The sequence below is a fragment of the Lissotriton helveticus genome, chromosome 7 (genome assembly GCF_964261635.1).
Source record: "Lissotriton helveticus chromosome 7, aLisHel1.1, whole genome shotgun sequence".
NCBI classification, from domain to species: Eukaryota; Metazoa; Chordata; class Amphibia; order Caudata; family Salamandridae; genus Lissotriton; species Lissotriton helveticus.
Window position 1 is genome coordinate 1,112,440,857 of NC_136068.1, and position 144,179 is coordinate 1,112,585,035.

Here is a 144,179-nt window from a genome sequence, read left to right on the forward strand (position 1 = left end):
TGATTGGTTGACCGGAGAAAGACCGCGCTGTGATAGGCCAAGCTAGCAAAGCCGCGACAGGATTGGTGGATTGTCATCAGGAAGTAAACAGAGTAGCGAGGCTGAATTTTGTGCGCATAATTATGAAGTGTTTTAAATGGTTAAAAGCGCTGTTTAAGAAAGAGAGGCGAGGATCGTATGAAGGGGAAGAAGCCCCGCCGGAGGGTACGCCAGCTCGTTATATGGCAGTAAATGTTGGGTTGCATACGATCCTTTGGATATCAGAGTGGAGTAAGATTACTGAAGGAAACGAGGAACTGACGTTCCCGAAGTACGGGACGTTCAGATTAGAGGTGTTACATCGATTGAAATCAATCATGACCTCAAAGAGACCCTTGCCTAGACCAACCCAGTTTGAAGCCCTTGAAGCATGGCTTAGGGCAGCGCATGAAAGGAATATGAACAGACGACAAGAAAGGGTGAAACGCTCGGTAAGGGCAGTACAGGATGCCAGGTGGGATGCGGATGCTAAAAGATGGAGAGTGCATAATTTGGAAATAAATAAACTGTACCCAGTGTTAGAGGCGCAAGTAAATAAAAGCCCCCTAGAAGAAGATGATGAGAGCGAAACAGAGGACAGCCTGATAAACAGATTACTGACAGACAGGCCACCCCCGTATAATAGAGCAGGGGGAGAGGTCGAGAATACCGAAGGAGAAAAGGGGGGCAATGCAGGAGAGCATAGACCGCTTCCCAGTTCAGAGTGGGATCCTGAGCCAAAGAAAGAGTTGCTCCAGCCTAGTCAGGTGCAACAGGTAGTCGGTAGGTTTGTGGTACAAAGAGCGCCGGAAACGGAAAGCGCCACATCCTACCCATTACCAGATGCACTACAGGTACCTGTTACCATAGGTCCTATAATATCGATATATGACCAGGAGAGAGCAAAAGGGGAAGAACGGAAACGGAAAGACAGAGAAAGAGCAGAGCAGGCAAGGAGGAACGATACCACTAATTCCCCAAGTCAGATGCCGATACCCAGAGAGTGGAGCACCCCGATGCACACAGCAGGGGACCCAGGAGGAGATCCTGGGGGCCCTAGATGGCCAATGGATCTGAGGGGATCTGGACGAAAATCCTTTCAAGAGCTAAATGAGTACATGAAGCAGTGGGATGAGGCAGTGAAGGCTCAAAAGTGCATCAATGCTGCAGAAGCAGAAAGGGAAAGTCAGGACAGCAGAGCACGAACTCACTGCGGGGCTGGGGAGAGTAGCCCGGAGTGGGACTGTAGAGGGAGTAGGGGAGTCACCCATTGGGCCCGGAATGGAGGTAGAACAGACCTGGAAAACGGGGGCCCCGGGAGTGGAGGGGTGGCGTGCCCAATACTCAGTGAAGGGGAGAGGAGAGCGCAAGAGTACAGGAACAGCTTTAAGTGTCCACACTGTGTGCCTGCCACCAGAGAACAGAATGGGAGTTGTGAGAGGTCGCACCATAGTCCCTGTGATGACAGAAATGAGCGCAGCCCAGGGAATATGGGGAACCAGGAAGGATCGTATCGGATACTGAGCGATACGAGGCAAAGGGAGTGTAGCGACCAGAGGGAAAATAACAGAGAGATGTGCGGTGAGAGGAGAGAAGAAGATGAGAGTGGGCAGAGAGAGAGTAGGGATAACAGGCCCGTGTTCCATCACCTTCCAAGATCGGATGGCCGAGCATGGGACCTGGAGAGATGGGAGCAAGGGAGGCCACCCATTAATTCTCCTGAGCCCAAACGCAGAGCTCGAAGTTGGGATGGTAGGGAGACCAGTGAGCCCCCTTCAAAAGACATATTGCGAGCTGAAATAAAAGCCAAGAGACTTGATGTCTCCAGCTTAAGGTCAGATCTGGATGACATGGTAGATGGTACCCTGCCTTTAGAAAGAATGGAAATGTATGAACAGGATGAAATACTGTATATGGCAAAGGACATCACACGAAAGGCGAGAGCAGTCCATGAGAAGTTAGTCGAACTAGCAGGCAAATATATGGTGGACTTGTCAAGAACCAAAGCATTACAGGGTAACCACAGGCTACATTACTCAGATCGGGACCTAGATGAGAGGAGAACGATTGGGCTGAAAACACACATAAGGGAGCTGATTACTGGAATAAGGACATGGAGGGCACTAGATAAATGGGAAGAGAGGTGGTCCAAGAAAGGGACCGGCAGAAGAAGCATGATTGGTATAACACCAGGACAGCAGGGAATAGAAGCTTACCCTTTGCGTGAAGTTGCCAATGGGAGCTATGTACATGTCCCTTGGAGTAGGGGAGATTTAGCTGCTTTTACCACATCTTTCCCCAAGTTACGAGAGAGCCCCGTGGAGTGGTACAAGCAAGTCGAGAGGTTTGTAAAGATCTCAAAAGTCCTATGGATAGATCTGAACACGCTGTTTGACATTGTAGTACCAGGAGATCTGTGGACAGCATGCAAGGTTAGCGCTGAGTGGCCCACAACGGAGCCAGAGAGAGATGCTAGGACTAATGGGCCGTCCGAGATCGTGATGGCAAAATTCGAGAGAGTGATGACTTGGCTGAAAGAAAAAGTGCCAATGCAAGACATAGATTGGGTCAGAATAGACAGAACGAGACAGGAACCCAAAGAGACAGTTCACGAATATTACGAGAGATTGCTGAAAGCGTTTAAACAGTATAGCGGCTTGGATGTAATGGATCCAAAGGATATAGGGCAATTTGTGTCCAAGTTCGTCCTGGGACTGAGACCGGATATTAGTTTAATGATTCAGCAACACTCGATTTGTTGGCAAAGTAAACCCCTAGATGAAATACTGAGATATGCCAGGTACTGCTGTGATGAGGTAGACTCCAAGGCTAAGAAACTAAAAGAGAAGCTGATGGTGGTACAATTGCAGACAGCAGGGAAGGGGGGACCGCAACAACAGCAGCAAGGGACAGGTACAGGAGGTAAGAAGCAGTACAGTCAGAACAAGGGTAATGAGGAGAGTACTACCTTTAGACCCAGAGTAGACATAGCTACCTTGAAGAAAACGACTAGGTGCCACCAGTGCAACGAGTTGGGGCATTGGAAACGCGAGTGCCCTTACAATGTAGAGATCGGAGAGCAAGAGATAGAGGAGGAAGAGGTCCAGAGCGCACCTATGAGAGGGGCGACGCCATACCAAGGAAAGGTGCTCAAAGGGGGGGGGGCTCCTCCCCGAGCCCAGTTCCCGCAACCTCCTCGAGTAGGGAGTATGGGTAAGACCTATAGACAAATGCCCCTGTTTATGGAAGGGGAAGAATGCTATTATGTGGACCCATTAACCGGACAGAGAGTGGAAAGAGAAGACTGCACCCTTGGGGCAGCCTTAGAGGTAGATCAGAGGGGACCCTATGTGGAAGCAGAAGTAGCAGGGTGCCCTACGACATTTCTGGTGGACACAGGAGCCACTAGATCCACGATCAGATCAGCTGCAGTTCCAGACCTGCCCATGTCTGGAGAGACCATACAGGTGGTAGGGGTCGCAAACAGGAGAATAACCAGCCAATTGACAGAACCGGTACAGGTGAAAATAGGGAAGTACAGCGATGAGCACCAATTTGTGGTTTGCGATTCAAGCCCTGTGTGTCTGCTAGGAAGAGACCTGTTGTGCAAATTGAATTGTACTATATATTGTACACCCCAGGGAGTGGAGGTATTGACTAATGATGATGATGCAGATTTCAAAGTTGCAAACTCAAGAATATGTGTGGAGCTGTACCCTACTTTGACAGTAGACGAGCTTCCCTGGGATTTGAGAGAGACAGTGGCATCAGAGGTATGGGATTTCACTGGGGAAGAGATTGGATTGGTCAAAGGGGTGGACCCAGTGAAAATTGTAGTGAAACCGCATGCTGAGTTCCCAAGAACACCCCAGTATAAATTGACTCCAGAAACGATTGCAGGCATAAAACCCGTGATCGAGTCCATGATTAAACAGGGAATACTGAAAGAAATCGTGGGTAGTCCATGTAACTCCCCGATTATGGGTCTGCAGAAACCAAATGGGAAATTTCGGATAGTGCAGGACCTTCGAAAGATTAATAACATAGTCGTTTCATGTTGTCCAGTGGTACCGAATCCATCAGTGATACTGTTTCAGATTCCATTCCAAGCTGAGTGGTTCACTGTGATAGATCTTTGTCAGGCTTTCTTTTCGATCCCTTTGGACGAAGATAGCCATTTTCTTTTCGCATTTAAGCTGGAAAATCGCGTCCTAACATGGTGTCGTATCCCTCAGGGGTATACAGAGAGTCCATCGATCTTTAACCAGCTTCTGAAGAAAAATCTTGAAAGTCTAGTGCTGCCCCAGAAGTCAGTTCTGGTCCAGTACATAGACGACCTCCTTGTGGCGTCAGACACAGAAGAAGCTTGCAGGGAAGACTCCATTGCTTTGTTAAATCACCTAGCTGCCAATGGGCATAAGGTATCCCCGGGAAAATTGCAGTACTGCCTGACAGAAGTGCAGTACTTGGGACACAGAATTGAGAAAGGCAAACGGAAAGTGTCACCAGATAGGATAGAGGCGATCATGAAAATGAATGCGCCTCAGACCCAGAGAGAGGTCAGGATGTTCCTAGGGATGGTGGGCTATTGCCGACAGTGGATCGTGAACTTTTCACTGAAAGCAAAACCTTTGCAAAAACTGACGCACAAGGAGGTGAGTGATCCGGTACCATGGGACAAAGACTGTTTGATGGCATTCTTACAGCTGAGAGAGGACCTGTGTCGTGCTCCGGCATTGGGAATGCCTGATTACAATAAACAATTCTTTCTTTACTGTTGTGAGAGAGAAGGTTGTGCGTTGTCTGTGTTGGTCCAAATCCATGGGAATGCCCGTAGACCAGTTGCTTATTTCTCAGCTACTTTAGACCCAGTAGCCGCAGCGTTGCCCGGATGTCTCAAATCCGTTGCTGCAACGGGTGTCAGCATTGAGAGATGTGAAAATATCGTCATGGGGCACCCGTTAGAGGTGTGCGTGCCACATTCTGTTGAACTGTTGATGACCAGGACCAAAACACAGCATCTGACCAATAGCAGGCTCACGCGCTATGAGCAAGTTATTCTTGCTGCAGAGAACGTGACCCTCAAGAGATGCTCTGTTTTGAACCCTGCTACCTTAATGCCACTTCCAAATGATATTGATGATGATGATGAATATACAGACCATGACTGTCTCGATGTGACTGAACTATGCACCAAACCCAGACCCGACATCGTAGATGAGCCACTGACCGACCCAGACGAAGTTTTCTTTGTCGATGGCTCATGTGTAAGAGACGAAGTTGGGCAGTTGAGAGCAGCTTATGCTGTTTGTACAATCGAAGGAGTTGTGGAAGCAGGGTGCCTGGAAGGAGTAAACTCCGCTCAGGTAGCCGAGATTATTGCCCTAACACGTGCTTGCTTAGCAGGCAATCAAATTCGAGTCACCATCTACACCGACAGCCAATACGGGTTTGGGGTAGTTCATGATTACGGGCAGTTATGGTCTCAAAGAGGGTTCATGACTTCTTCAGGCTCTCCCATTCGCAATGGAGAGTTTGTGCGCTTGTTGTTAGAAGCATTGCAATGTCCAGCAAGTATCGCAGTTGTAAAGTGCATCGCACATACCAAAAATGAGGACTTTGTTTCGAAAGGCAATAGATATGCTGATGAAGTTGCGCGGTATTGCGCAGAACAAGGTTACTCTTTCACAGAGGTGGATGTGGGTGGAATAAATGTAAGAACTGAATTAGCCATGATACTGGAAACTGTTGATACTTGGGATGAATTGTCAACCATGCAAGAAAATGCTCCTGATTCAGAAAAGGAAACATGGGTAAAGGCAGGATGTGTAATGGGTGAGACTCATTTTTGGGTCTCAGCAGACGGCAGAGCAGTGTTGCCCAATGAGATGGTGAGTCCAATGGCTAGACTCATACATGGTCCCGTACACTTAGGGAGAGATGCTATGCTGAGAGTGTTTAGACAGACTTGGTACAATCCTAAGTTTAGAATAGCAGCAGAAGCAGTGTGCCAGCGTTGTGTGACCTGCCAGCAGCTGAATGTAGGGAAAAGAACACCAGTTGCACTAAGTCACATAGGAAGGTCTGGAGGTCCATTCAACAGAATGCAGATAGATTTCATTGAAATGCCAAGATGCAACCGCCTCCGCTATGTCCTGGTGGTTGTTTGTGTGTTCTCCAGATGGGTTGAGGCATACCCTACACGTAGGTGCGACACCCTCACAGTGGCTAAGTTACTGCTTAGAGAACTTATCCCTCGTTTCGGGGTGCCGGCCTTTTTGGAATCAGATAGGGGAACACATTTTAACAGCGAGCTTGTGAAGATGATTTGTGTTGCACTAAATATAGACCAAAAGCTCCATTGCAGTTACCGGCCAGAAGCCTCAGGAATTGTGGAACAAATTAATGGCACGATCAAGTCCAGAATAGCGAAAGTTTGCTCCTCAACGACCCTGAGTTGGCCTGATGCCCTGCCATTGGTACTCATGAGCCTTCGTAGTACCCCAGACAGAAGAACAGGGTTGTCACCACATGAGGTGTTAATGGGGAGAGCAATGAGACTGCCATCTATTCCAGCTACTGCACTGTTAAATATCACAGATGATATGATCCTGGACTATTGTAAGGGGCTGTCTGACGCCATGCGTTCTGTGTCCCTTCAGGTGCAGGCTGCAGAGGTTCCAGCGTGCCAGGGCCCTTGCCATGACCTGTATCCTGGGGACTGGGTCCTGGTGAAGAAACATGTGAGAAGAAGCTGCTTGGATATTCGTTGGCGTGGGCCCTACCAGGTCATCCTGATCACAAGTACAGCTGTAAAGGTGGGAGGCCTGCCCAACTGGATACACGCGTCGCATACGAAAAGGGTTCCAGCACCTCTGGAAACAGCTCCTCTCTCGGATGGACGTCCAGCTGAGGACCAAGAAGCCATAGAGGGGGCTAGCCAAGCTGTAGAGGTGCCAGTGGAAGCAGGGAACGAGTCTGACCAAGCTGAGGACGGTCAGTACAACAGCGAAACAGAAGACGCTACAGAAGGAGAAGACAGCTGGGAGTACGAGTCTGACCCTGACAGGTCTGAAAGAGAGCGAGAACAGACCAGAAGGAGAAGGAGTAGAAGGGCACGTGGAGAAGCAAATTGGCCGCAAAGAAGAAGTTCTAGCCTGAGGTCAACTCCAGAAGCAACCCTTCCTCCGATATCAGAAGACTCAGACCCAGAAGAAGGTGCTCAGGGCGCTGAAGCACCAGACCGAAGAAGGTCAAGAAGAGTGCGTGTGCCTAACAGAAGATACTCCACACCTGAGTGGACATATCTGGCGACAAATGTCTGTGAAACCGGAGACAGGGAGGATCCGAGCGGTGGTGGTGTCCAGTTCTGAGCCCATTATCACCGTGGAAATACAACTGTTGGTACCCGGTGTCGAACAAGAAGGGTCACTAACATTCGTGCTCCCCAGACCTCCCCGCCTCAGCAAGTTAAAACACATGTTTCTTACAGAATTGAAATTCCCCGACTTTGGTACCACGATAACAGCACATGAAGAGCATACTCTTCGCATGGAAATATTGAACTATGCTATTGAAGCTGCAACCACAAATCTAATAGTCGATTGTTAAAGGACTTTGTAAATAAAGCAAGCAGAAGAAAAGAAGATTACCTAGCGCCCAGGAAGCAGAGAATTTTAGGGAACCCCTTGAGTGGATGGAGAAGGGCTAGGGTTGTCTTTTTGAACTGTGAAAGGACTTTTTGCGAAAAAGGCTGTCAGCCTCCAGCTGTGTGGATTCTAAAGACAAAGAAGGATTGAAAGAGACTGTAAAGGAACGAGAGGAAAAGAATTTTTTTTGCAAAGAGAAAGGGAAAAGCTAGATTGTCTGACGAAATGGAGGCCGGCACCCCGAACCGCAGAGCTAAATGTATAATAGGTACACTAATAGTAGGAGTGATAATATTAATAGCTTTAGTGGTAACAATTTCTTATGTAAAGGGACATGAGGAAGAGGTAAAGGTAACTGATGCGAATTCTGTAGTAACACTTACACCCACTGTTGCAGGTGAGAAAAGGGAAAACACTCAAGAGAAAGCGTTATTGGCTGCAGAAGCCCGCAGGTTACATGTAGACGAGTCCCAAGGAGACTTTAGGTCAAATGCTTATGCTAAACTTTTGTATGAATACGTGGATGCCATGGAGGTTAAGGATTGCTACGTCTGCATGCAGTTGCCTGCGTCTGTAGATGAAGGAATTCGATATCATCACCTCCCTCTGACATATGGCATTACATGTAGCTTATTGCTTAGTATATTTTATGAGAGAGATAGTTTTGAATACTATTTCTCCAATTATGATTCTGTGTTGCCAGAAGTCCCGAATTATAAGCAGATGAATAAATGGGATTACTGGAAGAGTGAAGACAGATTGGCCAAGTTCTTCATTCCTTGGATTACCTTAGATACTTCACATGCCCGTAGAAATAATCTGACATGCAAGGTGTCAGAAGTCGAGAAAAAGTTCATAGGGCAGGTGGATGATCGTTACAGGAGACAAAAGATTTTGAAAAAATCAGGACAAGGGAAATTAGATTGGACCGAGGAAGAGAAGTCACACAAGAGAAAGGGTAGTAGTGGTCCAATAGCTTTAGATAAAGCGCAGAAAGGAAAGTTATGTCTTCACCGAGCCAAAACGTATTATGAAAATGTATACGTGGGTGAAGTTGACTGTGAACATGCTTTTAATTTAGAGTACTACACTAAGGATTTCCTGAAGGGAATGCAAGTGATTCCAAATGTGTATTTTGTATGTGGAAGAAATGCTTACGTGAGACTACCTGACAACTGGTATGGATCATGTTACTTGGCAATTGTCTTCCCCAAAATATATCATGCACAAGACTTATTGATCATTGAGGGCCAGACATCATCGAGGGGAAGGAGAGATTTGGGCGATGCAGAAATGGTTGGAGATGTCTTTGGAGCTATGTTCCCTCTTTTGGGAATAATCCTTAATGATGTTAAAATTAGACGACTGGCAACAGTTGTCGACAGGTTGTCTGCCAGCACTGCTCAGTCCTTAATGCTGGTAGAAGGAGAGATGCAATCGATAAGGGCTATGGTTCTTCAAAATCGGCTTGCATTAGATGTCTTATTAGCAAAAGAGGGCGGAGTCTGTAAGGCTTTGAAGGTTCAGGAATGTTGCACTTACATTCCAGACCTTTCAAAACCCCTTGAGAAAGTTATTAAGAACATAACTAATATACACAAAGAGATCGAAGACTTGAGTAGAGAAAATGTCTGGGAAAAGGTGGGCCACGGAATGAGTACAGTTGGAGGGTGGTTTTCCACCTTAGGCAAAAGCTTTATTTGGTATATCCTAAAGCCTATCATCATAATATTGATCTGTGGGATAATATTGTGGGGATTGGTGAGGGTATTCAAATGGTACAGAGCAAGAAGGTCAGAAAGGGCCCAAAGAGAACAGTTGCAGAGATTGGCTGCCATACAAGATAATCAGTACAGGAGCCTGAGAGCTCTGGAAGCGCAGAGAATGCCAGCAATAACTGCAGTTTAAATGTTAGTGATGACCCCGAGAGGTCATCAAAGGGGGGAACTGAGAGAGCGCAAACTGATATAAATATATGAGTACATCACACTTACCTATAGAGAGCATAATTCATGAAGAGAAATGCCATGAGTGCTAATAGTATCTGAAATTATATTATAAATGTATAGCTAATATAGAGATTTAAGTAGAAGTGGAATTAATACAGAAATGTGTGACATTATATGTTTTTATTAGACGTGATTATTTTGAATCTATGTCGTGTAGCTGTTAAACATATAAGATGGTCTGTGGTAAAACGCAGAACGTGGTAGGTCTCAGGGCCAGAGCTGGAGCTAAAAGGGAAGGTGTTTCTTTTCACGACACAGATTGTTTAACGTTTTTGGTCATTGCATTAATGGGCCATGATTTAGAGTAATGTTTTCTAAATAATAGAATAAGAGTTTTAACATGCTTTAATTAAATGAAGAAATTGAATGCTATAATCATAATGTGAAATATTGTAGGCCTGAAATGTTTTAGCATTGATTTACACGTACATGTCTGGGCTGAGAAATGTTGCAAGCCTTTTTAGAAGTCTATGAGAGTTGGGTTCTTGGCGGCAGATATCTGTCTGCAACAGGAAAGGGGGGATCCAATTATAAGTGAATGAATAGAGGCCTGTTCAGTAGACGGCCCAGACATGGAGGAGGGTTCTGGAATGTTTAAGGGGTATCAGCGGGCCGGAGAAGAGACTGAGAAGCAAGGTCAATTCTAACGTCTGAGGCCCAATACAAAGCATCATGGAAAAAGCCTGAAGTTGCACCACGTGAGAGGCGTTTCGCAAGGGGCGTCTCAAATGTTGTTGACTGTTTTGTATTAGGGACAGCACCCCTGGGTGGAGTTAGAGCAGAGACCTGAGGACCCTTTAGAGAGCGGATGGGTAGGCAGTGAGGGGTCATGACTGGAGAACTTTAGGTTTTCACCAAGAGACTTAGAGTGGGTGACTTCCCTTGGGGGTCATTCATTGCTGACACCTTTGTTAGGTTGGGATTTGGTTAAGTAGGGATACCATCTAGAACAGGGTAGGGACGCCTAACCTGTGTTTGTTTTCCTCCAACCTAAATGAAGGAGAGATATGCGTCTATGCTGATAGCTTTGCTATTTTTAGAACTTGTGTTAGTGATTTCTGTTGCTCGTCTGAGGGCTTTTCGAGAGCACATGTATGTAATTGGACCTGTGTATCTCGTGAATCTCATTCTGAGATGCTTGTATTTGCAGCTCATTATATCTTTACAATAAACTTTTGAAACCTAGAAGTTGTCCGTGATCTTTGAGAGTAGAGTCCTTTCTTGGGTGAACTAATTTGCAGATAGGTGTACTGTTTCCTTCCAAGACAGGCAATAAAGGTTCAGTCGACCAGAACGAGGTTTGGATCAATAGAGATAAGGTATCGATCAAAATCTCGCCCGTTCAGATCCTAAATCTAGTTCCAGGGTTCTAGGTGCACTGGCAGGATACAGTATACAAGTCAACATCTTGAGCAGATGCTTTCTGTCATCCCCCATCCCATACCACAGTTTCTAGGCCTGTCTGCAAAGTGCATCTTCCTACTCCTGGCACTTGGTAAATTGGCCCATGATCATTATTTCTCACAGTGGCAGTGAGTAGTGGTGATGCAGAAGAACGTGGTTGGGTCACTGAAGGTAATATTTATTTATTTAGTTGCCTTTTCGTTTAGTGCACAAGCAAACTGAATCCCCTCAGGCACTCTCAATTTTGTTGTCAGTAGTAGAAAACGAGTGACATGGAGCTACACTAATTAATCCAGTTTGAACTATTTTGTCACTAAGGGAAGTCATGATTAGAACCTTGCTTGATGCGTATCCTTTTAAGAAAGCCATCACCTCACTGTCTTGAAATGCAGTATGATTGTCAAATCCATGACACTCTGAATTGGAATTTACTCCACATTTTCTGCCAGAAGATCTTAAGTCACTTAATTTCTGACCCCATTTTAAATTTGACCCTGGGGAATTTTCAATGAATAAATATTTTTTTATGTAAATGCATTTATTGGCATATATAAACATAAGCAATGGTCACAGTAGAACATTTTAGGGCGTTTCCAATCTCTACACAAAAACTCTGTCCAACTAAATGAAGGAAAAGTAATTCTAGGCAAACATACCTCAGGAAGCTGGATACCATAAACTTCCCTTTGGCTCATTCAAACCTGTTTTAGTGAAGAGGAGGGCAGAAAGATAAGAAATAGAAAATCATAACTAAACAGTGGTAGGTACTCTCTCTCATCCCTCTAAGAAGTGCCCCCTGACCTTTTGACTAGTCCAAGTAGCTCCCCAAACCTACGGCGTATCCAGGATATGGAAGCAGCCTCAATGTACCTGGGTAGGGACCATAACCTTCAGCTGTAGTGAGCTACATAAAGTCACCCAGACCCCCTACAAATACCCTTGCAGACTCACCCTGTCAACAGATAAATCTCTTTTCCCCATACGCAATCCTTAGGTGTACAGTGAAGCTGTAAACCCTCCTGACACCATATCTCACACAGCCTCTAGTAGGGCCCTCTTACTGGTGAGAATAGTCGGATGCGAGATCTTGAGAGATAAGCAAAATGCTTTTCCTTCAGCAGAACTGTTTTCTTTAGGACTGCCTTGCACAATATTGTATCTTTCAAAATCATTAGATTCTACTGATACTAACACAGTACCTCCTCTAGCTTTCTCAGATTTTCTTGGTTTGGGTAAATGTTTATTAGTCTTCTGGATCACTCAATTCAATTCAATTCAATTCAATTAATTTATATAGCGCGCTACATACCCAGAGGGTCTCAAGGCGCTTGGAGAGGGTGGGGAATTACTTGTCGAATATCCAGGTTTTAAGTTGCTTTCTGAATGCTAGGTGGTTCTGAGTGAGACGAAGGTGAGTGGGAAGTGAGTTCCAACTTTTGGCTGCCAGGTAAGAGAAGGATCTTCCACCCATGGTGGTTTTGTTGATGCGAGGTACAGCAGCGAGGGCTTGGTGGGAGGAGCGTAGTTGGCGGGAGGGGGTGTAGAAGGAAAGTCGTGTGTTGAGGCATTCGGGTCCAAGTTCGTAAAGTGCTTTGTGTGCGTGGGTTAGGAGGCGGAATGTTATCCTCTTATTGACGGGGAGCCAGTGGAGGTTTTTCAGGTGACCAGAAATGTGGTCTTTACGCGGGATGTCTAGTATGAGTCTGGCTGATGCGTTCTGGTCTGGATGCGTTGGAGTTTTTTCTGAAGTTTAGCGGTGGTACCGGCGTATAGGGTGTTTCCGTAGTCCAGTCGGCTTGTAACCAGTGCGTGGGTGACCGCTTTTCTAGTTTCGGTGGGGATCCAGCGAAATGTTTTTTTGAGCATGCGAAGGATGTTGAAGCAAGATGATGAAACGGCGTTGACCTGTCTGGTCATCGAGAGTGAGGAGTCCAGAATGACGCCCAGGTTCCGTGCATGGTTTGTCGGGATGGGGGCTTTTCCAAGGGACTCTGGCCACCACGAGTCGTCCCAGGCGGAGGGAGAGGTACCTAGGATGAGGACTTCAGACGGCTGTGCATCATCCACTCGGCTACTTTTTTCATTCCTTTATGTAAGTTAGTTTTGGCGGTGTTGGGGTCTTTGATGAGTGAGAGGATCAGTTGAGTGTCATCAGCGTAGGAGATGATGTTGAGGTTGTGTTGGCGTGCGATGGCCGCGAGGGGGCTCATGTATACGTTGAAGAGGGTGGGGCTGAGTGAAGATCCTTGTGGCACGCCGCAGATGACTTCAGCGGCCTCTGACTTGAATGGTGGGTGGCGGACTCTCTGGGTTCTTCCGGCAAGGAACGAGGTGATCCATTCCAGTGCATTTCCTTGGATTCCGATGTTACTGAGGCGTTGTAACAGGGTGCTATGACAGACTGTGTCGAAGGCTGCAGAGAGGTCGAGGAGGATGAGGGCGACTGTGTCTCCATTGTCCAGTAGAGTTCGAATGTCGTCTGTTGCTGCGATGAGTGCGGTCTCAGTGCTGTGTTTGGCTCGGAAGCCAGATTGTGAGGGGTCGAGGGATTTGTTGGTTTCGAGTAAGGCGGCGAGCTGGTTGTTGACAGCTTTCTCGATGACTTTGGCTGGGAATGTGAGGAGCGAGATGGGGCGGTAGTTTTTGAGTTCGGTGGGGTCAGCTGTGGGTTTTTTCAGAAGGGCGCTGAGTTCGGCGTGTTTCCAGCTTTCCGGGAAGGTGGCGGAGTTGAGGGAGCAGTTGATGACATCTCGGAGGTGGGGTGCGATGATGGAGTCAGCTTTGTTGAAGATGTGGTGAGGGCATGGGTCTGTGGGGGATCCTGAGTGGATGGAGTTCATCAGGCGGATTGTGTCCTCAGTGGAGATTGTGTTCCAGTCATTGAGGATGTTCGGGGGGGTGACGGTTCGGCAGAGGGTTGGGTGGGTTGGTCTCCGGGTTGGTTGTCAAAGCTGTTGTGGATGTCTGCGATTTTGTCGTGGAAGAACAAAGCTAGGGAGTCGCAAAGGGCTTGAGAGGGAGTGATGTCGTTGGAGTTGGCAGTGGGGTTGGTAAACTCTTGACGATGTTGAATAATTCCTTGCTGTTGTGGGCGTTGTTGTCAAGTCGGTCTTTGAAAGCTGCTTTCTTGGCGGACCGGATCAGTTGGTGGTGAGTGCGGATGGCGTTTTTGAAGGCGTCCCTGGTGTTGGTGTTTGGGTCTTTTTTCCATGCCTTCTCAAGGGAGCGACAGAGTTTCTTGGATTTCTTGAGATCATCGTTGAACCAGGGGGTGTTTTTGCTGCCAAGTTTGATTTGACGTTTTTTCAAGGGTGCTAGGCTGTCGGTGCTGTTGGTTAGCCATTGAGTGAAGTTAATGGCTGCTTGGTTGGGGTTCGAAGAGTGGGCAGGGGGTTTTTGAAGTAGCGATGAGGAGATCTCGTCGATGGTGATTTTGTTCCAGTTTCTTCGTAGAGTAGGTTGAGGGTGGTTGTGGGTTGTGGTCTTTTTGAAGATGAAGTGAACGCAGCTGTGGTCCGTCCAATGGAGAGCTGTGGTGTGACTGAAGGAGATGTGTTTGCTGGAGGTGAAGATTGGGTCGAGTGTGTGACCTGCGTAGTGATTAGGGGTGTTAACAAGTTGTTTGAGTCCGAGGTTGGCGAGATTGTCCAGCAGGGTGGTGGTGTTGCTGTCGTTGCTTTTTTCCTGTTGAAAATTGAGGTCTCCCAATAGAATGTATTCCTCGGAGGGGAGGGCGTGTGGGGTGATAAAGTCAGTGATGTCTTCACTGAATTGAGCACGGGGTCCTGGTGGTCTTTAGAGGAGGGTGCCTCTGAGTGTGGTCTTGGGGTCGGTGTGGATCTGGAAGTGGAGGTGTTCGGCGCTAGCGAGGTTGACGTCTGAATTGGTTGAGATGCGGATGGAATTCTTATGGACGATAGCGATGCCTCCTCCTGTTTGCTTGGTGCGGTCTTTTCGGATGATCTTGTAGCCTTCCGGTATGGCAATGGTGATGTCTGGGGCTGAGGAGGCGTTCATCCATGTTTCTGTTAGGAAGGCGACGTCCGGAGAGATGGTGTCTAGTAGATTCCAAAGGTCGATAGCGTGTCTGTGGACCGAGCGGGTGTTGAGCAGGATGCATTTAAGGTGGTTGGTGTCAGGTCTTCGTTTGGTGTTAGTGGATGAGGAGTTGGTCTTGGTGCTGTTATACTTGCAGGAGTTGCATGTGAAGGGTCCATGGGTGTGTCCAGGGGCGGCTTGAGCGCAGTTGGGGAGTCGGCCTGGGTTGAGGGCTATGAGGGTGGAGGCAGCGTATGTAATGCGGGTGGGGTGGGTGGTACGGGGGCCAGGGGGTCTGGCGCTGGGCGCGGTCCAGGCGCGGACGGGCGTAGACGGGCTTACCTTTGGCGCACCTTTGGCGCAACTGGGGCACGACCGCTGCGCGTGGACGCTGCGCGCAACAGCCACTGTCATATGCGGATGGGGGGGGGAGGGGCGAGGGAGGGTCAGCTTGGAGGCGGGAGCGGGGCGGAGTTCCGGTCGGTGAGCCACAACAACAACAGGGAAATGGCCGCGAGCCAAAAGCGCTACAGTATTGAGGCACCAACAGCGCTAAACGCGAATCAATGTCAGAGGCAGCAATCAATATAAGGCAGCACTCAATAGTCACAGGCAGCGCAGCTAAATGCTAATACCAGGTAAAGCGTACTATAGCAATGAGGCGCTGTGATTTGAATCGTTCTACAAATTAGTAACCTGGCAGACTATCAGGCTAGCGCTACTTTCTACTTGCGGTATAGGCAGTCAGGTTAGCGTGTGGGAGCGAGGAGATGTCGCACAGCGGTCCAGATGGCAGGCAGAGCGGGGAGCAGCTTCAGGAGCGACCGCTTCTGTTAGGCACAGGACGGTCACAGCGCTACAGCGGGGGGAGCGGCTTCTAACTGTGATAGTGGGAGGGAGGGTCAGCTGGGAGGCGGGAGCGGGGCGGAGTTCCGGTGGGTGAGCCACAACAACAACAGGGAAATGGCCGCGAGCCAAAAGCGCTACAGTATTGAGGCACCAACAGCGCTAAACGCGAATCAATGTCAGAGGCAGCAATCAATATAAGGCAGCACTCAATAGTCACAGGCAGCGCAGCTAAATGCCAATACCAGGTAAAGCGTACTATAGCAATGAGGCGCTATGATTTGAATCGTTCTACAAATTAGTAACCTGGCAGACTATCAGGCTAGCGCTACTTTCTACTTGCGGTATAGGCAGTCAGGTTAGCGTGTGGGAGCGAGGAGATGTCGCACAGCGGTCCAGATGGCAGGCAGAGCGGGGAGCAGCTTCAGGAGCGACCGCTTCTGTTAGGCACAGGACGGTCACCCACGAATCTCAGTAGGTGATAGGTTTATCACATTTAGTATCATCTGCATTTCTCCAGGGAGGGCTTTTGCCACAATCACAGGAAGGATTATTAGCACTCTCAAAGGATGTCCATCAGAACCTCCACCTTCTCCACTCTTACGAAGACTTCTCACAGTTCTGTCTCAGCCTATTGCATTTCCAATGTGCTCAATCTTCATTCCATCTTCTTTAAATGCTGTTCCACAGATAGCATTCTTCCAGTCAGCCTTCCATTGTCTCCCCAATGCCCCTCACAATGGAGTTATTCAATCCAGTTTCATCTCGCAGCTCAGAGTTCAAGGCTTTGATTAACTTAGGGAAGGCACATCCACTGGTCGTCATTTCACAGTATTCCTGGGGATCCACAGAGTTTTACACCCTTGTTTAGCCTATGGTGTAAATAAGTCCCCATTTCCCTCTTTCTCTGCAGTCAGAGCGTAGTGAGGTAACAAGAAAGAGGATGACCCAACTACCAAATTGCAGGCCTCCCTCTGCAAGATGACCTTTGCCCTTGTTCACTCTACACAGGTAGGTGGCAGAGTCAAAGACAGAAATATCTGATTGATGGTGTGGGTAGCCATAGCCCCAGAGAGCGTGGAGACAAGTCCGCAACACTCAGGGAGACTGTGCCACCCCTCAATTCTGTTTCGCTCAGCACACACATGTGGAGTGCCTCAGGGCTAGGCTGCTGTCTCGTTTAACCCATGACCTTCACTTTCCCCGCAGCATTCTCCTGCTGAGACTGATCTCAATACTCCCCCCCTCATCTTTTATTATGGTGTCAGCTCACATGCAGTGGCACATCTGCCTCTGACTCAGCTTGCTCTGATGCACAGGTCACTCTGACAAGAGGAAAGGAAAGATGGACACAATGGAAGAAACTACCAAAGGATCGCCAAATAGCATCCCCAACGGAGCTGCAGCTAATGTCAAAAAACACATGACCTCCACAGCAGTCACCAGCTTTTCTAAGGACACACACCACCAGAAAACTGGTAACCAGTCTGGACGGAGTACCAAAAGGTGGTGATCATTCTGGTCACCAAACAGCCGGTCCGACCTCCACTGTTGCTTGATTTTGTTTATGGGTAATCTTTCGGCGATGCACAATAGTAGCAGTCATTATTATTTCTGTATCATTCTAATGTCTGGACATTATTCTCTACCCAGAATATGTGGTGTAGTAATGGTTATACGTTGCACTGGTGGTTCAATCGGCTAATGTATCCACTCTAAGAATCTGTGTTTGCCCTCTCTTGTGACCGGTTAAAATGCTGGTGCAGCCACTCATCCTTACATCCTTCAGAGTTTAATAAAATGAGTACCACTGAGTTAAGTAAGAATAAAGAGGTGTGGAGCAGTAGCCAGGGCTGCTGACTTCGGAGCACAGGGTTCACAGTTCGATCCCTGGCTCTGGCGGCAGCTCAGCTCAGTACCTTGTGCCTCTGGGCAATAGCTCACTTAATTTCCACGACGCCCCCCTGCACCCTGGACCCATAAGGGTGAGTCGTTTGCAGTTTACAAATACAGATTTATATTTACATATATCAGTTATAGCTGAGTAGCTCACAGTGATGCACTCGCAGTGATCTTGCATTTGACAAATATGAGTACTATGCCTACGGTATCACAGGACAGATAAAGTCGCAGAAGTGTTGAAAGACAAGTTTCCTCCACAAACAGCAGTTCGAGCTTTTATGCTATGATCCTGAACTCAGGCGGAACAAACACATCAAAGAGCAACCACACAGAAACATTGTTGCTATGAAGGTACTCAGGGCACTGGGAGGCACCACAGTACTGAAGTCACTATTACTGAGTCACACAGCTCTAAACTGACTGCTGACAGGAGGCACCACTATCCCTGAAAACTCAGAGAGCAACATTAACTCTGAGCTGGTGTATGGCAGGATGCAAGGTGACAATCTAAGGACTTATGCCCTTTCCATTTAGGTTGGACAAATTTCAGACACTGTGCTATGTGAAAACACTTGTAGTCCATTTGAAAGATCCACCATCCTGGGACAACTGGAAAAAATAAATTACAAATGAATATTAATTGCACGGATTGTGAATCCTCATTATTAGGGGAGAAAGGCCTGACAGGAGAAGGGTAAGGAAAGGATGCAATGGAGGATGAAGGCAGTTTTTAATGAGATAAAAATATTGAGGGGTAAGGTGGAGGAGTTTGATGGGTGGCAGTTAAAACAATGATGTAGAAAAAAAAGTTGTGTGCAGTACTTAATTTGATTTAATTAAGCAATCCAAAAAAATGCAGGTGCCTAAAGATTTTAGCAGCTCTTCTCATCAGCACTGACAAACGTCAGTGTTGATGAATACCAGTGCTGCTTGGTCTTGATGCAATCTCATGTCTCTTTCTTTCACCATCCTGCATTTCCTGTGTTTTTATCTCACTCTTGCAGCATCTTTTTCATCCCTGCTTTTGCACAATGTCACTATTTTCCCATCCTTCTCTTTCTCCTTCTTTCTTCCCTTTCTGCCTTTCTGTCTCTTGATCTGTTTTAAAGTCTGATTGTGAAAAAAGTCCCATTTTCTATGAATGGGTGCTGATGTCCACTACACTGATTTCGGGGCGGGTTATGACCCAAATGAGAATAATGCGATGGGAGTTGCTAAGAAAGATGTAGATGGAGAATAAAGTAATAGGTGGTGTAGGATATGGGGCAGTGCAGAAAATAGTGAGTGGTGTAGTACAAGGGGACAAGGGAGAGTATGGCTGGAGTGGGGAAGAAGGAAAATGGAAAGATGAAGGGATCAGAGAATAATGGATCTCTCTAAATGAACCGGTTGTGCACAGAACACCACAGGGAAGATGAGAGACTGGAATGGAGGCTGAGAGAGAGAGAGAGACAGAAAGACAGAGAGAAACAGAGAGAGACAGAGACAGAAAGAGACTGTAAGGGCAAGTGAGAGAAACCTAAAACTGAATTAAACTAAACAACTGAGATTGTCGATGCATATGGGCTTTGATTGCTGAATGTGGCTGTCATGAAAGGCTACGTTTCTTATTTATATGGCTATGTGACCTTAAGGTGACCTCAAAACACTGAGAAAAGGGATAAGATTCAGGAGAAACAGAATAGAGGGACCAAGAGACAGAAAAGAAGAAACACTAGAGTGAATGAGAAAGGTGCCTTGCTGATGGAGTGGTCTTCACCAAGCTAGAACAAAAAGCGCTTCGTGAGTAGCTAGCCATAGGAGTCTGGCGATCAAACAGATGGACGGAAAAAGAGCAATAATAAGGAGTAGGAGAGTGGAGGAAGAACAGGAAATGGAAAGTAGTAGATGAGTGGGATGACAATGTGATCAGGAAATAACAGAGATTCTAAAATTGGAGCTCGGTTCAAGAATGATTAGGAAAGGCAGAAAGATCCACTGAGAGCCATGAAACGGTCCACCTGCTTCATTATGTCAACCGCAAGATCTCTCATGATTCTCCCTGTGATATACACTGTTCTGTGTGTCCTCAGCTGAAGATGGCTAGGTCGACAGGGAGGGAACGAGTGATAGGGAGCTGGGCTGCTGGATACACAGAGGCCATCAGGACTGGAAATGTTGCCTCTTTAATTATGTTCAAGAGGGCTACTGGGCAAAAGTAAGGTGAGCAAAAGGACAATGTTTCAAACAGAAAAGACTAAGGGGCTGATTTAGACCTCAGAGGATGGTCTTTACTGCATCAGGGCAATCGAGTAAAATACTCTGTTGCCCCAAAAGAGTACCTACCCTCTGAAACTAGAGATGTCTTTGGGCCAGTGAACATCTGCTACATTTGTAGCTCCTGTCAACATATTAAAAGTTTGATGGACAGCGCCATCAACATGATGTTACAGACAAACCTTTAACCTGTTTTTCTATTATCAAAAAACAAATCCCAAAGCAGGATTTTGTTTTTGAAAAAACCAACAAATAATTATGACCCTCGCACCATGGATGTTGTGTTTGTAATATGGGGTCATTTTTGCATTTTTCACTACCCCTAACCGCTAGGTTTTATCTTGCAGTGATGAACAGTGAACACTGGGCAATTAACCACCAACTTTAAATCGGGAGGGCAGTCAAATGGCCAAATCTCCAATAGCCCTGACTTCACTGGGCCGTCAGAGGTGTATGTCAGCGACGAAGATAGAGTAGTCTCATTCATTGAGGTAAGCAAAACTTTGGACTGTGTAACCATTAAAATGAAGTAACTTTTTTTACTAACCTCTAAATTAGAGCCTAGATGTCTAGGTGCAGATGTTTACTGTCTTGAAGTACTTTCTCCCTGCCTAGATAAACCATTCCTCTACCTCTGAAAATCATATGTTATTACGATTGGTGGACCTATTCCAATGCCCACTTCCATGAATATCACAGCATTGTAAACCCTTGTATTTCTGAAACTCTCTTTTTCTCACACAGATTTATTATTGTTGTTCCAAAACCCTTTCAATTATTTTTTCTTAATAAGCCCTCTCAGTTGTCTTAGAAGCTATTTTTATGTTTTTGCCATTTGTTCCTGCTAGAAATTTGTTACACCATTACTGAGCATTTACATAAGAAGTCTAATTTCATGATTCTACCACCCAGTACAACAATCAAACTAAAATACCCCTACTGTGCTATCAGTAAAAAGATCTATAAATTTGGCAAATACCAGCTCAGTCATTCTTCATGCACTACTGGCAGATATTTTCACAAATTGTGTTGTATTCTGTTGCTATGTTCATGGGTATGTTGCAAGTTTAGGTATCTGGTCTTTACCATGGCATCACCAGGGATACTCACACTGTGCGCCATTTGGATGGTGGGTTGATGGAGATGGGGACTGCCCGACATAGGGGTCTATTAGGATGGCGGGCGGATTGCCACCGCCCTACCGGCGGTGGCGATCTGCCCGCCAAAACACCCCACCAGACGGCCTTTTACCCCCCACCACATTCGCATGGCAGGGGGTACGGCGGCGGACGGAAAGACCGTCCGGTGCTTTTCCACCGGTAGGCAATCCCCCCGATTGCCTACCGGGCAGAAAAGGCCCATAATATGGTGGCGCAGGCACCACCATCCATATTATGATGTGGCATTTTCAATGCTTTTCCATGGTGGAGACTCTGCCATGAAAAGGCATGCAGAGTTTTCTTTTGGGGCCCATTGCGGGCCCCCAGGGGTTAGGGGGTTGGGGGGCTGCACTTGGGGGGTACCTATGGTACCCCCCAACATCGACATGCACAAGGTGGCAGGCACCACGCGGTGCCTGTTACGTTGTGCATGCCAATGCACAATATGCATATATTACATTGTGGCGGGGCTGCTTATAGCACAGCCCGCCAAAATATAATATATGGGGGATGCCACCGCTACCGTGGAGGTGGCATCCTAATTGGCAGTGCAGGACCGTCGCACCACTGGCAGCCGGTCCCAGAACCACTAGGGTGGCTTGCGGACTGGAGTCTGTCCGCCATCCTAATAGATCCCATAGTGTCAGGGGTCCCACAGGCCAAATTACAATGCTACCGCCACAGTGATGGTCGCATTGTACAGGTTTTCCATTGCCGCGGGTGCTACTGGCCGATGCACCCGCCGCAATGGAAAAAAGGGATGTGTAACACATCCCTGTACTACATGACAGGCACCATGCGGTGCCCCCACACCCAAAGAAAGGGGCCAGGGGTGAAGGCGGCCTGCTACAGGCCCCCAGTGTCCCTACCCATCATGGAAAGGCTGGTGGGGAGGCACTATCCTATTCCCTACGATGCTGCCTGGTAGGCACCACCACCATTATAGGGATTGGGAGGCCCTCCACAGCTCTGGCGGGCTCAAGAAGCCCTTTGAATACATGGCGGTCAGGCTTTCCTCCCGCCTTCGCACCACCCGCCATCAAGATCTGGCAGACGGAAAAGCTGCTTAGGATGGCGGGGAGGCCACCACCAACAGTAGTAATCTGTTTTGGTGCTTTATGTTGTTGTACAACCAACTTTGTGGCAAATGTGGATTGCATCTGAGGCATATCAATTCCAAGAATATCTGATGGGAGCTAGATTTCTGTACTGCTATGTATGAAGAAGGAGTGCAGATTCAATAACCTATATGTTGCAGAGCTAGACATGAGACGTCCTGCTCCTGACAACAAGAGAGTCTTCTTATGTACTAAAATCCTATCCTACAAATATAATGCTATTAAACACAGTACGAACAGAACATTAACTAGGTTCACGTACAAAATATCCAAACCCTAACTATAGTGGTAAAAATATTGTACCAGAAATATACAACATAATTTTTTTTTTCTACAACTATAACGTAAATTACAAAAATGTTACTATTCCCAATCCAGCCAGTGCAACACTAGAGGAAGCATCAGACTCAGGAGAGTTAAATTTACTATTCCCACTCCAGTTGGTGCAACAGCAGGGAAAGTGTTGGACTCAGGAGGGGTAAAATTTTCTATTCCCAGTCCAGTCGGTGCAACAGTAGAGAAAGCGTTGGACTCAGGAGTGGTAAAATGTAATTCCTACTCCAGTCTGTTCAACAGTAGGGAAAGCGTTAGACTCAAGAGGGGTACAGTTTACTATTCCTGCTCCAGTCAGTGCAACAGTAGAGAAAGTTTGATTAATTGCATACAATTATAAGACTATTAACCTAAAATTATATATATATATATGTAAAAAGCAATTGAAATAATTAGAAATCTTTCAAATAATTAGTACAATTAAAAATGTTATTTAATAATGGTTTGATAACATTTTCAAACTACAGGCCCACATACCTAGCAATGCACATTTAACATGTATCTACATTTAAAAATGTAAAATAATTTCCCAATTTACATAATTAATTAACAATTAAGAAAAAATAAATAATTTATAATTGATCAATCATTATTTATTAACCTCTCCCATACCCCCCACAAATCCCAACAACCTGCACCTAAAATGTAAATTAAACAATTATAATAATTAGACCATTTACACAACTAATTAACAATGAATTAATTAATAATGTATTAATAATGAATCCATTATTCTTTCATTACCTTCCTGCCCTGTACCCATACAAACCCAATAACCTGCACCTAAAATATTACTTAAAGAATTTACATTCTTAATAATCAAATAAATAATTAACATTAATTAAAAAAATTATAAATGAATTATTCCTAATTGACTTCCCACCCTGTACCCCTACAAACCTCACAACAAACTTCGACACTATAAATGACTATTTTACAATAATATTAAAAATATAAATAACTCACAATTACAAACAATTTTTTTGTTGTTTTTTTTTATTATTTTATTGCGGGTTGATCAGGTTACAAGCATATTTGAAAAATTAAAACAACATAGAAGGAAGAGAAAAAAGGAAGACAGTAGAAAATACTTCATATATACAACATAAAATACACAAATAAAGAATACAAAAACATGATATAAGAGAAAAGAATTATACACTAAATTAAATAACAATCTTTGTCTCATGAAGCTGATAGACTAGACTGCTGGCCCAGTTTCCCCCTCCATCCATCGCTCTACCGGTTCCCAGATTTTAGTTCCCATCGCCCTTCTTTTGCGACCTTTAGTTCTATATATAGCTCATTCCACAATATATCTTGCCAACAAACGCCCTCTCCAAGAAGAGAAGGAGGGTGGGTCTGGGCTAATCCAATCTTGAGTCACACATGAGCGGAAAATCCCAACCGATATGAATAGTAACTTTTTGTGATCGTCTATCATAGGTGCAGAGGATATTCCTATCAGAACAAGCTCTGAGGTGAGTATTACAGGAGTTCCAAGTATCAAGGAATTTTTTTTTTGAATTTCTGATAGAATTCTACTTAAATGTGGACATGAAAAGAACATATGTACACTATCCGTTGCATGGAGCCCGCATCTATTACAAACAGAGCCAGCTGAAGCGCCCCATTTTGAAATTTTTGCGGGCGTATAATAGAGATCATATAGCACCATATAATGTTGGGTTCTACTCCTTCCTGAGAGCAGGATAGAATTAGCCAAATGAATAGATTCCTCCATCTTAATTGAATTCGATTCCAATTTCTCAGCCCAGAGATTTTGTCTAAAGAGTAGATCATCAGAATGTTGAAACAACAGGTGATTATAAAAATAGCCAATTTTCCGTCTTTGATACATAGAGTCAATCAAGGGAATCAAGGGCTTCTACTCCAATGTTCAAAATCATAGCCACCACAAAGTTTAGGTCCAGTCGCCCCTGACACATAACAAATCATTCTAATGAGATAAACAACTTAGAAATAAACATTTTACATCAATTAAAAATAAAATAAAATATCACTTTTTTTTTAAAAATCAGCTTAGTTGCTGAAATTGATGATATCAAAATAAACCACGAAAAATACATCCACAAAAATAGATAAAACAAATCACTAGAAAATTGCAAAAATTCTAAGCATAAAAATAATATACACTGGGAAAAATTATAGTCATGAGAAACCATCCATCCAAAACAAAGTATAAAAACTGCTCAAGGAAAACTGAAAAATAAAGGAAATTAAAAATAACAATGGATACCATATAACCAATCTTATTCCCTTTATAATAATAAAAAAGCATCCAAAACTGGGGAATGTCCTTGAATCTGACACAAAAAACTGTAAAAATACACAAATAACCTTTTAACATAACAAGTAAGATACCATTAATTGTAAAATAACATACATATAATACACTTTAAGAAAACATGAAATTTGACCATATATATTGTGTGAAGGCCCACTGCAGTACATGACCAAAACTATAAACTACATTCTAATGCTTGACCAATAAACCACAATAATACACTAAGCTATAATAATTATATGAATTCTAAACACATCCCCCCCAACTACAAATCACCAACAAAATAACTCAAAATGACTCTTACCTGATCTGTAGAGGAGCAACAGGTAGAACAAGAACAAACATCTCCTAGGTATCAATTCAGTATCTAGGTAATATATCAATCATGTGATATCTATGTCAACATTGTCCCAACGCAAAGATTATTCAGAAAACATTTTCATATTTATTCATTGCATGTCCACATAATTCATAACACAAGAAACCATCATTATAATATACAGTACATTAAATTATATACAAAATTATTTACTTATTTATCTTGTTCTAGTGTCTTCCCCAGCCTCCCTCTCCTGGCAGTCTATATATACAGGGACCCTCTTCTTTTTTTTGGAGGATCAACAGATAACCTAAACCCCATGGAAGCTTGAGCAACCTAAAATGAGGTTAAGAGACTAAAATATCAAGGTGGTGGTAATAATAATGGCCAGGAAATGAACAAAAAGAAAATGATACCTATCTTTAGAAAACAATGGAAAATAAATAATACACTTTATTCATTTTCTGTCTTATAAAAAATATAAAATTGTGAAAAATTTACAAAATGTAATAATGAAAATATATTAAAATGTACTTATTATTATATGTATTTATTCACAATAGTTAGTGGTATATAAAAATATAACATGTTTGTAAAAATGTTATAAAAATGTTTTTGTGAAAAATAAATCTTTCTTAATACAAAAAGTATTATAAAACAAGTGTCATAGGAATTCTACAATATGTAAAAGTGTATAACATATTTGTAAAATATCTTGTTTATAAAGTAAAAATATGAACATGTAACAAAAATCACAAAAAAAATGTTTGTAACAATAATGCTCTGATTACAAAATCGGCTAGTCAGACTGCAGACCGCTATCGCGTCAGTCAGGAGACCGCTTGACAAGTAGTCAGCAGTCTGACCACCCAATTATGATAGGACCGCCATGCTGGTGGTTGGAAAGTGCTCTTTAGCACTGCAGCTAGTGTTGCAGCCCAGGATAAGGGATGCAGCACAAGCCACAGTGTTTAAGAGTACTTTGTGCATATCCATGCACCATGTGCCATGCACCATGTGGTGCAAAGCACACGGTGCATGAATGTGTTCGGGAGCACTACATGTACCACAGGGCCACTTTATAGTGGAGAATTTGAGATATCATCAGTGATGTCACTGACCATGTCATGAATGATGTAATATGTGACGTCGTCAGCAGTGCATTGGGGGGTGTGAGTTATAGTTAGCTGAACTAACTATAACAGCCAATTTTTACTGGTTATGTACAAGTGAAATGTCCAACTAACTATAATGTCCCTGAAACCTGTGTTTTTTTGTCAGTGAATTTCTAAGGTTTTTGTGATTGGCATGACCTCCCCTGAATGGACCTAGTACAGGGCAGGGGGATTAAAAATACCTCTAAGAGGTGCAGAAGGAGGCAAGAGAAGTACAGAAAGAAGCAACAGAGGTGTCGAAAGAGGCAAGAGAGGTACAGAAAAAAGCATGTGAAGTACAGAAAGAGGCAAGTAAGGTACATAAAGAGACAACAGGGGTGCAGAAGGAAGCAAGGCAGGTGCAGAAAGAAGCATGGAAAGTGCAGAATGAAGCAACAGGGGTGCAAAAAGAGGCAAGAGAAGTACAGAAAGAAGCAACAGATGTGCAAAAAGAGTCAATAGAACTGCAGAAAAAGGCAAGAAAAATGCAGAAAGAGGCAAAAGAGGTACATAAAGGGATACCAGGGGTGCAGAAAGAAGCAAGACAGGCGCAGAAAGAAGCATGGAAAGTTTACAATGAAGCAACAGGGGTGCAGAAAGAGGCAAGAGAAGTGTAGAAAGGAGCAAGTGAGATGCAGAAAGAGCCATCAAAGGTGCAAAAAGAGGCAAAAGAGGTGCAGAAACAGGCAAGAGAAGTGGAGAAAGAGGCAAGAGAATTGCTGAAAGAAGCAACATAGGTGTAGAAAGAAGCAAGAAAAGTGCAGAAAGAGGCAAGTGAGATGCAAAAACAGACAGAGGCAGAAAGAGGGAAGACGAGTGTAGAAAGAGACAACAGGGGCGGAGAAAGAAGCAAATGAGGTGCAGGAAGAGGCAACAGACATGCAGAAAGAGGGAAGAGAGGTGCATAAAAGTGCAGAAAGAGGCAAAAGAGGTACATAAAGATACAACAAGGGAGCCGGGAGCCGAAAGAAGCAAGACAGGTGCAGATAAAAGCTTGGAAAGTGCAGAATGAAGCAACAGGGTGCAGACAGAGGCAAGAGAAGTCTAGAAAGGAGCAAGTGAGATGTAGAAAGAGCCAACGGAGGTGCAAAAAGAGGCAAGAGAGGTGCAGAAAGAGGCAAGAAAAGTGCAGAAAGAGGCAAAAGAGGTATATAAAGAGACAACTGTAGTGCAGAAAGAAGCAAGACAGGTGCAGAAAGAAGCAAGAAAGGTGCAGAAGGAAGCATGGAAAGTGCAAAATGAAGCAAGAGGGGTGAAAATAGAGGTGTAGAAAGAAGCAAGAAAAGTGCAGAAAGAGGCCAGTGAGAATCAAAAACAAGCAGGAAATGTACAGAAGAGGGAAGATGAGTGCAAAAAGAGAAAACAGAGGTGCAGAAAGAGGGAACAGAGGTGCAGAAAGAGGGAACAGAGGTGCAGAAAAAGGCAAGAAAAGTGCAGAAAGAGGTACATAAAGAGACAATAGGGTTGCAGAAAGAAGCAAGAGAAGTGTTGAAATAGGCAAGTGAGATGCAGAAATACCCAATGGAGGTGCAAAAAGAGGCAAGAGAGGTGCAGAAATAGGCATGAGAAGTGCACAAAGAGGCAAGGAAATTGCTGAAAGAAGCAACAGAGGTATAGAAAGAAGCAAGAAAAGTGCAGAAAGAAGCAAGTGAGATGCAAAAACAGGCAGGGAAGGTACAGAAAGAGGGAAGACAAGTTCATTAAGAGATAACAGAGGTGCAGAAAGAAGCCAATGAGGTACAGAAAGAGGCAACAGATGTGCAGAAAGAGGGAAGAGAGTTGCAGAAAGTACAAAAGATTTGCAGAATGAGGTCAAGAGAAGTGCAGAAAAAGAAAGAAACGTGCAGGAAGAAGCAGCAGAATTGCAGATGAGGCAAGAGCGGTGCAGAGAGAAGCAAGAGTGGCTTGCACACCATTAGTACCAATTTAACACCCACATTTAGCAATAAGTAACAGGTGACCATTCTAGGATTGCAAAGGGCCTTCCACCACACTGTGACAAACTTTTTGCTGCATTTTTGGTAACATTTGACCCGTTTCTAGGCTTTTTTTGTTCAAATCTGCAGATTAGGGTGCAGATGATGAATTATGTGGCTAGTGCAGAAAATGTATAATTGTGCGAAAGTCGGTCCAGCCGAACAGTCACATGAATCCAGTGGCCCTGCTCATACCTCTGACTAGGTCCACAAGTGCTCCTCAGTGATTCCATCTTTTTTTGCCTCACTGAGTTCATAGTGGAGCTTCTATGGAAACGGGGAAGACTAAACCTGAGGTTACCACTGCACAACACAGACTACCATACCACATAATTACTCTATATAACACATAATCACACTCTACATAATTCCTACACACTAAATAACACTTACTTTCTATCCACATAATTTCACTGCACAACATATCACATAATTCCACTACACACAACGTATCCACTCCACTCCCAAAAACATTAGTAAAAAACGTTTGCATTTACAACACCAATAGCTCTAATTCTTGCAAATGCGAAACCTATTAAATTGCAAACACTTCTTTAACTAGTAGTCGCGTTTGCAGAGTGGTGGAGAAAGGGTGCTGGGCTTCTGACCAGCGCTTAGGAATTCCAGTGTGTAGGGCTTACAGGAGGTACCAGTAGGGCTTCTTGGCCTCCAAAGTCCCTCAGGAGTAAATTGGAACTCATCCCCCATCCCGTAGCCTGCCAGGAGGTGTGTTTGCACAATGGTGGAGAAAGGGGGGCATGGCCTTAAAAACGTCTTAGCAATCCTACTGTGCGGGACTTACTGGAGGTAACAAAAGGGGTAGTTGGCCCCCAAGGACATCCTTGGGAGCCAACTACCCCTCATATTACCTCCGGTAAGTCCCACACAGCAGCACTGCTGAGTTCAAATAGCAGGCAATGCCACCTCTACCCACTAATCTACAAACGCACTCCCTGGTGCGCTCTTGGGTGGGGATTGAAGTCCCCTTCGCTGCTGGGGGACCTTTAGGGGCCAACTAGCCTACCTCTTACCTCCAGTAAGCCCCACACAGTGGGATTGCTGAGAAGGGGACAAAGGCCACACACCCTTTCTCCACCACTCTGCAAACACACCCCCTGGCGCGTTCTTAATTGGGGGATTAAGTTCCCTTGAATACTGAGGGTCCCTGGGGGCCAACCAGCCCACCAGTTACCTGCAGTAAATGCCAGACAGCTGGATTGCAGAGAGGTGGTCCAAGGCCACGCCTCTTTTTACACCACTCTGCAAACATGGCTTCTGGTGCACTGCTGCTAGGAGGATGAAGTGCACTTGTGTCCTGAGGTCCTCAGGACACAGTTGGACTTCACCTCCAAGCAGCAGTGCGCCACGGGTCACAAGATGGCTGCCAACACATTTTAGTTTGGAATGTTGGAAGCCAAGTAGAATTGAGCTCGTGCTCGGGAGGGTTCGCGATTCCTCCTCGGTGCTCAGATATCGAAACTTTTCTTTTTTTAATTTCTCAGGAAGTACTGAATGGATTTACACCATATATAAAAAAAAGTCGCTTTCTGAACCAAGTGCTACCATTTTGCCGAATTTGGTGTATTTCCATTCAGCAGTTCGGGCTGTATCCTTGGCTAAAGTTTCATATGGAAATTTACATGGAGAAAACGTGTTTTGGGACCCCCTTTTTTCTCGGACCCCGCTTGACTATTCACCCTGAAACTTTCAAGACAGGAGCTGACCTGTGTTAACCTTTTTGGGGGGAAAGTTCATGAGGATTTGTCAAACGGCGTTGAAGATATTGGCAAATCAAAAAATGCTTTACCTGTGGATAACAGGTCCTAACTATAACTACCTACTGGTACCTACCTATTCATAAATGTAATGGAAATTATTACCATCTAATGCATTGACATTGATAGTGATTGTGGAATGAACAATGTCATCGTATATTATGTTTAGGCTGTCCGGAATTCGGTTTAACCCGATTGTACCCAACAGTACCCTACCGGCTGAAAAATCAGCTGTCTCACTGATTATTTACATTTGTTGCACTGCTTGGCCACTTGAGGGAGCCAAGGTAGTACAAAACAGAACTATACGGGAAACTGCAATCTGGAAGCAAGCAGCAGGGAACAATATGATCACCCCCACTAAATTAGGGGAGAAACATTGGATGGCAAGGTTGTTGAGTAGGGTCAGGCCCTATTGAAATTGCTGTCCGGATTATGCCTGGTCCCACATACCTCACCACAGCATTCGACACTGAGACGACGTTCCAAGACTAAACAGGCGAGTTCTAAAAGGGAGCTCTTTTTACTCCACTTCTCACCATCCTCCGTCCCACCCTCACTCTGCGCGTCCCCTCTACCCGCAAATCTGCAGAGCGCCCCGTGGTCTGCCAAATAGCGAGGGAACTATCTGCCCTCATTTGCCCTGAAAGGTAGTACAGCATTTTTGTGCTTGCAGTTTTCTTTGTTTTTCAATATTCAGAGGTGGCTCACCCGGATCTCGAGCTTCATGTGTAATTAGCGCAATAGCCCTTCTGCAACATTTCCTGCAGGTGCATGGGAAAGAGGCACATTCATTTGCAAGGCACTGGCAGTAACTTCTTAGCTGGCTGCACTGTGAATGACAGGATGGGTTGGATTGGGATTGCAATTCGGCACGGGCTCACCAGGAAAAGTAGCCCACATTCCCAGATCGTCTCTTTATTAATCGCCGTTTTTTACCAAATTGACTGGCATTTTAATGTTATGGCTAGCAGGAAAATATCTCGTAAACATGCCAGAATGAGCCATAACTGGTAGTTAACAAGACAAAGGCAGAAAAACTAAATAAAATGAATATGGGTGTTTATAGGAGTCTTCTTTATTTATCGCGTCCTGGCCTTTGCAGAATCTAGCCGGATATTTTGTGCAGTTTTATATAGCGCTATCTGGACCCAAAGGCAGTAGAGCGATTTACATGTGTACCAATTACATTACAAAAGATCAAATCTAGTTTTATTTTAGGCCTTGGGAGATTAAGTGAGTTGTCCAGAATCAATCTGCTTAGCCAATGCTGGGACTCTGTCGGGTCACAGAGAGGCACCCCACCTCCATAAAGGCCTAAATGACACTGGAGCCTAGGTGAGAATACCTCACCCCCCTGTGAGGCCCATGCATACTTCATCATCCCCCACCCATTATTGCCTGCAGGTGGTGGCCTGACGGGGAGGGTAAACACTGCTGCTGTGCCGGTGTGACACATGGGGAGAGCCGAGGTGTGAAAGCCCAACGGCCAGAGCAACATTTGGCCCCCAGCCTGGCTCAGATGTTGCGGAGGGTGTGTCTGAGGCAAAGATAGCCCAGCACGCTGATGTACTCCCCCATCCATCCCCTCAGTTTGTCAGCACCACAGGGGAGTGGGACAGCATGTAATGTTCTGTGGGCTAGTTGACTGAGGCCCTGAAAACATTTAGCGAACATGTGAACATTTTCGGCTTGTGGGCATGAGATACGTGGGCATTGTTTAATAGAATTGTACAATCTTATATCGGGTCATATAAAAATTGTATAACATGCAAAATAATTATGCTCTTAGTCAAGCAGATGTGGAGTACAGATACAATCTGATCAGGGAATATAGATTCTGGTGACCATTGTGACTACTTCAATGCGCAAAGAGTTGTACTGTGTAGTTTAGACTCAGTGAATTTGGCTTTTAAAGCATAAATAGATTATAGATTTGCACTAAACACAAGTTTTAAAAGTGTTTGGTGGTTGCAATAGAAAGAGTAAGGGTAATAATTTCAGAAAAACTGTAGCTATTTAAATAAATTGTAATTCCCTTTGAAATTCTTCGAATAACTTGATTGTTGTGTTTAAAAGCAGGTGAAACTGAGTTATAATTTGCTGGTGCCGTTTATAGCTGGTATTTAGAAGCTATTTTTCAAAGTAATGAATGAACAAAACATAAGAATTTGATAATGTTTTTTTAAATTTTACAACAGATTTAGACCAAAGTAGCCAGTGTCTTAAAAACCACCTTCTTAAGGAATTTGGGATCATAAACCATTGTGGTGCACAATGTTACACAAACATTCTGTCCAACAACCCTTAAGAATAGCAATAGAATATAAAATGTGCTTATGTTTACAAAAACAAGCTCGTGTGAGATTAAGTGATTTGTCAAGAATTACAGGATGCTTAGCCTATGCTGGGACTCTGTCAGGTCACAGCATGGCCTAAACAGAGGCACACCCCCTCTACCACGGCCTAAAATATACTTGGGCCGGCCCAGAATACCTGGCCCCCAGCAAGGCCCATACATACTTCTTCCTACCCCACCCACTATGGCCTGCATGTTGTGGCCTGGCAAGGAAGGGGCAATACTGCTGCTGGGCTGGTCCGACACATGGGGGCCAAGGTGTGAACACCTGGCCCCCAGCCTGGCTAAGATGGAGTGGAGGGTGTGACTGAGGTAAAGATGGCCCAAGGGACGCTGCCGTTCTCCTCTCCTTGTTCTGTGGGCTGGTTGATTGAAGCCCTAAAAATACGAGCCCAGAAGTGACCCTGAAGCACCGACCTATCACCCATTCCGACCCTCATTGGGTAGGGGGCAGTGAACCCAATATTGAAGATGGTGGAAACAAATTGTCTGTTGCACATAGTACAGCCCTTCTAAGTTTATAAAAAAGTTGTTAAATTGAAAATGCATATAATTCGGGATTACAGAATCTACGCAGAAGAGAAGAGGCTCATACTGCACAGCTGAGTCAGTCCTACAACCAAACTCATTGTAATCAGATTTAGCTCCGAATTGCATTAAGACTTATGCAAGCACCCCCCACATTCAGTTGATTTCATAAGTTGCAAAAGGGACATGTCGCTCTGGGAAGTGTCTTGCAACAGTAGCTCCCCTGCTGCATGGCCCTTTTTTTTTTTTTGCGGGATTTGCATTGTTTGTTTCCCTTTTGCTCGATAAACAGTGGGAACTGGGATGCACGGGTAGTGTGTATGTGTGCGGGAGCTCAGGTACGTGCTTCGTGAGACATTTGCATGCTGAGTTCTGGAAGGGCCTCTTTGTATCTGGGAAGAAGAGTCTGAGTCTTTGTCTGGAGTGGTTTCCACCATCCTTTAGAGTCTCGAGCATTCCTCCCCAATTGTTATACCCGCAGCTACCCACGTGTGCATTTTTGTTCATATTCATATTGCCAACATAACCAGTTTTGTGATTTTTATGGTAAATTGGAACCAGCCCTCGTTCTGAATAATAATGTGCACAGCCTGAACTTTAAACTGTGTTGTCCCTCCTCTGATTTTCAAATCCTGGCCCCCACCCCTCAGGGCTAAACTCCACTATAACAGATAAAGTGTATTTTGAGGTGCTTTCTTGTATCAGGTTAACCACAGCCCATGCGTTTCTTTTCATTTTTGTCAGATTTAGTGTGATGTTTAGGGTGATAATCATGAGCCATATATTGGATTCGTATATGACACCTCTTCCTTTGTCTACCAAGTACCCAGCATAATTGGTATAGATGGGAAACATCTCCTCGAGAGTAAGCTGGGCGACACTTTTAGTGTCTTTGGCACTGCAACATGTTCCCTATGAGAATGCTTGCTACTTAATAAGCAAATAAATGTTGAGGAGCGATTCAGGAAATTTAATTTTACAATGCATGAAAATAGCTTGCAATGATGCATAGAAATGTCCCTTCACCAACCATGGCGTTTGAAGTCAATTAAGCATCACTGTGGTACAAGTGCTAGACCCCTTCCATAAAGGGAAATTTTCTCAAGACTTTGAAAAGTACTGCTTTATTTTTGACTGCTTTAATAACTCTGAGGGCATATGCACTCAGTTCAACGCATATGTTACAGGATCTGTCCCAGAGAATCTCAACCTTCAGGTCCACCTAAATTGGCATGGAAAGCTACGTCAGTGGCCAGAGTTGGCAAATTGTGTTCAAGCTGTTTTGGCATTGCCAGTCTCAAGTACCAATGTCGAGAGGGTCTTTTCACAAATAAAAGTTTACATGGGAAGGAAACGTAGAGCCCGCATGACCAAAGGCTCACTGAAGAAATATTGTATGGTGTACTACAATAAGTTTGACATTTAAAAATGTATTTGGACCTAATATACACTCTACGTACACTGTCTATAAACCATGCGTCAGTGACAAAAGCAAGCAATAATGAAAGCAAAGCGTTCCATAAACACCGGTAAAACACTGTTTCTGCAGTTTTTTTGTGGCGCAAAATATGTAACCACTGAAAAGCACAGTTTTTTAAAGGTATTGAAATCACTGGAAAACACTGAAAAAACACTACCAGAATTTACCAAAAATAGAAACTGAAAACAGGGAAGCCTAATTATGTTTCAATGTTGATACCACACCATTCAAAGATGGCCACCACAAATTGCACCACAAATTGCAGTATTTGTCCATCTTCCATTTTTGTTCATGAAATTTACCCCATAAGTACTTCCCTCATGACTGTGTAAAAATATGGCGATGCCCCCGTCTCTGTTATCAGTTGGAAAAAGGCACAAAGCCGAAACGCGTCCTGTACACTTTTTATGCGGTAAATAAAAAATACAGTGTATTCACTTTCCTTTGAGTTTGATCTCTTCGCTTGCTTGACGAGTGGGGTATTGAGCTATATATATATATATATATGTATATTCACTGAAAAAACCATAGGTTATAGACCATATATAGTTAGGAATTAGCATTTTTAAAACCTTATTTTACTCACACAAAACCATTAAAATTCGCATATATCGTTAGTTGCACTAACTATATATTTCCCGCACCCGCAATCCACTGCTGATGATGTCACATATTACATCATTCATGACATGGTCAGTGACATCACTGATGACATCACTGATGACATCTCAAATGTCATCACTGATGACATCACTGATGACATCTCATTTGATATGACTGATCACATCACTGATGACATCATTCATGTGATAATACGATTAACTTCTTCAGACTCTAACATAACCTTATATACACTCAGTGTAAACAGACACTCACAGACTGTCACTCATCCATGGAGTTACTCACACACCTAGTCAGTCATGCAAAGAATCAATCACACCTCCATCTCCTCAACTATACAGTTATACACACCTTACTTATTCAAACAGATACTAACACATATTTACTCTCTTATACAATCCCTGATACAATTTCAGAATGATCCATACAGCCACTCAAACATTCACTGCCTCTAATGCACAGTTATTTATATATGTCAACTCTCACATATACTGTGTTTTACATATGTTCTTACTTTGACATGTAGCACTGAGATATCCATTCACTCACCAATACACTCATGCACACAGTCAACCGCCCATACAGCTGTTCCCACATGCACTTTTGAACCCATACATCTAGTGAATCAACTGCTCACACATCTATGCACAGAGTCATACACCTCCCAACCACCCACACACACACTCAGTCTCCCATACAAATAATTGGGCAACCAATCAATAACCCATATAGTTACTCATATAGCTACTGATCAATACATGCAGCAGTTTACAGAACAACAGACATAATGATGCACAAATTAAGACAGTTTAGTCACTAACCCATGCACTCAGTGAGACACATTTAATCACTCACTCATACAGTCAGTCATGCACCTACTAAATCCTTCATCCAGACACTTATACATCCACTCATTCTTCAATATGTAAGACATATTTAAAGTTTACAGAAACATACAGACACTGGATGTTGTTATCAGTGATGTCATCAGTGATGTCATTTGAGATGTCATCAGTGATGTCATCAGTGATGTCACTGACCATGTCATGAATGATGTAATATGTGACATCATCAGCAGTGGATTGCGGGTGCGCGAAATATATAGTTAGTGCAACTAACTATATATGCGAATTTCAATGGTTTTGTGTGAGTAAAATAAGGTTTTAAAAATGCTAATTCCTAACTATATATGGTCTATAACCTATGGTTTTTTCAGTGAATTTTCAAGGTTTTGTAAATGCTAATTCCTAACTATATATGGTCTATAACCTATGGTTTTTTCAGTGAATTTCAATGGTTTTTTAATAGCAAATATTAAAAGCTGTTAAATGTATTCTTTTTTTAAAGGAAAAATATATTTTATATGTATTTAATATAATTTTTTTATGTATATATATATATATTTTTTTTTTTTAGTTTCGCTACCGGTCCGCGCACCGGGTAGCTTCCCGTTAGCTCAATTTTATGCCGCGACCCGGTCCGCACACCGGGAAACGTCCCATTTGCACAACTGCCGCGTTCGAGAACAACATCGCGACGCGTAAGCGCGACGTATCGCGTTGCCGCGTAATGCGTCTTATGACCCGCCGCGTTCGTGCACTCGGAAGTGCTCCGGAGCGCGAACGAGGCACGAAGCGCAGCACCCCGGAAGCGCTCCGGGCGTAACGTAAGCGTAATAGGTCATGTGACCGGTAAATAACACTTTTCATTGGTTTAGAACAATTTTTTTTCCCAAATGATGAAAACCCCTCCTTTTTTCCTCACTCTGACTTTCATCTTTGTGAGAGGAAGACCTGTTTCTCCTGGTTGAAATAATGGCATCTGTAGTAGCTGCAGCTGGTGGACCCCCACCCCCACCACAACCACCTAGGAAGGAAGGACCACCTGCGCAGTTCCTTCCAAACCCAGAGGAAGAGGAAGAAGAAGAGGAAGAGGACGTAGAGCGGAGGCAGTTCTTGCCTGAACAGCCCTGCAAATCATACCACAAAGACCATTTTATATGGCAATTTTTTTCTTTTCCTCGAGACCAAAAAAAGGTCAATGCCCGATATGTGACATGCCTCATTTGTAAAGATGTTTTGTCTAGAGGTACAAACAAAAAGTATAGTTTTGGTAACTATACTCTGCACCGCCACATGCAGAGGTGGCATCCAAACAATTACAGCGCTGCTGAGCAGCGTCACCTCCAAGATAACCTACCAACTCCTGTGGCCAGTACATCGTCGCAGGTAACTCTATCGGGACCAGAGGCGAGGGAGACGGTCCCAAACATTCAACAGAATTTTGTGCACATGAAGCTGGTGTGCATTTATTGTGGTGAACTAATTTTATATGGGAATATAAGTATCATTTTAATTAATAGAGCGTTTGAAAACCACAAGTGCTCAAAACGCCCCAAGAAATAAAAAAAATGTTTTGCTCCTGTTGAGCCCTTTCTAATGCCTGTTTTTCGTTGTTCCCCCCCAAAAAACCAAAAAAAACATAAAATTGTTCAAAAAATACAAAAAAAATAAAATATGTTCAGAAAAATAAAAAAATATATAAAACAGCAAAAACATTTAAAAAAAGTTCTTTTCAGAACTACCTCCCATTTCTAAAAAATTACAAATTTTTTTATCACTCTTGACTTCATTTTTCTCATAGGTGCGCTTCCCGGTGCGCGCACCGGAGAGCGCCCCGGTAGCGCAATAAAAAAAAAAGAAAAAAAAAAACAAGAGAAGGAGAGCATAAGAGAAAGAGAAAGAGAGAGTAATGTTAAGAGACAGACAGCAAGAGAGAGCAACACAGAGGTACTGTATAATACATAGTAAAACAGTGTAAAAGATATAAGAAAGTGTAAGAGAGAAAATGAAAAAAATATAAGGCTGTGAAATAAAGAAAGAGAGAAGAATAATACTAAAGCAGAGGCACATGAAGAATGTGAGTGGCTGTAAAGAGTAAAAGGAAAGTGAAAAAATGATGTACAAATAAAAGGTAATAACGGAACCAGATTTAAATAACACTGGTGAGGGAGATAGAGAAAAAAGTAGTGTCCATAACTAAAGAGGGATGAAATAAGATGGATAAAATCGACTAAAGTTAAAACATGTGAATTGACAGAGAGAAAAAACTGAAAGAAGAAAAGAAGAAGTAACAGAAAGGGAATAATTGAAGCAGCAAAGAAATGTAAATAACGTAGTGTGCTCGAACTTCAGGAGAAAACATAATGAACAAGTAGTGAAAGAGTGAAGAGACAGAGACAATTAGAGTAAGAGAGACGGACTGAGTGAACGGGAGTGAGGAACTGTGAGAACAGAGGGACTGAGAAAAGGAGTGGAAGGAGTGCAGGGGGTAAATCACCCACACAACACAACAGCTACCCTACCTCAAAGCACTCTAAAATATTATTTTACTGTTTCTCTTGGTTTTCCCCTTGTTACGCTCCCCGGTGCGCTACCCATAGTATAAGTAAAGAGGGGTGAAAGAGGGAGAAATATTGAATTAGGATAACACATGGTGAGTGACATAGAGAGTAAAGGAAACAGTACCTGAATGGGCTTGAGTAAAACAGCAAAAAAGTTAAGTAATGCAATGTGTGTGACTTACAGGGAGTCAGTGGGTGTAGGTAGGAGTTTGGGTGTGTAAGGTGTGTCTGTGGGTGTGGTTGTGTAGACTGTTTTGGTGTGGGTAGAAACGAGGGTGTATGAAATATGTATGAAAAGTGTATGAGTGTGGGGTGTATATGTGTTCGATGTATGTGTGTGTATGGAATGTGTGTGTGTTTTTGAAGAGTGTGTGTGGGAGTTTTTTTTGTGTGTATGAGGTGTGTGTGTGGTGTGTGTGTGGGTGTATGTTACAGGTGTGTGCATGTGTTGGGAGGGGGATGAGATATATGTGTAGGAGTAAGGTAAATATTTAAGAAAAAGAGAATGAGTGAAGAAGCAAAGGAAGGAAACAGAGGGTAAGTGAAGTAAAGAATAGGGATCAAAAGAAGTTGAATATGAGAAGGTAAATAGGGAAAGGGGAGTAATAAGAATAAGTGAAAGAAGCAGAGTAAAAACACAGGAGTGAGGTAGATTGAGAAAATGTTAGTGACCTTAAAGCAAAGGGTGATAACAAACTACATTTTTTTAGTCATACTTACCATATAATAAATGTAACTTTAATTTTTTTTTACTACAGTTGGTATCTGTGAAAGAGAGAAGAAAAAATAAGTTATAATTAGTAAAATATGTATTTTAAATTAAAAGATACAAATGAAGAGCTAAAAACATCATGAAACTCTATTTAGAAATAAAGTGAGAGTGAAGAACACAGAAAGAGAAATAAACTAAGGTAGAAGGACAAAAAGAGGGAACAAGAAATAGAAGGAGAGCAAATTACAAAGAGTAAGGCATATAGATTCACTAAGAAAAAGAGAGAGTAGTACAGAGAAATGAACTGAAGGTAAGAAAGATTCTAAAACAATGTGAGTTAGCAAAACTAAATCAGGAAACAGAAGTAAGTAAAAAGATAATGACTGAGACAGAAAACAGTCTAATTAAGGATGCATTTAGAAGAATGAGGAATAGAAGATAACTGAGAATAAGAGAAGAACAGTCATACAGTGAAAGGATGAAGGGAGACAGAATAATAAACAACAATTGAAGGAAATGGACTGAGGAAGTTATAACGTAGACACACTAAGAGAAAAACTGAGTGAGGTGGAGTACAATGAGTGAGAAAAGAAAAAAGTAAGTCTGCAAAAAAAAGGAAAGAGAGGAGAAGACGACTAAAACAGTGGTACTGAGAGAAAATAATTTGGTGATGAAAGTAAAGAGAAGGACATTGAAAGAAAGGAAATGATGGATAGTAACGTAACTAGAGTAAAAGAAATGGGATGAAGAACGATGAGAGAGGAGCAGTGAAGTTGTTGTAAAAGAAGTGATAGAAGGTAGATAAACACACGTGAAAATAACACAAGTAGAGTGAGGCACTGAGGACATAGAAGTAGTGAACGAAAAACAGAGAGTAGAGGTCAAAAGTAAAGAGCAAACAAAGATAAGCTAAGGAGAGTGGGTGATTTATAGTGATAGAGTGCAATAATACTGCTGAGTGAGTAAACAGGAATTACTAAAAGAGCAAAGGAGGAAAATACGGAAAAGAGAAGAAAAGCAGAAAGACTGAAAGCTGAAAAGTTATGCAAGGGAGAGACGGGATACACACAGTTGAAATGAAAATGAGGGGTTGTCAAAGAAGTGGAGTAAGGGAACGGGGGTTACAGAGAGTGAGAGAAAGACATTATAAGTGAGTAAAAAGAGCTGAAAGAAGATGAAAAAAGGAAAGTAAGTGTCAGAGAATGGGAATACAATTTAATTTACACAATCCAAAGTATAGAATAACTTCTACAACATGTTACATAGTTTATTTTTGCTGTTCTCAGTATATATTGAATTTCACTTAAAGTAGTGAGTTCAAATTACTCATCATATGACAGCGGGAAAAAAAAATCTAAAACACTGTGTTTTAAAAAAAAACTTACATACTGACAAATGACAAATGTACGCTAATCTTTGATTGACTTACTTTTCCTTGAGGCCAAATAGTATATCATGGAGGTCCTTTTCTCGTTGCATAGTATTTTGCTGTTCACTTAGAAATCCATTTCATCGACTTTCTACAAGAAAAGCTCCAAGAACATCTGAAATATTTTCAAAATTTTAATATACTCCTTTTTTTCAGTCATGACTCTTTACTCATTCTTGCACCTTTCCATTTGGCCAAATAGTGTCAGATGTATGAGTATATATGAGTACTCCTCCCGTCTTCATAGGCCAATTACCTTTACCTAAATTTTGGCTGTAAAAACACTAGATATGAATTTATAAAGCCAAAAGGCAAACGTTGTTTGAAAGTCAAATGATTGTCGTTACATTGGGTCCAACCTTTAGAAGTTTTTAAATAGCATGTGTAATGCCCTGATGTTGTAGAAGGACCATCATGAAAAATAATAGCTACAGTTGCAAAGGTTCTTCCTGATATCAATAACTGAGAAGCCACAACATTTTTAATAGAAGTTGTCAATTTAGTTCCATCAGGTCTACATCGTTGGAACATTAAAATAACATAGTGACCATAATTTTGTAGAAATAATGTGGACACCATTGCAGACTTACATTGGGTACACACCATATTGTGATCCGCTGCTTTAACTAGATTATTGAAAGACACTGATTTGCAGTCTGGTAAAGTTAAATATATAAATCTTTCAGAGTCTATTCTAGTAGTACTTGATGAAGCACAGTTATCACAGTCATGTTGCCATTGATAAGAAAGGCCAAATAGATTTTTATATCTACTCCTTCATCTTGTAATACATCAAACATATATATTAAAAATTCCTGACAATCCTGCTGAATATGCTGTGAAAATTGATTTTGACCTGAACATATATCTAGAAGATTTCTAATTTCTGAAACACTTTCTATTTTTGCTCTATCACTACTACATTTGTCTAACACAGAATTCAATAAACAGCACAATGTTTGTTCCCGATTTTCAACAATCTGTCTTTGTAAATTTTGAAGAAAAAAAACAACATTAACTACTACATTAGCATAGCAGTTGACACCAGAACTGTTTTCAAACTGAAATCCAACAACATCTTCAACAGAATCCTTTTTGTTTCTCTTTACAATTACACTTTTATCTACTTTATGCCTTTTTGCTGATACCTCACTGCAATTACTCTCATTTCTTCTTTTTCGGCCTACCACACGTTTTTCAATCAGAGGATATTGAGGCAAATGTGGAGCATACTCTCTTCTTAACCTATTGTCTTTCTTTCACAATCTAAATCTGCACAAATCTTTGTTTCATCACACTCAATCAAGTACAATCCTGATAAAGTTCTGACTCGTGATAATGCCACATATGCCATACCCTCTTTAAACACAAACTTCCAATGTTCACCAAAGCGCTATCTACACTTAAACCTTGAGACTTATGAATTGTCACCGCATATGCCAAACAAATAGGAAACTGTTTTCGGCGAACATATAAGTCTTTCACGAGCAAAAATCTAGCTGAACAACGACAAATTTGTTCTATTTCATCAATGTCATCAAATTTAATTTTTAAAATTTAAATTCCATCTCTATTTTTGTAATTCACAAAACCAACAACATAACCAATTTCTCCATTTACTAGACCTCTTTCAACATTTAAATTCCTTCTCAAAATGATACGACAATTTAAACACACATTCAGAGTCTTTTCAAAACCAGCAGTTTTAGATATAGTCTTCTCTAATGAATCCAATTTTGATTTCAAATTTTCAGACAAAATAATTGTTGCTCCCATATGCTCTATTTTATCTGTAGCTTCCAGTTTCACTATCTCTTCATTTTCTAACTGTAACATTTTGTTATTGAACATGGAACATTCTTTCAGGGTTGGCATCAAACATATGCCAGATTTCTTCTCGTTAATTTTCTTAAAAATATTCTCTGGAAGAATGTTTTCATTTGGGTACAAATTTGAAATTAATCGTCCATGTAAAGCTTCTTTCCCTTGCTCAGTTAGTTTTCCGATTCTTACATCTTGTAAAATATTTTTATAATCTTCATCCTTTGCCTGCCGCATATTTTGAAGCAGTTCTGCATATTTGAAGTTTAACCATATATTAACGTTTCCAATGCTCCCTAAGCACTTCCTGGTATCTTCATGCGTGAGCATTTTGAACACAGGTTGTCCTTTCACTGGAGTCAACTGCAGAAGATCTCCAAAAACAATAATATGTTTTCCTCCAAATAAGACATCATAGTCTGTTCTAAGAATTTCTTGCATTCTCAAATTCACAAAAGCAAGCATTATATTTGACACCATGCTTACTTCATCAATGATAAGAAGTTTCATTTTCTTCAGGACTCTCGAAACTTCGGAACACGCATCTCCAGATAGTTTGTGATACTCCAATTTGTTATCATGCTCCACTGGCAGCATCAGTAAACGTTGTAAAGTAATCCCTTTAATGTTATGTGCTGCCAGCCCACTTGGAGCGGTAACAACACAAGACAGCGATGATTCAGTCCTTTTCTGCAGATAAGTTGCAATTGCTTTAATCAGAAAACTTTTTCCAGTTCCTGCTTCTCCACTCACGTACAGTTGGACAGGCTTAAATGATGTACATGAGCACTCTTTTTTCTCATGACTGAATCCATGTTCAATCTGTTCTGTGACTTCCTCATATATCTGTTTCTGCTCAAGGTTTAGTTGTTTCACCAAATCTTCTAAGTTAACTTCATCATCTTGAGCTTGTTCCATAGCTCTTTCCACCTCATCCATGGCAGTGGCAGCTTCATTTTGGATAATTGGTCCTCCAAGTGGATCCTGACTCAATGAAGCAGAACTCTGACTGTCTTGAGAACTGTCTCTAGCAATCTCTGCAGCAATTGTGGCTTCTTGTTCTATTTCTTCGTTCAACATTTGCAGATATTTTGGAAAAACAGGACATTCGATGGTATCCTTGGTTGCATTAAAAGAATCTTCGTAACAGAGAAAATCTCCAAGTAGTCCCTCTTCTGTACGCCATGGCTTAAAGAGTTGCAAAAGAGCTAAATAGTAAAATTCCCTTTTCTCTGGATTTTCGCAACTCAATTTTCGATGATTAATCAAATGGCCTTTTTTCTGTCTCACTAGACATCCTTCACACCCAATGATAGCATATATTCCATTGTTAATATCTTCTCTGATGGTTCTCTTATAAATATAGTTTTACAGAACTTCATACAAACAAACGTTCTCAAGATGACTACTTCTATTTGGATAGTATGTATCCAACATGTTGGTCTTCAAAATATCTGTACTTTCTGGTTCTTTCTCCGCCAAATACTCTATTTCTTGTACAGATTTCAAAACTCGATTTCGTGTTGCAGCAAGGCCTAAACTCACCCAAATGATGGTTCTAGATTTGGCATATAGACTTGCTGATGACAATCGATCAGAACATTCATATGCTCCAATTTCTCGATGCGACAACATCTTCAGACTGTAACTGTATAATTTCTTGCTTAGACACTTTTCATGTGAAATGTCCTCCCACATTTCCTTCAGTTCTGTCTTTTCTTTTTTTGTGATGTAAGACGTCACATATCGAGCCACAGCAATAGAGTTGTCAGCAACGGATTGAATATCCATGTTAGCATTCCACATGGACAAAATCACTGGGTTGTAGTCGTTGATGTACTTGGACTCTTCGTTTCTTTTTAAATTGTATGTATTTTTGGGTGATTTCCTCGTCACAGTATGTCGCAGAGAAGACATCAAATTATTTACTCTTCCTTTAGAAATCACTGGTCGTGGAAAGGCGAAACGACATTTTGTGTAGAACTTGTCCTTGTTTCTGAATTTTCGACGACAGTACTTTCCACAACAATGGGATTGAAAGAGTAAAACTTGTTGCCTTAAACTGTTTTCTTCCGTAGTTTTCGGAACAGCACATGTTGAATACTCTTCAAAGAAACTCATCACTGTCTCATCTGAATCTGTTCCAAATTTGGGTGCATCTTAAATCCACAACAACATATGTATGTGAGGAGCACCTCTCGCTTGATACTCCTTTCTCCAAAAGAAATCCAAAACCTCTCCAAGGGGAGGATTTTTTTTGTTGGTAATAAAAGACATCATAGCTTCAAATCTATGATTAAAATATCTGCATACATTCACTGGATCCAAAGAACACAGTTCTCCAGGTGTTTTGAATTCTATATTTTGTATATTAGCATTGGCCTCTCGTAGAAATTGAAGTAAGTCCTCCCATGCATACTCGGCACAGCTAAGAGTGAGGAACCATGTAGGAGTTCCTAAGTTTCTTAGCATACATTTCAATTCCCCATGGCGACGGTACCAATACTCATTTGTACCACGCTGACATGCCATGAGATTGATTAGATGAGATTCTAAAATATTATCATGCAGATTCACTTTCTCCATAAAGTCCCTCGCCGAAACATTTTGTAGATGTGCTCCACTTTTCAGAATATGGTTTACTGCATAAGAAAGCCCAGACAAGTCACTTTCATACAGTAGATGAAACAAATAGGGAATGCATTGACAAAACCTTGCATCTTCAGCATATAATCTTACAGTTCGATATTCAGATGCAGGAATTTGAAGTGGTCGATCGTCATATCGTCCACCTCGACCTGTTGGAAATAGCTGTGGAAAACAACGAGCTTCCAAACTTTCTTCCCTTACACTAATGGGACTTCCTTTTGCTGTTTTCATTTGAAACAATTCAATTGCATTCCCCATTACTTCTTTGGAATGCAAAGGATCAACAGTATAATGTTCATATATTTCTTCACTTCTAGACACATCAACTTTTTCAATTTGGCCGCCTGAACGATCACTGTCTTCATCTGTAGCTGTTTCCTCTGCTGCAACACATACATCTTTGTAGTACTCATTGTTTTTGACTAAATACAATGTTGCCTTTTTGACTTTCCTAACATCCACTAAATCTTGCCAGATTTTTTTACTCTTTGTTGGAACCCCATTAACTAGAATAACTAAAGGTTCCTCTTCTACTTTTTCTATACCAATTGTATCAATATTTTTTTTCAAATCTAGGGGCAAATAAACAACTCTTCCCTTTAATCCTCTCTGCAAATCTGTAGGAGGCAATTTCCCTATCTTAGGGTCCATGCGAACAATTGCCTGAAAAGGATGGACACATTGAATCAAAATAGACTCATATGTATTTAAATCCATCAATTCATGGGGAATGTCTATCTACTCCAGATTATTATGAACAGCTCTAGCAGGCATTCTGTTTTGATTTAATTTGTCATAACAATATTTACAAATACGCTGATCAGAACTCAAATCAAAAGAATTCTCCACCCACAAATAAGTTGCTAAATCTTTCCACTCATAATTATCCATCTTTTCACTTTTTGCATATAAATCAACTAACCTAGTCTGAACCTTATAATGAGTCCGTCGACATCACACACAAGTAAAATTCGGCCTTTCACTTGATTTCACCTTAAACCTGGTAATTTCCTTCTCTAACTTTTCTGTATTTAAAATCTGTACATTGTCTTCCACATTACCTTGAATTGCTGTCTCAATTTCTACACTGTCCTCATGCTCCCGAAAATAACAAATCTCAATTTCTTCACAAATCTTCTTCACATCTAATTCTGTTCCACGCAAAAGAGCACTGTTTAATTGTTTAAGCTTAAGTGCTGGACTTTTTGCATAATACAACATTCTCACTAATTTCCTCATTTTGGTATGATGCACTGCTAACATCCTAAAATGATGAAAAACACTCTGACAGACTTTTCTAGAAAGACAAGCCAGTGAATGCCCTTGCAAACCTGTGATTCCTCTCACTCTGCAAAGATCTAAGTCTTGCAACAACTTCACTGTCTGCTTTATACTTTTCTTACTATATGTACGTAAGAAATTACAAAACAAATCAATTGATTCCTGTCGCACACTACAAATACTACTACACTTCCAAGTGTACAGTGGACCCTTAGTACGTCTCCCTAAAACTCCATCAGATAACAGCTCTTCTGGTTCTCTAGGCACAAGTTTCTCTTTTTCAATCGGACAACCGTCTTTCACTTCATACGCTCGACCACTGGTGTCAACTGCATGCACTAAATCATTCTCCTGGAAGTAACTCTCCTCATTAAAAAATGGCTCACAACTTGAACTGTGCATCCATTCTCCAGAAAAAACTTTACAAAAATTAGTCCGATTAATTACTCTTTTCCATCTACTGTTTGATTTGAAAACATCAATTGTCTTGTTAAGTGTCCTAATTCTATTGATTATTAAAATAAATAATTTTTTCTTAACTTCAAAAGCCTGATCAACAATCTTCTCTACACTTTTCTTTTTCTTATAAAAATCAGCTCTCTATTTACCTTTTTTAATATTTTTTAACAAATTTAAAACCACTCTATTGCGAAACATTAGTCTACGAATGTCTCTAAACTGATTCTGCCTTCTATTCCTATACATATTATTCTCTCCTGGTCCAGTTTTAGGATTCTTTGAAGTTCTCTCCTTCCTTTTCAATTTTACTCTCTCATTTTCTTTTTCTACATGGTGTCCATCATTTTTTCTGGATGTACATATGTTGCGTAAAAAAGACTTAGTTGTCTTACCAGGAGCTTTGTTCCTGTTTTTTGAAGTATCTGTTGTGGAAGAATGCTGTAATTCCGTTGCTGTTTTTGATTTTTCCCGGTTACGTTGTTTCTTTGTCCTTTCCTTTGTGGGCATCTTTGCTTTTTCTTCAAATAACGATTTCAATCTGTGTTAAAGAAAAACAGTAGCACATTATAGACCACTATTACCAAACAACAAAGCAATGACAAAAAGCAAACGATCAATACAGGGTTTCAGATCAGGTGAGGATTCTCCAGTGGTGCACAAAAGGTGAGGCCTGTATTGAAAAATATAGTGGAAGACAGCTCTGTCCACAACTACAAAGAAGATCAGACCTATGTCTAACTCCACTGCACTCTTATACACAGGCTTCACCACCTATGCTTCCCAAGAAAATATTGAGTTATATAGTTATATAGAATTGTATTTTATAAAATTGTGAAGCTCCATGAGAAAGCGTTTGCCTCAGTCTTATTCCTGTTGTGAGGCAGGTGCAAGATTTTGCCTCAGTCTTATCCCTGCTGTGAGGCAGATGATTGTAAATAGGATCTGTGCTCTGTTTCCTCAATGTGATGTCAAAAACGATTTTGGAGAAAATGATTGTTTTTTACATTTTTGATTATAATGTGGCGCAGAGGTTTAAAAAGTGACGCATCTACCTACATGCGTCAATTTTTAAATATGGAGCAAAAAGGTACTTGTTTGGGTTTTCCTGGGGAGCGTAGTTAGTGAAGCTTGTGTCTAAGAGTGCAGTGGACTAGGCTTCATGAAGCATATACCTGTCTGCATTCTTAGACGCAGGTGTGAATTTGACACTTTACAGTGATTTTAGCTGTGTTTTAAATCAGTGTAGGAAGCATATTGAGTTTGTTTGCATAGAGGAATTGTATTTTGTAAAATTGTGAAGCTCCATGTGAAGCGTTTGCCTCAGTCTTATTCCTGTTGTGAGGCAGGTGCAAGATTTTGCCTCAGTCTTATCCCTGTTGTGAGGCAGATGATTGTAAAAATGTTCTGTGCTGTGTTTCCTAAATTTGATGTCAAAAATGATTTTGGGGAAAATAAATGGATTTTACATTTTTGAGTATAATGTGGCGCAAAGGTTTAAAAAATGACGCATACATGCGTCACTTTTTAAATATGGGGAAAAAAGGTACATGTTTGGGCTTTCCTGGGGAGCCTAGATGGTGAGGATTGTATCTAAGTGTGCAGTGGACTAGGCTTCATGAAGCATATCCCTCTCTGCATTCTTAGACATAGGTGTCAATTTGACTCTTTACAATGATGTTACCTGTGTTTTAACTCTTTTTTTTTTATTTTTTTTATTGAAAGTTCATGACAATTAAATATACACCAAAACATGACAATGTACAGAAATATAAAAATAAATATGTATGAAGTAAGGGCAGGGGCGCTTAAAATATCAGAAAGAGAGGATGTTACATATACAAAACAGAGATTAAAAGAGTAGTAATCGTGACACGGTTGGGGGGCATCACGGACATTATAAGGCCCCGCATCTTGACAACCGCCATGTAGCCACTGGCGCCCAGATTCGTGTCCCCATTTCCCTAGATTTAAGTCCCTTTAAGGCATACAGTTCTGACTCGATGTTGTGAATCCCTAACATCCTACAGATCAACATTTGAAAAGTTGGGGCCTCGACATCCTTCCAAGCAGCAGCAATTAAAATTCTCAAGACCGCTACTGATATAAAAATAAGCGCCTCACACTCTGTAGTTAAAACCAATTTAGCATCACAACCAATTATTAAAAGTGTCGGGGATAGGTCTATTTTGACAGCTAGCAGCCCCTCTAAAAAAGTAGCGATTTCCTTCTTGATGGGGCCTCATTTCCCACAGCTAGAAAACATATGTACAACATCGGCTGGCCCGTTCCCACACCTAGGGCAGTTGTTGTCCACCCTCTTGCCCCAATCAAATAATTTCGCCGGTGTGTAGTATAGATTAAAAAGCGTCTTAAAATGCTGTGCTCTTAAATTTGAGGATCGCAAAAACCTTTTATCCATTAGAATGGCTTTGTCCAGATCAATATCCGGATCCCCTAGTTTTGAGGCCCAGGCTGGCTCTGTCTTAACCATATCATCAGGAGATATTTCAAGAAATAACCTGTATATTTCCCTGATTTTACGGCCACCCCCCTTCATGTAATCTAGTAATGCGCATCTTTTGGATATATTTATACAGGGTCTTTTTGATTTTATTGTATTAACCAGCTGCATATATTTAAACTCTTGGCTCCCTTGAAGTGAATAACATGAACTTAGAAGTTCTAAGGGCCTACATACATCCTTTATCATTACTTGGCCTAATGTAGTAATTCCCTGTTTTTCCCACTGTCTCCATGAACCATCACTACTTAGATGCGGGAATAGTCCTGAATTCCAGATTAAAGTATATTGATTGTCAATTTATGAACGGGAGCAAGATGGCGGCCGTGAGCAGCGGCTGAGAAGCAGTGCGAGCAGTGTGGACTTGGAAGCGCCTCACCACAGACCTTTGGCTATCTAAAAAAACTGTCGAAAAAGCTGGGATTACTCTGCTGATTGTACTCTCAATGGAGTGTTTTTTTTCTCGAATGATAAAGGCGAGAGAAGTAAGGCAGGGGAGACAAACAACTGTCGGGGAAGGAAAAAAAAAAAGCCGGGATTTCATACGGCGGTTCGGATGCCTCTGAGTGCCTCATATCACAAGATACTCCCCCTCGGAGTTTTGAAGGCGGCCGCCACACTACTACTGAGGATCGGGTTGGCTGATAGACTTTCCGCTGGTGCTCGCGGAGTTCACGGTGTTCGCGGAGTCAGGGGGCGGAGCAGTGCTGAGGCTCGGACAGAGCCTGGCCGAGGCAACGGAGTAAGAGGTGGGAGGAGAGCGCTGCTCAAGGACTGCAGAGACAGGAGGCAGAACAGGGAGAAGTGGCAATCCCCCTCACGGATGGCGCCGAAAATCAACACCGGAGGTAAGCCGCCTGTAAAGAAAAGGAATGCGGCCGAAAACACCGGTGTAGCTAGTGACCCCGCAAATGCTGAGAGTGTTTCTGTGGACAGTGTAAACACCGAAGCAGCGCTGCCTGAAGCTGAGCTTGGGGGTCGGGCAAAGTTACCTACACAGGGACAGGGGCATGGGCAGGGGACCCCTAAAGAGAGAAGGCTACCATCTGTTCGGACTAGACAAGCCGCTGCCACAGCCACTGCCACAGCTACCATAAGTATCGTCGAAATGATGAAACGCAAAGAAAAGAAACCCAAAACAATTATGGCCCCAGGAGTAGCAACCATTCCGCTACCGATTACGGAAGAGGCTGAGGAGCCCGCCCCGGAGTTAGAGTTGGAGCAGGAACAAGAGCCAGTTTCACAATTACACCCGCAGTCTCAGTCACAGCCAAATCCTGAGTCTGGAGGGGAGATCTCTGTCATAAATGGTGCAGAGGGTAAGACGGTGCTGCCAACTATAGAGGTGACGGCTGCTGAGAACGATGCTGGTAGGAGGATCAAGCTCCTACGGCGGACAACGAAATGGTGACCGCATCTCTGGAAAATGAGGCAGTGCACTCTGTCGGTCCCTCCACTGCAAATATAACCCCAAAAGGGACCAGGTTGGTCAAGGAGGGGAGATTACAGGCGGATCTAAAGACGGTCCTATCTTCTTGGCTCCATGTGACCCAGCAAAAGACTCTGCTGCGGCCATTGTTACTCCAGGTGAACAAGGGAGGCTAATAACAAACGCTTATCAGAGGGACTTGATTGAGAAAGAAAAGGAGAAGGAGAAGGAAAAGACCCCCAGTGAATGTTTCTTCTCCGTAGCAGAAGAGGCGGATTGGTCAGAGGATGACGAACTGCAAAGCTCAGATATCGATGCCAGCAATCCAGAAACAGAGAGTGACCTAGAGTCGGGTCTACCATCAACGGCTATCAAAGCTGCAGTCCAAAAAAATCAAGCAGCATTAACATGGGATCATTCCCCAACAACATCGCTACAAGAAGACTCAAACCAGGGGTCGAGAAAGGCACATAGTCAGGAAGCCACACAAGTCTCAATGGTGCAGATAATGAAAATGATGGAATCAATTCATCAAGGGGTCACAGCACACCGGGAAGAGACAAGATCAGATAGTCTCAAGGCCCAAGCAGCGATGAGAAAAATGAAAGGAGTGGTCAGAAAACTCTCAAAGGCCTGCGTGAACGTAGGAGATAGGGTTTCAAATCTGGAGGAGAGGATAGTTGCTACTGAAGCAGAGGCGGCGGCTGCCACCTCCAGAGTGGAATCCTTCGGAGAACAAGCACAGGATGTCCAGTGGAAGCTGGAAGACTTAGAGAACAGGCTAAGGAGGAACAACCTTAGAGTTCTTGGAATTCCGGAAGGATGTGAAGGGCAAGACGTTAAAGCTTTTATTGTAAAAAATTTCGAGAAAGCTTTTCCAGATATTGCCGGGTGGAACTGGACTACCGAAATCCAGAGGGCACATCGGACACCGTTCAAAATGAGACAGAATGCTAGAGCGGAAGACAAGCCCAGAGGAATTCTGATCTATATAGGCAAGACCGGATGCTAAAAGAGCTTTTGAGGGGGGGTTCTTCTTTGTAAGGCCCGATTTCTGCCATACCACCGTCGAAAGGCGTTGGAGATTAAGACAGTTATTCAAGCCCTTCCAGGACAAAAGAGTACAGGTGTATCTTATTAATCCAGCCCAGCTAAAGGTAGTCCATCTCGGCAAGACAATATATTTCTCCTCAGAGATTAAAGCTCGGGATTTTTTAGACTCAGTATAGAATCAAACTCAGCTCATATGGCAGCCCTTATTGTCTTTTTTCTTAATTTAGTCTTTCCATGTTCAGTCCAAAAAGTATGATGAAATTCATGAGAGGCAGAGCATTGGTTATTAAGGGCAATGTATGAATTCTGTGATCAGCTTTGATTTGCTTTGATTTGTTTGATTTTCTTGGGGGTGACATCTCGTTGATCCAAGGTTTGTTCAAGAGGTAGGGTTTTTCTAATGTATGTAGTGAGTCCACTGTTTGGCTGCATCCATCACACGCACAGACCTAGTCTGCGCGCTCCACTAGGGTGGGGGTTTTTGGAGGGGTTCAGGGGGGGGTACGTTTGGAATGGGAGGGGGGGCAGGGGGGGGGGGGAAGCAAAAAAAAAGAAAGTTCATGCAATGAATATGTACATTAATGCAATCAAAAAGTTGGAAGGAAACCAGAATATCCATGATATGCTTAGGAGGGCATTTGACTGGTTAGTATGGTGGCTAAACTTTCCGCAGGGCAATGTCTAGGCTTAGGGTGGTAAGCTTGAATATAGGGGGTTTGAACAATTGGAAAAAGAGGGGCAGGTTTGAAGAGTACATTAAAATAATAGGGGCTGATATCGTATGCCTACAAGAAACCCACCTACCATGGAAAAAGAAGCATTGGCTAAATCTAAGGGGGTTTGAAATTTTGTCCTGTTCTTCACAGACATCAACGATAAAAGGGGTAGCAATCATTGGCAGGATAGGTTTAGGGGGAGCGAAAAGATGTAAGGCCGACGTATCTGGAAGATGGGCAATATGCGAACTGAATCTAGGCATAACTATATGTTCAATATACGGCTCTAACCTGGATGATCCGGGGGTGATGGACCATATAGAGAGGGAACTAACCAACTGGTCAGCCCCTATAGTATTATCGGGTGATTATAATATCTCAGCAAACTTTGTTAGCAATACTCCTTACACAGGTCGCAAAACCCGGGTATTTAGAGCAGTGTCCTCCATAATTCAGTCTCATGGGCTGAGGGATGTGTGGGGAAGCTTAAAAAAAGATGATCCAGGGCACACATACTTCTCACATCCATTCAATAAGCACACAAAGCTAGATTAATTTTTTGTATCGGCTACTTATCTCCCTAATGTAGAAATAGAAATGCTTCCGAGGTTAATATCAGACCATAACCCCCTAGTCTTATCAATTGCCATCAATAAACAAACAAAAAAAGTCAGACCTTGGACGTTTGACAGAAAGTTATTAGCTGATAGCAACTACATAGTGCACGTAAAGAACTGGTCTCAGTCATTTTTCGACGCAAACAGGTATAGTGCCTCCCGTGTTGCCGTCTGGGATAGTTTTAAAGCAGGTTTAAGGGGGGAGACAATCAGTTATACTGCCCGTAAGTGGAGAGAGGTGAAGGAAGAGAGGGAACGCTTGCTGGGAAAATTGGCAGAGGCAGAGGAACAACATAGGAGGGATGTGTGTCAGGGGAATCTGGGTATGCAGAGTTTGGATCGGCTGAACAGTTTAAAGGCCGAAATACAGAGGCAATTGGCCAAGAAAGCCGCGGCAGAATACCAAACCCAAAGAGCAAGGGTGTACGAAACCGGGGAAAAGGCAGGTAGGGAATTGGCTTTACGCATAAGGCAGGCTACATCTAAGAATATTATCACTGAAATTAAGGAGGGGGATAAAATCTTTAACAAACCAGCTGAAATTCTTGATGTTTTTAGAAGATTTTATCAAGATCTGTATAAGGAAGCACTGGATGTAGATGACCCGGATGTAAATTGGCCGGAAAGTAGTATTAAACTCACATCCATTGAAAGGGAAACCCTGGAACAGGGTATCACCATGGATGAATTGTTAGAGGCACTACAATATCTAGCAGCTGGCAAGGCAGCAGGGCCCGATGCTATACCCTTGGAGGTATATAAACATCTGATAAAAGAAACGTCACCTCTTCTTCTTGACTTATTTAACGGGGTTATGAATACCGGAGTTATACCGGAATCTTGGACCAAAACTAACATCGTGGTATTCCACAAGAAAGGTAAACCGGAGGAAAGCCCAGGCTCCTACAGGCCGATATCGTTAATCAACAGCGATAATAAATTATATGCAAAAATCATGGCGACACGATTGGGGAGGATCATTGGGACCCTGGTTTCTCCCTGGCAGCATGGTTTTGTTCCAGGCAGGGGCACGACTGACCATATAAAAAGAGTCATCACATTATTTGACATCCATGCTGCCGGGGAGGGGGGGGCCGCAATGGTCCTCCTCGACGCTGAAAAGGCCTTCGACCGGGTTAGGTGGAGTTTTTTGTGGAGAGTGATGGAAGATAGAGGATTTGGTCCCAGACTCCTACAGGCATTTCAGGCCATGTATTTTAATCCCACTGCAAGTATTCAGCTCATGGGTGAGAGCTCAGGACAGATTCATATAACAAGGGGCACGAGACAAGGGTGTCCGTGCTCACCTATTCTCTTCGCGCTGTATATAGACCCCCTAATAACCCTTGTAATGAATAATAACAGAATCAAGCCAATTATTATCAATGGATTCCATACTAAAGTCCTTGCATATGCGGACGACTTAGCTATAACCACCACGGACCCTGACAGCGCCATGAGGGAAATAGTAAGTATTACCTCCGACTTCGGGAAATTATCTGGATATAGTTTAAATGTGGCAAAAACGCAAGTACTAGGCTCTAGAAATATAGTCAAGTGCGATGATAGATATGTTGATTCCGTAGTGTACCTGGGAATAATAATTAATGCTCAGCCAAGAGATATTATCAAAGACAACTTTATACCGCTATTGGCAAAAATGAAACAAGACCTAAAAAGGATAGATACGCTTCGCTTGTCAATAATAGGCAGGGCCAACGTCATCAAAATGACAATGTTTCCGAAAATTTTATATAAATTTAGGTCTATTCCATTCAAGATAGACGATTCATTGATTAAGGAAATGGAGGCAGTTTTTATGAATTTTGTTTGGCAATATGGCAAAGTGAGGAGATCAAGTAAACTCATGTCTCTTCCCCAGGAAAGAGGTGGGTTGGGTATACCAAATCTGAGGTTTTATAACTGGTCTTGTCTGCTCACAGATATGGCTTTACTTTTCTTTCCTGATGATACGATGTATACTCAAGGAGGCATCCCCTCCATTTTTCAGCTGGCCCTTGGGAGGGAAGCACATGGGGTATTGTTGAGGAGATATGATAAGCGCTATTTTAAGACATCAGGCTATAAAATATTGGAAGACGTCTGGGGGCTATGGTCTTCTGTACAGAAAAATCAGGGGATCCCAAGGTACAATCAATACCTGTGTTTTAGCTCAGTGTAGGAAGCATATTGAGTTTGTTTACATAGAGGAATTGTATTTTGTAAAATTGTGAAGCTCCATGAGAAAGCGTTTGCCTCAGTCTTATTCCTGTTGTGAGACAAGTGCAAGATTTTGCCTCAAAACACCTGTGTCTAAGAATGCAGCAGAGATAGGCTTCATGAAGCCTAATCCACTGCACTCTTAGACACAAGCCTCAACACCTATGCTCCCCAGGAAAGCCCAAACAAGTACCTTTTTTGCCCCATATTTAAAAAGTGACGCATGTAGGTAGATGCGTCACTTTTTAAACCTCTGTGCCACATTATACTCAAAAATGTAAAAACCATTTATTTTCCCCAAAATCGTTTTTGACATTACATTTAGGAAACACAGCACAGATCCTATTTACAATCATCTGCCTCACAGCAGGGATAAGACTGAGGCAAAATCTTGCACCTGCCTCACAACAGGAATAAGAGTGAGGCAAACGCTTTCTCATGGAGCTTCACAATTTTACAAAATACAATTCCTCTATGCAAACAAACTCAATATGCTTCCTACACTGTTTTAAAACACAGCTAACATCATTGTAAAGAGTCAAATTCACACCTATGTCTAAGAATACAGACAGGGATATGCTTCATGAAGCCTAGTCCACTGCACACTTAGATACAATCCTAACCACCTAGGCTTACCAGGAAAGCCCACACATGTACCTTTTTTCCCCATATTTAAAAAATGACGCATGTATGCGTCATTTTTTAAACCTTTGTGCCACATTACACTCAAAAATGTAAAATCCATTTATTTTCCCCAAAATCGTTTTTTACATCACATTTACAAAACACAGCACAGGTCCTATGTAGAAGCATTCCATGTCACAACTAAAAATTCACAATTTTACAAAATACAATTAACGCTTTCACATGAAGCTTCACAATTTTACAAAATACAATTCCTCTATGCAAACAAACTCAATATGCTTCCTACACTGTTTTAAAACACAGCTAACATCATTGTAAAGAGTCAAATTGACACCTGTGTCTAAGAATGCAGCAGAGATAGGCTTCATGAAGCCTAGTCCACTGCACACTTAGATACAATCCTCACCACCTAGGCTCACCAGGAAAGCCCAAACATGTACCTTTTTTCCCCATATTTAAAAAGTGACGCATGTATAGGTCATTTTTTAAACCTTTGCGCCACATTATACTCAAAAATGTAAAATCCATTTATTTTCCCCAAAATCGTTTTTGACATCACATTTAGGAAACACAGCACAGATCATATTTACAACCATCTGCCTCACAGCAGGGATAAGACTGAGGCAAAATCTTGCACATGAAGCTTCACAATTTTACAAAATACAATTCCTCTATGCAAACAAACTCAATATGCTTCCTACACTGAGTTAACACAGCTAACATCATTGTAAAGAGTCAAATGTATTTCTATTAAACATGCACACATTCTTTATTCCTTTTAAAAAATGTAAAAACTATTTTTTTTCCCCAAAATCGTTTTTTACATCACATTTACAAAACACAGCACAGGTCCTACGTAGAAGCATTCCATGTCACGATTAAAAATTCACAATTTTACAAAATACAATTACTCTATGCAGTAAAAACTTTTTACCAAGCATTATCAAAAAGCATGACACAAAGCAACATGTAAAGACCACAATTTCCTTCCAAATCTTCTCCATAGAGTATACAAGTCTCTATGTATATTAAATGAATCATAACTCACCTTTACAAATATTTTAGGAGATTCAGAACAGTGTCAGATGCACACACCAATATTTCTTTAGCAGAGCAAAAGATATGTTCTCCAGACACTGCAAACCATAAAGGCACAGAAAACCTCTAATTCTACACAGATATCCCTTTTTGTTAACCAATCAAATCTCTTCCCTCTATATTTTCAAACCAACACCCTTCCCCCCCTCAGCCCTTTCTACCTGTTACCATAGCAACTCCCTCCTCACTGAGCTCCCAGGGTTAAAAGTTTATTTTACAATGTTGCAAATCACCTCAGCAAGGATGTTTGACCTGCGAATACACCAGCTTATCTGGTGCAATGTTTCTTTAAATGACTTTTTTTTAACCATTCAAATTACTTCTTACACAGAACACAACCATGCACCCTAACTTTCAGTTTTCAACTATCTCATTCTACCAATCATTGCTTGTGATTCAATAGCACTGAAACTCCACAGTTTTTTTTTTGCAAACTCCTATTGTTCCAACTGCCATTTCTTTTCCACACTTCATCTGACTGCATCAGAATCTCCTCTCACCATGTATTCTGTCTGGATTATTGGACATAGCTATATCCACTGGGCTCAAAGGTATGCAGCTACCAGAAATTTCCACAACCTTGACTTACCAAATGTGAAGATTAAATGGATTGGCCACAGAGGATTGAAATGTCACCAATTGATACCATTGGTGAAAACCTTTTTGCATTTGCCACAGCCTGACCTGTTAATTGTGCACTGTGGAGGGAATGACTTGGGCACTTTGACTGGGGTAGGTCTGGAAATGCTTATAAAGAACACCTTTGATCAATTGATGGCACTTTTTCCTCAAACTGCCTTGGTATATTCCAATATATGCCAAAGGCAGAAATGGAAGTGGTCCAATCAATTTTGTCCACAATTTGAGAAAGCACGGAAACATGTGAATACATCTGTTTCTGCTTACATGAGAGACTATGGAATGGGTTCAATATACAATAATAACTTGCGTTACAACATGCAAGATATCTACAGGGGAGATGGTGTGCACTTTTCTGATGAGGGGAATAGAATATTCCTCCTGAATTTAAGACTGTGCATTGGTACCTACTTGTAGGTACCTAAATCAGCCACAGAACCCAAAAGCCCTTTTCAGGGCTACCCTATCTCTGATCACTCCAAATGATTATGTTTTTCTAACTTTTTCCACTATTTTTCACCAAAGTACGCTCCCCGGTACGCTCCCCGGTGCGCGTACCGGGCGCTACCCCCGCGAAAATTAAAAAATATTTTATTTTTTTGGGCCTATATGGGCCTCCTAAGACCCCCTCAGAAAACCTAGAGTGTCAGGGAGTACCTACCGTGCCCCCTTATACCCATTCCCAACGTTGTTTGTCCGCCATTTTCTGACTCAAAGCTACCGAAACACAAAATGGAGGACTCCCGTTGCGCTTACCGGTACGCGTACCGGGGCGCTCACCGGTAAGCGCTCCCAAAAAATGTTAAAAATTAATTTACATAAAAACCACTGGAGACACTTTCACCAAATATAGAATAGCTCATACTACATAGCAATCCCTACCATTTCCCCAAATTCGATGGAATTCCATTGAGCCATTTGAGCTGTAGCACTGTCTAAATATCCTGAGGTAAATTACTTCACAAAAACACATCTGAAGTGTTAAAATTGACAGCCAATTAAAATGTTACTTTAATTTTCTACTTTTTTTTACCTGACATTTGATTGGTTATGTACCTGAATATATATAAAGAAAGAGAGGGAAACACAGCCATTTTGACTACTACTTCCTGGCGTACAATTCAAAAGGATTTTCACTAATAACTTCAATTGCTTTTTCAAAGGTAAGATGTTTTTTGGAAAACTGAAGTATATTGTGCACTTTAAGTTAATTTGGAAAACATTTTCTGATAGTTATATACTATCCGTCTGTAATAGTTATAGATTGAGATAGGCTTCTCTGTTATAGTTATGGATGGATTTAGGCTTGTCTTGTATAATTATGAATTTACTTAGGTTTCATCACATACACTTTTTTATAATTCTACTTCCAGCCTGATACCATACACTGCCCAAAGATAACTTCACTATTAAAAAATCAAAACTACCTGTCTGAACTTAAACCCAACAGTGCCCTATCTCTACTGATATATTTATTTTTTATGCAATTTACAGCAACATAATGGAAGGAGATCAAAATAAATTTAATATTTCATTCGAACTTGATCTTCAGGACAACCCAGAGGAAGAGATTAACAATTCAGATTTTTTCGATCAGTCTCTTGATGAAGAGTTTCTGAAATATGTGGAAGAAATGGAATCATGTAATCCAAATGAGGACATTCCCGACCAGATAATGTTGGAAGTCTTATTAAATTTTGAAAAATCAGAGCAATAAATTTATATTTAATAATTAAAAATTGTTCCAGACATTATTCTTTTTTATATGTAATCAATGAAATAGTACCAAAATGAATATAATATAATGTGAGACTTATAGTATACTGGGCAACTTTTTTGTTTTACAGAGTAATTTTGCTCATAGATACTTCCTTTCTCCCACTATATTATCTCCAAAGTGTATTTGACATCTCTTTTTCATCTCTTGCCTCCATGTTCTTTATGTTTTCCTGACAGACTATGGTATGTGGGTGTATAGGTGTGTGTAGGTGTGTGGGGTATGTGGGTGTTGGTGGGGGTGTGGGTGTGTAAGGTGTGTGTGTGGGTGTGTGTGTGTGGGTGTTTGAGTGTAGGTGGAGGTGTGGGTGTGTGAGGTGTGTGTGGGGGTGTGTGGATGTGGGGGGTATGTGTGTAAGATATGTGTGTATATGTGGGATGTGTGGGTGTGTCTGTGAGGTGTGGGTGTGTGTGTGTGTGTGTGTGTGAAGGGGAGGTGTGTGTGTGGGATGTGTGGAGTGTGTCTGTGACGTATCTGTGTGTGCGTGTGTGTGTATGTGTTGGGGGGTGAGGTGTGTGTGTGTGTCTGGGTGTGTGGGATGTGTGGTTGTGGGTGTGGATGTGTAAGGTGTCGGTGTAGGGCTTTGGGGTGTTTGGGTGTAGGTGGAGGTGTGCGTGTGTGAGGTATGTGTGGGGAGTGTGTGAATGTGGGGGTGTGGGGTTGTGTGGGATGTACTTGTAGGTACAAAAAACAGCCACAGAACCCAAAAGCTCTTTTCAGAGCTACCCTACCTGTAATCACTCAAAAAGAATATTTTACACTATTATTTTCACTATTTTTCACCAAAGTACGCTCCCCGGTGCGCGTACCGGGCGCTCCCCACGCGAAAATCGAAAAAAAATTATTATTTATTTTTTACCCGAGGGACCCTTTTATGGCCCCCACATCAAACCTAGGGGGCCAGGGGTGGTCTACCCTGCCCCCTTTTCATTATTTTCCCTTTTGTTTTGACCACCTCTTGTGTCTCGATCCTACCGAGACACAAGATGGCGGCCGCTGCGGACTGTTTCGAATGTTTACAGACACCCGAGAACCAATCAGCTTCCCGTGCGCAGGTCGCGTGGCGCGCCCGGAGCGCTCCCCGGTACGCGCACCGGGGCGCGCTTACAGATATATACATTTTTGGGAACCTAAATTACTCTAAATCCTCTGGAGCACATATCTTGAGACATAGCAAAGGCACATTGGGCTACCAGTCCCTACAATTTTGTCAAGTTTGGTGAAAATCCATTCAGCCGTTCGAGCTAAAAGTGCGACCGACCGCCCTATGGAAATTAACATGGGGAAAACACGTTTTGGGACCCCCTTTTATCTCAGCCCCCGCTTGACGAATCCCCCTCAAACTTTCAGGGAAGGAGCCGCGAGCCGCGAGGCAAAGTTGCTTAAATTCAGGCTGATTCCTCAACCGGCGCCAAAGTTGTTCCAAATAGAATGTTGCGATTTCCCTATGAAAATCAATCCTAACTATATATACCTACTGGCGACCGCCACTAGGTAATATATATATATATATATATATATATATATATATATATATATATATATATATATATATATATATATATATATATATATATATATATATATATATATATATATAAAAAAAATATATATATATACATATATATATATATATATATATTTATATATATATATATTTATGTCACCTGGATAGGTGTAGTTGACAGTAGGGCTTTGTGTATTCCTTCTAGACAGCTACACATGCAATGGCGAGCTTAGGTGTGCCTGGATGGGCCATCACTGGACAGGATGGGACGGCGGAGTTAGGCACAGCCCCACGTATACATGAATAGGCTGAACCCTGACACAATGGCTTATATACTGAATGTAGTTTGTCTGGAGCCAGGAAACCTGTTCACCTCAAAAGGAAACCTCTAGAAGGTGTTCCCACTTCAAATAAGGCACCAGGTGCAAGTATGGGAACCCAGGCACAAACTCTTCGGACACTTCTCGACCTGGGGGCTCTTTCAGGAAGAAGGACTACTGCACTGCACTGCACTGCTGAAAAGGGCTGCCATTCTGCTAGCTTGCAGCCCCAACTTGTCAGGAGATCCAACAGTAGACAATCAACTCTTCACGCAGTGGCTTTATTCCCTGAGGGACCGTTTTGCATCCCCAGGTCCACAAAACAGCCGTCCACAAAAGAAGCCCTCCACCCCATGGTACACTTAAACACTGAAAGAATTACAATCCCACTGTAGGACCCTAGAACGCAGATGGCGATTGAATTATTACCAGGCCAAATTAAGCAAATTTAAAATGGCTCTCAAAAACTACCACACCCAGATTAAAATAGTCAAAAAATCCTACTATACAGAAGTGCTTAATATGGCCTACTCAAATCAAAAAGCTATCTTTAAGATAGTTAATGCTTTCACCAACCCTAAACTATTTCATCATGAGATTCCCCCCTCGCAGTCTCTTTGCGATAGCATAGCAGATTTTTTCGAACAGAACATTCTGACATTTCAAAAATACTTCACTCCACCCCTTTGTCCCTCCACCAACAATAATGCCACTATAGGCAAAGACAGACCGACTTTGCAAACATTTAAACCAATTAGCCTTGACCAATCACGTTATGCAATTCTTGCAATCAAATCGGGCTCCCCCGTTGACCCCTGTCCTCCCGTGGTCCTACACACCATAATCGACAACGTAAACCCAATCATAGAAGAAATAATTAATGCTTCCCTATCATCAGCAAAGATCCCCGCAGAACGGAAGCTCGCAGCAGTCAAATTGCTACTGAACAACTCGCGGACCCCTCTATCCCCTCCAATGTTCAACTTATTTCTCTACTACCAGGCCTTAGTAAGATCACGGAAAAACTTGTTAACACCCAACTCACAACATACCTGGAAGAAGCTAATATTCTACACCCTAACTAATCCGGTTTCAGATCCAAGAACTCAACCGAATCAGCTCTACTGTACACGGCTGAATCTCTCAAAGCTGCCCTTGATCAAGGAAAGAATGCAGTTCTCGTTTTATGAGATCTGTCAGCCGCTTTCAACACGGTCTCACATGTCATCCTTCTAGACCGACTTGAATCCTAAGGCATTTCCCACACAGCCCTGACCTGGCTTAGTCATCACTCTTGGTCAATACGAATCAACAGAAAAACCATTGCTCTCTGGTGTCTCCCAGGGGTCCATCCATCCATAGCCCTAAGTTCTTTAATGCCTATATGGCCCGTTGATCAGTTTGATATCTTCCTTCAACATAGAGACCAACTCATATGAGGACGATATGCAGTTAATCCTGGTACTGGACAAAAGCTCCACACAGGCGGAAGAAAATTTCCACCTATGTCGCACTGCTATCTTCCAATGGATGAAAACCAATCATCTAAATGCAACTCAGAAAAGACAGAAATACTACCACAAAGAAACATTTTCTCTCCTAACATATGGTAGCCAGCTGACACTCCCCTCTTCCAAACATCGTGCAGGTGGTCAGAAACCTGGGATTCAAATTTGATGCCACGCTTTCCTTCAGACAGCAATCAATGGCAGTTGCTGGAACTTGCTTCCATATCATAAAATCACTCACAATGTTTTTTGATTTGTTCCCCATCTCAGCCAGACAGACAGTTGCTATGGCCCTAATCACTTCTAGATTGGACTACTGCAACAGCCTCTATGCAGGTGCCAACAAAACTTCATATGGGCCAACACACAGCAGCATGTCTAGTGCTGAAATGGCCTAGGAGGGCATCTGCTTCGGTGGCCCTAGAAACACTCCACTGGCTGCCAATCCATAATAGAGTCCTGTTTAAGATTCTGATAATCACCTTCAGAATATTTCACTCTTCATTCCCACACTATCTCCGAGCCAGATTCACGCAGTATATACCTTCCCGAAATCTAAGATTCTCTAATGCTAACTTGTTTAAACCACCAGCATTTAGATGTGTCTCAAAGGGAGGAAATTTTCTAGCAGTGCTAGGCTTCAAAGCATGGAACCAACTCCCTAAACAGTTCTGTCAGATCCAGTCTGAAACGCTTTTCAGGAAAGCTCTAAAAACTTGGATCTTCTCAGCCCCTGAAGCCCTATGCAGAACACTTATCTAACCCTTTTTCCTCTCCCGCAGCCACCCAGTCCTGTTCCAACTCTGGTATCCGCATAGCGCCATGATGCTCCCCGGAGTGACAGTTGCGCTCTACAAGTTCACAATTACATTACAATTACATTACATGCAGAACATCCAGTGCTTCGTGCTCTCAGATCACAAACTTCAGAAACGTCCCAAATAAAGAAAAGGGGATTTATTAAACATCATAAATCCTCCGTGATGCGTTTCGACCTCAGCGGTCTTGATCGCCCACCAGAGTAAAGCTTTTGTTGTCTTACATATACTTCCTGGGTAAACATAAACATAGGACTTAAGCACACATGTCTGTATTACAAGATAACATCCCCGCCATATTGGAACAGTATAATGTAAGTATAATTGACATAGTGTTAGCTATTACAGCATTGTACAAAAGTATATGTATACATAAAACACATATCTCTGCCAAAGAGAATGGAGATGCACTCAACTCCAAGTGTCATTCCTTATCAATCTTCAAACAATCCAGGAACTATTTTTGTGACAAGGCCCAAAGCATTTCAAACTTTTCAGTCCTTGCTCACAGGACAATAAATGACAATAACAGCGTGCAACACATTCCATCCATTTATTAGCATGATAACAATTGGGCTCATGTGAGCGTCTCAATGACTTCCTCATTGCTGCATCCTGAGATTGGAAGTTTGCAGCACGAGAATTTGGTAACCATCAAAACCTGCATTAGGTAAGTACACTGTCAATGTCATATGGCATATTACCCAGGTTGTCGCTTCATATTTACAGTTTGCTAAAAGTTCCACATGGAGCTGCATTTCCATGCCCCGCAGGCCCGCTAAATATCGTGGTGGAGCTTTCTCCAGGCTGGCGCACCGAAATATTCAAACCACACACCTCTGCTAAAGAGAATGGAGACGCACTCAACTCCAAGCGTCATTCCTTATCGATCTTTAAACAATCCAGTAACTATTTTGTGATGAGGCCCAACACATTTCAAACTTTATAGCCCTTGCTCACGGGCCAATTAATGACAATCACAGCGTGCTGCACTTTCCATCCATTTATTTCTACATATATATATCTGTGTGCGTATATATATATATATATATATATTACCTACTAGCGGTCGCCAGTAGGTAGTTATAGTTAGGCCCTATTAGCCATAGGAATTTCGCAACATTCTATTCCTAATAACTTTGGCGCCGGTTGATGAATCTTCGTGAAATTTTAAAAACTAGTGGGGCGCTCCGGTCCGCTCCTATCTCGAGGTGATTCGGCAAGCGGGGGCCGAAAAAAAAGGGGGTCCCAAAACGTGTTTTCTCCATGATAATTCCCATAGGAAACTTTAGACACGCCGCAGCCGTAACTGCTGAACGGAATTACACCAAATTTGGTAGAAAGGTAGTGCTTGGCTCAGAAAGCACTCTTTTTCTTTAGTTGCTAACAAAATAAAAAACTCAAAATATCGATATATAGAGGCGCGGTGAATCTGCGCACCCTGCCGATCATGAACCGAGGCACAAGAAAAGAGAAATACTAAGGTGCAAAACCAGAGAAGGGGGCAGGGTAGAAAAACCCAGACCCCCTAGGCCTGCTCAGGGGGCCCCACAAGGACCCACAGGGCCAAAAAAAGCAGTATTCTTTTTCCTAAAAATCGCAAGGTGCGCGCTGGATCCGCTGATCCAGCCACAAAATTTTTAAAAAAGAAGCACGGACTCCTCCGCTTCGTTTAATTTAAGCCCCAGAGTGGGCCAGGTCCTGGGGCAGGGGGCACACAGCACCCCCGCAGCCCCAGGGACCATGACCCCCCGGGGCTTCTTTTTTCCCCCCAAGCCTTTACTCTGGACTGCCACCCACCGGGGATTTCATTAATAATTAGCGGGGCACACGACACACTGCTGCCCCGGGGACCGACACCCCTGGGGCTTTTTTCAAAAATAAATACACCTGTGTGGTGGGGGCTATAAAAAATAAATAAAAAACACAAAAAGGCTGGCCCCGGGGAATGGGGTCCCAGGGGCCAAATATGGCCTCGGGAGGTAATGTCATTTGAGATGTCATCAGTGATATCACTGGCCACGTCATGAGTGATCCAATATGTGACGTCATCACCAGTGCATTGCGGGCGCTCGAGTTATAGTTAGCTCAACTAACTATAACAGGTGAATTTGTGTTTTTGGAAAGTTTTAATGATTTCTCTGGTTTTATATGAGTCAAATGTTCAACTAACTATAACGTCCCTGAAACCTATGTTTTTTTTTGTGAATTTCTAAAGTTTTTTAAATGTTAATTTCTAACTATAACTTCTGTAAAACCTATGGGTTTTTTTGTGAATATATATATATATATATATATAAAACTAAAGGCCAACAAGCGGCACTTGAATCCCTGAAGCAAGCCACTACCCTTGTCATCAAGCCTTCTGACAAAGGTGGGAATGTTGTGTTATGGGATAACAAAAAGTATATGGCCGAAGCCAAGAGACAGCTTGATTTCTCTGGCATCTACATAAAAACTACGGCCGGCCAATATCTTTCCACTATTGACTGTTTCCACAACATGCTGTTCAAATGGCACACCCTAGGGGCTTTTGAGCAATGATGAATTATTGTTTTTTTTAAGTTTGATTTTATTCAAGAAATAAAAGATCAGGGAGGGGAAAAAAGAAGAAACAGGAAAATGGATATGGAAATAGTATACATCATAGGGGGAAAACGATTGCAAATATGAAATATAGAAAAAGAGAAATAAACAATGCAAGTAAAATTGCATAAATTAAAAATATTGCAAGCATAATAAATTTCAGAGCAGAATAAAAAGATAAAATAGCAAATGCACAATAAAATAACATTAAAGATTAAATATTGGGAAGAAAGGCATTGGGAGAATCAAGGCGGTTTACGTACTTCAACTGAATCAGGGTCCGGGGAGGTAATTGAGGGAGCAGATGAGGAAAGGTAATTTACCAGAGGAAGCCAAATCAGGTCTCGTTTGATTGCCAGGGAGATGGGGGTTACGTAATTAGTGTCTAAACGATGATGAAAACAAACTGCATTTCACCAAGAGCGGTATGAGACATTGGCAGCCTGCTTCCATTTAGAGGTAATAGTGTGAAAAGCAACAACTATCAAAAGGTCAATGAGTAGGTAGTGATGGTGAGATTGGGGTAGATCAGGGGAAAGAGAACCTAGGAAAATGTATGAAGGGGAAAGGGGAATCTGAAAGTGGAAAATCTTTTGGATTTGAGTCCAAACTGAACTCCAAAACTTGCGAACGGGGTGGCATTCAGACAACATGTGCTTTAAATCTGCAGAAGGGCAGGGACATGACCAACAAGTAGGGGAAGTGTCTGGTGAGAAATTTGACAAAGCATGTGGAGTAAATAAAATTCTGTTGTATATAAAATAAAGAGATTGGGTGGTATGAGCAGCTCTAGAGGCCTTAAGAAGTTTAGCCCAGATTTTATCCCAGAAAAGAATCGGCCAATTTGAGATAGATCGGATTCCCACGCAAGCTCAAGTTTAGTTTTTGATCTATCAGCAGTAAAACGGAAGGAATTATAAAGGGAAGACGCAGAAGGAGAGGACTCTATTATTGAGGATATGGATCTGTGGGCTGGAGGGACGTCACTGAAAAGTGGTAACGATTGAAGATAAAAAGTGAGACCAGGATACAATAAATTATATTGAGAGCGAGCGTTGGAGGGTAAAGAGAATCGAGATTTAAGTTCCAAAAAGGAAAGAGGAGTATCATGAGAAAGAAGTTGAGAGATCCAGCGTAGACCACGAGAGTGCCAGGTCTTCCAGAAAAAGATACGATTGCGGATTTTAAGCTGTGTATTATACCAGATAGGTTGTTCATGTACCGAATGACGGGAAGGATAAGATGAAGACAAGAAAGGAAGGAGAAGTTTATGAGAATGGGAAATGATAGGATTGTGAAGACGAGTCCGATTGGATGTAAAAGATAAAATTTCACGAAAATTGAAGGGAGAAATAAAAGAGGATTCTATGTTTAACCAAATGGGAGGATGGAAAGGAAGTTCAGATGAGAGCCAGCGAGTTGATTGTTTCAGAAAAAAAGCACGGTGATAAGCTCTAAAATCAGGAAAACGGACACCAGCTTGTGATTTATCTTTCCGTAAGGAGGCAAGAGCTATACAAGAACGCTTACCATTCCATAAAAATGTTAATAATATGGAGTCAACTCTCTTGAAATAAAATTCCGGAATGCGCATTGGTATCATAGAGATAGTATAAAGAAGAATAGGAGAGAGCATCATTTTTATGGAACTCAGACGGCCCCACCAGGACAAAAAGAGCGGGTTCCAACGGATGATGGCCGCATCCAATTTCTTAGAAATATACTCAAAATTTATTTTAAGAGTATCGGATAAGAGAGGTGCAAACCAAACACCCAGGTAGTTTATTTTAGTAGGTTGCCATGAGAAACCTGATTGGGAGAAAATATGTTTTTGGCACAAAGGATTCAAAGGGAGGATTTCACATTTGTCCGCGTTTAGACGGTAACCAGACACTGCGGAAAAGGAGGAAACTTGTTGAAGGAAAGAAGAAAGAGAAGAGAGAGGGTCGGAGCAGTAGAAAAGGATTTCATCAGCATACACCGAGAGCTTAACCTGTCGAGAACCAAAGTGAAAGCCAGATATGTTATCATCTTGACGGATTTTAGTAAGAAAGGGTTCCAAAGCTAAAACAAATATTAAAGGGGATAATGGACACCCTTGTCGAACATCTCTTTGTAGGGTGAAATAGTCCGAGGTCATACCGTTAACAAAAATGGATGCTTGAGGGCCTGAGTAAAGTAATGAGATAAAAGAAATGAATTTGGGAGGGAAATCAGCCCATAGAAGAGCCTGGAACATGAAGTCCCAGCTAATCCTGTCAAAGGCTTTCTCAGCGTCAAGGGAGATAGCGGCTAAAGGAAGGTCTAAAGATGAAGCCTTGCTGAGAATGTTAAAAAAGACTCGAGAGTTATCAGAAGAAAGACGTCCTTTAACAAAACCCGACTGTTCAGGGCTGATTAAGTCGGGTAAAAGGGGGTCCTTCCGTAAAGCTAAGATCTTGGCCAGTATTTTGTAATCCATGTTAACTAAAGAGATAGGGCAATAATTCTTACATAAAGAATGATCTTTATCGTCTTTAGGAATTAAGCATATCAAAGAAATTTTGGAATCAAGAAGTTCTTTTAGGGAGGATTCTGAATTGGAAGAATGATATGCGAGTTCCAGACGTTTGATATCAGCGAGTATTTGAGCTGATTTGAGCTGATTTGGCCTCTCTAAGTTTCTTCCCTCACGCCACAAAATTTATGATAAAATCCCTAGAAGCTGCCCTGAAAGAATCCCAAACCATAACAAAGGGTGAGTCAGTGGTGTGATTAAGTAGGGAAAATTCTGTGGCAGAAATAGTGAATTCAGAACAAAAAGTGGGGTCAAGAAGTAAAGTGTTGTTGAATCTCCATCTGCCAGAATGAGGGGAAAAAGGAAGGAGATCAATGTCAACAAGGACAGGGGTGTGGTCAGAAATTAAGATGGAGCCATTGTCAGAACGGATGGCATGTTGAGTCAAAGATTTACTGAAGAAAATATAGTCAATGCGGGATTGGGAATGGTGGCAAGGGGAGTAAAAACTATATTCTCTGAGATCAGGATTACATATTCTCCAGATATCAACTAGTGCTTTATTTTGAATTGTTTTGGTAAATTGGGAATGCATCTTAGAGGGCACAAACTTAACTTTCGAGTAACGGTCAAGAAAGGGGTCCATAATTTGATTGCAATCACCACCGAAAATAATGTAGTCATCAGAGAGGGAAGCTAACTTGTCAGAGATGGAGGGCCAGAAAGATTTATCGGTTCCGCTGGGAGCATAAACATTAAAGATCACAAGAGGGATATTATCTATAAGCAATTTAACAATAACCCAACGGCCATTAATATCACATTCATGAGAAAATGAAGAAACATTCAACTTTTTGTGGAACAAAACTAAAACCCCATTTTTCTTTTCAACAGTAGGGGAACAGAAAACATGACCTACCCAACAACGTTTAAGTTTTAATGCCTCTGCTTCCGAGAGGTGAGACTCCTGAAGCAGGGTGACAATAGTTTTGAGTCTGGTGAGGTATGATAACCCCTGTTGCATTTTAAGTGGATTATTTAATCCTTTAACATTCCAAGTTGTAACACGGAATGTAATAACAAGAAAAATAACTAGCAACATTATGCTCCTAAATTCAAAAAGAGAGAAAGATAAAGAACAATGCAGAGACAATGATGACTGAGAAAAGGAAAGAAGAAGAAAAGAAGAAAGAAAAAGACAGTACAAGTCTGAAACAGATGACTGAAGAACATGCTTACGAAAAACAAAAACGCCAAAACGAACGAGGGTGGTGGTGTCAAAAGACGACTACGTCAACATCAAGAGCGGGCATCGACCTCCAACTCCACAACTCCAAAAGATAGTAAAACAGACACAAAAGGATACTCGGGGTGATAAGAGAGGAGGAAAACATCTGTGAGGAGGAGAGAAAGAAATTAAGGTTATCAGGAATGGAAAGAAACAAGAGGACAATATAAAACCTAGACATAGGGTGAATATAAACGGATGAAACAACAACAGCAACCAGAACCACAAATAGAGAACAGCATCAACATATCCAGGATACCATCAGGACCATTCAGACATTTCTGGAAACTTCCATGGCATCAGCTCCATGGTGTCGAAGAAATGTTTGCAGGACTGCCGGATCATCATATGTGGTAGTTTTATCCTTATAGGTAACCTTGAAGAGTCATGGATGGAGAAGACCATATCTAGCATTAAGGGCCCTCAGTTGGGGACGCAAGTCCTGAAATTTCTTCCGTCGATCTGCGATGGCTTTGGAAACATCTTGTGACAGGAAGAGACGATGACCTTCCCACATAATTTTGTAGTGTAGTTCCTATCTTCCCAATAGGCTCTGCGCATTGGAATAGTACCTACAGCAGTAAAGGCCTAGGCCAGACGTTAACTAGGTCTACTACTGTCGATACTAGACTTAATTTTTGGGTTTGCCAGCTAAGCTCAGAGTTCGCTAGAAACTTTCTCGAATGTTCAAGGAAGGATTAACTTCCCTGATTAGACAAGAAGGGATTTAGTTTCTGACAACCATAGAACATGACAACTTTGCTCTCCCCTAATCAAGAGTCAATCTCGAGAGTCGTGTGAGCACAAGGCAATTATTTTACTCAGTCAGTACGTGCATTCTTAGTCTCATCAGAATGTAGAGAAAAGGAAGAGACGGGCGTGTTCAATAAAAAGGTGTTATTTATTGATCAGTCTCTTTTCTCGTACAAGAGAAATGGATCGATATTATTGCAATACTTATAGTTAAGTAAAGTGCATACATTAAAAGCAATAGTATAAAATAATACTGTAAAAACATTGATATGGTTTCTGAGCCATATGATGTTTAAAATGATTAAAATATATTTACATACACATATACATTTGACTAAACGTACTCAACTGGTGTTTCTAAATACGCCTACCCCGTGTACCTGACCTAAGTCTAATGCGTGGGCGGGAATAGAAAGTTACAGTTTAAGTTAAGTTTGTTTTTGCCAAGTGAATAACTAAAGAATTCTCTGTGAGGGGTTATTCAGTTCTGTACCTGGAAGTTAGGATGAATGAGGAATGGTATCTCTTTCTCTGCTCTCGATATTCCAGGCTGCCTGCGAGGGCTGCCCGAAAGCGCCGGTGCTGGGTCTCTCGGCTTGAGATAGCAGCGCGTCTCTCAGCGCGTCAGGAAGGCGGGGCTGCGCCAGCGGGGTCTGCTTCTGCTCTCGGCTTCGGCAAGTATGGCTGCTCCGTCTTGTCACCACGCGTGTGTTTGCATAGGGCAAGGTCGGCAATATTTATACCTTAAAGGTGCCGAGATTGACGTAAGGATGGACATAGGTACGTCAATAAAGATGTCATACGACTTGCTCGTTAGCACATTCTTTTGCAAAAGTTCTCTGTGAAATCAAAACAATGGCCGCACGGATTATCCAGGTTGTCATAGGTTTGATTTGTTATGAGAACGTCGTATGCCTTATCAGGGGCTGGAGGAATGTCGCTTGTCTAATTAGATCTCAAGCGTTATGACCTAATCAGATAACACGTTCCTGTGCCGTAGTGTGACTGCGTCAGATAACGGTATCTGCATCATGGGGGTTTTCTTGCCTCATGGGCTGACTGTTAGTTAACTTGATAGTTAGTTTAACCAGAATAGGGTCAGGAATAGGGGGACTGATTCAGAACCTATAGAAATACACGACACCCACTCCACGCTAACTATGGTCATATCTACTAATCTATGCATAGTATAACATAGTACAACATACTATAGAGTATAGTGTATACCTTACCACCCCAAAATACATAAATGCATTTCGAAATTTTCAAATATACTGAAAAATTGCAGTCATATATATTGTATGCACTTAAGCTATGAATTAAATGCAAAAGTAAACACGCATTTTTATGCATTATTGCTTATTGGTATATGAGAAATACACATGAAATGGCTCTCAATATGGCTATACAGAAAGGAAGTTCGAGACCATTTAATCACATAATAAAATATTTGTGAACATACCAGCGGGCAGCTAAAGTCTATATAAAGTATCTAAAAATAGAAATCTTAGTTCTCTAGGAATAGTTTCTTACTTTAAGCAGAAGATCAGTGTCCCGGGAAAAAATATAGGAAGAAAAATATTTTAGTGGCTTGCTGAAAAAAATTGCTGTCCGTGAACTGGATTGTAATTGTTCATGTGACTTTATTTTTAAAGTTGAAGGCCGAATTCAGGGAACGCCGTGTGCGAGTTTACTCAAAAGTCTCTATTTCTGTTCTGGAGAGAACATCATATCATTCAGGCTTTCGAAAAAACTGTCAACAGCTTCATGGGAAAGTTCCACTAAGTCGGAAATAGGGGTAACCATGCATTCGTGCGCATGATTGTCTCCATTGACATTCTGATTCGCATTGCTGACAGAAGGTCGTACCTGTTCGATGCTGCTTTCATCTTGAACTTCACTACTCTTCAATCGTAGCGGTGAAGATTCCAGGAATGCCGTCATCAGGATTGGCAGCCTTTGAGGGCAGCACAAAGCGTGAACCTTGGTAGGAACCAACAGTGTATCTGCATCCACTGGCGCATCCGATTGTAGCGTCAGACAGGTGTCTAACACGCATTCTTCTCCGCATAGCAGACACCTTAGTACAGGTAAAACACACCTTTGCCACATTGGTCGAAATGATAGAAACCAAGTCATGTTCAGGTCTCTAAGCCGGGAGAGTCCCAGGATTTTTGATATCCGGTCCCGGTATCCAATGGCTAGGATCGTATCTTCCATTGTCGCGAGAGTTTGATCTGTGACATGGGTTGCCATAACGAAAAATAAGGACTAGGAATAGGATTCCTGCTATTAGTCCCAGGATCAGGGGAAGTCCGCCAAAAATCGAATGGACGAAATCTGGAAAAATACCCAGTATTGCTTTGAATGGTGTTAATGCCATCGAAAATACTGTCTTAAATACCTTTGAGACCCCAGTGGTATCAGAAATATTTAAGATTTCGCTCAGGATTTCCGCGAAATGTACGGGGGAATTAGTTGATAATAATGTATGTATCTCTGCAGTCGTCCTTGCGACTTGTAGATCATACGTTTCTTTTGATGACGTGAGCCTTGTAGGCGTCTGAAGAAGCACTGTTTTCATTCTGCTTAAAGTATCTATTCGAATAGAAGTAATTTTCAAACTGGGCCATGCCCTTGCCTCCCTGTCTGGAAAGGAGCTGGGGAATAAAGAACGTCCACAGCACTTGACCATCGCCGTTGTAGTTACTAGATAAGGAGTCCCGGGCATAAGACTGCAACATCTGCGGTCTACAATAAGAATGTAACTCCCATTATAGAGTCTTTGAAAGAATGGTTCTATTTCAGTTGCAGGTGCGCCTTGCTGGTGACATGAAAGGTTGTATGAATTCCCTTCACAGGCTCCATGCAAACTAATTCCGTTACACAGAAGCGTGCCGCTTAGTGACATAGCACAATTGTTGCCACTAAGAAACACTTTCTGTCCTTTATTACTGACACATGCATGTGAATAGGGCAGGTTCCATGTTGTTTTAAGGTACCCCTTTCCCAATTTCTCGTACATGCCAGCCTGTATATATTTTTGGCAGTATTGAAACCTGAAGGTTGAGATTGGAATATTTATGATTCCGTGGATTATCCATTCACTGACAGGTCGTTCTGACATTGTCATTGGTAATCTTTCTAGTTTTTCAATGCTCAAGATTGTATAATCAGCACCCTTTTGCGCCATACCGATTTGTCTATCAGTAAGGTTAAAGATTTGGAATAGTGACGTTGTGTTGATTAAACGCCAAGGCACATAGCCTGAACGCAGATTTTGTAACGTCCAGCCAAGCTGTACAATAGAACGCAATTGTGACTGACCATGTTGTAATAACAGTAAGTCTTGCGATAATATATCGATTGCTGAAGACACAATGCTGTCCAATGAAAAAATTCTGGAGGACAGAGTCATTAACCCATTGTCCACTACAGATAGTGATTTTTCCAAATTAATACGGTCAATTTCCCGTATTCTTTCTGCTGTTTCAATTTGAGTAACCTTCCAGGCCTCATTGTATGCTGCATATACAGAGGCTGCTATGAAACGCTTATGACGCTGTTTGCGTGGTCCCAATATGAAATCACGCAAGTCAGCACCATCAGTAAGTAAAGTTAGGTGTTGCTTAATTTCAGGCAGTGTGGAAGTCTGTAGCCATTGAAGGCATAATTTGCCCACACTGTAGGTTGTTATTATCCCTGGGTGATGTCTTTGGGGATATCTAGGGTCTGGCCTGGTCATTTTGAAACCCTGTGTTTTATTCAGGAATCTATCTTGACAGTTATTTGTATCTGTGGGCCAGATCAACCATTGTTTCCAATCAGGATGTGTTCTGTTTTGGTTAAGTATATGGTTTACGTCTATCTCTTCATCTGTATCAGAGCTATTGCTAAACATTGTTGGCTTTGGAATAGACGGTTTAATTAAATCTTTGATTTTGGCTAAGCCAAGACAGGTGGTTTGTTGAACAGTGTCATTTAAAAATATCATTTGTTCTGGGATCATGCAGGCTCTAAACAAAGCTTCTAAACCCTGTACTTGCCATTCTTTTGTACCCCAAACACTTTTCAAATCAACATTTTTGTCCCAATAATCAAATCCAAAAGTATTCATTTTTTCAAAGAATGAATCTGAATATATCAATTTTGTGTTGGTTATCATGGTTTTCATCCCTGTCTTGTTTGACAATTTAAAATAAAATGTTTCAGCATTACTTATGTTAAAACCTGAGAAATATGAATATTTGTCATATACGGTTCTAGAGCTTCCTTTTGGAGGTGTAGCACAATGTTCCCATTGATTATAATTTAAAACATTTCTAGGTTGTGCCGATTTATGCAAAAAATGGTTACCATAATGGTTATAGCAATACATACTATCATAATTTGTAGAACCTTGCAAATAATCATGTTTTGTAAATTTAGCAGACATTACTAAATCAGACATCATATTGTTAATGCTTTCGAAGTCCCAATCATCAGCAAATGAGTTTGGTTTTGCAAAATCACTCAAAGAGATCTTGATTTGGTGTGGATATTTCAGGATCTCGACCGGACAATAAATTTCATAGTCAGTGTTGTCCCAGGCTACCCCACCAGGTATCGGATTGGCTGTGAAGTTGGCTGAAGAAAGTTCTGGAGAAAGTTCTCGAGAAAGTTCTCTTTTCTCGACGTGTGAAGATGTGTGTGGTTTGAGGACCAAGTTGATGTTCTGACTTGCTGTGTCCATTTTAGCATATTTTCCCTCAATGAAGCGTCCCAAAGTAAATACCATGATGAGCCAAAGTATGAGGATAAATGCACCAAAACCCACCCAAAATTCAATCCATGGAGAAATCAGATATGTTTCTTTCAGTTGTTTCAAAAGTTCCTTCGCTTTGTCTTTAAAGGATTTTGATGATGGCTGTGTCTTTGATTCACTGAAGCCGTCAGAGGAATCATCGAAGTTGATGAAGTAACCAGATGCAGTTCTGTCAATTGTTCCAATTGGTTCAGGATTTTTGTTTTTTGCATTTTCACTTGGTACTTCAGTATAGATTGGTGTGTCTCTGCTAAATGTCTTTATTTGGGTTTTCAGAGGTCTGAGTTCTATTGCATTGTTGCATAGTCTTTCTTGTTCTTCTGCAGGCGTTTCGAATGTGATGAGCCTTTTTGTTAGGACCTCTGTACTGGTAGCAAACCTTGGTGTTCTGCTACTTATTGGGAGTCCACTTGGCCTACTGTTTGTTATCGGCCACATGTTGTGGTTTTACCAGGTCGATGGATACAACTCGGTTCTCCTTTTTTCCAGCAAGTGGCGGTAGTACAACTGATCTTGTCCCGTTGACAGACAAGACAGGAACTGCTTTTCTGTAAGAAGGCCCAAATTCCTTCTTTACCGCGATCTTCTCCCTGACTAGATCCCCGACTTTTGGAATCCAGACAGGTCTTGCTGGGACAGGTGGTGATTCTTCAGTGGTCGTTGGCTGTTGTTTCAACTGTATGTTGCTCAGGTCTTTTCTTGTTTTGTTTAAGTCCTGCAAAATAGCCAAACGGTCTTTGACATCAAAGGTTTTTTCTATTACCACTGAAGTCTGACTATCAAGGTCAGAGATCAACATCCTAGTTCCGAATAATAATTCGTACGGACTGAATCCCTTCAGAGAATTTCTTGGCAAGTTATTTAGACTACGTTGGACACTTATTAGATGTTTGACCCACCCAGCTCCCGAACCTAATATCCTTTCCATTATAGATTGTTTTCTGCCTTGGTTTTTTCTTTACACCATCCCGTACCCTCAGGAAGGAAGTGAGAAGATTCCCGCTGGGCTGTGCTCATTTGGCCATGTTTCCCCCCCAGGCTGGATTGCCTGAGTGAAAACAATGGTCGAACGTAGCATGCTCTTAGCGTATATGCCATTTAGACTCGCAAATCTTGTATAATAGTCCGGACGTCAGCCGAGTGCTGGTGATCTACATTATAAGTGGAAACTAGCCTGTATATGTTAATCGCAAGCCATTCTTTTTGCTGGTAATATTATCTGCCTTGATACGACGATGTATTAAACTGCTTCTCTCCCCACTGCGATCTCTGTTGCAGTTTGGGCAGTTTTTTACAAACATGGTGTAGTGCAGGCTCATGCCTGGCCACCAGTACCGTGATTGTAATTCTTTCCAGAGAATCTTTTAATTTAAGGTGTCTGAGACCCTCGCCCATGTGTGCGTCTGCGATTAACAAGTTTCTCCTGTCCATGTTTGGAATCACTCTATCCCCCACTCCAGGGATTCGAGCAAAAGGGACGGAGTTTGCATCGATTATGTATGTATAATTGAGTGGATAGTTGATCGGTAACGCTGAGCAGTCGCCTTTTGATGACGTTTTCACCGCCAGCATTGTTTCACCGTCAATGTATTTTAATGTACGCTTTTTTCGATCTACGGGAGCCGGTTTAGTGGCTGCCGCTGCGGCTGTTTCAGCCAATGAATTCCCCACAACGTGAACGCCATCACGCTGATGACTCAGTGAGTGTGTCACGTGAGTCTTTGGTAGTTCTTTTTTCAAAAGAGCTACTTGTTCCCAGAGCAGTTTCTGCTTTATTGGTGCATCTGTGTCATCTTTGTAACCGTTCTGAATCCATGTCTGCAAATCCTTGTTATATGCTTTGACGCAGTAATATGAATCTGACACTATAAGTGTCGGGAATTCGCGATCCGCATTATCTAGCGCCATTTTCAAAGCTATTATTTCAGTTTGTTTTTCTGAATTAGTTTCTACTGAGTGTGATTTTGTTAATAGAGGTCTTAGTTTACCTCCGCGCCACACTTCTTTTGTAATCTCACATGTGGAGTTGTATGCTTGTTCTCCCCAAACTGAGGGTTGAGCATGTCCGTCTGTATAGATTACACAGGCGTAATGTCGTAGAGGCAGAATGTCGATTGGCAGAGGATACGTCTTTTCATATTTTAGATTTTTTAATTCTTCTAGTTCTGGATCAAAGTAGTAGTATACTTTGTCCGTTGTGATTGAATTCACCCATTGTATCCATTCCGGATTCAATGTTGTTGTTGGTAAATTACACGGTGCTGTTAGTGCCTCAAAGGCTGATTCTGCTGTTCTGACTGTGATATGTCTACCGTCAGCTATGTCTTTTTCTCTAGCTATTGCGGTTTGAACTGCACGAATGATTTTTTCTGTATTACTGAATTTCTGTTCAGCTTCTGTGTACATGTGTGAATTGAATGCAATTGGTACCATTACTCCCTCATTAGAGGTCAGGTATGTGAATCCGCATCTCCCTGGGATGACTCGGATCACAAGGTTGCGTGTGTTATCACGTGTTTCTAATTTTGTTTTAATTAGCATGTCTGTTTGTAAGGATCTCAAAATTTCTGTGTGTGTTTGAGTCCAACTGGATCTTTTAAAGTCTGGTTTAATTAGATCATAAAGGGGTTTGACCCTTTCTGCGTAATTTGCAATGTATGTTCTTCCGAAATTTAGGAAGCCTAGAATTGACTGTAGGTTTTTTAGTGTTTTAGGAGCTTGGATTACGGCACATTTCTCTAGGAAATTGTCTGCCAGGCTTTTGCCTTCACTTGATAACTCATATCCTAAGAATAGGACTGTCAGATGGGCAATTCTGGACTTTTTGAAGTTGAATTTGTAACCCTCTGCAGCGAACCCAAGTAATATGGTGTTCACTCTTTTCAAGTGAGTCTCCAAGTCATCATCTGTTAAGTAAATGTGATCGACATAAGATAATGCTTCATCATCATATAGTTGTAGTAATTCTGTTACTCTCGCTGAGAATACCCCCGGGCTGTTCTTGTACCCCTGGGCTAACCGACAGAATTGTTTTTGAGTGCCATTTACTGAGAATGCAGTTAAATATCTGCTCTCTGGTGCTATGTTTTGACAAAAGAATCCATTGGAGATGTCCAAGGTTGTTTTGTATTTTTTGCGCACTATGTTATTCATTAGTGCAGCACTGTGTGAGTTTTGCACTGCAAAGGTTTTGCAACATGTGTTAAGGTGTCGGTAATCCAAAACTAGACGATATGAATTGTCTGGTTTGGAGACCGGAAACAAAGGATTGTTCATTTGTGAGGTGCAAGTTTCAATCACCCCCTGGTATTCTAGCTGATCTAGTATTTCATTTACCTGTTTTTTAGCTTCTTGCTTAATTGGGTACTGCCTTTGTGCAGTAGGTTGTGATTTTAACTGGATTTTGTGAGGAGGAGAATCCTCATCCCATCCTACATGATTTTTATATAAAGCAGGTGCTAAGGCCACTGCCCACTTTCTAGCAAGTGTATATTTTTTATGAATCGGGATTTGATTCGAGAAGGCAGGCATAATTACTTCTTCGCCATGAGGGCACTCCCTGACAAACTCTGGTGGCCAGTCTTTTTCAGCTAGAAGGATGTCATAGCCTTTGGAGAGGTTATCCCAAAATAGTCCCCTTATTTTCCTAGTCTTATCTCCCTCTATACGTAATGTTATCTCGTATATCTTGTGGGGCTTGCTAACTCTGGTGTCTGCAGTTTCCACTTGAAGGTATTCATTCGTGTCCACTGTCTCCAGATGATTCATAAGGACTTTGCGAGCTATGCTCACCTCTGCTGCGCTGTCTAGCATTGTCTGAGCCCACTCTCCGTTTTTCAGTTGTGTCCTCAGTATTCTCGGCATTGTTAACTACCTTGATACTGGCTACCTTCTTTTTTGGAAATTGTAATTTCTTTTTTAGCTGAGCAGGTTCCTTGTCTTTGGACTTGGCGTGCTCTTCTGATCGTCCTCTTCTTTCCGATTTCTGCGAGGAATTCTGAAAAGATTGAGAGGGACGTGTATCAATGTCTTGATATCTATCAGGTTTTTTAATATTATCCCTATTTCTAAGGTTATATCTATTCCCAGAGGGGTCACTCTGTGGTGACCTCTGTCTTTGGTTTGGAGATTTCTCTCTTCGCCTCGGAGACCTTCCTCTGGACTGGAATTTCTTTTCTTTAGGATTGGATTGTTTGTTTCCATCCCAGTTCTTTTTTGGTGAATTATTATTATTAAAAAATATTTTTTCTGGACTTGTAGTCAGTTGCGGTTTTACTGGTATTCCACCTAGACTATCTCTGCCTAGTTCTTCATAGGATTTTTCTATGATTCTGGCAATTTCAGCTGGTTGGTCTGCTATATCAGTCTCTTTTAACCTCTGGCGGATCGCCACGTTTGCTGCTTCACCTTTTATGTTGGCTAATAATATAGCCGAGACCTGCTTGAAGTCTTTTAGTAATTTCATACCAAGAGTTAAAGCAGGTTCTGGACCGTATTCATCTTGAATTTGTTTAAGCACATCTGGTATTACCGAAATGGATGGAACACCGTGCGTTTTTGTGTAGATGGAAGCAAAGACTGTACCCCAAGTGTCACAGTCCTCAATGTGTGGTGCGATTCCCATTGGGAGACATATAGTCAGAATCCTGTGTTTTTCCAGCGGGGTGGTGTCAGGAAACACCGCCTCTATTTGGGTGATTTTCTGTGCCAACCAGAATGGTATTTGTTCCCGTTTAGCTGGAACTTTACCTAGGCAGGATTGGATGTTCTGTGGTGTGATTTTATTTGTGTTCCCCTGGTGAGGGGTCAGCTGTGGAAGTTTAATCGCTGGCTGAATTGTTGAAGTCCGCATTACATACTGAACTAATTGTCTATGAATTTTTAGTAGTTGTTTTAGCTGTATTAACAGCTCTGCCGCAGGCATTCTCTCGATGTCTGGATGTGGTGTGTATCCGGCTAAGACCGGCCACGTTGCTCCTGGTCTTCCTAAAGGACCGAGCCTTGTAATGTGATTGTTATGTTTTAGGGCGCCATCAAATAAGAACAAATGCTCTTGGAATTTGAGTGGTACTTCCACCTCCTCGAAAGGAGTGTACGTTTCAGGAGGTTCCTCTACTTTGCAATAGTGGAAGTACTTTGTTACAGCATTTGCTGCTGGAAAATGTATCCATGAATAGTATACCTCTGTCTGCCGATATTCGTGTGCCTCAATTACGAATATGACTGTGCCACCTCTAGGTGTCAGTCCATTTTCTATAAGTTTTAAGGTTATAGATCTCCTTTTAATGACCGGAATGAGTATTATATCCGCGTCTGCTGCTTGCATGGTAGCATCAGCATCTGCGAGTTCAGTTGCTAATCTAACTGCCTCTCTTTCATCATCACTCTCTGCCATTTTACAGACAGGATGGTATTATGTTTGTTTGCAGATCAGGTTTCTTTATGGAACAAAGATTAGATGTACAATATTTTGGAACTGTTTATCCTTCAACGTTGACTTGACCAAGAACCATACATAGGAGTTCCCTCCTGCGAGGTTTTGGAGGATATAACCTTTCACCCACTCCAGACGTCTTTGGAGTATTTGGGAAAAGGGGTCTGAGTGAGAAAGCACGACTGAGTTACTCTAAATGTCTTACGTTCGTTTTATCGCCCTTTCCAAACGCGTTGGGCGCCATGTAGTGTAGTTCCTATCTTCCCAATAGGCTCTGCGCATTGGAATAGTACCTACAGCAGTAAAGGCCTAGGCCAGACGTTAACTAGGTCTACTACTGTCGATACTAGACTTAATTTTTGGGTTTGCCAGCTAAGCTCAGAGTTCGCTAGAAACTTTCTCGAATGTTCAAGGAAGGATTAACTTCCCTGATTAGACAAGAAGGGATTTAGTTTCTGACAACCATAGAACATGACAACTTTGCTCTCCCCTAATCAAGAGTCAATCTCGAGAGTCGTGTGAGCACAAGGCAATTATTTTACTCAGTCAGTACGTGCATTCTTAGTCTCATCAGAATGTAGAGAAAAGGAAGAGACGGGCGTGTTCAATAAAAAGGTGTTATTTATTGATCAGTCTCTTTTCTCGTACAAGAGAAATGGATCGATATTATTGCAATACTTATAGTTAAGTAAAGTGCATACATTAAAAGCAATAGTATAAAATAATACTGTAAAAACATTGATATGGTTTCTGAGCCATATGATGTTTAAAATGATTAAAATATATTTACATACACATATACATTTGACTAAACGTACTCAACTGGTGTTTCTAAATACGCCTACCCCGTGTACCTGACCTAAGTCTAATGCGTGGGCGGGAATAGAAAGTTACAGTTTAAGTTAAGTTTGTTTTTGCCAAGTGAATAACTAAAGAATTCTCTGTGAGGGGTTATTCAGTTCTGTACCTGGAAGTTAGGATGAATGAGGAATGGTATCTCTTTCTCTGCTCTCGATATTCCAGGCTGCCTGCGAGGGCTGCCCGAAAGCGCCGGTGCTGGGTCTCTCGGCTTGAGATAGCAGCGCGTCTCTCAGCGCGTCAGGAAGGCGGGGCTGCGCCAGCGGGGTCTGCTTCTGCTCTCGGCTTCGGCAAGTATGGCTGCTCCGTCTTGTCACCACGCGTGTGTTTGCATAGGGCAAGGTCGGCAATATTTATACCTTAAAGGTGCCGAGATTGACGTAAGGATGGACATAGGTACGTCAATAAAGATGTCATACGACTTGCTCGTTAGCACATTCTTTTGCAAAAGTTCTCTGTGAAATCAAAACAATGGCCGCACGGATTATCCAGGTTGTCATAGGTTTGATTTGTTATGAGAACGTCGTATGCCTTATCAGGGGCTGGAGGAATGTCGCTTGTCTAATTAGATCTCAAGCGTTATGACCTAATCAGATAACACGTTCCTGTGCCGTAGTGTGACTGCGTCAGATAACGGTATCTGCATCATGGGGGTTTTCTTGCCTCATGGGCTGACTGTTAGTTAACTTGATAGCTAGTTTAACCAGAATAGGGTCAGGAATAGGGGGACTGATTCAGAACCTATAGAAATACACGACAATTTGTTTCTTGAGTTTGGCGGCTGAAAGAACCTGCAGGAGATCCGTATATTGTAGAAACAGCATGATGACTCCTCTAGGTTTATTAGAAACTTTAGGACCAAGGCAATGGGCTCTCTGGATGTTGACAGAGGCTAATGCAGGTGCGTCCAGGATTTTTGAAAGGAAAGTTTGGAAAAAAGTGGTAGGGTTAGACCCTTCTGTAAGTTCAGGAAGCCCATATAAGCGAAGGTTGTTTCTACGAATCCTATTTTCCAAATCCTCCGTCTGCTTCTTGAGTAGTAGTATCTCAGCCTCCATTGAGGGTATGTGTGAGCAAGAGGATTGAAGGGAATCAGTTGATTGTTCCAGGATGAGAACACGAGAATCCAAGGAGGACCATTTGTCGTGCATAGTCTGTAAAGTTTTAGTGGTTGCTTCCATAAAGGGCTTGAGAGCACGTAGTTCCTCCAAAATAAGATCCATGGAAGAAGAAGATGTAGTGCTCTCTGGAGAAGGAGGGTCCTTCTTGAGGCGTTTAGTAGAAACTAAAGTTGACGGTACCTTGCCACCAGTATGAGATTTAGGAATAGCGCCATGCATTGTAGCAGACTTTGAAATTGCACGTTCTTCCGTATCCTGAAGGGGAGAGTCTGAATCCGAACAGGCAGATACTTTAGAGGCCGTAGAGAGTTTCAAGTTGCGAAGTTTCCCCATGAAAGAGCTTGGGCAAACAGTAGAGAATAGAGCATTCGGTTACCACTATTATGTAATATATTCAGGGTTGAAAATATGTGAGGAAGCTTGAGAGATGAGTTTGAAGAGACATACAAAAAATGGCAGATAAACCAATTGTGAAAATAAAGTCATTGAAGAAAAAACAAGAACATCATGAAATCCAATGCGATAGGAAGTGGCAATGGAAAAGGGCGGCGACTTTGCGCTACATTAAAAGGCATCGCGCTGTGGAGGTGAAGGTAATAAAATGGCGGCTTGATGAAAGCGCGAGAGTCACTTCAAACAAATAATAGAACTGCTGTAACTGAAAAATAACAGAGGGAAAATGCGCGATGTGAGCAGCTGGGGGTATGAGACCAAGTGTGGGAAATGCAAGGCCTTCACCAACAGTACCAATGTCAAGACAGTACCCTTACCCAATGGCAAGCAAAATAAGATATGACCCTTCATTAATTGCAACACAGAATTTGTTGTCTATGTTCTGTTGTGTGTTTGCGGTTTGAGGTATGTTGGGAGCTCGTTCTTTCCTGTGAAAGAACGTGTCTTATAGAACCTTATGGCCATTAGAAATAAAGATTTAACATATCCCATTGCTAGACACTGCAGCACTGTACATGGCTCCACCAAAACCGAGAACTTATCTCATATTTTGGCATTGACAGCTTTCCCGTGAAGAGTCAGGGTGGAAACAGGGAACAAGCACTAAGAAGACTTGAATCTAAATGCATAATCAGTCCTAACACCAAACACCCGGGAGGTTTGAACCAGGACGAGGAGCTTCATGTACACTTAGGATAATGCCATCTGTCCCCCGGGTAGCCTGTCTGGAACTGCCGTTCACTCCATTTCTAGGGCTTGGTGTTTTTTCCTGCAGTGGTGTTTGACCAACCACACTGCAAAGCCTTCTCCTGTCCCCTCTAGTCTCTCTCTATCGTTCTCTCTCTCTCTCCTGATGCCACCCAATTTCTAAGGTCACTGGACCACTGAACTGTAATGAAATGTAGAATAATGAATCTTTCTCTCTCTCTCTCTCACCTGATCCCACCTGATTTCCAAGGTCACTGGCCAATGAACTGTAATGAAATGTAAAATTATGATTTTTTTGGGGAGATTTTCTTTCTGGGCAATAGAAGGGATTATGTATTGATCTTATCCACTTGCCCTTGCAATTCCCTTCTTACGGCATATTATCAATTTTTTCACCTTGCATATTCATGTATATATATTTATATATTTTTCTGTTAGGGTGAAGCACCCTTTATTTAATTTTGGGACAACGCATTTTTTTTATTTATTTTTTTAAGTTTTTGACTTACATAGTCTTTTTTCTTTGTGACTGATGAGTTGCCATTGTTCTGTTTACGCCCAAAGTCTTTTTCCCATGTTTAATTTTCCCTCCACTGTGTCTCACTGTATGCCATAAATATAATGCCACAATGTGTGTTCCCTAGCTTTGGCAAAAACCTTCTGGCCAAACGCGTCAGCTACCCCAATAAACATTCTTGGACTTACCTGGAGTGCGGGCACTTTTCTTGTGGTTAGTGCGGCTGCATCAGCAAGGACCTTCAAGCATATATATATATATATATATATACATATATATATATATATATATATATATATATATATATATATAAAATATATATACTAGCAGCCCGTCCCGACGTTGTCCGGGTAGGCTTTGCGAGGTGAAAGGTACTCACCAGCATTGTGCACCCTGGACACGGGCAGCTCCTTTCTCTCTCTTACCAATCACCCCTTTTTGCCCACTTCCCCTCAAACTACCTGGTCCTCTGTTCTGAGAGCCTCAGCTTCACCTGTCCTGGCCATCCAATTTGCCGTCAATCTGTTTGTTTACCTGACGGCTCTCACCAGAGAGGCAGTGTCCCCCCCTCTCTCCCCCTATCACACTCCCCTCCCCCATCATCTGTAGCGGGAGGCGCCCCAGGCACATACATACCTGACATTCCTCCCACGGGGAAGTCAGGGTGGAGGGAGAGTCCTGAAAACAAATGTGGCTTGAACATTTAAGTATTCCGCTGATTAGTCTACAGACTTCCCGCTATTGTCGCCTGTCTGTGTAGGTTAAGGCATGCAATGAGGTCGCGTCTGCATTCCTTATCTGTAACTGTGCACGTGTGGACGCAGGCAAATGTGTATGTGTCCAATGAGGCAATTCTTCTTGTTATCCGGCCCCCTGTGAATGTGAAAGGATTGACACGGTTGGTAAAAGTTGTTTATTGACGTCGATAAGAGAGCACACGCCACGCCCCCCAATTGTGATGAAGCGATGATGTGCTTCGTTTGTAATTGTGAGCACTGTGTTTAACCGCATGCGCGCTAGCGGGTTTTCCCGCTGCGCGCTGAGATTTTGAAAATCGCGCGTTACGTGACAAAGTCAGCTCGTCATGCGCGTAGCGCAGGTAACGCCCATGACAAGCTGGCTTTGTCATGCGCGTCGAAGGTGTTAACATGCAGCGCTTGGAATTGTAATCCTTTTTCGCGCACATTGACACCTTCATTAGGCATCCAATGGGGCCCCCTGTGAATGTGAAAGGATTGATACGATTGTCAACACTCTGTTTAACGTGCGGCGCTTCCAACCACTGTAGTAGTGTCGTTTGACGTAAATGACAGAGCACACGCCACGCCCCCCAATGATGGCCACGCCACGCCCACTTGTGATGAAAGTTGTGGGCGAACTTGCGTTTGTACTTCGAATTTTGTTCCGCCCACTGAAGTGTAGTTTGAGGTCGATGATAGAGCACACGCCATGCCCCCCAATGACGACCACGCCACGCCCACCAACATGGCCACTGTCGTTTAGAACGCCCAGAAGGGACTACTTTACCCCCCTATGTTGTTTTACGTTTCTAATGTATATGGTGCCTAGATGTGTAGCCTATGTCCATCTGCATTTACTCCCCTTTCCAATGGTGTATTGGGTGTTATGATTGGTGCTGTACTTCCAGAGTTTACCCGCCTCAAAGGTTCACAGTTCTCTCTTTATAATAGTAGTATAGATGACATGCCGATGGAGGATGAATATGTCTTATTGCACTATAGTGCAACATTGCTATATACTAGCATTCATCATGAGGACAGCCTGAGGGCCATGGGACATTTTCTACAAAACATAAAAATCGGGCTTTACAAACACACTCAAAGGATCCTCATTATGCCTAGAAGATGTCTATAAAACATGTTTTTCTTGTTTGGAGGGTACCTGTTCCATCAGATCCACGGCACTGTGACGGGCACCTGTTTCACCTCCAGTTATACATGCTTGCATGTGGGCTGGTGGGTGAAACAGGTGATCTGTAGGACCTACTGAGAAATGTGGGAAGAACATGTAGTGTTATGGTCTAGGTTTATCAACAACCTATTTGTGGTGTGGAATGGGTCTATAGAGTCAGCCAAAGGATTTGTCAAAATGATCAACATTAACAAGCTGAATCTGCATTTTACTAATGAGTAGGGCTGGGCATAGTTTGTGAAGTAGCGCTATGCGAAGCTACGCGAAGTGCACTTCGCGAGCTACGCTTAGCACAACGCGAACTGCGTAGTAGCCTGTTCGCACTGTGCAAGATGCCGTTTTCAATTATTGCACAGTACAAACAATCATCCAGCACTGTGCAATCATTGAAAACGGCATCTTGCACAGTGCGAGCTGTAGTTTTCTGCCGCTTGAGTAGATTTGTACTCGAGTGGCAGCTTTCTCAACACGGACTGGTAGTTTCTCATCGTGAGCGGTCGCGAGCATACGCGACCACTCGCAATGAGAAACATGACCTCCCCGCGTTGAGAATCTCGCCGGGAGGTTTATTTTCCACGCTCGTGATCAGCAACTTGATGTTGCTGATCGCGAATGAGGAAAAAGTCTCGCCGGCATGTCATTTTGCTTGCTCACGGTCACCAACTTGACGTTGAGGACCACGAGCAAGCAAAAATGTACAGCTGCACTACGCTACGCGTGTTTGCACTGTGCTATGTGCAGTTCATGTAGTGCAAATTAGCGCAAACTTCGCAAACTACGCAAGCGTAGCGTAGTGCTTCACCCAGGCCTACTTATGAGATAAGTAAAACAAATGTGACATTTCTTGATGTAGTAATATTTGTGCAGGATAGAAATGTAGAAACAAGCCTGCATAGAAAGGTAACAGCTGGCAATACTACACTACACACAAATTTTCACCTAAAACATACAAAAACGAGCATCCCTTATGGTGAAATTCTCCTAGCAAGGAGAAACTGCAGCACGCACATTGACACACAACAATGCCAGGAGGAAATGAAGGTGAGGTTTGCACAGAGAGTGTGTAGCACCAGGGTAATCGAAGAAGACCAGAAAGCAGCAAATAAGCAAGAAAGTGAGGCAATTCAATTCCCTGAAAATGCTAAGAAGAAAGCCACAGCCAAAAATTAAATGAGATTTATAACTACGTATAGTGCCCAAGATAGGGAAATGGCGACTCTTATTAGAAGAAACTGGCACCTAGTAAAGTCAGATCCTATAATAGGCACTCTTGTACCTAAGTGACCACAAATGACTTACAGAAGTGCTTCCTCACTAAAAGATGCACTAGTACGAAGTAGTTCATACGTAGTGGAAAGAGACGGGTGGTTAAGGCCCAAGGCAGGTTTTATAAAATATTTGAAGTGTAAATCTTGCAGTAAAGGCCAAAACACTACAACATAAACATCACCTTTCAACAAGCAGCAAATTAAGATCAAAGGCACATAGAACTGCAGAAGGGAATTTTCTGTTTAAATTTTAACCTGCACATGTGGCTTGAGATACATCGGTAGCACTACACTACCAGTATATAAGAGGATCTTACACCATACGCATGCCATTCCAAATTACGATCCATTGTATCCGGAGACAAGGCATTGTGCAGTACATCATAACAAAGATACAATCCAGATCGCACACTTTGTGATCAATGCGATTCCGTCTAATAGAACAGGAGGGGACCGAGTAAAACAGTTGAGGGAGCTAGAAATTTAAAACATCATCAATTTCTACTGTAAAGTCCCTGATGGCCTCAAAATGGATGAGGAACTACATTCAAGCCTGTCAGAAAAATGCAAAGGTTGTTTAGAGAAACCACTGGCTCACTTGGGCACGATTCTATTCTTAAGTGGGATAATGATAACAATGAGGATAACTAATCACTTGCCATGATCATACGCAAATTTTTTATGGTTAATCGTACATACTGTTGATTTTTTAAATGTTTTACATTTCAATCATGTTACAAAGTATAAATGTGCACTACAAATAATTTTATATTATGTGTGTGCAATGGTTATAATATGAAAATACATAAACTTATTACTCACTTGCGTTTAATGAAATCATGCATTTTGCTAATATGTGACTCCATTGCCCTGTCAATGTAGTAATGTCAAAAACAAAAATCCAACCAAAGATTAAGCCACTGTGACGAGATTGAAAAAAGGACATTAATATGGACTGTCAAAAGACCGGTTCTCAGTGTGCAAACAAAATAATGTATGGGACAAACTGTTTTACACTAAGGTGCTAATAATTGACAATGAAATAAGTGCAGAAAGTTCTAGATGACGAAAGTAAATAAATATATTTGTGATTAACCCGTTTGCTGCTTCGAACGTTCAGCGCCAGTGCGGAACGTTCGAAGAAACGGGTGCAGCCGAGTCGGCCGTTGGACGTGCGCAGCACCAGGGAGGTAGCTCGCGCGACGTCCAACAGCCGAAGGCAGCAGCGAAGGGGTTAATTATCAGTCTCAAATTTGAGAAAAAAACAGTAATGGTTACAATAACAAATTAACTGAAGTAGCGGTAAAAAAGAAAACTACTTTTATGTTTATGATTTGTAAATGATGGGAGGACGTACAAAAGTTGTTAGTAGCACAGCCATGTCATGTGACCAAGACGACAGTGAGTCAAAATGCATTATGGCGGACAAAGAAAAATAAAATAAACAATTGAAATCTGCAATTGGTGTCTGCCTCAATCTTATGTCGAAACTTAAAGGATTGTGGAGGCGAGATATATATATATATATATCTGTACATACCTTTGTATATATATGTATGTGTGTATGTATGTGTATATATATGTATGTATGTGTATATACATACATATATATATATATATACACATACATACATATATATATATATACACATGCATATATATACATATATATGTACAGCTATATATATATATATATATATCTATATATATATATAGATATATATATATATATATTTACACACACATATATACATATATATCCAACAACAACTCTCCAAATGACGGGAGCCCCCGTCCCTGCAGGGCGGCTTCAAAACGGGAATGGAGAATCACGGGAAGGGCTTCGCGCCAACAAACATCAGAAAATGAAGAAGCCACAACTCGATGACTTACTGGCATTTTTTTCAAATGGATTGGCAGCATGTCGGTCCTTACGCGTTTCAGCTTTAAATAGCCTTGTTCACAGGTGAACAATATTGCAGTGCTTATTACTCTGTGCATATCACCCAGTGGTCATGTGACTCGGGCAAGAAACTACTATACCCAGCATGCGTCAAGGTTATTCAGGTAAAAGCCGGACTGTGTAAAATGTTAATTCAGCTTCATAGCGTTTCTTTCATATATATATATATATATATATATATATATATAGTTCCGGAGAAGATTTCTGCAGTTTTTTATTTCCAGAACAGATGCTAGTAAATCAAATCCATCGAGAGAGCTGGCGCTAGTAAAACAGGACATGTTTCGGCTTTAAGAACTGCATTTCTCAACTGAAAGAAACACCAGAAATCTTTCTTTATATATACACTGCACATGAGTCCAATTGAACCAATTCATACTCTTGTTTCAGTTTAAAATATCATAGTTATCTTTGACAAGTGTCATTAATCTCTTACATTATTGAACAAGCAAAATAAAGCTCACTATGCAGAGAAAATGTTCATTTTTTAGAAGTACAGGCATTTCTTTAACTTGTACATAGCTCTTAATAAAGTTAAAATACAGTTGCAGCAGTTTTCGCCTCACCACTTGGCAACTGCCCAATGCAGCTCCCAGCCCCCAAATACCTCTGTCCTTAGGAAAGGCCACATCGCAGGTAAGCACTCCCTATCAGAAAAGTCTCTCCACCCAATTCTCAAGCTGTAGCTGCTCTATTTCCTTCCATATCTCAGTTATAGTTTCAGGGGCACTCCAACCTCATTTGAATGACCCAACTCAATGGCGGTTTTGCTGGGTTTGCGCCAAATTGCTGTGGGTGCAGATAGTGGCATCACCGCTAACGCCTCAACATTAACACTTTTCCTCCAGATAAAGAGAAGATTTCTCCACTCGGGCGAAAGTTATTCAAGTTGTTTATTTCCAGAACAGATGCTAATAAATCAAATACATTAATAGAGCTGGCGCTAGTAAAACAGGATGCGTTTCAGCGTTAAGAACAGCCTTTCTCACCTGAAAGAAACACCGGAAATCTTTCTTTATATATACACTGCACATGAGTCCATTTGGACCAATTAGGTGAAAACACTTCATACTCTTTTTTCAGTTTGAAATATCGCAGCTAACTTTGACAAGTGTCATTAATCTCTTACATCCTGGAAAAAGCAAAATAAAGCTCACTGTCCAGAGAAAATGTTCCATTTCTTTAAGTTGTAAACAGTTCTTACTAATATATATATATCCTACTGACAGTCGCCAGTAGTTAATTATAGTTAGAACCAAACTTTCCATAGGTAAAGCCTTTTTTGTTTTACCAATAATTTTGGCGTCGCTTGACGTATTTTCAAGACATTTTCAAAAAGGTCCCCTTTTTGGCTCAGCTTCAGTGTTGAAAGTTTCAGGGTGAGGAGAAGAAAAGAGGGGTCCCAAAACACTTTTCCCAATGTTATGTCTATGTGAATTTTTCCTGTTTTGAACATGACTTCAGCCCGAACGACTGAATGGAACTACACCAAATTTGGCAGAAAGCTAAATGTTGGTCCAGAAAGCGTGCTTTATGTGATTTGTTATAAATCCATTCAGTAGTTTCAGAGATATCTAAGTTGAAAAAATATAGATATCTGGGTGCTCAAAATCCTACTGAAACCCTACTGAAATGTGATTGGCTGCCAACACTTTAACCGGGAAGTGTTGGCAGCCATCTTGGGACCAGGCCCGGTTCTAGCGGGTGGGCCGGTTAGGCCAGGCCCACCCAAACATGAGCCTGGCCCACCCAAACAGGAGCCTTGGCCCTCGCAGTGAGGGCTTAAAGGCAGGCGCGCAAAGGCATCGGGTCCAAAGGGCTGTGTGTGTGTGTGCGCGCGCCTGGGCGGAGACAGCTTCCCGGCGCACACAGACAGTTTTAGAGATTATCGCAGCCGCACCCGAGTTCTTCACAGGTCTTTAAAAGACCATTAACATGTTAAACGAGGCTTTGTTTATTTTTTCACCCCTTCATCTCCACATGGCAAAGGCGACACATCCTTTCTTTGTTAACGGTAACCTTTGCCTACTATTCTGTGCGTGGAAATTTCTTTTTCTATGCAGCACAGGAGAAAATAAGTTTGTTTATTCCTATTCCCCTTTCCTGACCCCTGCTGCTGCTTATCACACCAGTCTGCCTGTGACACACAGTTTGACTAAGGGAGTAGTAGGAAAGAGAATGTGTTACTATTTGTTTTTTTTCTTTTTTTTAAATCTGCACAGGCCCAGCAGGACACATACTTCGTGCGCTTCATTTAAACAGTTTTTATCATTATCATGGCTGATGCAGGACAACATTAAGACAATACAAAATGCCCAGATAACGCTGGTGATTAATGATCCTGCTGGAGAGCAATCATTTGTCTGTTAGTTTTTAAATGCAGGTAAACTGTACTTAATGTGGCAGCTCAGTGGGTTACTGTCTTTGTCACAGAGATCCTTGTGCCACGTTACAATCCTAACATAGGACAGTGACCAATGAACTGTCACCAAAGAACTGCATACAAACATGAATGGTATAGTTAGAACTTCACTTTTTTGTTTTGTGATTTAGTTAGAACTTCCTCAGTCTTTCATTATTCTAATGTTGCTAAAAAGAGTATGTTTGGGCAGATCTACATTTTTATCAGTAAAGCTGACCCCCATGGAATACTCTTTAAATCCTAAGGTTGTGTTTCCCCAGACCAAATCCTCTTAAAATATACTGCCCACCAGTATGGATGACAGGTGATGCCTACACCTTGTAATCCTCATTGGCTTATGTGACATTCCCTGTAGACTGATTTACATACTTGTATGATTCATTGTATCTGTATAATGTGTGCGTTGTGTAAAGTACTGACACACACTACACTGATATGAGTAGCGCTAATCGACATATGAAATGCATATGAGAGAGGGGCTACATAAAAGATATGGGGCACTGTTGGAGGGTGGCAGTGATGGAATCCGAGGAGGAGGTAGTGGGAGGGGCTATGGAGCGATGAGAGGCACTGGTGGAGGGTGGCAGTGAGGGAATCCGAGGAAGAGGTCATGGGGTGGAGGGGGAGCTAGGGAGAGATGAGGGGCACTGGTGGAGGGTGGCAGTGAGGAAATCGGAGGAGGAGGTCATGTGGTGGAGGGGGAGCTAGGGAGAGATGAGGGGCACTGGTGGAGGGTGGCAGGAAGGGAGTCTGAGGAGGAGGTCAGGAGGGAGAGGGGCTACAGAGAGATGAGGGGCACTGGTGGAGGGTGGCAGTGAGGGAGTCTGAGGAGGTAGTGGGAGGGGATACGGAGCGATGAGGGGCACTGGTAGAGGGTGGCAGTGAGGGAATCAGAGGAAGAGGTAATGGGGTGGAGGTGGAGCTAGGCAGAGAGGAGGGGCACTGGTGGAGGGTGGCATTGAGGGAATCAGAGGAGGAGGTCATGAGGGGTAGAGGAAGGAGCTAGGGAGAGATGAGGGGCACTGGTGAAGGGTGTTTGTGAGGGAGTCTGAGGAGGAGGTCATGAGGGGGAGAGGCTACAGAGAGATGAGGGGCACTGGTGGAGGGTGGCAGTGAGGGAGTCTGAGGAGGGAGTGGGAGGGGATACGGAGCGATGAGGGGCACTGGTGGAGGGTGGCAGTGAGGGAGTCTGAGGAGGAGGTAGTGGGAGGGGCTACGGAGCGATGAGGGGCACTGGCGGAGGGAGGCAGTGAGAGAATCCGAGGAAGAGGTCATGTGGTGGAGGGGGAGCTAGGGAGAGATGAGGGGCACTGGTGGAGGGTGGCAGTGAGGGAGTCTGAGGAGGAGGTCATGAGGGGGAGGGGCTACAGAGAGATGAGGGGCACTGGTGGAGGGTGGCAGTGAGGGAGTCTGAGGAGGAGGTAGTGGGAGGGGATACGGAGCGATGAGGGGCACTGGTAGAGGGTGGCAGTGAGGGAATCAGAGGAAGAGGTAATGGGGTGGAGGGGGAGCTTGGGAGAGATGAGGGGCACTGGTGGAGGGTGGCAGTGAGGGAATCCGAGAAAGAGGGCATTGGAGGAGGGACTTGAGAGAGATGAGGGGCACTGGTGGAGGGTGGCAGTAAGGGAATCCGAGGAGGAGGGCATAAGGGGCAGGGGATATGGGGAGATGAGGGGCACTTGTGACGTGTGGCAGTGAGGGACTCCGAGGAAGTGGTCAATAGGGGGGCCATGGAGGGATGAGGGGCACTGTTGAAAGGTGGTAGTAAAGGTATTAACGAGGAAAGAGGTTATTGGTGTGGCGCCAAAAAAGACTTTCGCATCAGCGCTGAAGCCGGCCTTGTCATGGCCTTTCTGTTTTTGTTTATTTAATTAGCAATCGGGTCATAAGGGCTACTGTGGAACATACTTTAAAGTGTGTGCTAATTATATTTACTGCTATATTCAATGTTTTAGGCTTGAAGGCTAATGTTTTTACTGGGGAAAAATGAAAGTGGAGCCCGATGGGGCTGGGGCCCAAGGTCAGCTGTGAGATAAGGTGCACTGGAGAGGGGTGGTAGAAAAGTGGATAATCAAGCCTGTAAGGAGAGCGTTGCAGAGTCCAGGGTCAGGTGGAGGTAGTAATAAAGAGGGATTCTCCCTGAAGGCTCACACAGAGGGAGTCAGAGAAGTGTCACTTGCCTGATACTCTCACCTCAGAAACCTCCCCTTCCCATCAAAGGAACATTGTATGGAAAAACACTTTTTAAGAGCGATAATACTTAGAAAGAAATTTGGAAAAGAGTGAGTATTACTGGGCCTTGCAAGACTTATAAGACATAAAGGAGGGCCCTGAAGCAGGTCTGCCCAGACATATATGTGACAAATCGAGCCCGCAGTGGCCCACCCAAATGCCCTCTTGGCCCACCCAAATAAAAATTCCTGGAGCCGGGCCTGCTTGGGACTCAGTTGAACTGAGTCCCATAAAAAATGTTTACAAAAAAGAAAAGGGGTAGGGTATGAACACCCTGACCCCCTGGGGGGCTGCCATTGGTAAACAGCAGGGCTAAAACAGCATTTTAAAAAACATTTTCACTGATGACATCATCCACAAAACCACTAATGAACCCACTCACATCTTATAAAACATTTCATATGCCAACTCCCATACAACCATTCACAAGCCCATGCCAGTACTTACACACCCACTCACTGATTCATAGATCTACACACACATCCCCTCACTAACCGATAAAGTCACTCATGCACCGGATAGCAATATGCGGAATAAACCATAAATCTCCCAATCTGGTATGATCGAACCAACCAAAAATACTACTAAGACCAGAATGCATCGCAAATGAAATTGTTGTGTTTATGTAATCACGTGATGTGGTGAAAATGTTTTATTGGTTACTTTTGAAAGCAACAACGAACCGTGATCAAGCTATTGACATGGCAAAACGTTTTGGTTGTCTCCGGTAAATCCTCGTGTGCTGAAATGGATTAAAATTGGAATAACGGAGAAACTAAAAACCTGTGAGTGCGTCTACATTTTTGATCTCCAAATGGAGATTCTGTGGGCAATTTAAAGTGCGGTGAAGCTCTACCGCGGGATACGCACCGGAAAAAGAAGCGCCCATGGTCTAAGTGACAGAGAGCCATTGTTGGGAGAATATGTATAGAAAAAACAAAGAGAAAAAACAAAGGTTAAAGCTTAGTTATAGTTAGGAAAACACTTTGTATTCCTATACAAGCCAAGCTTAAAGGTGGTGTTGTCCTGTGAGTGAGCTTATAAGAGTGTGTAGCGAGGTGCGCTATTTATTTCATGAAGTCACCCCTCCCTAAGCCACGAATATCACCAAAAACCCCATCATCCATGGCTGGCTCAGTAGCCATGTCCCGGGAAGCCCAACGTGGGAAATAGCAGTTCCCAAGCCCACAGGGATACCTGTGTTTGCTCTCACTTGGCAATAGCATTTTCTTATTTCCCCCTAAGCAGGAGCAAACACTATGTCCTCTCCCAGTGGGTGGGAGCTTTGAAAATACTCCTGTCTGTCCACTGGGAGCAGAGTTTTGATCTACTTCCCTGCCCGTAATAAAACAGGCAGGGAAACAGATCAAATATTACTCCTCTAATGAGGGAGCAGAATTTGAAGCTGCGGCCTCTGGACGGGAGCAATGCCGGCTCCAGCTGTATGCAGATAGCCGGCTGAGGCCAAGAGGCCTAGGAGCTCCCCACATGGCCCCAAAAAGAGCAACAGGGCACCCATCTTAAAGTATCAGGGCTCTGCGGGTGGAGGTCCCTGAAGTCTAAATTGTCATGGGAATGGGGGAGGTATGACCCCATCACTCTACAAATCACACCAGGCCCCAGGGGATCAGGTCCTCAGGGCCAACATAGTCCCACAGAGGCAGACCAAGTGGTCCCCTTTTCCTTGAAAATCACACCAGGCTCTGGGGGATGGGGTCTCTGGGGTCAAAATCAGTCTGGGGATGGGTGCAATGTGAGCCCCCCCTCCTTTATTAAAAGGAGTGGCCTTAGGTTATTGGGTCCCCAGGGCAGAAACAAGGCTTTGCGAGGGGGCCATGTGGCCCTACTCCCCTTTAATAAAATATACCAGCCCTGGGTAATGGAGTCCCTAGGGACTAATGAGGCTCAGAAAAGATCCTGGGGACAAAGACCTAAGACCCTACTGAGTTATGGAGAGATGGGCCATGCGGCCCCTCTCACCTTTTTAAAAAAATGGCCCTGGGGATAGGGGCTACAGTGCCAGACCCTTTGGTCAACCCCCTTTGTGCATGGCAGAAGGCCATGTGGGGTGTGCGGTTTGCTGCCTTTGGGGAGGGGGTTGGCTACAGGGTCTGGCTGTGGCCTACCCCAGCCATGTATGAACTAAGGCCCTGTGCAATGTGGGGTGACTGCTTTAACTTGTAGGGCCACAGGGCCTGTGCAACGTGGAGTTGGCTATTATTGTAGGTTGTGAGCCAGGCCCTGCAGCCAACCCCCCTTTGTGCATAGCCAAAGGCCGTGTGTGGCAAGGGGTTGGATTTCCGTATCATATTTAAATATTACTTTACATTTTTAAAAAAGTAGAAATTCTCTGAAAAAAGACAAAGGTGAAAGCAATGTTATAGTTAGGTGTGATGAAAAGATCTGGTTTTCTTTTTAAACCTTAGAAATTCACTGAAAAAATTAAAGGTTGGAGTAACGTTATTGTTAGGTGAATTTGTCAGTGACAACCTTAATGATTTGAGTGAAAAAAAACACAGAAATCCGCCCGTTGTTGTTAGCAGAGCTAACTATAGCTTGCGCCCACGCCATGCACTGATGATGACCTCACACATGACATCACTCATGACATGTTCTATGCCATCATTTATACTATCACTGATGACATCTCAAATTACATCATTGATGACATAATTTATGGCATCATCCAAGCTTCTTTTATACACGTCACTCTGTAAACAGGTATACCATTAGAACTATGAAAGTAAGTGCATACTAGGTCGAATAAGTGTCTTTACAGCTACCATACATTCAACCCTTATAGGTAAAGCAAGCTTTTTTTTATTTTCACCATTGAACCTATCCTGCACACAGTGTTTAATATGTATGCAACTGTTCAGGGAAAACAAAGTTCCTCTGGATACTTAAGCCCAGTTACATAACAAATGCCCTACTAAGGACACTCTTTACTGGTATAAAACCCCTGACAGTCACTGAACCTACATTGAGAAATGAAGTGGATAGGAGTTGAAAAGTGGGTACTATTAGCAGTGTTTACTCTATGGAGAGGGTTTACTCTGTACCACATTATTTGCAGTGAAACTTTCATGATAAATACACCACAGAGTATAAAACATACCTATTATGCACAGTGTACACTCTATGCAAAACTTGTCCAAAGAGCAACTAGTCACTTAAAATGGTCAAGGTCTCAAAGTGATAAATACCATACGATCTGCAGCCTTCCTAAATTGGGGAAACCTTTACAGATAGCACGTCTTCTGCGTAAAACAAACACATGTATATAGGTTAGCACCTGGTGCACGTAGTCTTCAATGTTAAAGTAGAAATTATCCTGCTGAGACAATTCTTTCTAATACCTCAAGGCTGCTTACAATACTTAGTGTGTAGTACATAGAATCTTTGCCCTGTTGGAAACTTCTTCTGCAGAGCCAAAAAAACATGTGTGTAAGATAATGAACACAAGTCAACTGCCAACTGCACACAGAGTTACTCTTCAATACAAAGATTTGTAACATGTTCAATACATCTACACACCTAAGTTGCATTAGGAGCGCATCTGTTTTGTAAAAGACTTATACAAAATACTGGGACACAGGCTGTACAAATTAGGTAGGAAAGTAATATGGCAGTTTCTGTTAGATTTGGAATGTTATGCCCCTAATGCACAGACTTCAAACATTATCTTTGCAATGCTTATGCTCTATTCTGTGTTAAGTTAGCATTCATGGCGCCATTTTAGTTGCTGCCATTTTGCTCTGTAACTGACATCGAGTTCCTGTCTCATAATGCTCGCCTCAGCAGAAAGGCTGCCATTGCGCCTCCAGCTTGTACTTCTCAAGGCTGAAGCTTTGCAGCACTAATGAATGTACTTTTTATTGTTGCATAGCTTTCCTGTTAGATAGGCCCGTTTCCACATCTCAGAATGGTAGGCACAGGCCGAGCAGCCTTGGGGCACATGTACCCAGCACCAGGACTGTGCTTCATCCCTGTTTGCTACCTTTGTTCACTGTTGCCTGGACTGTAATTTTCCAGTCTGGGCATGTTCTTGGGGTATTGGGAAGGTACAATATCCAGCTCCATGCTGGGGGAGTCATCTCAGGAGACTGGTCAGAGTGGGCTCCGCTGCAGCACAATATTAATAAATGCTTTGGTTTGTATTCTTTAATGTCTGATTGACTCTTCATTTCTTGGAAGGCAGAGAGGTGGTCGCGAGTGACCCAGGTAGCCCGATTCCGGTCACTTCCTTCAGTTGGCGCTCGAACAGCGACTCCATCGGGCTGACCCATCTTGCCCGTAATCGGGTGTGGAGGGTGGAGCCACGTATGGTTGGATTGGCAGATCGGGGATCCCCACACGATAGAGCTTAGTTCTTGCAGCTGCTCCGCCTGTCAGATCAGGCGGTGCCTCGCCCAGTGGTCATCCAGGCTAGGCTCCTGAAAAGGCGAAACCCTTGGATCTGACCGTTTGGTCCAAAGAGTCTGCAGTGGAGAATACATTTGTTTGTCTTGTGTGCACCAGGTGAGCCTGTCTTTACTCTTGGTAAATATGGTGCCATCTTGAATAATCTTGAATATGGTATACCCTGCCAGGCAACTAAGTGAATTTGGCTTACTCTTGAAAATGCCTGGGGCTTGAACCTGTCTATTTGGTGCAGATTGAGGACTGACTCTTGGTTCTGGGGCAGTTTGAGGACTGACTCGGATTTGGTGCAGTCTGAGGACTGTTTTTGGAACAAGTGCTTGAATTTGTTTGGGCTCTTTGCGTGCTTGGCTCCACTTTGGGTTGCATTTGGTTTGGTCTGAGGACCGTCTTGAAAAAAAAAAGCACTTGCAATTGCTTTGCCAGGCAAAAATAGTGTGAATTTGGCTCCTTCTTGAAAATGCCTGGAATGAGTTTCTTGTTGTCATTGTTGCTCTGTAGATGCTTGATTGGAAGAAGATCAGCCCAGCGCCTCCAGAAGGCACTCTTAATATTGATGCGTGTCAAGAATGGTCTTGGCCCTCTGATGTTTAGTATACTAAACCATCATCCCCTTTTGTATCGCTTTGTTCGCCCTAAGTGTGGCAGGGTATGCTCAGACGTGAGTCCCTTGCTCACTTGGCCACTGGATTCAAGATAGCCTGGCTGATGAGGATTATGAATCCGAAACCGGTCCCAGGATGCTTGTTTCCGGTCCAGGGAAGACATGGCTTGGCAGTTCGGGCTGGACTGTTCCCATGAGGCACAGGGTCAGACTGATTTGCATATGGCCATGTCTGATCTGGGGTGGCTGAGTGAGCTAAAGAATGGTGATGGATTAAACCCAGATCAGTTGACTGGGGGTGAGTGTTTGATTTGCTCAAACACTCCGTCCATCATCCCCTTTTGTATCTCTTTGTTCGCCCTAAGTGTGACAGGGTATGCTCAGACGTGAGTCCCTTGCTCACTTGGCCACTGGATTCAAGATAGCCTGGCTGATGAGGATTATGAATCCGAAACCGGTCCCAGGATGCTTGCTTCCGGTCCAGGGAAGACATGGCTTGGCAGTTCGGGCTGGACTGTTCCCATGAGGCACAGGGTCAGACTGATTTGCATATGGCCATGTCTGAACTGGGGTGGCTGAGTGAGCTAAAGAATGGTGATGGATTAAACCCAGATCAGTTGACTGGGGGTGAGTGTTTGATTTGCTCAAACGCTCCGTCCATCATCCCCTTTTGTATCGCTTAGTATACTATGGCACAAATATATGAGGGTCAATGCCGATTTGAAAATAGCCATTGATGGGCACTTTTGATCTGAAAATAATAGGAAGAATATACATTTGTTTTTTGCATAGGAAGAATACAACATCAGAATGTTATAGCACATGATGTAGATTTAGACTTTGTTCAATGACAAAAGTTGCTTTGAGTCTCAGATATAAATTGCATTCTAAAAGTGACATGCAGAAATTAAGTGTGTGACAAGAGAAAAAAAAGAATGAATGAGGCCTGCTCAGATGCTTTCAGTTTGATGATGCACAATTAATTAATTCATGATTGATTTGAGTGTTTAATTTAGGTTTGACCTCACTACAGAATGTACATTTAATTTAGGAAATGGGTTTTAAACTTTCAAGGTAGTATGTGAACTCATTTTAAAGTGTAGGAAAAAAAGCTGAAATACACAGCTTGTGATTTAGTCTGCTTTGGAAGGCTCACTGTTCATTCAGCCTTGAGATAAGAATGGAATTTCTTTTGCAGTCTCTGCTCTGTCTCTTCATGGAAAGAACACACACAGAAATACACAGCTTTTTTCCTTGAGCTCTGCAGAAGGAGGGGGGATTTTGGCAGCTTCTGTGAGAAGACACAGAGACGAAGGCAGAGATAACCAGTGCAGAACGATTTCGATGCTAAAAGTCTACGTTTTATGTTTTGACTAACAGGTTTTGTAAAGTTTTAATTTATCATATGCATTTATTTTTCTTCATGGGAGATTTTGCAATTAATAATTATTGATCTACTTATATGTTGAACAAACTCTTGCATTATATTTCCTGAACGCTCTTAACAGTATTGACTGACTTTGGTGCCTCACTTTCCATAGACATAGGGTTTCCTTCCTTTATAGAGTGCTTTGTATGCAATATGTAATATGTTTTGTATTAATTCTATTTTGTCCTATATTCAATTCTGTAACATGATTGATATTTGACTAATGAAAAAAAGAGTCAGGGAACATTAAATTTGACTAAACAAAATAATAATAATAATAATACACACATCACTCATTATTGCCTTGAATGTTGAGCTGTTCTTTCTATTTCTGCTGCTTCTGCTCCTGCTATGTAGCTCAGGCTGCGGTTGCGTTGGCTGTGGCACATCTTGCTCTTTCTTTGTCTACGCCACCTGTGGCCATTATGACTGTTAGTACCCCTGACATGCCTATTGCCTCAGCATTCTCTTTTGCTAACTCTTATACTTGCTGCACCGCCAGCAGTGATGCTAATGTCTGTTATTTCTGTTGCTACTTCCACTGTGGTTTTTCATCCCCCAATATTAGTGAGTAATGAGAGGTATGTGGATTTGAGGATAGAGACTGGATGAATTTGGAGGAACGTGTGGGTCCATACATGTGATCTGAAGTGGGAAAAGAAGGAAAGAGGGTAATAGCTAATAAAGGTGCTCAGGGGGTTCGTGTGGAAGGTGTGTGGAATGTGATAAAAATGACGAGCCTTTTGTGCAACAGCTTGTCTTTCAGAATATTGTTTGGTTTCTAGGAGCAGTGTTTTAAAAAATGCTGCGCTGCAGATTTGGTGTGATCTCAACAGGAATACTTATTTTGCTGGGCCACATTGTCATGCCTTTGGGTTCTCTTATTCCGCCGAGGAAAGGGGTTTTGGTAAGTTAACGGCTTGTCGCCAGCGAACAGTGTGTCTGATGTTTTCTTTTTACTTGACTTGAAGGTGTTCTTAGATTATAGTGGGCAGGAGTGGCCTCCTGAAAGGGGATTAGATTGTTTGTCCATAGATTTGTTACTAATGTGTTTTCTGAAATAGCAGCTTGATTGTAGATATTTGAGAGTACTTGGTCTACATTGCCTCCTTCTGTTACATATTTAACATAGCACAATATTATGAGTGTTTCAGTGGTTTTTTTTGGATGTATTAGTTATAACACACATCTTGCGCCTTCTTGCTTTGACTATTCGTCCTTATTACCGTGGATTCTCCGTTTGTGTTAATGTCTAATTGTGGTGAGAATGTGATGGGTTTGGCATATACTCTCCAGCAGGTGAATGTCTGATGATGGGCCTTAATATAAGTAGTGAATAGTGTTTGTCCCCCCCTGAGTTTTGCAGATGCGCCACTCACTTTGTGGGCAATAGGCGATGCAGAGGTGGGATTGCTACAGATATCGGCAGTTTGGACCTAAGCAATAGGCAATGCTACTTTGCCTTGTGTCCCTTACTGTCGGATATATTGGGTGGGGCAGCGAGCCTTGTTGTGCATGATGCAGGATTTGGTTGAGAAAGGTGTTGGTGAGAAGACAACTGTTAAATTGTAAAAGCCCTATTATTTTGATGGTGTCTACAATTTTGTGATTGGTTGGTGTGAAGTTAACGAAAATATCGTTCTCCAACTTCCTGCTCTTCTAGCCATTGCTATGCTTCTGCTAATGGTTCTTTCTGCTGCCCAATATTTTTCTATCACTATTCAAAAAATACATTCTTTGGCGGTACTATTTATTTCAATAAAAGGACTTTGTCCAGATTCACATTAACTGGTAGGAGTCATAGGCTCTGCTGTGCTTCTTAGGACTATGCAGAAAGACAAAGTATCTAATGTTTCAGGCACAGGCAAAGGTGAAGGGACAGAGCAGTTAAATAGGTATTGCATTCAGCTTTGAATGGCCATGAAGCATGCTTTTCAACAGGTAAGTATTGTTGACAGGAAGTCACCTACTTAGGCCACCTACTGTTAAAGGGGGGGTGGGAGAGTAGCTCCTTGGTGAACTAACACATTAAAGAAGTGCATGAGGTGCATGAATGCTTGAAGCACTCTTTTGGGCAACTAACATACTGCGCTTTCTTCGGCTCCTGTGCTTGGTACAAATTGCTGCATGCCATTTTGTGTTGTAAGTACACGAGACAGCTTGTTGTGAGCTTTCAGTCTTCAACGCTACCACAAGAGCCCTCCCGAGCTGTCTAGGAATGATCATGTCGGTGACCGTCTCCATAAGACAATCGATTGGACTTGTTTTAGCCACTGATTTCACAGATATGGTGACACCGACCAAGCCCTTGAATAAAAAAAAAGAGAAAGAGCACCTTGCCGGGGCTCGCCTGACTTGCTATGAATTGACTCTGTTTACGCCACACATTCCCATTAAAGGATGTGCCACCTTGAAGTCAGCCATCTTACTGCCCCTCCCTTCTGCAAAATTATGGAATTGAAAAGGAAAAGGAGATGAAAGGACGGGTAGACTAGACTGATGTTCCCTTATCTGATGCTCAAGGGGAACTTTATGTCGATGGCTCTTGTTTAAATTCCCAGGTGGCACCACCACTATTGCTCATGTTACCGCAACACTACATACAGTCACAGAGACACCATGAGTCCCTTATCAGTTAGCCCAGGTAACTGAGTTGTGAATTGTAAGCAAGTGTAGTGCCCACAAGACAATTACTGATGATGTGGGGAGGGGAAATGCATTTGCAGATCAGACAGCTAAGAACAATTACCAAAACGAAATGAAAAGAATGTCTAAAGCAGGCTCTACTGGGTGGGTACCGGAAGTCACAATATTTACGTTGAAAGTATGGCACAATTGAAGGAATGAGGGCTTGTGAATTAATAGGACAGGGAAGAAAAGAAAATTTTGCCAGATGCATATGTATTTTCTGTGGTTATGATGAGACATTGCCCAGCCCATGTACAGTATGGTGTGCATGATGCACAATTCTGGAAAGGGTACCGGTAAATCTGCAAAGGGTACCCGTATGCCCCTGGTAATTTTGACCACACATTTTGTTTTCCTTCTTTCTTTTGAGGTTCTTCAGATGAATAATATAGGAATAGCTTAATATAATATGTCGAAGGATGTCCTGATTGTTCTTTAAGAGTTTAGTAAATGGATTAAGGCTCACTCCACTACTCATTGTTGAGAAAAATAATATGTATAAATAGTTTTATCCTTGCCAGATAACTTCAAGTTTGCATCCTATCTACTACTAGGTCTGGGACGACCTGCAGTCACATCAGAGGGGCCTGGTTGCGATATCCAGCCTGGCTGCTTGTTATGGACAATTCAAAGTAAAGCTGCAGAGCAAAGAAGTGCGGCACAAGGCAGTACCACCTAAAAACAAAAGAAAGAGGGGCTATACAGGAGCCCCAGCCAGTTGGTCCACCTGTGTTTGAGTCCCAGCCCGTTGAGCCCCAGCCTGTGGGCTCACCTGTGTTTGAACCTCTGTCCCGTCGTCCCCTTGAGTCTGACCCCTTTTACCTAACCCCTCTGTGCCTGGAGTGACAGGATACAATCTACGCCCCTGAATGAGGAATAGTGCACTAAAGGGAAAGTCAGATTAGTAAGGATGGACTGCATTGCTGAAGAATAGGGTGAATGTACCCTGCCCGTGGTCCCAAAGATAGCTTAGGGAAAGGGCGACTGGTGCATTGTTTGGACAGTCAATGAACAGGGCAAATGGACTGTGATTCTAAAGAAATAAATACCTTTCCCTGCAACGTGGGATCTGGTTCTGAGCTAGATGAACAGCTCCACCGCAGGTGCTCAACAGTGCCTACGCCTAATGAACAATAGGGGTCCGCCAGTGGGACCCAGATGGATGCTGGGAACTTTGTCTCATTTCCTTCCTTTATCCCCATTGGCTCCCTTGCATGTCCTTTCCTCTGATTCAAGATTTTTTTTTACCCCTTTGTTGCTCCATTCGAGAGAAAGAACAGCTCTTTGCAGCCCTGCATTCCAGGTAAAATGGGCCTGTTTTTTCTGGGTGGTCTGTTAAGATATTCTGTGAATTCTTTGATTGGTATGATGCCTGTTCCCTCTGAACACATGTTTGATACTTTGGCTCATCACAGAGGGGAGAACACGAAGACATACACTGATCATTCAATGTGTACATTGGGCAGATGTGTGTAATGGTGATTAATATGACAGTTTGTTTTGTATCCGGGGGCGAGGGAGATTAAGGTGGGTAAGAGCACATGTGACTTCACTTATAGATTGCTTAACAACTAGTCTGCTTCGGATCTTACTTCATAATGTTTATATTACCTATGGATCACAAATTCATGTTTGGCCTATGCGGGCCTTTGGGCTCAGATAACATGTACCCAGCACCAGAACTGTGCCTCATCCCTCTTAGCTACCTTTGTTCACTGTTGCCTGGACTGAAATTATCCAGTCTGGGCGTGTTCTTGTGGTATTGGGAATGTACAATATCCAGCTCAATGCTGGGGGGAGTCTGTCCCTCTGCAGTCACCTCAGGAGACTGGTCAGACTGGGCTCCGCTGCAACGCAATATTAATAAATGCTTTGGTTTGTATTCTCTACTGTCTGATCGACTCTTCATTTCATGGAAGGCAGAGAGGTGGTCTGGAGTGACCCAGGTGGCGCAATTCGGGTCACTTCCTTCATTACCCACCACCATACAAACTATATAAAAAACTTGCACACTCATAGGATGATGTCATCAGTGATTTAATTATTGATGTCATTTGAGAAGGCATCAGTGATGTCATAAATGATGTCATAGAACATGTCATAAGTGATGTCATATGTGGGGTCATAAGAAATGCTAGCCTTGGGCGCAAGTAATAGTTAGTTATGCTAACTATAACTGGTAATTTTATGTGGTTTTTTCGATGAACTTTTAAGGGGTTTTTAACAATAATATATGCATACATATATATATATATATATATATATCCAAACATGAAATCACTCCTTCCGGGAAGCTAAGACCCACGTGAGGTGGTGCGTAGAGCAGGCGGAGTACCCAGCAACTTCATCCAATTCACCAGGGAGGGAAAAAAAATGGAAGAAGGGATAGGTGTGCTGGAATACTCAAACTATGGATCCCGTCAGCTGGAGGTGTATACCTGCGGCGTAAGACAAAAAGAAAGAACACAGGGCTCACTAACAACAAGTCTGCTGATACAAGCTTTTCCAAATTCGTTCTGTGGCCAAGTACAACACACACACCCTATATACAATTCCCCTCTTACCGAGATACAGGTCCTCGTAGCAGAGTACCTATAACCGCTGCTTTCCCAGTAGTGGATTCTCCCAAGCAAGGCAGGAAATGCAGAAACCGCAAGAAGCGGAAATAACGTCCACTCCCAAGTAGAACCGGGAGTACAATCCAGGCACTTCAAAGGGGAAAAGGTCTCATGACACAAAAAAAACCTTCGCCCATTAGATAAGGGTATAGGACCGATTTGCCAACAAAAAGTCCAAAAAACGAAGTTCCCAACCCACTCTAACTAACTAAAAATAGATAAACTCGGGTCTCCAAAACAACGTCCGTGAAACGACCCGAATAGGACACAAGGAGGGGAAGCGGCTACAAAATAACCCGGAAGATGCCGCTCATTGACCAACACGCAGCCGCGTATTGATCCGATTCCAGACAGAAGTCTTTAGCGGGGCTCACCAAAAACAAAACGTTATCCAAAGGAAGTCCAGGAAAAGTCAAAAGGCAACCTCTGTGGATACCAACAGGAGCCAGGGAGGATCGACGATCTTCAAAGGGGAGGCAAACATGAACCAACAGCCGCTGATTTACATAACATGATGCACAGGGAGTCCCACAAAGACCAGGAAACAACAAAGGTCCTTTCCAGACGTGGCCAGGTCCAAACAACAGGATACAAAACCAAGCAACGAACCACAGGTAGGAAACCCTTATGTCCTGAATACCACTCCCACTATCCATCAGGTGACCTGCTTGTACATGGCCATAGAAAGAAGACTACCTAGCTGGTTGAATCCTAACAGTACCTCCCCCATAGGTCTTCCTACTGGTCGGGGTTTCGAAGGGTGTCAAGTATGGAATTGACATACCAGCTTAGGAGCATGAACGTGACTTGCCAACTCCCATGTACGATCCTCGGCCGTGTAACCCTTCCAATCAACTAGGTAATACAATCTACCCGTCTACGCTGTGAATCCAGGATAGACTGCACCTCGAATTCCTCTTGTCCATCAATCACCAAAGGAGGGGGAGGAGGCAATGTCTGTGTAGACTGAACATAGGGCTTAATAAGTGATGTATGGAATACTGGATGAACCCCGTACTCATCGGGAAGGTCTAACCTCATAGCCACTGGATTGATGACTTTACTGATGGAAAAGGGGCCTACATAACGAGGCAGTAATTTCCGAGTCCCCCTTATACGGAGATTCTTTGTGGCCAACCATACTCGGTCTACCACAGTATACGATGGTGCTGGAACCCTATGTTTATCAGCCTGCGCTTTCATTGTCTCCTTAGCCTTCTGCAAATGGGACTGTTGTCGCGTTCGGAACCCTCCTCTGCTCCGGTCTACATGAATACGGGACAAAGCATCTGATTTTACTTGTTGGGCAGCAGGTCGATAAGTGATAATGAAATCATAATCATTAAAAAACAAAACCCAACGCATCTGCCGAGGAGTCAATGCTCTAGCGGACCTAAAAAACTCTAGATTCTTATGGTCTGTATAAATCGTTATCGAGTGACGGGCACCCCATAAATAATGCCTCCACTCCTCGAAGGACAGTTTGATGGCGAGTAATTCCCTCTCAGCCACAGTATAATTACGCTCAGCTGGCAACAAGGTTTTGGAGAAGAAAGCAACAGGGTGCATATCTCCGGTCTCCGGATCTCTCTGCGATAGCCCTCCCCCAACTGCACCTAAAGAGGCATCAGTCTCCACAAAAAAGGGCAAAGCAGGATCCGGATGCACTAGCACAGGAGCAGACATAAACTGGCGGATCAGTTCTTTAAAAGCAGCCTGTGCCTCGGGGGTCCATACAAACAACACCCCTTTTTCAATAAGGCTGTCATAGGGGTAACTACATCAGAGAAATGTGATATAAAACGCTGATAGAAATTGGCAAACCCCAACAGGACTTGCACGTCCTTTACACAAGTCGGCATAGGCCAAGTAACTATAGCCTCGATCTTCCGTGGATCCATCTGTATCCCTTCCCCTACGATGATAAAACCTAGGAATTCCCCACTTGACCTGTGGAACTGACACTTCTCCAATTTAACATACAACTGATAGTCCTTCAGCTTTTGCAACACCTGGATAACATGCAACTCATGCTCAGACACAGACTCAGAGAAAATCAAAATATCGTCGATGTAAACGATAACACTTAAATCCAAAAACTCCCTCAAAACCTCATTGATAAAGAACTGAAAGGATGCTGGAGCATTACATAAACCAAAAGGCATAACTAAATACTCAAACAAACCAAACTTAGTCCTAAAAGCAGTCTTCCATTCATCGCCCGGCAATACACGAATAAGGTGATATGCTCCCCTTAATTCCAGCTTTGTGAACACTGTAGCATGTTTTAATTGGTCCAACAAAACTGGTATCAAGGGGAGAGGGTATTTATTCTTTACAGTCACCTTATTCAAGGCCCTGTAGTCAACACACATGCGCCAACTACCCTCCTTCTTCGGAATGAAGAAAATGGCAGATGACACCGGAGAGGAAGAGGGGCGAATGAATCCCTTTGCCAACATGTCATCCACATATTCCTTAAGATGTCGCTCCTCTGGTTCTGATAACACATATATGCGACTACATGGCAAGACAACAGCCCCAGGCACCAGATCCATGCGACAGTCAAACGGCCGGTGGGGAGGGAGAGTATTCGCTTGACCCTTATCGAACACTTCCCTGAACCGTGTATATGGTGTTGGTATTGACACAGATTCATTTACGCCACCCACCGTTGCGTAAGTCAACGGGGACACCTGATCAGTAGCCACCTGATAACAGTCCTGCAAGCAGTGTACCGAATCCAAGGTCACTGTACGCCTCGTCCAATCGATCCGAGGATTGTGTTGTTGTAACCAAGGTACACCCAACACTATACCAAATGAAGGGGCATCGATCAAATCCAAATTAACAAATTCAGAGTGACCATTGTCACATATCAGACACATAGGCTCGGTTTGTCGTGTGATAGAACCTGATGACAACTCAGTCCCATCTATCGCCCGCACCGGCTCGGGTTGATCTTTATACACAAAAGGGACTCTTAGCTTATCCGCCAACCGGAGGTCCATAAAATTGCCTGTGGCACCGGAATCAATCAACACCGACACCATAGCACGATGGCTGCCAGAGATCACAAGACAAGCCGGAATGGTAAAGTGTCGAGGCGCTCTCTGCACCGCTCCTGCCACCTCATATGACAAATTGCGCTCCTCCGGTTTAGCCACACAAGCCACTGTTTTCCTTGGCACCACACTAGACGGTTTCATTAGGCATTCACGAGAATAATGGCCAGCACAACCACAATATAAACACAAATTCAGGTCCCGCCTTCTCTTTTTCTCGTCAAACGTAAGCGGGCCTCTAATGCCCCCTATCTCCATTGGTTCAGTACCAGATTTAGATTCACTAGCGGGTTTTACCTCGCTCTTAACACACATAGCGCGGGACGTTTGGAAACGACTCCGTTCCCCTCGTCTCTCCAACATCCTGTGATTCAATTTCACTACCAAATCAATAAAAGCAGCGCAATCCGAGGGTGGATCCACCACCTGTGACACAATGTCCTTAACATCCTCGGCCAGCCCCTGATAGAAGAGTGAGGTTCTCTTCTCTTCGGGCCAATGGGTTTCGGACACCAACCGATTAAACATGGCAATATAAGTCAGTAGATCTTGCTTGCCTTGTCGTAATTTTATTAACTCCACATCGCTTGCCTGCATGAAGGCGTGCTTCGCAAACAAGCTTCTCATTTGTTCCTTGAATGCCAGATTGTCATACAACACCTTATCATCACTTTCCACCAAAGGCACAGCCCACAAAGCCGCCGTACCTACCAGATATGAGATAATAAATGCCACCTTGGCAGAATCATCTGGAAAGGCATTGGGCCGACACATAAAGTGCAGATGACATTGGTTCATGAACGTGCCAAATTTATTACAATCCCCGGAGAACCTTTCAGGAGCTGCTAACGGAACGGGAACAGGAGTAGAAACTGACACTGCTATGGGAGTCCCACCACTCGCTCCCTGCGCCACTGACCCCGTGCCCCTTTCGAAATGGAAGGTTGCTGGCTGGACCAAAGGACCCTGACCCCTAGTTTGGTCCCGGCCTCTCATTACACTAAGTTCTTGTCTAAACCCCGCGTTTTCCTGTCTTAACTCATGCATCTGGGACTGTAAGGAATTAATGGCCCCCATGAGGTCCTGCAGCGTAAGACTACCCTCCTCAGCCATCTAGTGCCCGTCCCTGTTCAACATAGCCCGGGCAGTATATCAATTAGTGGGCTTGGTTTTCTGTTGCCTCGACCCATCCAACTTCGCCCAATACTGCAGAGGCGATGATGAACCCTCTCCCCTGCCTGGACTCTGGACGAGTGCACCGCAAATATAAACAGGGCACTATAACCCAGAGCGCAGGAAGAGGGAGGGGAAAAAAAGGAAGAAGGGATAGGTGTGCTGGAATGCTCAAACTATGGATTCCGTCAGCTGGAGGTGTATACCTGCAGCGGAAGACAAAAAGAAAGAACACAGGGCTCACTAACAACAAGTCTGCTGATACAAGCTTTTCCAAATTCGTTCTGTGGCCAAGTACAACACACACAAACTATATACAATTCCCCTCTTACCGAGATACAGGTCCTCGTAGCAGAGTACCTATAACCGCTGCTTTCCCAGTAGTGGATTCTCCCAAGCAAGGCAGGAAATGCAGAAACCGCAAGAAGCGGAAATAACGTCCACTCCCAAGTAGAACCGGGAGTACAATCCAGGCACTTCAAAGGGGAAAAAGTCTCATGACACAAAAAAAACCTTCGCCCATTAGATAAGGGTATAGGACCAATTTGCCAACAAAAAGTCCAAAAAACGAAGTTCCCAACCCATTCTAACTAACTAAAAATAGATAAACTAGGGTCTCCAAAACAACGTCCGTGAAACGACCCGAATAGGACACAAGGAGGGGAAGCGGCTACAAAATACCCCGGAAGACGCCGCTCATTGACCAACACGCAGCCGCGTATTGATCCGATTCCAGACAGAAGTCTTTAGCGGGGCTCACCAAAAACAAAACGTTATCCAAAGGAAGTCCAGGAAAAGTCAAAAGGCACCCTCTGTGGATACCAACAGGAGCCAGGGAAGATAGACGATCTTCAAAGGGGAGGCAAACATGAACCAACAGCCGCTGATTCACATAACATGATGCACAGGGAGTCCCACGAAGACCAGGAAACAACAAAGGTTCTTTCCAGACGTGGCCAGGTCCAAACAACAGGATACAAATTCCAAGCAACAAACCACAGGTAGGACACCCTTATGTCCTGAATACCACTCCCACTATCCATCAGGTGACCTGCTTGTACATGGCCATAGAAAGAAGACTACCTAGCTGGTTGAATCCTAACAGTTTCCCTCTTAATACTCTCCTCCAACTCTAAGATCTTCTTTAGCAATTCTTCACTCAGCCTTTGTGCAGTGCTGATAATGAGGATGAGCCAGTCTCGTGTGCCTTTATTCGCTATATAGCTCCAGTCGAGTCTGAATTTAGCATCATCTAGAAAAATCCTAGGCTCAATCCTGACTATCAAACTTGCAGGGGTTGCTCCAGCTCTACAGTATTCTGTCATTCGAGCCCCATGAAGGGCAACCCTAACTTGTTTCTTTTTCAAACCACTGAGTTTTTCTCATTCTTCTCTTGCTGTTGTGTTTAGAAGGGATGTATCAGGAAATAGTGAAGGTCCCGCTAAAGTAGCGGCTATTTGCTCATCTGTAAACGCTAGACAATTTTTATCCATCAGAAACCAATCTCTTACTCCAAATTATGTCCCTGTTGTGAAAATCAGTGTGTGCTTCCTCAATGTGTCTAAATTAAAAAAGTGTGAGTCAAGGGGATCAAATTGCAGAACAATCTGTCACTGAACACTAAAAAAATGCTCTCACGGCTGAGCAGCCGTACGCTGCACAAATTCAAAATGGAGCAAAGAGGGTAAAGAACCCTGGTGGCCCTCCACTCAAAGAGTTATACACAAAAAGACCAGGATCCTAGGACTACGGCGATCTTAGTCTATCGTATCTCCTTATTGTAGTCCACTTGAGGGTTTGTAGTTTTCTACATAACCTTCATTGTACTCTGTTCAGTAGTATTTATATATGTATACAATAAAAACCCTTTCCCACACTTTGTTGACAGTTTTTTAGGGTATCAGGGACTCATTGGCTTAACACTCTCAACTGTTTCAGTCCCATACATACACTAATTAATGTAAAAAAGTGAAAAGGACGAATGACCCCTCACAGGCGTACCACCGAGCGGGCCACTGGTAGGTACTCACCAGATGAGCCCATTGTTATCATAATCGGCAGTCGTTACGCCCTAACAGAGAAGTGTCCAAAGAAAAGTGTAAGTGATATAAAGGTGCAAAAAGTGAAGTGCAGAGATAAGTCACACCTCACAGTGTGGAAAAATTAGGTTAAAATTGAAGGGATTCACTCGATACACAACAACTTTATTATTTTGCTCAGTGAACCCACTCAAACTAAAAAACAGTGTATGCTGCTATATATGCATACCACTGTTAGATGCCAACATGTTTCTCTGCTTCATATGGTTTATGCAGATTCATCAGGGCCAAGCTCTTTTGCCACAGCACCATGTATTGGACACATCAATCTAAAAAACTGTCAACAAAATAAAATAAAGCACATAGACACAATGTGTAATGATTCATTATTCAAAAGTAGGTCTCTTTGTCAAATTTAGAGACTCAATTTGCACTATCTTTAGCATATTTACCCTCTGTGAGCCATGATGTAGCCTACCAGCTAGGAGGTTTGTGAGTAAAAACAGGTTTCCTCGCGTGAGACCCTTTTAGGCAAAACAGTGCTTCTATAGTTGCTTGTATCTGCAGGAAACCAACGTGTTGTCAGCCACTGCATTTGTGTCCCTAACCACAGCAGCTAACTCCTATTAACAACACTTTAACACGGCGACACCGCCAAACTACAACCTCGGCGTGTCACTCAATTTACACACATCCTCAACCACGGTCGTTTATCAGCTCATTTTTTCTTTCTAAGTCTGTATGCCCCCACTCAAATCCCGTGCTACTCAAAATATAAAGCCTAGCTCTATCGCAATAGTCCTGAACGACTACCAGTATCCGGGGTACCACCTCCTTACCGCCCAGGCAACACGGAGCGTGTTGTCTCCCTCTGCGCGGTGTTCTCACCGCTACCTTCGTTTATGTTACAACTTACGCGGCTCCTCGCATAATCACGCGAGAAAGGGTCCGCCATCTTAAATTGGGATAAGGATTTGGTTAATTTAGTTTCCCAATCGCGGAGTGCACCATCTTTCTTTGGGGTGTGATCTAGGGAAAGTGTGCCACCTTTGGTGGTCTGCCAAAAGACCCCCAAATCCACAGAGTGGTGAAAGTTTACACAAACATGATTTGAATACAGAATTAATTTTGAAACCAACTTGCATCACTTTTTCGTAAATGCTATATGATACAAATTACATTGCATAGTGCAATATTAGGAGCCTGTGCTGTCCTGATCTGTGTGATCACACAGTAATACAATAAGTGGAGTTATTGTACACCAAATGCGGTTATAACAGTTGATATCGCAAAAATTGCGGTCACATGTTGATGCAATGTGTGACGCTGTTGCAGACAAAGTGTCGTGAAATATTAATCACTCTACTAGCAATTATGTAGTTACAAAAGAGTACAGACTTAACAAAGCCAGAAACAAGCAAATACAGTTAGAATCAAACAAATTCAGTTATTACCAGCATAATGCCTGTTATAGTCCAACAACAATGTCCTGTTTGAAACGTTGATGGCCACTGTCCATAATTGGAAAATAAATCCTTTTCAGAGATAGATATAGTGTACCTGCATTTTGAATTAATTAGTGCACAATAGAAACCAAACTTGAAATAAGAAAGAAAATGAAATATTCTCATCTGGGATTGGCGAACCAGACAAGATGAAGGAAAAGGGTAGGGATCCCACAGACGAACACCATAGTTATACGGGTCCCTTCCTTTCCTCCTGAAGAGAGAAAGAAGGGATAGGACAGTTATAGAGCATCCCAGAGTTTATCCACCTATCATGGGTTGTCACAATTTCATTACACAATTGTATACAGAATCACTTGATAACTTTGATAACTCAATGATGTTAAGGAATATTGGGTAAGATCAGTTGGTATGTAAATGTACTGTCATCTCTTCATCAATATTGTGCCCTCGAGGATTACAAGTCCCTAAGTCAATATTATGCTTAGATTCTGGTACATATATATATATATATATGTTCACTGAAAAAACCATTGGTTTCAGGGACCTTATAGTTATTTGGAGATTTCTCTCATACAAAACCATAGAAATTTGGCCATTATAGTTAATAGACCTAACTAGAACTCGCGCGCCCGCAATGCCCTGCTGATGATGTCACATATTACATCACTCATGACATGCTCAGTGGCATCACTGATGACATCACTGATGACATCATCCAGTGAATGTGTGTTTATGTTTTATATACATATATATATATATATATATATTCACTGAAAAAACCATGGGTTATAGACCATATATAGTTAGGAATTAGCATTTACAAAACCTTATTTTACTCACACAAAACCATTGAAATTCCATATATAGTTAGTTGCACTAACTATATATCGCGCACCCGCAATCCACTGCTGATGATGTCACATATTACATCATTCATGACATGGTCAGTGACATCACTGATGACATCACTGATGACATCTCAAATGACATCACTGATCCCTGAAACATATGTTTTTGTCAGTGAATTTCTAAGGTTTTTAAAATGCTCATTTCTAACTATTCCTACAAAGGTAGGACATGTGAAAGAGGAGGAAAAGTGCAGAAAGAAGCTAAACAAATGCAGAAAGAGGCAACAGAAGTCCAGAAAGACAAAGAAAAGTACAGGAAAAAGAAGAGATGTGCAGAAAGAAACAATAGAGGAGCAGATAGTCCTCCTGTGCCCCCAACATTTTGCTGATGGGTACTGGTGGTAACTAACTCTGACTAACCAGGCCTAGCGCCAGTGCTATGCTAAAAGACACTTAGAATACAGTGAAAATACCTACATACACTAGGGAACACTATGCGTTGGGGTACCCCTGTGATTAGCATGACCTCCTCTGTATTTGCCATGAGTTAATGCCTGGGTCATTGCATGAGTACATGAGTAGTGACTGGATGATTAGAGTGCTACAAGATGAGTGCATGGTGATTTTAAAAGTGCTTGGGTTTTGACACAGTGATCGGATAAGCACATAGGATTGGCTGGGTGATTGGAGGACTGCATAGGTAGTACCAATGAGATTACTGGACTAAATAGGTAGTCCTCAAGGTATTGCAGCAGTGCATGTGTTAGTGAATGGGTCATTGCATAAGTACATGGGTACTGAGTGGATAATTAGAGTACTGAAAGGAGAGTGCATGGTGAATTTATAAGTGCTTCGGTATTGGAGGAGTGTTTGGATTAGTACATGGTAGTGGCTGAGTGACTGGAGGAGTGCACAGGGAGTGACAGTATGATTGCGGGACTGCATGGGTACTACCTGGGGAATTGAATGAGCAAATGAGAAGTGTGTAAGTGGGTACAGGACTGTATGGGTAGGACATATGGGATTGTAACAGTGATCAGATAGTGCCTGGATCGTTGCATGAGTACATAGCTACTGACTGAAAAATTAGAATACTGCAAGGAGAGTGCCTGAGTGAATTTATAAGTGTTTGGGTATTGGCAGAGTGTTTCTATTAGTACATGGTAGTGGCTGGGTGACTGGAGGACTGCACGGGGAGTGACAGGGTGATTGCTGGACTGCCTGGGTTTTACCAGGGAATTTGAAGGAGCGAATGAGAAGGGTAGGTGGTTAGAGGACTGCATGGGTAGTAAACATGGATTGTAGCAGTGCATGTGTTAGTGCCTGGATTATTGCATGACTACATGGGTAGTGACTGGATGATTAGAGTACTGCGAGGAGAGTGCATGGTGAATTTATAAGTGCTTGGGTTTTGGCGTATTGATTGGATAAGGACATAGGACTGGCTGGGTGATTGGATGACTGCATAGGTAGTACCAGGGAGATTACTGGACTGCATAGGTAGTCCTCAATGGATTGCAGCAGTGCATGTGTTAGTGACTAGGTCATTGCATGAGTATATGGGTAGTGACTGGATGATTAGAGTGCTGCAAGGACAGTGCATGGTGATTTTATTACAGCTTGGATTTTGGCTGAGTGATTGGATACGTACATAGTGCTAAGTGTGTGATTGGAGGAGTGCATGGGTAGTGACAGAGGGATTTTTGGAGTGCATGGGTACTACCTGGGTAATTGGAGGAGTGAATCATTAGTGTGTAGGTGGTTAGAGGTCTGCATGGGAAGTGCTTAGGGGGTTGTAGCAGTGCATGAGTTAGTGCATGGGTCATTGCATGAGTGCATGGGTACTGACTGGATAATTAGAGTACTGCAAGGAGAGTGCATGGTGAATTTATAAGTGCTTGGGTTTTGGCGGAGTGATTGGATAAGTACACACATGTCACATCAGTCCCGCCCCCTCCCTTCACCCCTGTGTGAATGCACCCCCTGGCAGGTTTTAAGTTGGGGGATTAATTCCCCTTGAATTCTGAGGGTCCCTGGGGGCCAACTAGCCCACCAGGTACCTACAGTAAGCACCACAGAGCGCGTAGCAGAGAAGTGGTCCAAGGCCACGCCCCTTTTTTCACATCTCTGCAACGCAACTCTGTTGGCCCCCAGGGCCCCTAAGTATTGAAGGGAAATTAATTCCCCAACTTAAAACGCACCACAGGGCTTGTTTGAAGGGTGGGTGAGGAGCCTCCAACATGATGCCGGCTTTTTTTTTTTAATTAAGAAGGGTGGCTGTGTGGCCCCCCATCTCTTTCCTTTTTGTGGGTGCTGAAGACCCCATCCCCTAGGGCCTGACCCCTTTTTTTTAATTAAGCTGGAAGGGGGCCACGTGGGCACCCCTCCAGTGGCCAATATTGGCCCTGGGTCCCCATCCCCGGGGCATGGCCACATATTTATTTTTTTAAGGAGGGAGGATGTGTGGCCCCCGTCCTGAAGCCTCTATTGGCCCCGGTGACCCCATCCCCCAGGGACAGCCTTTATTTTTGTATTTTATTTGGGGAGGGGGCTGCGTGTCCCCCCTGCTGGGGCCACTTCTACCCCGGGGACCATATCCCCCGGTGCAGGCCCTATCTGTTGGGGACTGTGGGGGGAGCCACAATGCCCCCACGGTCCCGCCGGCTCCCTGCCTCCTGCGGGAGATGGCATTCCTTTTCCACACAGGGAGCTGCTGACATGCAGCTCCCCCTGTGGAAAAGCAATCTGCCTAACATTTTGAAAGTGAGAGCAGGTTTCCCTGCCCTCCCTTCCACAATCCATAGCAAGTTTGCTTTGACAGGGCTAGAGCAGCACAGCTACCGGCCTGCCTCAGCAAACAGCAGTGTCCTGGAGTGGGCACCCAGGGACACTGCAGGAGCCGGCCCCCTTGGGTGACGGTACCCAGGGTCATGGAGGGCTCCAGGAGGGGGGCCACATGGCCCCCTCCCAATGGAATTTAAGCCCCAGGGAGGTGGTGGTCCCCTGGGCATGTGGGGGGGCTCGAGTCCCCCACACAGGTTCATTTTTTTTTAAAGGCCCCTGCAAATAATTAATAAAAGCCCGGGTGGCGGTCCCCGGGAATCGGGGGGTCTTGGAGGCCCCGCACACATTAAAAAAGAAGCCCCGGGAGGTGGCAGCTGCGGGAGGGCCGAGTGCCCTCCAGCACATAATTTTAAGCAACCCCCGGAGGTGGCAGTCCCCGGGCTGCGGGAGGGCTATGTGCCCTCCAGCATATTTTAAGCATAGCCCTGGGGAGGTGGCAGTCCACATATATTTTTTGGCAATGCCCCGGGACCTGGCCCACCTAGGCTCCTTAATTAATTGAAGCGTGGAAGCCTGCACTTCATTTTTGTTTTTACATTTCGGTTGGATTCGAGACCCCAGCGCGAATTTTGCTGAAATGTTTTTTAAAAATTCTTTTTTGGGCCCTGGGGGTCCTTGTAGCCTATGGGGTCAGGGTGTTTCTACCCTGCCCCCTTTTCTTTTTTTTCCTTTGTTTCTCTATTTTCTTGTGACCCAGTTCTACCGAGTTACAAGATGGCTGCCAATATTTCCTGGTTTGAAGTGTTGACAGCTAATTAGAATAAAGCTCATGGTCGGGAGGGTTTACGAACCCGCCTCGGCCATAGATATCTAAACTTTTTTTCTCAGCAACTACTGAACAGATTTACACCATTAAAAAAAAGGGCCACTTTCTGAACCAAGCACCACCTTTTTGCCAAATTTGGGGTAATTCTGTTCAGCAGTCTGGGCTGTAGCCTTGCCTAAAGTTTCCTATGAAAATTGATTTTTTTACTCCTATTTTTTTAATTTCTCAGCAACTACTGAACAGATTTCCACCATTTAAAAAAAAAAAAGGTCACTTTCTGAACCAAGCACTGCCTTTTTTTTCCAAATTTGGGGAAATTCCATTTAGTAGTTCTGGCTGTAGCTTGTCTCAAAACCTCTTATGGAAATTAACACATGAAAAATGCGTTTTGGGACCCCCTTTTTTCTCAGCCCCCGCTTGACGAATCACCCCCACACTTTACAGATAGGAGCTGACCTGCATAGACTTTTTTAGGGGAGAATTTTGCGAAGATTCATTGAATTACGCCAAAGTTATTAGCAATTCAAAAAATGCTTTTCCTAAACTAAGTTCTAACTATAACTACCTACTGGCGACCTCCAGTAGGTAAAAGCAACCCTTAAAAATTAACCGGAAAAAAAGTTCTAAATATTTTTATAGTTAGGTGAATTTGTCAGTGACAACATTAAAATTTTGACCTAAAAAAACCCCAGAAGTTTACCAGTTATAGTTAGTGGATCACTGACATAATATCGATGTCACAAATATCGAGATACACAAATATCGAGTGAAAAATATCGAGTGACAAAATATCGACTCCCTATCTACAAACAGGTAAGTACCAAAATATCGACTCCAAAATATCGACTTACAAAATATAGACTGTCAAAATATCGATTTTTTTAAATGTCTTAAAATTAAGTTAAAACTAATATAGTAATAAATATATTTAATATAAACTTAGAAATAATTATTTTAAAATTTTAATTTTAATAAATAATTTCTATAATTAAAAAAATTATATCACCAAAAATAATACATATATATATATATATATATATATATATATATATATATATATTGCTGCTCCAACTCCTCCGTCTAAGGACAAAGAATTCTCCGCACTCCGGGGTAGTTTCTCAGACAGTTGCTTTATTGCAGTGACAGACGCCCTCGCGTTTCGGCAGATTGCCTTTCTCAATGTCAGTTACTCTCTAGCAGCTTCCTGTTTTTAACAATTAATTAGGTAAAGGAAGGACAACAGGCCAGCTGGTAATAGCCAGCGCCATCTTGGAGTGGTGTGTATTTACATATTTACAATCGTTTGTGCTATAAACATGCTTTTGCATTTTTGTTTTCTTGCAAAACAAGTCCATACTCCATAAACATGAGTCTTATAGACCAGTGATACATTTGAAAATTCATAGCTGTATCGCAAGCACTTGCCTCGTGCTATTTGTCTAATTAACTCAAGTGTCAACGCAAAAAGAATAGAGCCGTGTATCGGCAATTCTCCCTCCTTATACCAACATTTCAAATTGCATATTCAAAGCAAATCAACCATCTGTCATTTTCTAAGCCATAAGACACTTTCTTAATATTCCCCTGTTTCATTTGCGTTTTTCATTGTCACTATTTACATATCGAAAACGGCAATTTACATAAACAAGCAATTGAAATCAAATTCATTCATTGATCACATTTTTCATTTAAATGCAAACCACACCAAAGTAACTCGGAAATGGTTCACTTGAAAAACACCAAATTACTTCAAAATTAATCCTCTCTTATTTACACTGTTAATATCCCTTATTCAATATATATATATAAACATATTATTAAATAAACATATATAACATTTTTAGCGTAGCATAGAAAATGGTTAAAATTTATTGTAACAACTATAGTGAGTTCAACATTAGCAAAAGTGTTGGATAGCGTAGAGGTAAAATTTACTATTCCCACTCCAGTGGGTGCAACAGTAGGGAAAGCGCTGGATAGCGTAGGGGTTAAAATTACTATTCCCACTCCAGGGATGTATGACGTTACAACGCATACTTTTACAACACCTACCATTACATCAAAACTTTTACAACACAAAAACTTTTATAACTCATACATTTACAACGCAACATTTTACAACGCATATACCTTTACAACGCATACCATTACAACGTAAGTATTGGTAAGTATATAATATTTTTTTTAATATAAATTAATTTAAAATATTATAATATAATTTTATTTTATTTTATTGTATTAAATTAATGTAATTTAAATGTAATTTTACTTTAATTTTTACAAAGTACCCCTGTACCCCAAAAACCCTAAACTGACCCTGAACCCTAAAAATACCCCTTTACCCAAAAACTGAAAACTGACCCTGAACCCTACAAATACCCCTTTACCCAAAAACTGAAAACTGACCCTCAGCCCAAAAACTGAAAACTGACCCTGAACCCTAAAAATACCCCTTTACCCAAAAACTGAAAACTGACCCTGAACCCTAAAAATACCCCTTTACCCCAGAAACTGAAAACTGACCCTGAACCCTAAAAATACCCCTTTACCCAAAAACTGAAAACTGACCCTGAACCCTAAATATACCCCTTTACCCCAAAAACTGAAAACTGACCCTGAACCCTAAAAATACCCCTTTACCCAAAAACTGAAAACTGACCCTGAACCCTACAAATACCCCTTTACCCAAAAACTGAAAACTGACCCTGAACCCTAAAAATACCCCTTTACCCCAGAAACTGAAAACTGACCCTGAACCCTAAAAATACCCCTTAACCCAAAAACTGAAAACTGACCCTGAACCCTAAAAATACCCCTTTACCCAAACACTGAAAACTGACCCTGAACCCTAAAAATACCCCTTTACCCCAGAAACTGAAAACTGACCCTGAACACTAAAAATACCCCTTTACCCAAAAACTGAAAACTGACCATGAACTCTAAAAATACCCCTTTACCCAAAAACTGAAAACTGACCCTGAACCCTAAAAATACCCCTTTACCCAAATACTGAAAACTGACCCTGAACCCTAAAAATACCCCTTTACCCAAAAACCCAAACATATAACATTTTAAAAATAATTATATACTTAGCAATACTTACGTTGTAATGGTATGCGTTGTAAAGGTATCTGCGTTGTAAAAACATGCTTTGTAAATGTATGCGTTGTAAAAGTTTTTGCGTTGTAAAAGTTTCATTGTAATGGTAGTGCATAGTAAAAGTTGCGTTGTAAACGTTGCATACCCACTCCAGTGGGTGCAACATTAGGGAAAGTGTTGTATAGCGTAGGGGTTAAAATTACTATTCCAACTTCAGAGAGTGCAATAATAGGGAAAGTAAATACTTCACAAATAGATATAAATAACATAAATAGTAATACCAATTACAAATAAATACATTATTGTACTTGTGTATAAAAAACTATGACATATTTATTTATAAATACAAAATAAAATTATTTAATTATCAAAATTGCCTACTCATACTAATTAATTACCTATTAACAATAAATTAATTTACAATTTCAAAATTAATAAATTAATTTTAATTACCAATTATATTTTAATTAATTACCTATTAAAAATTATTTACCAATTAATTCAAAATAAATACCAATAATTTAAATGACATATTTAATTAATGAGAATTAAATTATTTCCCACCCTATTCCCCTATAAACCCACAACTCGCTACAGAAAATAAATGAATGAAATTAACATATTTATCAATTAATCAATTAAAATTATTTACCAATCATATTTTTATTAATTACCAATTATTATTTAATTAACAATGTATTCCAAATATTTAAGAATAAATAAATTAACATATTTAATTAATTATAATTAAATTACTTCCCACCCTATTCCCCTATAAACCCACAACCCGCTACAGAAAATAATTTAATAAAATTAACATATTTATCAATTAATCAATTATAATTAATTACCAATTATATTTTAATTAATTACCAATTAATACATAATTAACAATTAATTATAAATAAATATCAATAAATAATTTAAAAAATGTAATTAATTATAATAAAATTACTTCCCACCCTATTCCCCTATAAACCCACAACCCGCTACAGAAAATAAATTACTAAAATTAAAATATTTATCAATTAATCAATTATAATTAATTACCAATTATATTTTAATTAATTACCAATTAATAATTAATTAACAATTAATTCTAAATAAATATCAATAAATAAATTAACATATTTAATTAATTATAATTAAATTACTTCCCACCCTATTCCCCTATAAACCCACAACCCGCTACAGAAAATAAATTACTAAAATTAAAATATTTATCAATTAATCAATTATAATTAATTACCAATTATATTTTAATTAATTACCAATTAATAATTAATTAACAATTAATTCTAAATAAATATCAATAAATAAATTAACATATTTAATTAATTATAATTAAATTACTTCCCACCCTATTCCCCTATAAACCCACAACCCGCTACAGACTTATATTACACAAAAAATAAAAATTAATATTAACTTACCTTAAATTCGATATTTTTGTTGGCTATATTATGTCTAGTCGATATTATGTCCATTCTATATTTTTGATTCGATATTATGTCCATTCTATTCGATAATAATTTTCTCTAGTCGATATTTTTGTTGTCTATATTATGTCTAGTCGATATTATGTCCATTCTATATTTTTTACTCGATATTCTGTCCAGTCGAAATAAAAGACTCGATATTATGACTACCCACCATAGTTAGTATAGCTAACTATAACTTGCGCCCCAGGCACGCACTGCTTAGGACCCCCATATATTACATCACTCATATCACATCATATATATAATATATATATAATATCCCTTAAGGACATTCTAGTCAATAGCCACATACAAACCAACAAAAAGACATGATTAGAGCTAAAGGGTGGTTTCTACAAATGCAGTAAATGCAAAGCCTGCAGCCATAGCGAAAATATAAGAGAATTCACACTACAGAGGTAAAAAAAAAATGTAAAATCACGAGACCCATTAATTGTGGGGCCAAATTCATAGTCTATGCCATCACATGTCCCTGTGGGGAGTGGTATGTTGGATCAACAACATTCCCAGTGAAGAGAAGAATCCTGGAGCATTGGAGAGCTATAACAAACCGTGACTTTAGCTACAGCACGGCCAGACATTTTGATGAGGCACATAATGGCGACTGGACAAAGGGCAAATACTTTGGGCTTGATACCATTCCAAAACATCCAAGAGGAGGGAATCAAGTACAAGCCTTCCATAGACTAGAATCGAGATTCATTCTACAGGCAGGCATCATGCTCTCCACAGGGGTGAATAATGAAGAGGAACTATTGGTACATTTGTAAAATACTGATTGCTTTCTGATACTCAACTCCATCAGTTCCATTTAGTGAAATGTATTGTCTTTTTTATTCACAACATATTTTGTTTGTGTGAGGAAAAATGTTCATGATTCTACTCCATGCATGTTGCATCCAAGCAACATCCAAGCAACATACCCTATTAAGTCACAGATGCTTTTTTAAGATGTTAAAGAATAGTGATAACAATATGTGCCGGATTACTAATTTTGGTGAAATGCTAGTCAATGTATGGAAGTTTAGGAGAAACATTGTTTGCCCTTTTAATATCTTCTGTCTTATATTTTTCTTAACAGATCAGTCAGACGCTAGAGAAAAAGAGTAGCCACCAGGAAATCGCTAAGACCATAGGGGATTGAGGGACATTCTCCTGAACTGTCATCTCTCCATTATCACGATATAGGTAGAAGCAGTTTACATCTCTGTATCTCTTAAAGCATACTTCTAAAGTAGTGTCACTGGACCTGGGCATCACGATTCAATGGGTATTGACAAGGGATTGAAACAAGCACTGTGTGTACTACAAATCGCCATGACTGACTGGCTCCGAGATACTATAACGGGGCTAGACAGAGGTACTAAACCTATAATGGCTCCTTTTCTCTCCTGTTTTCTCCCTTTCCCCTCTTTGCTTCTCATTATTGTATATATTTTGTATACTAAACACCAAGCATCTACTGAATCACTTATAGATTATCACAATTAACCCAACTATGAATAGGGTACTATACCTGAGATAACTGATGCAAAATTCACTCTAGTTTAGGGCACTACACCCATGAAGAACAATGCTAAGTTTAATTAGTGACTTATGGACACAAACAACGGAACTCTAAATACAAACTGTCAAATACAGTAATTGTTACTTATGAATTATTAGGCTGTATTGTCACAACATCATGAACATTACAATCACAATTTTATGTAAAAAACATTTTCAAAAGAACTCACCAGTCTTTTATTCAAATGTACCAGGGCAGGCTGGGTCGTGCTGATCACCGTATCTTTAAATATATGTGGCACTGGCAAAAACCCAGAGAGAGGTCGGAGCGCATCTTGTTTGCCGAATAAACCCATGAATTTGCACCTTCACACTGGAGTGGCTCGCTTTTTCCTGCCTGGAACTCAGGGATTCTTTTTGAGTTTGAGTTTGAGTTTAAAATATTTCTTAAGCGCGCGTACACCGAGCGCTTTCATGGCGCTGTAAAGTACTAAAAGCCTGAGGGGGAGAAAGACAGGAACACAGAAAGAGGCTTTATGGTGAGAAGGCTTGTGTAAAAAGAAAGGTTTTGAGTGCCTTGCGGAAGAGTGTGTACTGGGGGCAGGATCTCAGGTGCGCCGGGAGGGAGTTCCAAAAAGCAGGAGCGAGTGTGGAGAATTTGGAGCCTCCCCATTTTTTGCGTTTAAAACGGGGAACTACGAGCAGTTGTTGGGTAGATGAGCGTAGCTCCCTGGGAGGAACATAGGAGTGAATTTCGGAAGTGATAAAAGCAGGGGCTTAGCCAGACCGGGCATTGAAAATGATGCAGCCCAACTTGAACTGGGCTCGTTCCTGTATGAGGAGCAGTGTAGGGACTCAAGAAGGGGCGTGACGTGGTGTGATTTGGACAAATTGAATACCAGGTGGGCCGCCTGGTTCTGGACCAGCTGGACACGTCGCACGTTGTACGCAGGCATGCCACAGTAAAGGGCATTGCCGTAATCCAGGCGGGAAGTAACCATCGCCAGGACTATGAGTTTGAGTGCGGAGGGAGAAAAAAACCGAGAAACTTTGCGGATAGTGCGGAGGGAGAGAAAGGATGAGGATACAACAGAGCTGACTTGGGAATGAAGGGAGAGTTGGTCATTCAGTTTGAATCCAAGAGTTTTTACAGAGGAAGATGGAAGCGGGGGAGCCTAAGGAGGGGGGCCAGAAGAGAGAAGACCAGGGACTGGAACAACCACCTGTCAGCACCAACTCCATTTTGTCGGGGTTTAACTTCAGGTGGTTGTGATTCATCCAGTCCTGGGTGAAGATCATGACAGACTGGAAATTGAATATTGACTCGGGGGAAGAAGATAGGGAAAAAATAAGCTGGAGGTCATCCGCATAGTTGTAGACGGAGACCTCCAGCTGTTGGAGGGCGAAGATGAGTGGGGCGATATACAAATTAAATAGCAGGGGGGAAAGGGAGGAGCCCTGGGGAACCCCACATTGAACCGTACGGAAGTCCGCCGAAAAGTCACCCAATCGCACTGGTTGGGTGCGGTGGAGCAGGAAGGAGGACAGCCAGATCAAGGCCGATCCTTCAATTCCCGCCGCTTTGACACGGGAAAGTAAGGTGGCATGATCAACCGTGTCAAAAGCGGCGGAGAGATCGAGGAGGACCAGGGCCTGAGGATGGTTGGTGTCCATACCCTCTCTGAGGTTGTCAAGTACCGATAATACCACGGACTCCGTGGAGTGTGCGGGACGGAAACCCGCCTGCCTGGGGGCTAAAACCCTGTTCGTCTCCACGAAGGTACTCAGTGTTCTGCTTACATGGCGTTCCAGTACCTTCGCCAAAAAGGGTAAGAGTGAGATGGGGCGATAGTTAATAGGAACCGAGGGGTCGGCGCCAGGTTTTTTGAGGATGGGTAGGATAACGGCCGATTTAAAGGGTGAAATGACAATGCCCTGTGATAGAGAGCTATTAAGAAGGGTGAGGGGTGGCAAAACACAGGCAGAGTAGATCTGTTTCAGGATGTGTGCTGGGCATGGGTCTAGAGGGGAGCCGGACGTAACTAAAGGCAGAAGAGAGAGAAAAGAATCTTCTGTAAGGAGAGGGATGGAGTCGAGGCGTGCTGCCACTGGGGGACACTGGGGGCTAACGAAGGAGGGGGAGGGGGGGATGTTAGCTTTGATAGTGGCGATTTTGTCAAGAAAGAAAGAATTGAGGGAGTCACAGAGGTGCTGGGAGGGGGAGGGTTTGAAGGTGGCCCTGTCGGAGTATGCGAGGTCATGCACAATAGCAAAGATTTCTCTGGGCCGATTTTCGGCGGTTAGGATTTTGGAGGAGAAGTAGGCGTTCTTGGTTGCCAAAATAGATTTTTTGTACAAGGCCGAGAGGGTGATGTACTGGTTTCTAAGGATCGGGCAGTAGTCTCGCCGCCAGGAGCGTTCCGCCCGGCGGACGTTAAGTTTTTGACCCTTCAGTTCCTCGTTGAACCAGCGATTAGCGTCGTTGGGGCGTCTAGATGATATCCGCCTTAAGGGGGCGACTAAGTCGCAGCCAGCTCGCAGCCTTGCGCTTATGGAATCCGCTTGTCCAAGAGATGGCAACCGTGAAGATCCGGGCTGGATGCGGAGAGTGTGGCGGACAGGTAGGCCACATCCACACGGTTCCATGAGCGCGCCCAGATGCTTTTGGGGAGGGAGGGCTTAAGGGCTGGGCTGAGGGATAGGGAAAAAGAGATGAGGAAGTGATCGGACCAAGTGCAGGGGGAGATAGACAGCGAAGTTACCGGGCAATTGAGGGACCAGATCTGATCAAGGATGTGGCCCTGGCTATCGGTTGGGGCATGAACAGCGGGGACAAAGTTGAGGGAGCGGAGAGACTCCGAGAACTCTTTTGATGTTGAACATTCGGCCGGGTCAGAGGGCCAAAAGTTGAAGTCCCCTAGTACCACGATGGAAGAGTTGTTTACTACTAAAGGCCACCAAGTCTTGGAAGCTCGGAAGAAAGAGTTGAGAAGAAGGGGGAGGGCGGTACATAAGGACACAAGTGAGCGGGGTGCTCAAAGAAAGTGAACGGGCCATTAAAAGTCTGATGATCCAATGGAGGAGAAAGCTAGAGGTTGGAAAACGATATCTCTGCGGGCAATCAGGGCGACGCCACCACCCGGTTTACCGGGGGGACGGTCGGCTCGGAGAGCATAGTAAGAAGCAGGAAGCATGGCTAATAAGGAGGGAAGGGAGCTGTCACAAAACCAGGTCTCTGTGAGAAATAAGAGGTCGGGTTTGTGGAGGTCCAGTAGAGTAAAGAGTTCATGGTGATGCTTGACTGCTGACCTGGTGTTAAGGTAAAAGGCAGATAACGCGGTGGGGGGGGACGAGCTGCTGGAGCAGAGCCGGGACAGATGGCGGGTGACGAGGTTGAGGGAAGGGAGTGGGGGGAGCGTGTGGGGGGGACAGACCCAGTTTGTTGATTCGTGCTATCGCAACAATATCCAGAGGCCACGGGCCTTGGAGACTGGCCAGCTGCGCGGAAGAGTATAGTATGGAGTGGGCAGAGTGGCCAGCCCCTAGCCCCGTTCGGACGCGGACGGGTGCAGACAGGCTTTCCTTTGGCGCACCTTCGGCGCGCAAACGTCGCGCCCGCTGCGCTCGTCCGCTGCACGTCCAAAAGAGGCACATGATTTATGGGTGGGTGAGGAGAGGGCGTGGCCTCCGAAAAGGGGGCGTGACCTGCGACCTCGGCGGGATGGTGGCGAGGAGTGTCTGTCTCTGGTGTCAAGCAGCGCTCAATCTGCTGCATAAACCAGAGTAGTGGCAGAGGGTGAGTGATTTAAAATCAAATAATAAACAATAAGATACAAGTTTTTTTTAAAAAGCAAAGAGACTCCCGGCTTCCGCCTCAGGAGTTAGTACATTCACAAATGGCGGCGTTTGCAATCAGCGAGCCTATGTAGTCTCGGCGGGGGGGGGGTGGCCTCCGAAAACGGGGCGTGGCCTCCAAAAAGGGGGCGTGGCCTGCGACCTCAGCGGGATGGTGGCGAGGAGTGTCTGTCTCTGGTGTCAAGCAGCGCTCAATCTGCTGCAGAAACCAGAGTAGTGGCAGAGGGTGAGTTGAGTGATTTAAAATCAAATAATAAACAGTAAGATACAAGTTTTTTTTAAAAAGCGAAGAGACTCCCGGCTTCCGTCTCAGGAGTTAGTACATTCACAAATGGCGGCGCTTGCAATCAGCGAGCCTATGTAGTCTCGGTGGGGGGCGTGGCCTCCGAAAAGGGGGCGTGGCCTGCGACCTCGGCGGGATGGTGGCGAGGAGTGACTGTCTCTGGTGTCAAGCAGCGCTCAATCTGCTGCAGAAACCAGAGTAGTGGCAGAAGGTGAGTGATTTAATATCAAATAATAAACAGTAAGATACAAGTTTTTAAAAAAAAGCAAACAGACTACCGGCTTCCGCCTCAGGAGTTAGTACATTCACAAATGGCGGTGCTTGCAATCAGCGAGCCTGTGTAGTCTCGTCGGGGGGCGTGGCCTCTGAAAAGGGGGCGTGGCCACCGAAAAGGGGGCATGGCCTGCGACCTCGGCGGGGTGGAGGTGAGGAGTGTCTGTCTCTGGTGTCAAGCAGCGCTCAATCTGCTGCATAAACCAGAGTAGTGGCAGAGGGTGAGTGATTTAAAACCAAATAATAAACAATAAGATACAAGTTTTTTAAAAAAAGCAAAGAGACTCCCGACTTCCGCCTCAGGAGTTAGTACATTCACAAATGGCGGCGCTTGCAATCAGCGAGCCTATGTAGTCTCGGCAGGGGGCGTGGCCTCCGAAAAGGGGGCGTGGCCTGCGACCTCGGCGGGATGGTGGCGAGGAGTGTCTGTCTCTGGTGTCAAGCAGCGCTCAATCTGCTGCAGAAACCAGAGTAGTGGCAGAGGGTGAGTGATTTAAAATCAAATAATAAACAGTAAGATACAAGTTTTTTTTTAAAAGCGAAGAGACTTCCGGCTTCCGCCTCAGGAGTTAGTACATTCACAAATGGCGGCGCTTGCAATCAGCGAGCCTGTGTAGTCTCGGCGGGGGGCGGGGCCTCCGAAAAGGGGGCGTGGCCTGCGACCTCGGCGGGATGGTGGCGAGGAGTGTCTGTCTCTGGTGTCAAGCAGCGCTCAATCTGCTGCAAAAACCAGAGTAGTGGCAGAGGGTGAGTGATTTAAAATCAAATAATAAACAGTAAGATACAAGTTTTTAAAAAAAAGCAAACAGACTACCGGCTTCCGCCTCAGGAGTTAGTACATTCACGAATGGCGGTGCTTGCAATCAGCGAGCCTGTGTAGTCTCGTCGGGGGCGTGGCCTCCGAAAAGGGGGCGTGGCCACCGAAAAGGGGGCATGGCCTGCGACCTCGGCGGGATGGAGGTGAGGAGTGTCTGTCTCTGGTGTCAAGCAGCGCTCAATCTGCTGCAGAAACCAGAGTAGTGGCAGAGGGTGAGTGATTTAAAATCAAATAATAAACAGTAAGATACACGTTTTTTGAAAAAAGCAAAGAGACTCCCGGCTTCCGCCTCAGGAGTTAGTACATTCACAAATGGCGGCGCTTGCAATCAGTGAGCCTGTGTAGTCTCGGCGGGGGGCTTGGCCTCAGAAAAAGGGGCGTGGCCTCCGAAAAGGAGGCGTGGCCTGTGACCTTGGCGGGATGGTGGCGAGGAGTGTCTGTCTCTGGTGTCAAGCAGCGCTCAATCTGCTGCATAAACCAGAGTAGTGGCAGAGGGTGAGTGATTTAAAACCAAATAATAAACAATAAGATACAAGTTTTTTAAAAAAAGCAAAGAGACTCCCGGCTTCCGCCTCAGGAGTTAGTACATTCACAAATGGCGGCGCTTGCAATCAGCGAGCCTATGTAGTCTCGGCGGGGGGCGTGGCCTCCGAAAAGGGGGCGTGGCCTGCGACCTCGGCGGGATGGTGGCGAGGAGTGTCTGTCTCTGGTGTCAAGCAGCGCTCAATCTGCTGCAGAAACCAGAGTAGTGGCAGAGGGTGAGTGATTTAAAATCAAATAATAAACAGTAAGATACAAGTTTTAAAAAAAAAGCGAAGAGACTCCCGGCTTCCGCCTCAGGAGTTAGTACATTCACAAATGGCGGCGCTTGCAATCAGCGAGCCTGTGTAGTCTCGGCGGGGCCTCCCAAAAGGGGGCGTGGCCTGCGACCTCGGCAGGATGGTGGCGAGGAGTGTCTGTCTCTGGTGTCAAGCAGCGCTCAATCTGCTGCAGAAACCAGAGTAGTGGCAGAGGGTGAGTGATTTAAAATCAAATAATAAACAGTAAGATACAAGTTTTTTTTAAAAAGCAAAGAGACTCCCGGCTTCCGCCTCAGGAGTTAGTACATTCACAAATGGCGGCGCTTGCAATCAGCGAGCCTGTGTAGTCTTGGCGGGGGTGTGGCCTCCGAAAAGGGGGCGTGACCTCCGAAAAGGGGGCGTGGTCTGCGACCTCAGCGGGATGGTGGCGAGGAGTGTCTGTCTCTGGTGTCAAGCAGCGCTCAATCTGCTGCAGAAACCAGAGTAGTGGCAGAGGGTGAGTGATTTAAAATCAAATAATAAACAGTAAGATACAAGTTTTTTTAAAAAAGCGAAGAGACTCCCGGCTTCCGCCTCAGGAGTTAGTACATTCACAAATGGCGGCGCTTGCAATCAGCGAGCCTGTGTAGTCTCGGCGGGGGGGCGTGGCCTCTGAAAAGGGGGCGTGGCCTGCGACCTCGGCGGGATGGTGGCGAGGAGTGTCTGTCTCTGGTGTCAAGCAGCGCTCAATCTGCTGCAGAAACCAGAGTAGTGGCAGAGGGTGAGTGATTTAAAATCAAATAATAAACAGTAAGATACAAGTTTTTTAAAAAAAGCAAACAGACTACCGGCTTCCGCCTCAGGAGTTAGTACATTCACGAATGGCGGTGCTTGCAATCAGCGAGCCTGTGTAGTCTCGTCGGGGCGTGGCCTCCGAAAAGGGGGTGTGGCCACCGAAAAGGGGGCGTGGCCACCGAAAAGGGGGCATGGCCTGCGACCTCGGCGGGATGGAGGTGAGGAGTATCTGTCTCTGGTGTCAAGCAGCGCTCAATCTGCTGCAGAAACCAGAGTAGTGGCAGAGGGTGAGTGATTTAAAATCAAATAATAAACAGTAAGATATAAGTTTTTTGAAAAAAGCAAAGAGACTCCCGGCTTCCGCCTCAGGAGTTAGTACATTCACAAATGGCGGCGCTTGCAATCAGCGAGCCTGTGTAGTCTCGGCGGGGGGCTTGGCCTCCGAAAAAGGGGCGTGGCCTCCGAAAAGGAGGCGTGGCCTGTGACCTTGGCGGGATGGTGGCGAGGAGTGTCTGTCTCTGGTGTCAAGCAGCGCTCAATCTGCTGCATAAACCAGAGTAGTGGCAGAGGGTGAGTGATTTAAAACCAAATAATAAACAATAAGATACAAGTTTTTCAAAAAAAGCAAAGAGACTCCCGGCTTCCGCCTCAGGAGTTAGTACATTCACAAATGGCGGCGCTTGCAATCAGCGAGCCTATGTAGTCTTGGCGGGGGGCGTGGCCTCCAAAAAGGGGGCGTGGCCTGCGACCTCGGCGGGATGGTGGCGAGGAGTGTCTGTCTCTGGTGTCAAGCAGCGCTCAATCTGCTGCAGAAACCAGAGTAGTGGCAGAGGGTGAGTGATTTAAAATCAAATAATAAACAGTAAGATACAAGTTTTTTTTAAAAAGCGAAGAGACTCCCGGCTTCCGCCTCAGGAGTTAGTACATTCACAAATGGCGGCGCTTGCAATCAGCGAGCCTGTGTAGTCTCGGCGGGGCCTCCCAAAAGGGGGCGTGGCCTGCGACCTCGGCAGGATGGTGGCGAGGAGTGTCTGTCTCTGGTGTCAAGCAGTGCTCAATCTGCTGCAGAAACCAGAGTAGTGGCAGAGGGTGAGTGATTTAAAATCAAATAATAAACAGTAAGATACAAGTTTTTTTTAAAAAGCAAAGAGACTCCCGGCTTCCGCCTCAGGAGTTAGTACATTCACAAATGGCGGCGCTTGCAATCAGCGAGTCTGTGTAGTCTCGGCGGGGGTGTGGCCTCCGAAAAGGGGGTGTGGCCTCCGAAAAGGGGGCGTGGTCTGCGACCTCAGCGGGATGGTGGCGAGGAGTGTCTGTCTCTGGTGTCAAGCAGCGCTCAATCTGCTGCAGAAACCAGAGTAGTGGCAGAGGGTGAGTGATTTAAAATCCAATAATAAACAGTAAGATACAAGTTTTTTAAAAAAGCGAAGAGACTCCCGGCTTCCGCCTCAGGAGTTAGTACATTCACAAATGGCGGCGCTTGCAATCAGCGAGCCTGTGTAGTCTCGGCGGGGGGCGTCGCCTCCGAAAAGGGGGCGTGGCCTGCGACCTCGGCGGGATGGTGGCGAGGAGTGTCTGTCTCTGGTGTCAAGCAGCGCTCAATCTGCTGCAGAAACCAGAGTAGTGGCAGAGGGTGAGTGATTTAAAATCAAATAATAAACAGTAAGATACAAGTTTTTTAAAAAAAGCAAACAGACTACCGGCTTCCGCCTCAGGAGTTAGTACATTCACGAATGGCGGTGCTTGCAATCAGCGAGCCTGTGTAGTCTCGTCGGGGGCGTGGCCTCTGAAAAGGGGGCGTGGCCACCAAAAAGGGGGCATGGCCTGCGACCTCGGCGGGATGGAGGTGAGGAGTGTCTGTCTCTGGTGTCAAGCAGCGCTCAATCTGCTGCAGAAACCAGAGTAGTGGCAGAGGGTGAGTGATTTAAAATCAAATAATAAACAGTAAGATACAAGTTTTTTTTAAAAAGCAAAGAGACTCCCGGCTTCCGCCTCAGGAGTTAGTACATTCACAAATGGCGGCGCTTGCAATCAGCGAGCCTGTGTAGTCTCGGCGGGGGGCTTGGCCTCTGAAAAAGGGGCGTGGCCTCCGAAAAGGAGGCGTGGCCTGTGACCTTGGCGGGATGGTGGCGAGGAGTGTCTGTCTCTGGTGTCAAGCAGCGCTCAATCTGCTGCATAAACCAGAGTAGTGGCAGAGGGTGAGTGATTTAAAACCAAATAATAAACAATAAGATACAAGTTTTTTAAAAAAAGCAACGAGACTCCCGGTTTCCGCCTCAGGAGTTAGTACATTCACAAATGGCGGCGCTTGCAATCAGCGAGCCTATGTAGTCTCGGCGGGGGGCGTGGCCTCCGAAAAGGGGGCGTGGCCTGCGACCTCGGCGGGATGGTGGCGAGGAGTGTCTGTCTCTGGTGTCAAGCAGCGCTCAATCTGCTGCAGAAACCAGAGTAGTGGCAGAGGGTGAGTGATTTAAAATCAAATAATAAACAGTAAGATACAAGTTTTTTAAAAAAAGCGAAGAGACTCCCGGCTTCCGCCTCAGGAGTTAGTACATTCACAAATGGCGGCGCTTGCAATCAGCGAGCCTGTGTAGTCTCGGCGGGGCCTCCGAAAAGGGGGCGTGGCCTGCGACCTCGGCAGGATGGTAGCGAGGAGTGTCTGTCTCTGGTGTCAAGCAGCGCTCAATCTGCTGCAGAAACCAGAGTAGTGGCAGAGGGTGAGTGATTTAAAATCAAATAATAAACAGTAAGATACAAGTTTTTTTAAAAAAGCAAAGAGACTCCCGGCTTCCGCCTCAGGAGTTAGTACATTCACAAATGGCGGCGCTTGCAATCAGCGAGCCTGTGTAGTCTCAGCGGGGGGGTGGCCTCCGAAAAGGGGGCGTGGCCTCCGAAAAGGGGGCGTGGTCTGCGACCTCAGCGGGTTGGTGGCGAGGAGTGTCTGTCTCTGGTGTCAAGCAGCGCTCAATCTGCTGCAGAAACCAGAGTAGTGGCAGAGGGTGAGTGATTTAAAATCCAATAATAAACAGTAAGATACAAGTTTTTTAAAAAAGCGAAGAGACTCCCGGCTTCCGCCTCAGGAGTTAGTACATTCACAAATGGCGGCGCTTGCAATCAGCGAGCCTGTGTAGTCTCGGCGGGGGGCGTCGCCTCCGAAAAGGGGGCGTGGCCTGCGACCTCGGCGGGATGGTGGCGAGGAGTGTCTGTCTCTGGTGTCAAGCAGCGCTCAATCTGCTGCAGAAACCAGAGTAGTGGCAGAGGGTGAGTGATTTAAAATCAAATAATAAACAGTAAGATACAAGTTTTTTAAAAAAAGCAAACAGACTACCGGCTTCCGCCTCAGGAGTTAGTACATTCACGAATGGCGGTGCTTGCAATCAGCGAGCCTGTGTAGTCTCGTCGGGGGCGTGGCCTCTGAAAAGGGGGCGTGGCCACCGAAAAGGGGGCATGGCCTGCGACCTCGGCGGGATGGAGGTGAGGAGTGTCTGTCTCTGGTGTCAAGCAGCGCTCAATCTGCTGCAGAAACCAGAGTAGTGGCAGAGGGTGAGTGATTTAAAATCAAATAATAAACAGTAAGATACAAGTTTTTTTAAAAAAGCAAAGAGACTCCCGGCTTCCGCCTCAGGAGTTAGTACATTCACAAATGGCGGCGCTTGCAATCAGCGAGCCTGTGTAGTCTCGGCGGGGGGCTTGGCCTCTGAAAAAGGGGCGTGGCCTCCGAAAAGGAGGCGTGGCCTGTGACCTTGGCGGGATGGTGGCGAGGAGTGTCTGTCTCTGGTGTCAAGCAGCGCTCAATCTGCTGCATAAACCAGAGTAGTGGCAGAGGGTGAGTGATTTAAAACCAAATAATAAACAATAAGATACAAGTTTTTTAAAAAAAGCAACGAGACTCCCGGTTTCCGCCTCAGGAGTTAGTACATTCACAAATGGCGGCGCTTGCAATCAGCGAGCCTATGTAGTCTCGGCGGGGGGCGTGGCCTCCGAAAAGGGGGCGTGGCCTGCGACCTCGGCGGGATGGTGGCGAGGAGTGTCTGTCTCTGGTGTCAAGCAGCGCTCAATCTGCTACAGAAACCAGAGTAGTGGCAGAGGGTGAGTGATTTAAAATCAAATAATAAACAGTAAGATACAAGTTTTTTAAAAAAAGCGAAGAGACTCCCGGCTTCCGCCTCAGGAGTTAGTACATTCACAAATGGCGGCGCTTGCAATCAGCGAGCCTGTGTAGTCTCGGCGGGGCCTCCGAAAAGGGGGCGTGGCCTGCGACCTCGGCAGGATGGTAGCGAGGAGTGTCTGTCTCTGGTGTCAAGCAGCGCTCAATCTGCTGCAGAAACCAGAGTAGTGGCAGAGGGTGAGTGATTTAAAATCAAATAATAAACAGTAAGATACAAGTTTTTTTAAAAAAGCAAAGAGACTCCCGGCTTCCGCCTCAGGAGTTAGTACATTCACAAATGGCGGCGCTTGCAATCAGCGAGCCTGTGTAGTCTCAGCGGGGGGGTGGCCTCCGAAAAGGGGGCGTGGCCTCCGAAAAGGGGGCGTGGTCTGCGACCTCAGCGGGTTGGTGGCGAGGAGTGTCTGTCTCTGGTGTCAAGCAGCGCTCAATCTGCTGCAGAAACCAGAGTAGTGGCAGAGGGTGAGTGATTTAAAATCAAATAATAAACAGTAAGATACAAGTTTTTTAAAAAAAGCGAAGAGACTCCCGGCTTCCGCCTCAGGAGTTAGTAGATTCACAAATGGCGGCGCTTGCAATCAGCGAGCCTGTGTAGTCTCGGTGGGGGGCGTGGCATCCGAAAAGGGGGCGTGGCCTGCGACCTCAGCGGGATGGTGGCGAGGAGTGTCTGTCTCTGGTGTCAAGCAGCGCTCAATCTGCTGCAAAAACCAGAGTAGTGGCAGAGGGTGAGTGATTTAAAATCAAATAATAAACAATAAGATACAAGTTTTTTTTAAAAAGCAAAGAGACTCCCGGCTTCCGCCTCAGGAGTTAGTACATTCACAAATGGCGGCGCTTGCACTCAGCGAGCCTATGAAGTCTCAGCGGGGGGGGGGCGTGGCCTCTGAAAAGGGGGCGTGGCCTGCGACCTCGGCAGGATGGTGGCGAGGAGTGTCTGTCTCTGGTGTCAAGCAGCGCTCAATCTGCTGCAGAAACCAGAGTAGTGGCAGAGGGTGAGTGATTCAAAATCAAATAATAAACAGTAAGATACAAGTTTTTTAAAAAAAAGCAAAGAGACTCCCGGCTTCCGCCTCAGGAGTTAGTACATTCACAAATGGCGGCGCTTGCAATCAGCGAGCCTGTGTAGTCTCGGTGGGGGGCGTGGCCTCTGAAAAGGGGCGTGGCCTGCGACCTCGGCGTGATGGTGGTGAGGAGTGTCTGTCTCTGGTGTCAAGCAGCGCTCAATCTGCTGCAAAAACCAGAGTAGTGGCAGAGGGTGAGTGATTTAAAATCAAATAATAAACAATAAGATACAAGTTTTTTAAAAAAAGCAAAGAGACTCCCGGCTTCCTCCTCAGGAGTTAGTACATTCACAAATGGCGGCGCTTGCAATCAGCGAGCCTATGTAGTCTCGGCGGGGGGTGTGGCCTCCGAAAAGGGGGTGTGGCCTGCGACCTCGGCGGGATGGTGGCGAGGAGTGTCTGTCTCTGGTGTCAAGCAGTGCTCAATCTGCTGCAAAAACCAGAGTAGTGGCAGAGGGTGAGTGATTTAAAATCAAATAATAAACAGTAAGATACAAGTTTTTTAAAAAAAGCGAAGAGACTCCCGGCTTCCGCCTCAGGAGTTAGTACATTCACAAATGGCGGCGCTTGCAATCAGCGAGCCTGTGTAGTCTCGGCGGGGCCTCCGAAAAGGGGGCGTGGCCTGCGACCTCGGCAGGATGGTAGCGAGGAGTGTCTGTCTCTGGTGTCAAGCAGCGCTCAATCTGCTGCAGAAACCAGAGTAGTGGCAGAGGGTGAGTGATTTAAAATCAAATAATAAACAGTAAGATACAAGTTTTTTTAAAAAAGCAAAGAGACTCCCGGCTTCCGCCTCAGGAGTTAGTACATTCACAAATGGCGGCGCTTGCAATCAGCGAGCCTGTGTAGTCTCGGCGGGGGTGTGGCCTCCGAAAAGGGGGCGTGGCCTCCGAAAAGGGGCGTGGTCTGCGACCTCAGCGGGTTGGTGGCGAGGAGTGTCTGTCTCTGGTGTCAAGCAGCGCTCAATCTGCTGCAGAAACCAGAGTAGTGGCAGAGGGTGAGTGATTTAAAATCAAATAATAAACAGTAAGATACAAGTTTTTTAAAAAAAGCGAAGAGACTCCCGGCTTCCGCCTCAGGAGTTAGTAGATTCACAAATGGCGGCGCTTGCAATCAGCGAGCCTGTGTAGTCTCGGTGGGGGGCGTGGCATCCGAAAAGGGGGCGTGGCCTGCGACCTCAGCGGGATGGTGGCGAGGAGTGTCTGTCTCTGGTGTCAAGCAGCGCTCAATCTGCTGCAAAAACCAGAGTAGTGGCAGAGGGTGAGTGATTTAAAATCAAATAATAAACAATAAGATACAAGTTTTTTTTAAAAAGCAAAGAGACTCCCGGCTTCCGCCTCAGGAGTTAGTACATTCACAAATGGCGGCGCTTGCACTCAGCGAGCCTATGAAGTCTCAGCGGGGGGGGCGTGGCCTCTGAAAAGGGGGCGTGGCCTGCGACCTCGGCAGGATGGTGGCGAGGAGTGTCTGTCTCTGGTGTCAAGCAGCGCTCAATCTGCTGCAGAAACCAGAGTAGTGGCACAGGGTGAGTGATTTAAAATCAAATAATAAACAGTAAGATACAAGTTTTTTAAAAAAAGCGAAGAGACTCCCGGCTTCCGCCTCAGGAGTTAGTAGATTCACAAATGGCGGCGCTTGCAATCAGCGAGCCTGTGTAGTCTCGGTGGTGGGCGTGGCATCCGAAAAGGGGGCGTGGCCTGCGACCTCAGCGGGATGGTGGCGAGGAGTGTCTGTCTCTGGTGTCAAGCAGCGCTCAATCTGCTGCAAAAACCAGAGTAGTGGCAGAGGGTGAGTGATTTAAAATCAAATAATAAACAATAAGATACAAGTTTTTTTTAAAAAGCAAAGAGACTCCCGGCTTCCGCCTCAGGAGTTAGTACATTCACAAATGGCGGCGCTTGCACTCAGCAAGCCTATGAAGTCTCAGCGGGGGGGGCGTGGCCTCTGAAAAGGGGGCGTGGCCTGCGACCTCGGCAGGATGGTGGCGAGGAGTGTCTGTCTCTGGTGTCAAGCAGCGCTCAATCTGCTGCAGAAACCAGAGTAGTGGCAGAGGGTGAGTGATTTAAAATCAAATAATAAACAGTAAGATACAAGTTTTTTAAAAAAGGCAAAGAGACTCCCGGCTTCCGCCTCAGGAGTTAGTACATTCACAAATGGCGGCGCTTGCAATCAGCGAGCCTGTGTAGTCTCGGCGGGGGCGTGGCCTCCGAAAAGGGGGCGTGGTCTGCGACCTCAGCGGGATGGTGGTGAGGAGTGTCTGTCTCTGGTGTCAAGCAGCGCTCAATCTGCTGCAGAAACCAGACTAGTGACACAGGGTGAGTGATTTAAAATCAAATAATAAACAGTAAGATACAAGTTTTTTTAAAAAAAGCAAAGAGACTCCCGGCTTCCACCTCAGGAGTTAGTACATTCACAAATGGCGGCGCTTGCAATCAGCGAGCCTGTGTAGTCTCGGCGGGCGGCGTGGCCTCTGAAAAGGGGCGTGGCCTGCGACCTCGGCGGGATGGTGGCGAGGAGTGTCTGTCTCTGGTGTCAAGCAGCGCTCAATCTGCTGCAAAAACCAGAGTAGTGGCAGAGGGTGAGTGATTTAAAATCAAATAATAAACAATAAGATACAAGTTTTTAAAAAAAAGGCAAAGAGACTCCCGGCTTCCTCCTCAGGAGTTAGTACATTCACAAATGGCGGCGCTTGCAATCAGCGAGCCTATGTAGTCTCGGCGGGGGGCGTGGCCTCCGAAAAGGGGGTGTGGCCTGCGACCTCGGCGGGATGGTGGCGAATAGTGTCTGTCTCTGGTGTCAAGCAGCGCTCAATCTGCTGCAAAAACCAGAGTAGTGACAGAGGGTGAGTGATTTAAAATCAAATAATAAACAATAAGATACAAGTTTTTTAAAAAAAGCAAAGAGACTCCCGGCTTCCGCCTCAGGAGTTAGTACATTCACAAATGGCGGCGCTTGCAATCAGCGAGCCTGTGTAGTCTCGGCGGGGGTGTGGCCTCCGAAAAGGGGGCGTGGCCTCCGAAAAGGGGGCGTGGTCTGCGACCTCAGCGGGATGGTGGCGAGGAGTGTCTGTCTCTGGTGTCAAGCAGCGCTCAATCTGCTGCAGAAACCAGAGTAGTGGCAGAGGGTGAGTGATTTAAAATCAAATAATAAACAGTAAGATACAAGTTTTTTAAAAAAAGCGAAGAGACTCCCGGCTTCCGCCTCAGGAGTTAGTAGATTCACAAATGGCGGCGCTTGCAATCAGCGAGCCTGTGTAGTCTCGGTGGGGGGCGTGGCATCCGAAAAGGGGGCGTGGCCTGCGACCTCAGCGGGATTGTGGCGAGGAGTGTCTGTCTCTGGTGTCAAGCAGCGCTCAATCTGCTGCAAAAACCAGAGTAGTGGCAGAGGGTGAGTGATTTAAAATCAAATAATAAACAATAAGATACAAGTTTTTTTTAAAAAGCAAAAAGACTCCCGGCTTCCGCCTCAGGAGTTAGTACATTCACAAATGGCGGCGCTTGCACTCAGCGAGCCTATGAAGTCTCAGCGGGGGGGCGTGGCCTCCAAAAGGGGGGCGTGGCCTCTGAAAAGGGGGCGTGGCCTGCGACCTCGGCAGGATGGTGGCGAGGAGTGTCTGTCTCTGGTGTCAAGCAGCGCTCAATCTGCTGCAGAAACCAGAGTAGTGGCAGAGGGTGAGTGATTCAAAATCAAATAATAAACAGTAAGATACAAGTTTTTATTAAAAAAGCAAAGAGACTCCCGGCTTCCGCCTCAGGAGTTAGTACATTCACAAATGGCGGCGCTTGCAATCAGCGAGCCTGTGTAGTCTCGGCGGGGGCGTGGCCTCCGAAAAGGGGGCGTGGTCTGCGACCTCAGCGGGATGGTGGTGAGGAGTGTCTGTCTCTGGTGTCAAGCAGCGCTCAATCTGCTGCAGAAACCAGAGTAGTGGCAGAGGGTGAGTGATTTAAAATCAAATAATAAACAGTAAGATACAAGTTTTTTTTTAAAAAGCAAAGAGACTCCCGGCTTCCGCCTCAGGAGTTAGTACATTCACAAATGGCGGCACTTGCAATCAGCGAGCCTGTGTAGTCTCGGCGGGGGGCGTGGCCTCCGAAAAGGGGCGTGGCCTGCGACCTCGGCGGGATGGTGGCGAGGAGTGTCTGTCTCTGGTGTCAAGCAGCGCTCAATCTGCTGCAAAAACCAGAGTAGTGGCAGAGGGTGAGTGATTTAAAATCAAATAATAAACAATAAGATACAAGTTTTAAAAAAAAAGCAAAGAGACTCCCGGCTTCCGCCTCAGGAGTTAGTACATTCACAAATGGCGGCGCTTGCAATCAGCGAGCCTATGTAGTCTCGGCGGGGGGCGTGGCCTCCGAAAAGGGGGTGTGGCCTGCGACCTCGGCGGGATGGTGGCGAGGAGTGTCTGTCTCTGGTGTCAAGCAGCGCTCAATCTGCTGCAAAAACCAGAGTAGTGGCAGAGGGTGAGTGATTTAAAATCAAATAATAAACAATAAGATACAAGTTTTTTAAAAAAAGCAAAGAGACTCCCGGCTTCCGCCTCAGGAGTTAGTACATTCACAAATGGCGGCGCTTGCAATCAGCGAGCCTATGTAGTCTCGGCGGGGGCGTGGCCTCCGAAAAGGGGGCGTGGCCTGCGACCTCGGCGGGATGGTGGCGAGGAGTGTCTGTCTCTGGTGTCAAGCAGCGCTCAATCTGCTGCAGAAACCAGAGTAGTGGCAGAGGGTGAGTGATTTAAAATCAAATAATAAACAGTAAGATACAAGTATTTAAAAAAAAGCAAAGAGACTCCCGGCTTCCGCCTCAGGAGTTAGTACATTCACAAATGGCGGCGCTTGCAATCAGCGAGCCTGTGTAGTCTCGGCGGGGGGCGTGGCCTCCAAAAAGGGGGCGTGGTCTGCGACCTCGGCGGGATGGTGGCGAGGAGTGTCTGTCTCTGGTGTCAAGCAGCGCTCAATCTGCTGCAGAAACCAGAGTAGTGGCAGAGGGTGAGTGATTTAAAATCAAATAATAAACAGTAAGATACAAGTTTTTTTAAAAAAGCAAACAGACTACCGGCTTCCGCCTCAGGAGTTAGTACATTCACGAATGGCGGTGCTTGCAATCAGCGAGCCTGTGTAGTCTCGTCGGGGGCGTGGCCTCCGAAAAGGGGGCGTGGCCACCGAAAAGGGGGCATGGCCTGCGACCTCGGTGGGATGGAGGTGAGGAGTGTCTGTCTCTGGTGTCAAGCAGCGCTCAATCTGCTGCAGAAACCAGAGTAGTGGCAGAGGGTGAGTGATTTAAAATCAAATAATAAACAGTAAGATACAAGCTTTTTAAAAAAAGCAAAGAGACTCCCGGCTTCCGCCTCAGGAGTTAGTACATTCACAAATGGCGGCGCTTGCAATCAGCGAGCCTATGTAGTCTCGGCGGGGGGCGGGGCCTCCGAAAAGGGGGCGTGGTCTGCGACCTCAGCGGGATGGTGGTGAGGAGTGTCTGTCTCTGGTGTCAAGCAGCGCTCAATCTGCTGCAGAAACCAGACTAGTGGCACAGGGTGAGTGATTTAAAATCAAATAATAAACAGTAAGATACAAGTTTTTTAAAAAAAGCGAAGAGACTCCCGGCTCCCGCCTCAGGAGTTAGTACATTCACAAATGGCGGCGCTTGCAATCAGCGAGCCTGTGTAGTCTCGGCTGGGCCTCCGAAAAGGGGGCGTGGCCTGCGACCTCGCCAGGATGGTGGCGAGGAGTGTCTGTCTCTGGTGTCAAGCAGCGCTCAATCTGCTGCAGAAACCAGAGTAGTGGCAGAGGGTGAGTGATTTAAAATCAAATAATAAACAGTAAGATACAAGTTTTTTTTAAAAAGCAAAGGGACTCCCGGCTTCCGCCTCAGGAGTTAGTACATTCACAAATGGCGGCGCTTGCAATCAGCGAGCCTGTGTAGTCTCGGCGGGGGTGTGGCCTCCGAAAAGGGGGCGTGGCCTCCGAAAAGGGGGCGTGGTCTGCGACCTCAGCGGGATGGTGGCGAGGAGTGTCTGTCTCTGGTGTCAAGCAGCGCTCAATCTGCTGCAGAAACCAGAGTAGTGGCAGAGGGTGAGTGATTTAAAATCAAATAATAAACAGTAAGATACAAGTTTTTTAAAAAAAACGAAGAGACTCCCGGCTTCCGTCTCAGGAGTTAGTACATTCACAAATGGCGGCGCTTGCAATCAGCGAGCCTGTGTAGTCTCGGTGGGGGGCGTGGCATCCGAAAAGGGGGCGTGGCCTGCGACCGCAGCGGGATGGTGGCGAGGAGTGTCTGTCTCTGGTGTCAAGCAGCGCTCAATCTGCTGCAAAAACCAGAGTAGTGGCAGAGGGTGAGTGATTTAAAATCAAATAATAAACAGTAAGATACAAGTTTTTTTAAAAAAGCAAAGAGACTCCCGGCTTCCGCCTCAGGAGTTAATACATTCACAAATGGCGGCGCTTGCAATCAGCGAGCCTGTGTAGTCTCGGCGGGGGGCTTGGCCTCCGAAAAAGGGGCGTGGCCTCCGAAAAGGAGGCGTGGCCTGTGACCTTGGCGGGATGGTGGCGAGGAGTGTCTGTCTCTGGTGTCAAGCAGCGCTCAATCTGCTGCATAAACCAGAGTAGTGGCAGAGGGTGAGTGATTTAAAACCAAATAATAAACAATAAGATACAAGTTTTTTAAAAAAAGCAAAGAGACTCCCGGCTTCCTCCTCAGGAGTTAGTACATTCACAAATGGCGGCGCTTGCAATCAGCGAGCCTATGTAGTCTCGGCGGGGGGCGTGGCCTCTGAAAAGGGGGCGTGGCCTGCGACCTCGGCGGGATGGTGGCGAGGAGTGTCTGTCTCTGGTGTCAAGCAGCGCTCAATCTGCTGCAGAAACCAGAGTAGTGGCAGAGGGTGAGTGATTTAAAATCAAATAATAAACAGTAAGATACAAGTTTTTTAAAAAACAGCGAAGAGACTCCCGGCTTCCGCCTCAGGAGTTAGTACATTCACAAATGGCGGCGCTTGCAATCAGCGAGCCTGTGTAGTCTCGGCGGGGCCTCCGAAAAGGGGGCGTGGCCTGCGACCTCGGCAGGATGGTGGCGAGGAGTGTCTGTCTCTGGTGTCAAGCAGCGCTCAATCTGCTGCAGAAACCAGAGTAGTGGCAGAGGGTGAGTGATTTAAAATCAAATAATAAACAGTAAGATACAAGTTTTTTTTAAAAAGCAAAGAGACTCCCGGCTTCCGCCTCAGGAGTTAGTACATTCACAAATGGCGGCGCTTGCAATCAGCGAGCCTGTGTAGTCTCGGCGGGGGTGTGGCCTCCGAAAAGGGGGTGTGGCCTCCGAAAAGGGGGCGTGGTCTGCGACCTCAGCGGAATGGTGGCGAGGAGTGTCTATCTCTGGTGT